Source organism: Epinephelus lanceolatus, chromosome 18 (assembly GCF_041903045.1).
Source record: "Epinephelus lanceolatus isolate andai-2023 chromosome 18, ASM4190304v1, whole genome shotgun sequence".
Taxonomy (NCBI): domain Eukaryota; kingdom Metazoa; phylum Chordata; class Actinopteri; order Perciformes; family Serranidae; genus Epinephelus; species Epinephelus lanceolatus.
Genome location: NC_135751.1, coordinates 30,986,583 through 31,129,611, shown reverse-complemented (window position 1 = coordinate 31,129,611; position 143,029 = coordinate 30,986,583). Strand labels below are relative to the sequence as shown.

Sequence of the window (143,029 nt, the reverse complement as noted above, 5' to 3'; positions counted from 1 at the left end):
ACTGCTCCTTTAAACACGATAACTTCCTTTCTGACTTTTTTTTTCATGTCTTCTTCATCTGTCTTCTTTTATGACCTCCTTTTTTTCTTCTGTCTCCATTATTTTCCTTTTCTTGGGTTTGTGACATTTACTCAGAGAGTAAGAAAAGCAGTTTTCATATATATCTCAAATATAAACTTCTCTGTTTGTTTCTGCATTCCTTTGTGTGTGGAGTTGTGTACATATGAGAGTGCGTGTGTGTATGTGTGTGTCCATGCGTGTGTGTGCACCTGCAGGGTTTGTTCTGAGTCGAGCTGCCCCACAAACGCTTCCGGCCTTCATGACTGATCAGCGGCTGATGTAGAAACACCAGCGCACAGGTGCACCTGCTCAGGCTGTAAAAATAAGTGGCCCATTTAGTCATGCAAAGATCAATTACTGCAACCAGCACAGAGGCTTCTCTGATCAGTGTGCACAGCCTGCTTCCCCAATGATACACTTCAGTGGCGTTTACACTTCAGCTGATGGGACCACAACTGCTTATTTTTCCTCTTACGTGTGACACAGGTCTGTTTTTGGGTTTTCAAATCGGTGTGAACAAGAAGGAGCTGCATGGGAGCTCATTTTTCCCCAATTTTATTTGGATCACATTGTTATAAAATCAGGTCCAGAGGCGTGTGACCTACATGCAACTCAAATTTATCAGTGTTTCCATGACAATGGAAAGATCCTACGTTGTTCATCTGAGACAAATATAAATTTGGCACCAACATCAATTTGGCAACACTAGCCTCGGCATGGAGGATGATGAGGCTCATTGGTATTTGGGGTAGCACTTTAACACAGTCAGCTCTTGTTTTTGCAGTAAGTAATAGGTGTCAGGTTTTGCTGCTACAAAAGTGGTGTGAAGTATATTTCTGTCAGGTATAGACATTTTTTAAAAAGCCAGAAACAATTAAGAAGAAGAAGAATGAGAAGAAGAAGAAGAAGATGATGATGAAGAAGAAGAAGAAGAAGAAGAAGGAGACAGAGAAGAATAAGAAGAGGAAGAAGAAGAAGAAGAAGAAGAAGAAGAAGAAGAAGAAGAAGAAGAAGAAGAATTTTTATTTTTTAGTTTTTGCCATTTCTGGATTTCTGCCTAACCCAGCTTTAACAGGAATCAATTTATACTAACTTGATCACTGTACAGACAAATTGAGATTTTTCCAGACAATGATAAACTTTTCATAAACTTTTAAAATAACTTTAATGTTTTGCAGGGAAAAGTAAACTTCACTATGCACTTGCATGAGATACAATAACAGACAGGTTTTTTGACTGAACGTAGAAGTCACCTCACAGCAAGAGTTACCTAAAATTACATTTCCAGTCCTTTCTGTGTTGAGCTAACATCCTCTCCCAGTCTTTATTACAAGCTAAGTGCACTTTATTGTGATGAGGCAGGATGTAGATTAGGCTGGTCTGAAGCATGCTCCTCAACTGGAGCAGGGAGGTTAGTGAACAGCTCCCTAAAAAAACTCCTGTGTCTTGAGAATGTGCAGCATTTCTTTCTGTTGGGTGGGAGCACAACGCCTCTCTTCCCCACTCAGGTTGTTTTTATCCGTGTTGGCTGCCAACAGAGACATTAATATCTCTCAGATTCTCTAGATTTTGTTTTAGATGTCTTCCTTGTGATCACTGCTGGGTTGCAACCATTTTGTTGGAGGTTTCTGCAGGAAAGTTAGCTCCAACCTAAGATGGACAGATTTTTTTCTGCTTTTGTAGGTCTATTCAACAAATTTCTATCCGTAGAAGTTCAAAAAAATAATGTCAACCACTGAGCCACTGAAACCTTATATAGCAGCAATGACTACGCTAAAGGCAAACCAAGCAGCGCCAAAGTGTGGCTCGCTGGAATAATTACATTTTCCTGCAAGCAGGAAGCATGCTCATGTGTTTTTCTGAGCGCTGTGGGGATACAGTATATGTTCCAAAAATCAGAAAATCCATGCAGAGGGCAGAATCTCTGCAAATAAATACACCACCACACAGACAAGGAATCTGCCATAGCAACCATGCATGAAAAACCCCGTCCTACGGAAAGAAGAGGAAGACAGAGAGGAAGAGAGGAAGGAGGCGGGGCGGAGGCGCGGAGAATACAAGAGCGGAAGAAGAGGAGTAAGTCAGGCAGGTATTGAAGCAGGAAGTGACACAGTTGAGGTGTGGTAATGTTCCTGAAATTCTGCTAGGTAGCTTCAATTATATCATTACTAATACACTCATTGTTGTTTAATTTAATGACAGGAACAAACAATGCCACAGCTTAGGGCAATCACTATTGTTACCTGGCCGGCTGTCACAAATGATAGCAGGTCAGGGAGACATGGATGCTACAGGGCACTTGATTTGTGCATGTTATTAACTGTGGTCTGTGACAAGAAGTTGAAGAGGAAGGGGGAAGGGCTTGTGTGGAGAATTAGAACTCAGTTGCACTTTGTATATATATACATATAATGTCTTTGAAAAGGGCATATGTCTTGTCAGATGCCAAAAGTAGAGGTGGGCGATGCCACAGAATTTGGTTTAAATTCAGTACCAAGCAATACAGGGCCAGCATTGTTGATATTGATACCAATAGTGTCAGGGGGTCTGACACTATTGGTATCAATACTGACACTACTATCTGACACTCTTTCACTAAGTCATCACTGCTATTTTGTGTCAGATTAAACTAGTCATGGTGCATGCTGCAGTGTGCTGCCCGTGTACGACGCATATGTTGTTAGAGTGCAGACAACACAAGAGCATTGGAGGAGCAAAGAGTACTGTACATGCACTAGATGTATTCACGACAACAGAACGCTGTTTGCACAGTTTTCTTCCTGAAATATCAACAGGTATGACGTAAAAAAGCATTCCCTTTTTTTAGTATTGATCCTGTTGACACTAGGATCGATCTTCAAAATGTAAATGTAGTATTTGTAGCAGTACTAGTAGTAGTTGTAGTGTAGATAAATGGGTTAACTATGTGAGTAATTTCATTCCGATAAGCAATTGCAGGCCACGTCTTACTGCTATAGATACTGAAGCTACAGACAATAGAACAATGAGCAGTAACTGCAGCAAGGTAGCACGAGCAGCAGGAGTGCTGGTGGGACTGAACCAAACAGACGGTTACACAGTTGTATAATTAGAGTACCTGCCATGCTCCCGATCCCGAGTGTCCTGCCAGAACCAGTTATGCTCATGTCTGACTGAGCTTCAAGTAAACATCCTGTGTCTCCTGTACCACATGGGGACAACCACACTGTGACATATCACTCGATGTAAATCAGGAGAATGTGTGCTGATTATCTGAAAGGTGATCAAACTGCAGCTTGTGTCCTGAGTGCGGTCGAGCCTGGCCCACTTTGTCCTGCTGCAGTGAAGTGGCCTTTAAATAACTCGCTGGGTACGAGGTATCGGCCGGGCTCTCTCTGTCCCTATAGCACACTTCACATCCCCATCTGGTCTGCCATCACATAACTGAACCCATGACCCATTTACAGGCCTGGCATCATAGTAAGGGTACAGTTACAGTAACATAGTGTGGACGTAAAGCTATAGCTCACCCACACACTGAAACACACACCCAAAGCACCTTGTATTTTAAGGTTTTTAAAAGTGCTGTATAAAAAAGATTAATCATTTCATCAAAAATCTGTAGTGTGATAACTGCTTTAGTGAACACAGATCCAACAGCACTATCACTCTCAAAGGTCAAATATCATTTCACATTAGTATGAGAAAACTGATACTCAGACTACCACAGCTTAACTTCCTTGGGGGCTGTAATATTGCAGCGTCACATGCACCTTCCACCAGGGTCAGGCGAGTACTGGTACTGTTGATCCTTTCTCTATCCTGTAAAATAATTACAACTTCTCGCCAATGTGGCAGTGGGTTGTTAAAAACCAGCGTGACGTGTGGTAGCTTGCACATAGCAAATATATTTTGATCCGTGGTGTTTGGAAACAAACTGTGGTTGCATACAAGTATTAAGAGACAATGTAAGCATGTCTATCCTATGCTTTTGGTCAGGGTCACATTTTAATCCATGTAGTGCTGTGGCTCTAGGAATGGCATTATTGGTTGGTCCACGTCTTTGGTCCGGACTGAAATATCTGAACAGCTATAAGATGTTATGTTGTACAGACATTCACGATCCATAGAGGATGAACCCCACTGACTTTGGTGATCCTTTCACTTTTCCTTAACTGCCACCATAAGGTTGACATTTTTATTTTTGGATGTCTTTAAGAAGATGGATTGCAATGAAATTTGGTACACACATTCATGGTGCCCAGAAGATGAACCCACATTACTTTGGTGATCCCCTGACTTTTCCTCTAGCACCATCAGCAGGTCAACATTTCCACTTTGTGTGAAATTCTCAACATCTACTGGATGGATTGGCACAAATTTTGGTGCAGACATTATAGTTCCTAGACAATGTATGCTAATGACTTCAGTGATCCTGGCTTTTCAACTGTGCCTCAGTACAGTCTCACACAGCTGTCAGTGTGGCTATAGACTCAGGGGTGAATTCACAAAAGAATTGCACAGCTTTTGCAGCCACTAAGCCTGCACTAAGAAGACAAAAAGAACTTATAATTCTCAAAGCACCTGCAAAGGGTGAAATGCACTTCTAATTGCACTGCCAAGCAAATAGCGTCTCGGTGCTCCTGTGCTATTTGCATTAATTTAAATGAGGTAGCATGCATACATTGGTGGTTACTACAGCGCACTGACAGACTGGGATATTAAGTCCAACATATGGTTTCTTCCTGTCACATTCAAATTATTTCTGCTTGAAGTTTTGAGGATTGCCTCTGCACTTCGTTGGTCAGGACCTGTAGCTCACAGTCTGCAAATTTCAGTTTTCTTTTCCTCTCTGCTATTGATCTGCCTACTGTGCTACTGGAGCAAAGGCAACATTTACACTTTGCCACATGGATAATTACACTCAGATCAAATAAGGCCAAATTGCACTCAGCTTCAAAACCTTACAGGCGTTTGTGTGCTGTAACATCATAAGCGCGGTGTCTTTTATGAATTGACGCTTGAGAAGGGGCAGATACTCATGCGCCATGGTGCTATCGGCAGATGCAATCCATTCTTTGTGAATTTGCCCCCCATAGTCTTGTTTTCAACTATAATCAAGGGAACAACTGCTTTTTAACCCTGTGATACACAAGTTATTCACTGATTTCCTCCATCCAGGCATGAACACACGGATGAGACCAATGAGTGATGTTCAGCAAGGGACTGCCTACATGGGCTTTTCAAAGTCCAGCGTGTTCAACAGGAGCTGCTTTGCTTTCTGAATGAGTCAAAATGGAGACCACACCACCCACTCTGTGGTCTGTTTGGTTTTAGTTAGAAAATAGAGACAACATTAAAGAGTATGGTAATGAATTACAAGTATGATTTACTTCTTTATTTCCATAGATGCCCACGTAATGAGCAGATTTAACCTCTGAAGCAACAATACATACAATGTGCCAGAAGTGTTTTCTTTTTCTTGCTTTTCTGAAAGAAATTAGAGGCTATAAAGAAATATCACTATACACAGCACTGGTGTTGCCCAATCTGTAAAGCAATACTGTCACAAAACAAGATATACATCATAGGAAAAATGATTAAACCAAATTAAAAACAGAGCAATCAGTTATACAACGTGTTTATGTTCTGGTCATTGATGGTCTCTCTGGTATACACGAGTCCTGAATAAACCAGTTGGTTCTATCAACTCTGAGTATTGCTGACCGGCACCGATGCAACACTTGGTAGGGGAAGAGCACGTAGCCTCCAAATGCCAAGTATCTACAGTGACACCGTGAAAGGGAGGGGGAGGACGAGAGCTGAGCAGTGAGCAATAGTTCACTGGATGTGGGATACAGAGTGGGATCTGCAGCAGAACAAGATCAGATAGCAGATATACCAAGAAAGTGTGAGACTGTCGACTACCCATGACTCTAAAATAAGCTCTGAGGGATTGATTTTTGATTGGATTGGACCCTACAGGCCATGTGAGCCATGCAGACATTTCATCTGGAATAGCTGTGATCAACTTGTTGTGCTATTTTGAGGGTCGAAATTATACCTTCAGTGCTTTACTAGTCATTTTCTAATTTCTTTCCTGTTTCTGATCAACTGAATATCATTCATGCAGTAGCGTTGGAGGACAGCACAGTAGGAGTGATTGTAATGCTCTGCTTTTTGAATGGAGAAAGAGACACGTTAAAACTAGGAGGCACAGGCATGATGGTACTCTGTGGCGGTTTACTTTTCTGCCTCAGGAGGATAGAGTGGTTCTACCCGTAACAGAAGAGAAGAGTTGAAGGAAGCCTGAGGAGAAACATGCAGCAGTTTGGATAAAGACTGAGAGATACTGAAGAAACAGAAAGTTGGGAATCCACATTTATTGGGAACATTTGCACACAAGGTAAGCTGCTTATGATTTTAGACAGAGAAACTATAAATATAATACTGTAGGAAACACCTTTCTAATTATAGACCTCTAGAGTGTCTCTCATTGTTAAATGTAAATATATTTTCAGTCTCTATTGCGACAAACGTCAGCAGAGGAATAGACTCATCTCTGCTCCGGTGTTGAGATCACAGCCCAGCAGGCAGAGTGTGGCTCCTGTGAGAGCTGCGATGCAGTCGCACAGAATACTAGATATTAATATCCCTTGCTTCCTAGCAACTACTGTAGAGCATTGAGAATCGTAAACAACTGTGTAAAAACACACATACCCATACTCAAATATGCATAAAATGTCAAATTTGTTGTTATTAATTGTCATCCTAGAGTCTGCACTCAAACCTCAACTTAAATCTGTACAGAAAGTTTATATAAAATTCATCATGTTTCATACCTGTTCTGTTTTATGTACAGGGTTTTTATATGTATCTTTCTGTAGCAGTAGATTATTCATGGTGGGGACACCTGCACAGCAGTCTGTGTGACCCCATTTGGAAGTTTTATTACAGCTGAAATCCCAGTTGCTTTATAACTACACATTCTTAAAATGCTAAGGTGTGTTATTTGATGTTTGACTGCATGTCATCTATTGAAGAAACAAAACCAATCATGTTAGGATCTCTACCGTGTTTTTTGACCTGAGTTTACCCACCAGTCTTGTTCTCAGATATCCTAAAGGGCAATGTAATCAAAATCAATCATGATAATTATCTAAAAGGCAAGACTTAACATGTCACAGCCAGTTGCTGACCAACATGTCACCTTGTGCTGATGCGTAGTTGAAGTGCTTTTCTCTGTGTCCCTCGAGTCTGAAGTGTGATGGTGTGACAGGGTCTTGTTTTATGACTTGAAATGAGTGAAGTTCCATCAGTGGATTAAACCTCTGACAATAAAATGATCATACGAAGAATGAAAGCAGCTGAACATCAGTAAAGCAAGTGACATGAATATCACTCAGAGCTGGAGACTCAGGAGATAAATTAACTGCAGCGTGGCTTTGGTGCTAATGCAGGTATATGAAATTTTATACATATCATGACATATCTGTACATCTGTCCAGATGTACAGATATGTCATGTGTCAACTATTGGATAGATTGCTGTGTAAGTTTTGTATCAACCTTAAGGATAAATCCTTTGGGATGGATCCTAATGATTTTGGTGATTCCTCACTTTCCTTTAAGCACCCAGTGCTTGGCCTGAAGTTGAAATCTTAAGTTTGGGTGAAATGTGCAAAAGTACCAAAATATTCAAGATGGCGTCGCACTATGGCGCTACAAGCTGCTGTCAACTTGTTTCTTGGTGTGTTATTTGTACGCAGAAAAAAAAGTAAGCACAAGCATTGCACTGAACTTATACATGTGGCAATAAAGTTGAACTTAAAGGAATACGTCACCCACAAAATGACCATTTGTATATCAATTACTCACCCTGTGTCACATTGAATTTGTAAGGAAAACTCTGTTTTTCTCAAATGTCTCCATGGGGAACATAGAATCCACAAATGGCGAATATTGTTGATGAATTACAGCAAAGGGGGACTGCGTTTAACAACAGCAAAACTATATCAAAACATCCATTAACAAACTCATATACAACTCGTTCAATGTAATCCAAGTCTTATTTTACTAGTCATATGCTCAGTTCTTCTCAAACACATGCATTTTGGGCTAACGTTACTATTTAAAACAGACATGCATGTAAGCGGCACTCCTGGGCAAGAATGTGCGTTTGATCTCTGCTTATGTATGCCATTAAGCAGAGTTCAAACGCACATGCTTGTCCAGGTGCACTTTTGTTTGTGGATGAGACAATTTAATAATGTGTTGAAATAGTAAGGATTTAGAGATATAGCATGTGTTTGGGAAGTACTGAACACAACTGGATAAATGAGACTTGGATTATACTGCATGAGTTTAAGAGTTTGCAAATGGATGTTTTGATAAAGCTTTGCTGTTATCAAACGCTGTCCCTTTGTACTGCAGTTCATCTTCTTCAATCTTTGAGGCATATGAGAAAGGCAACATGAATTCAGTGTAACACAGGGTGAGTGATTGATATACAAATGGTCATTTTGTGGATAAAGTATTTCTTTAAATGACTCAACAGGTTGAGTGACTACAATGCTTTTGAGGTGAGTATGAGTGTTGTACACATAACTTTTCATGTAGCACCATCATCATGTTAGCATGCCAGCTAACTTAGCTAAGGTGGCGAACATAAACATTATACCTGCTAGACATTTGGAGCATGTTACAAAAGCCTTGTGAAAAACACAAAGGTTTCTATATACACACAGGTGTATGCACTCATCAAAATGCACAGCCTCATCTCCTAGCTGTCGTCTTATTATCTTAACATCTTTGCAATGTGAGCCTAAGTACAGCTGCACAGAGCCACTAGACTGTAAACTTTTGTTTATCACAAAGTTGAGTAGGCTAAAACTTTATAGAAAGTTTGACTCCAAAATATTCAAGCAGAAAGAGTATAAACCTGTTGTTGACAGCTGTCCTCTTCGTTGGTATTATGTGTTTCTATGTGTAACAGGATGTTCAGATTTTTGATTAAGTTTACTGTATGATACTGGTACTTGAACTATAGGTTTAAAACAAATAAATGAAAATGACAACTAAGTGTCTCACAATTTGCTGTAAATCATATAGAAGATGTAACAAATTTATTTCTAGGATGACAAATCAAGCACAAGCTAGATGTGCGGGAGGCTGCAGTTGGAGACTGGTCAGGATAAAGTTCCCCTTTTTTAAAAATATCTTTTCCATTAATGTACCTGAAGTGATTCCATCGATTCCTATCTTCAAAGCATTAGTATCTGAGGCTATCTCTTCTATGATACACAATTTTCTGCCCCGTGTTTTTCAGCCCATATTATTTTCCAGTTTAGCCTCACAGGGGACTCACACAGCCTCATCACAGTACTCCAGTGACTCTAATAGTTGTGCCAGCTGGAGGAAACAGAAGATACGTCATATAAAATGGCAGGGCATTGGATTAGCTGGCTATTTCTGTACCTTGTTGATCAGAGAAACATGTATTGTATACACCAGAGTATTTCTGAAAGAGCAAGTGGGGAAAGAGAGGTAGGACAGAAAATCAAATGTCTGGAGGGATATATTACAAATTAAATGTAGTTGTGTTTGAAAATCTATGTAAAACTGTATCATTTTCATATTTGCCCTAAACTGTGCCACATAAATTAATTGACATCTGAACATCTTCAAAACACAGATTACTGCCAATTACATTCATCAACTACATTTTGACTAAACTGAGAAGAAAAACAATCAAAAGACCTGTTACAGAATCAACAGTAGAAAAATATTACATGAAAATACAACAAGCATTAGCTGGGAAGGCTTTGTAAAACAGCAGCTATTATTAGAAACCATCTTCTAAAACTATTTGAGTTGACAGTGAGTGACTCCTCAGAGAGGTCTATATATTTTTGAGTAGGGAAGTAGAAGTCTGGCCTAAACAAGTCGTACTTATCAGACAAATTATAGTCAGTGGTGTGCTGAAGCAAAGAGATAGAGAATATGAAGTATTCCTAAACTGTGCAGAAAAAAAGTTTTATTTCACACTGAAACTACTTACAGGCAGTGGTGCCCCCAGAAATATGGCCAGATGAGGCCACTGAAAATCTTGGGGTGGTACATCAAAACTAAAAACCATCACTGAATTTCAGGATGTTAATTATGCAGTTGAAGTTTATAGGCTACTAGTTGAAAACTATGCCAATAAGAGAGCTAAGGAACTGCTACTTATATATTTTGGTTTCTTATTTTACGATTTATTTCAGGACATGTTGTCTGTCACTATATGTTAGCCCTGTGATAATCCCCCTGTCCAGGGTGTTCCCCACCTCTCACCCAATGTCAGCTGGAATAGGCTCTTTACCCCACAACCCCTAACTGGGAAAAAAAAAGAGTTTAAAAATGAGTGCACCACAGTCACTTAAATATTATAAGGCCAGCATCTAATCATTTTTGCCAAGGAGGACCACTACAGGGAGGAGCAATTTTATCAAGGAGGCCAAGGCCCCCTCTGGCCCCCTTTGGGAGCACCACTGCTTACTGTGAATTTAAGTGGAAATGTACATCATGTTCACTGGCTTTGTCCAGTGTACACAGTGTGCAGTCTTCTGAGGCCAGAATCAGCAATATGTTGTCAAATTAGTATTGCAAAACATGACTGTGTGGTTATCTAAATTTTCTGTTTAAACATAGGTAAAGTGATTCATATTCCACTTTTTAGATTACATCCATTCACCTTACAAAATTCCATTGTATGCAGATAATAGATAATACTGTATGCTAATATTTTGCCTGTCCTTCCTTTACAGGAAACTATTTTTGTGCCTCACTTCTCAATTCCAGCTGACACTGCGTCTGTTCTGGAAGGAGCCACACACTTCCTGTGAGCCTGGTCAGTTTTGTATGAGCCGGGCTGATCGTGTAAAGTGGCTCACGTGGCTCTGCCCCACTGAGGCATGAGTGTGGGAAGGGCCCACCACCACAGTGTCGTGTCCTGTGAAGAAGAAGGCCTGAGACTAAATACCATGCCTGCTGTGGGCAGCTTCGGCAATGGCAAGATTCACACAAGACGCAAATACCACAGCCGGTTTGTCAGCAAGGCTGGCCAATGCAACATCAATTTCTCAAACATGGATGAGAAGTCACAGCGGTACATATCTGACATTTTTACAACATGTGTGGACATCCGCTGGCGATACATGTTCCTGCTATTCAGCCTGGTGTTTGTGGCATCCTGGCTAACATTTGGTCTGGCGTTCTATGTCATCGGCCTCCTACATGGTGACATGGACCATCCTGAAGGGGACGACAGCTTTGTTCCTTGCGTCACACAGGTTAACACCTTCGTGGCAGCTTTCCTTTTCTCCATTGAGACCCAGACAACCATTGGCTATGGTGCTCGTTGTGTGACAGAGGAATGTCCGGCTGCTGTCTTCATGGTGGTCTTTCAGTCCATCATGGGCTGCATCATCGATGCCTTCATGATTGGTGCCATCATGGCTAAGATGGCAAGGCCCAAAAAGCGTGCAGAGACTCTACTGTTCAGCCACAATGCAGTCATTGCTTTACGTGATGGGAAACTGTGCCTCATGTTTAGGGTTGCTAATCTAAGGAAGAGCCACATTGTGGAAGCTCATGTGCGAGCCCAACTCGTCAAGCCCCGTTACACAGAGGAAGGCGAATACATCCCCTTGGATCAGATTGACATGAATGTCGGCTATGACAAAGGCACAGACCGCCTGTTTCTGGTTGCACCCCTCACTGTCATACATGAGATTGATGAAGACAGTCCACTGTTTGGCATCAGTAAGCAAGATCTTGAAACATCTGATTTTGAGATAGTAATTATACTTGAAGGGTTGGTGGAGGCCACAGCCATGACGACACAGGCACGCAGCTCTTACCTGCCCTCAGAGATCCTGTGGGGTCACCGCTTTGAGCCCGTCATCTTTGAGGAGAGGAGCCAGTACAGGATAGATTACGCCTACTTTCACAAAACATTCGAAGTACCCTCCACCCCCAGATGCAGTGCCAAGGACATGGAGGAGAGAAAATTCCCAACATCTGGTGCCAACTCTTTCTGCTATGAGAATGAGCTTGCCTTCATCAGCAGGGATGAGGAGGACGAGGGCGATGTGGAGAAAGAGGAAGAAAGACAGTGTTTATCAGAGCTAGGGAATGAGCAGGCCACTCCTGGACGAGATCAAAAGTCGTCCCGTAGAGAATCAGAGATTTAACCTTCGGCTGTTGCTCGTCTAGTTTGTTTTTGGATGCAGAGCAATGCAAGTGTTGCGTAAAGAGCCCTATGACTGTCATCCTACTGACACGAGGATACCACTACAGGAGGAGAAACAGCAGAACTGATCCCTGTTAGACAAGCAGGGATGAAACTCATTGCACTTCTCACAGGATTAACTCTTTTGCTTCCCTGAGATGGTTATGAAGCTTTATCAAATGCAAAGAAAACTGTCATGTTTCAATTTGCAGATGATTCTAGTAATAAAGTGCATGACAATAATATAGTTTTGTATGAATATTTTAAGACATGTTTCATAGTTTTGTTGGGACTATCTGTAGGTGCTGTTCACCGTCCGCAAATATACAATTTGCAAATGAGTGTGGAGTGAAACTGACACTTTGCAGATGACATTTAGAAAACTAAAGTGTGGGAATATTTCTCCAGATTGATTTAGTAAAAACAGAGGTGTAGCTCAACAGCGTATTTTAATCTTATTGATATAATTTATGTGTATAATAAGACTCTAAATATTATACGTTATACAATGTCCATGGATGACGTGGTTAGTTGGCATACATACAACTGGACTCCATGAGAAGGTAGTTTTCTAAATATTTCCATCAGAAAAAGGGAAAACACAGTTGATGGTGCATTGTATGTCATTTAAGCATGATGACAGGGAAACTACTCTGTCTTTAAATTTCAGCCAGAGGGAAACATTTGACCTGAATAGGTGTTAAACATTTCAGAGTGCCTGCTTGCACCAAAGTGAGAATAATCACACTGCAGTATTTTGGCTATTTACACGTTATTACAGATCCCACTGCATGCTGTGATTGGCTAGAGCTCGTCATGTTGACACCTCTAGGTCAGAAACAGTTAGGATTAGGGCAAAGAGGTCATAGGGGTAATACCAGCTAATCTTAGATATTCTGGGATTAAAGTGGTGAATTACAAGAGAAAACTCATAAATGTACGGCCAGAGATTCAGGTGACATAGTTTTCGACGACAGTCCATGGCAGTAATAAGATATGGTGGATAAATGGGTTAAACACTGGACTTTCATGAAACAAACTGGGGTTTGAGTCCCATTTGAGTTAGTGTTGTCTTATTTTTAGACTTAGTTGACTTATTATTTCAGTTTTTAGGATGCATAAAGCTGCTGAATGCACACTGTGTACATAAACCTTAGCAGAATAGATTAATAGACCTGTTTGTGTTAACTTCATATTTATATGTTGTTAGGATGCCCAATAATGCACACTGGGCTGGATATAGCATTTTTGGCTATGGACATCTGGATGCTTGTCTCTGCCATGATGCTACATAGGCTACACCTGGCAGTAAATATCCACAACAGCTACTCCACCCCAAGTGCAAATAGCACTGTTGTCTATGGACACCCCTGGGTACAAATAGCATCTGTCTATATATTTTCTTACTCAACAGTTTACCAGGAACATTGCGACTTTGAGCAAACACTAACTGAGCAAGCATTTGCTAAGCCCCACTCCCCTAGGTAATTCTTACAATATCTGTCAAACTTTCTGTTCTCCCACGGCAACAGTTTACAATACTGATCGACAGAGGTATTTTCTGACACAATGGGTCCTTGATTTCAGGCAGTGGTAGACAAAAACAGGCTTATCATGTCGTTCATCCCTTCATCCGTCCAGTCTATGGTCCCAACAAACTCACACCGTCACTGAAATGGCTCGACTCTGTCATTAAACCCCTTAATAGCAGTTAGCCCTGTCACTGTGTGAGTGGCCATACTCCTGCAGCTGGAGCTACAACACATACAGTCTGTGGTGGGGTGAAGTCAAGTGTGATGTATTTGACGGAGATGGTAGTGCAGTGTGCCGAGATGCCACCAAAACGTTTTAAAGTATGTGCCACTCCATTCACATTATGGGTATTGAATAAAGTATTGGTATCACTTTAAGGGTACTGGTATTGGTACTGGTATTGTAATTGTAACAATATCCAGCCCTAAAGATCAGACTGTTATTTCACTCTAACATAACTCTGTTTAGCTCATCTTATTTTGCTTAGCTTGCATAGGCCTACTAACATATTACACTTATGGTTTCTTTTTCATATTTCCAAATTGTACTGTATGTTAACATTACAAGAAAAAAAAAAGCTTTTAATATCAAGACTAACAATAACACTTTCTCAGGTAATGTTGGCTGAAGTTGCTGGAGTGTAAACCAACCCAAATCCAACAGTAGGACAGGCTGATGTGACTTCCACACAAAAAGCAAATAAGCCATTAAAAAAGGCTTTTTCGAAGTAAACTGTAACCCCAAACAAAATAAAGCATGTAATATGGTAGATTATGTTATATAAGTGCTGGGTGACTTTCATGATAAATTTAATGAGTTTTCAGACCCTTTTTGCGACTTAATTTTGTAAAAGCAACAAAATCAGTGACTTATTTCGACGGTTAAGAAAAAAAAGCAACGAATACGTTATAATTTATTCACATGCATGCTGCTTAAAGTAATCGCAGTCCACAGCTCTTCAGCGTGGGATCTCTCCCCCTCTCTCCTCTTGCCCTGTGCACAGGCAGTCAGTAGGTGTGAGCAGGACAGGCAGGAGGAGAGGAGATGCCGCTCACCACAGAAGTGGGAGTTCAGTTGTAATTCTTCTCATATGCAATATGTATTCTAAAGGGAAATAAAAACACAGCTGTACACTATCTCTATAATTTACAGATGAGACCTTTTCTCCTTATATGTGCACAAAATTAAAAATAACCAAAGACAACAAGCACCTCAAAGTTCAGCCCTTTCTGTGACCACAAGACATAAAAACACAGTATGAACAGGAGAATCTAACTAAAACCCCTCACATATTGGTAATCAAAGACTTAACACATAATTTTTAGAGCCTCCACAGACAATCTAATTAAAGTAATCTGAAATGAAACTGTCACATAGGCCCACAAGGCTCGTGGGAGACAGAGTGGAGTAATACTGTATCAGATCTGTGCTCTATATTAAGTTAAAAGGCCAAAGAAAAAAAAGCCCACAAATATTGACCAAAGGGAAATCTTGATTTAACACGAAATTCAGTGCTGAGAATATATATTCTTCGATATGAAGCCAACATATTAATGACTCTTGAATGTTTTGGATGCTTGTGGGACATGTTTCTCACATTTACAGGTTTGTTGGCCACTTGTGACAAAGAAATATATTTTGTGACATATTAACAACTCAAATTTAGATGCATTTTTGTGTCATTATAATGTCATAATAAATGTTATATCTGATAATAGCCTACATTTTATGCTAGGATTTAAAATGTATATATGATGAAAAATGAATTTGAAGAAGTAAGAAATCAGTTTTAAGATTGTGTCACAATAAAAAAAAATACCAGGAAACTAGTGCAAACAAATCAAATCATACCCGGAGATAACATTTTGGCATATTATTAAAGTATATTAATGTGAAAAACTTTGCTTAATCCTGTGTTTGGTACAGGCATACACTGAACGCCCTAGTTTCACTTTGACCTGCTTGTGTTGTGGCAGATCACACACATGAAAACCCAGAAAAAAATGTTGGCCTTGTACATTTCTGCAAACCACAGATACGTTATATTTGCATGTTATGATATAGCAGATGCATTTAAATTTTTTCAACAACGCTGTGGTGTTTATGCACAAAACCCACTTGGTTATGATTAGGATCATGTTTTGGCTTAAAATACTGGGTTTTGGGGGCACAATCCTCGCCAGAAATGCAGTGATGTCTTGGTAAAAGATAATTTTTTTGTGGCACTATCCCCACTGATGGGTTTCTTCAAAACACCCACATTTGGGACCTAACATGCTGCTGTAAAAACACAGATGGGTCGCTACAAAACACCTATGGTTGGAGACTAAAAAGTTGATAGAAACACATTGACAGGTCTCTACAAATCACCTGCGATTGTAGCCTAAAAAGCTGCTGAAAAAACACAGATGAGTTGCTACAAAACACCCACGCTTGCACCCTAAAAAGGTGATGGAAACACACTGACAGGTTTCTACAAATCACCCATGTTTTGAGCCTAAAAAGCAGTTGGAAAAACTGCTGTAGTTTGTTGGTCTTGAACAGCTGTCTGCAAGTCTGCAGCTTGGCAGGTATGTTCTACCATCCCCTCCACCTCCTGATGACAAATCAGCTCATATACTAAGTCACTTTAAAAAGGTTGATAGGATATGCATGAAACAAGCAAATGAAATGTGCTATATAAATAAATTAAACCTGTCTTGCCATTCGTAGTTTGAAACACACAATGCCAACATTTTCTTCTGGCGCATGGGCATCATGACTACAAATAATCCATCTGCTGTTTGGCAAAATAAAAAAACAAAACCATCAAACCTTGGAGAGATGCACTTTATATAGTCATTTGGTTATTAGTTAGTATTGAATCTACTGATGTCATATTGCGTATTATGTTGTTTTTTTTATATTCATGGCCAGTGGCATTAGTCTCTTTCGTTCTTTTTATTTTTAATAGGGCATGTAATAAAGATATTGGGTCAGACTGTGTACCACTGTTTCACTTATCCCAGGTGAGATGAATTAGTTTTCCCTCCACATTTCTCAAACTAAAAGCACCATGACTGCCATTTCAGCAAATTTCAACACATTTGTATTTTTATCTTGCTGACTTGTGCTGAAAATATCAGAATGGGCTTGCTCCAGAAAACAAATGGTGCTTCCACCACCATTTAAACCAAGAACCGGGCCGTGGACTTCCTGTGTGTATAGTGAGAGGAAAGAACTGTACGTTTATCGGGCCGTTATTGTAAATAAATTATTATTATTTTTGGTTTTATGATCTTTCTAGGTGAATAGACACTAAGTATTAATACATTATTTAAAAAAAAATCAGTGTTAATATCTTGTGTTTCTTGATCAAAGCAAGAAACAGCAAATACTCTCTTTGTTTAATGGACTGAATTCAACAACCTCTTCTTGTCTTCCACTAAATGCATTTGAAGCAGTCTTGACTCTGAGTTGCACCTTGTTTTCTCCTCACAGGATTTTAGTTTGTGGTGTGAGACAACAATTTATAAAATGACACACAACTTTAAAAAATTTCCTGTTGATTACTACAATAAAACATATCTCACAAAGCCAACTGTTTCCTTTTTCCTTCATGGCAGACGGATGCAAAGTGCAGGGATTCTTTTACAATAAGCATCTGCTGAGCGCATTTGTTGTCAAGTTAGAACAAATAAGTGGGACGGGAAAGTGGGAGCGAGCTCTTTGATAAACACAGAGCAATGGACTGTAATTTATGGCTGTGATTCGGTGGGATGGTATCTGGTTGGGGTCAGAGGTTTCTCCTTTCACTCTTTCCCTCTTATGCAACCAATCAGGCATGTCTTTGCATATGTGCAGACAAGACTTGGCAGTACCGCTTGATTTCACTGCCCTGTAACCTTGAACACTGGAAAAGAGATCACATGCACATGAGTGCACCACACACACACAGAAACTTAACTTACAACTTGGAATAGCTTTGGTTAATTGTCCAAAATCTGTGTGGGCTCATGCGACATGACATCTATATCAGCTGACAGCTTTAGTTGCTTCAAACACACATAATCAATAACTTGACCAGAACTGTTACAAAGGCATAATCGCAGTTTCTGATCATGGAAAATAGTTAAAAGGCAGACTAAATGCACATTGTATTGTTCATTAATGCAAACCACGGACATGTCACATTTGAATGTTTCATACGTCCCCATAACATATTTCAGATGGAGAGGGGATGGTAGATGGCAAGACACCAACCAGCAGACCACTCCTCAAGATTAACAAAAGCAGGCGTGCTGGACATGTCCAGCTGTGGTTGTGACGACCAAACTGGCTATTTTAAGCCAAATGATGTTCTCCCACAAGCGTAGACTTCAGCAGGGGATACCCCCACCTCAATATTTACAACATGTGCAGAGTGGGTACGAACTGCTTTGGTGGATATGAAAACATGAATGTCCATTCTGGACACATGGCAGTGCAACATGGCGGACTCCATGGACAAGGATCTGCTCATTATGTAGATATAAAAAGCTCATTCTAAGGTAACAAAATAGGACAATTCTTATTTTCAGATGATTATATACTACAGACAACATATTACAGTGACACGGTGTTACAGTGGTTAGCATTGTCACCTCACAACAAGAGGGCTCCTGGCTCTAGCCTGGGGTGGGAGAGCCCCCCTGTGCAGAGCCTGCATGTTCTCCCCGTGTCAGCGTGGGTTTTCTCCAGGTGCTCCAGCTTTCTCCCACAATACAAAGACATCCCCGTTAGGTTAATTGGTGACTCCAAATTGGCCGTAGGTGTGAATGTGAGTGTGAATGGTTGTCTGTCTCTATGTGTCAGCCGTGCGATAGTCTGGCAGCCAATCCAGGGCAACATTTATTCTGGTGATTGAGTCCAATATAAGCAGAATATCATTGTGTCTATGTGTTGGTGGTACATCTCTCCAAGCATAATCTAGCTTTATTCAATTACCATTTAATACAACCTGTCAGCTAAAGAGCAAAAGAGTGGGTGTGTGAGATATTAAACTATTACCCTGACATCAAGTCCCATCATAGTGACATTTAACAGAATAAACTGTTCCACCCTTTCATGCACTTAACTTCCAGGAAGTTATCTTTAGTGCCAAATGAAAGTCTAATTTTGTACATTAGGAGTGCTGTATCCTCTGAGAGGTGCCGTGTGATGGAAGGAGCACTGAGAATAAACTGGGATGCTTCCCACCCACTCGGCAGTGTTGGAGGATGAAGAAGCTGTGGAGGGTCAGTCTTCCAACATGCAGAGTGGGTTGTTGAAAAGTAAATTCGGCCTTAATTGCAGCAGTTCTATTCTTCGCTGGTTTCCCTCAGCTGCCAGAGGGAGGGAAGTGGGGGGTGGAAAAAAGTAACATGATGCAACAGCTGCACTTCCTCTCCTTAAGCAATAACTCCGGGCATTTTAGACCTGAACCAAATTGTTACTGTGTTTTCTATTAACTATTATCTCTGACTAAGACATTTAACTTTCACTTTAGGGCTACTCTACGCATCTGATGGATTAAAATGTTGCATATCTTAAGTTTGAACTTTTTAGGGACTGACAGGGAACCAACCAACAACAACCGAGTAGGTCTTTGAAAGGATGCACCTTCTCAGTATTTATTTATGGGATAAGCCAAAGTTTTTGTCGTTCCAATGTTGAATATAGATTTTCAGGACAAAGTTGACTTATCTCAACTTCACCAATTTATTCTTGTCATATCAAACAAACATGTTAACAATATGGCCTGGCGACCTTTATCAGAGCATCATGGGCAGATTATGAGACAGTAGGCCCCTGGGCACAGATATAGAAAAACCCTAATTTCTCTCCTACATACAATAACACATGGAGAGTTTGTGGAGGTTTTGCGTCTCTTTGTGGTCATTTTGTGTCTATTTTTACTCTTTTTGTGTCTCCCTGTGGTTGTTTTGTGGCTTTTTGTAGTCATTTGGGTCACTCGGATCACTTCCTTAAGGTAATTTTGTGTCTTTTTTGGTGTTTTTTCTGTTGCTTTATAGCCATTTTGTTTTGTGGCTTTTTGTAGTCATTTAGATCACTTAAAGGTAATTTTATGGCTTACTGAGGAATTTATGTATTTCCTTAAGGAAATTTTCTGTCTTTTTTGCTTGTTTTTGGATCACTCTGGGGGAATTTTGTGCATTCTGAGGTTATTTTGTGTTTCTTTTCGGTAATTTTGTGTCTTTTTTTGCTTGTTTTTCTGTTGCTTTATCGTTGTTTTATGTGTGTTTGTGGTTGTTTTGTGTCTTTTTGCAGTTTTTTGTGCAATTTTATGTTTCTTTCAGGTAATTTTGTGTCTTTTTTGGTGGTCTGTCTGTTGCTTTTTAGACATTTTGTGTCTTTTTTAGTCATTTTGTGTCTCCCTGTGGTTGTTTTGCATATTTTGTAGTTGTTTGGATATCTTCAAGGCAATTTTGTGTCTTACTAAGGAAATTTTGTGTTTCTTTTGCTTGTTTTTCTGTTGCTTTATTGTCATTTTGTGTCTTTTTTTAGTCATTTTGTGTCTCCCTGTGGTTGTTCTATGTCTTTTTGTAGTCATCCAGATCTCTTCAAGATCATTCTGCGTCTTACTGAGGTAATTTTGTGCCTTTTTTTGCTTGTTTTTCTGTTGCTTTATAGTTGTTTTGTGTCTCTTTGAGGTTGTTTTGTGTGCTTTTGCAGTCGGTTGGAACTCTTCAACGTAATTTTGTGCATTTTGAGGTAATTTTGTGTTTCTTTCAGATATTGTCATTTTGTGTCTTTTTCAGTCCTTTTGTGTCTCCCTGTGGTTGTTCTATGTATTTTTATAGTCGTCTGGATCTCTTACTGAGGTCATTTTGTGTTGTTCTTTGCTTGTTTTTCTGTTGCTTTATAGTCATTTTGTGTCTCTTTGTGGTTGTTTTGTGTCCTTCTGCAGTTGTTTGGATATCTCTGAGGTATAATTTTGTATCTTACTGAGGTAATTCTGTGTTTATTTCAGGTAATTCTGCATCTTTTTTGGTTGTTCTGTGTCTCTCTGCAGTCATTTTGTGTCTCACTGTGATTGTTTTGTGTCCTTTTGCAGTCATTTGAATCTCTTTGATGTAATTTTGTGCATTCTGAGGTTATTTTGTTTCTTTCGGGTAATCTTGTGTCTTTCTTTGCTTGTTTTTCTAGTGCTTTATAGTTGTTTTGTGTCTCTTTGTGATTGTTTTGGGTCTTTTTGCAGTTTTTTGGATCTCTTTGAGGTAATATTGTGTCTTACTAAGGTAATTATGTGTCTTGTGTTTTTTCTGTTGTTCTGAAACATCAATTGGATGTTTTGGGTTTTCTTGCCTGAATTTGCCAATTCAATTCAATTTTATTTATAAAGCCCAATATCACAAATCACAATTTGCCTCACAGGGCTTTACAGCATACAACATCCCTCTGTCCTTTGGACCCTCACAGCGGATAAGGAAAATCTCCCCCAAAAAATCCCTTTAACGGGGGAAAAAAACGGTAGAAACCTCAGGAAGAGCAACTGAGGAGGGATCCCTCTTCCAGGACGGACAGACGTGCAATAGATGTCATACAGAACAGATCAGCATAATAAATTAACAGTAATCCGTATAACACAATGAGACAGAAAGAGAGAGAGAGAGAGAGAGAGATGCAGGACAGACGGTAATGACAGTAGCTTACAACAACATTAATGAAAGTAATAATATTATAGTTATAGTTCTGGCTACTGTGGTACAATATGTTGAAAGTATATATTAATATCTGGCAGTATACATGTGTGACAATAATCATATGTGTATAATAACAGTACAAGTATGACTAATGACTAATGATGGCAGCAGCAGCAGGAGGCATCTGGCAGGACCACGGCAGCAGTACAACCACACATGTCACGCTATCCAGGCACTGCGGCGATATGAGTTAACCTGAGAGACAGTGGAGCACAAAGGCTCCGGAGAAGAAGCCGAGTTAGTGACATCCAGAATGGCCAAGTTAGCAAGATGCAGTAATAGGATACGAGAGAGAGAGAGAGAGAGAGAGAAGGAGAGAAGGTGCCCGGTGTATTATAGGGGGTCCTCTAGGCCTAAGTCAGCCTAACTAGGGGCTGGTACAGGGCAAGCCTGAGCCAGCCCTAACTATAAGCTTTATCAAGGAGGAAAGTCTTAAGTCTAGTCTTAAATGTGGAGACGGTGTCTGCCTCCCGGACTGTAACAGGAAGATGATTCCACAGGAGAGGAGCCTGACAGCTGAAGGCTCTGACTCCTGATCTACTTTTGGAGACTTTAGGGACCACGAGTAACCCTGCGTTCTCAGAGCGCAGTGTTCTGGTGGGATAATAAGGCACTATGAGCTCTCTAAGATATGACGGAGCTTGACCATTTAGAGCTTTATAAGTTAACAGTAGGATTTTAAATTCAATTCTGGATTTTACAGGGAGCCAGTGCAGAGAAGCTAAAACAGGAGAAATATGATCACGTTTCTTAGTTCCTGTTAGTACACGTGCTGCTGCATTCTGAATTAGCTGGAGAGTTTTTAAGGACTTACTAGAGCTACCTGATAATAGAGAGTTACAGTAATCCAGCCTTGAGGTAACAAAAGTGTGGACCAATTTTTCTGCATCTTTTTGGGTCAGGATAGGCCTAATTTTCGCAATATTACGCAGATGAAAAAATGCAGTCCGTGAGGTTTGTTTTATATGAGAATTAAAAGACAAATCTTGATCAGATGTTACTCCGAGGTTTCTTACGGTAGTGCTAGAGGCCAGAGCAATGCCATCTAGAGAAACTATGTCATCAGATAAAGAGTCTCTGAGTTGTTTGGGGCCAAGAACAATAACTTCAGTTTTGTCTGAATTTAACATCAGGAAATTGGTGCTCATCCAAGTTTTTATGTCTTTAAGGCAGTTATGGAGTTTAGTTAATTGATTACTTTCTTCTGGCTTCATCGATAAATACAACTGTCATCATCTGCATAACAATGGAAATTTATAGAGTGATTTCTAATGATGTTACCTAAAGGAAGCATATATAGAGTAAATAGGATTGGTCCGAGCACAGAACCTTGCGGAACTCCAAAACAAACTTTAGTAAGTAAGGATGATTCATTATGAACGTCAACAAACTAAAAATGATCAGATAAATAAGATTTAAACCAGCTTAGTGCAGAACCTTTTAGGCTAATTAAGTGATCCAGTCTCTGCAGTAGAATTTGATGGTCAATAGTGTCAAACGCCGCACTAAGATCTAATAAAACAAGTACAGAGATGAGTCCTTTGTCTGAAGCAATCAGAAGGTCATTTGTAATTTTAACTAGTGCTGTCTCAGTGCTATGATGCACTCTAAATCCTGACTGAAATTCCTCAAATAAATTATTATCATGGAGAAAATCACGCAGCTGGTCTGCGACCACTTTCTCAAGGATCTTTGACAGAAAGGGAAGATTAGATATTGGTCTATAGTTGGCTAACACCTCTGGATCCAGGGTGGGCTTTTTTTTAGGAAAGGTTTAATTACAGCTACCTTAAAAGACTGTGGTATATAGCCTGTTAATAAGGATATATTGATCACATCTAATATATGAGTGTTAACTAAAGGTAAGACCTCCTTAAGTAGCCTAGTTGGGATGGGGTCTAAGAGACACGTTGATGATTTAGATGAAGAAATCACTGCGGTCAATTCTTGAAGAGAAATTGGGGAGAAGCAATCTAGATATATATTAGATTCTACAGCTGTGTTTGAGGGCAGATAGGTACTATCTGAGGACAGGAGGTCATGAATTTTGCCTCTAATAGTTAGAATTTTGTCATTAAAAAAGCTCATAAAATCATTACTGCTAAGGGCTAAAGGAATACAAGGCTCAATAGAGCTTTGACTCTCAGTCAGCCTGGCTACAGTGCTGAAAAGAAACCTGGGGTTATTCTTGTTTTCTTCTATTAGTGCTGAGTAATAGTTTGCTCTGGCATTGCAGAGGCCCCTCTTATAAGTTTTGAGACTGTCTGCCCAGATTAAACGAGATTCTTCCAGTTTGGTTAATCGCCAATTCCTTTCAAATTTTCGCGATATTTCTTTTAACTTACGGGTTTGAGAGTTATACCAAGGAGTGAACTTTCTTTGCTTCGTTAACTTCTTTTTAAGAGGAGCTACAGTCGAGTGTTGTTCGCAGCGAGCCTACGGCGCTATAGACAAAATGATCAATTCAGGAGAGGTTAAAGTCGGTACGGGAAACCTCTGTTACTGAAGGACTTGGTATTGAATTTAACGACGGAGTAATCATTTCCTTAAATTTTGCGACAGCACTATCTGATAAACATCTAGTATAGTAACTGTTGCTGAGTGGCGTGTAATCGAGTAAAAAGAAATCAAAAGTAATCAGATAATGATCCGATAGCGAGGGATTCTGTGGAAAGACTGTTAGGTTATCAATTTCAATTCCATACGTCAGAACTAGATTGAGGGTATGGTTAAAACAATGAGTGGGTTCATGTACACCCTGACTGAAGCCAATGGAGTCTATTAATGAGATAAACGCGGTAGCCAGGGAGTCATTATCAACGTCGACATGAATGTTAAAATCGCCTACAATAATAACTTTATCTGATTTAAGAACTAAACTGGATAAAAACTCTGAGAATCCAGATACAAATTCAGAATACGGGCCAGGAGCACGGTACACTATAACAAATAAAAGTGGCTGCGAGGTTTTCCAGGTCGGATGTAAAAGACTAAGAACGAGGCTTTCAAATGAATTATAATCTAGTTTAGGTTTAGGGCTGATTAACAGGCTAGAGTTAAAAATGGCTGCAACTCCCCCTCCTCGGCCGCTGCCTCGAGGAATGTGGGTATTATTATGACTGGGAGGAGTGGACTCATTTAGACTAACGTATTCATCTTGACACAGCCAGGTTTCAGTGAGACTGAGTAAATCAATATGATCATTAAATCAATCAATGATTAGTAAATCATTATGCTTAAACAGAACCAGTGTGGGTTAAGACTTGAAGTAGACGTTAAAGCAACTGAAGTGAGAAAGCAGAAAGCAGGCTAGTAAAATTCACCAGAGCAGTACAGAGACGCTGTCACAGAAACACCGGAAATGACACAACTCGCTTACCGCAATACGTCAGCACGTCAGCACGTCAACCACAATGTCCTCAGACTCAGATGTGACGAGAGTCAGTCTGTGTGTTGGGAAATGAGTGTCCATGTTGAAGACTGGCTGGAATTAAGCCTTAAATCTTATCGTCCTTGGCACAGGGGACGTGACATCTCATCAGATCAGAACAAGTCAAGGAAACCTCTTTGCATCTTTGTGATATTATATTTCAGTTTCCCTTTCCATTCACAGCTAAATCAAACAGCTAAGACCGTGTCATGTTATTCTTTTGTGGGGTGTGGACAGCTTAAAGGTTAGAGAAGTGAACTTGTGAACAGAAGATCGCTGGTTGGAAAAACACACCCTGACTGGGAAACTGTGATAGAGGAAACTGGTTTTAGAATTCAGGGTGGATCAGACTGTAGTTTAGACTACTGTCCAAGAATTTTTATTACTTTCAAAAACACAAGAAACAAATGTTCATCATACACATAGCAATTATATTCAGCATGAACTATCTTATATTATTATTATTAATAATAATAATAATAATGATAATAACATAGCCTATTAATAACATAATATAAATGCTTAAATTGTTCACACACTGTAATGTAGTCATAAGCAGATTTAAGGACATTTTTAAGTGTTTATCAATGTATTTAATGATGTATGATTACACATAATGTCACATCCTTACAGTGTGTTGTAGAACATACATATTAACTGCTTATACACGTGCACAAATCATTCATGGGCGGCTTTAAAACGGTTTATAAATATCCAGTTACTCCTTCATCACCTTCACATCATCGCTATTTAATAAACAACACTAGATTTATCACAGGGTTATCAACTCCTCCCCATGGCCTTCATTAGCTTATAGAGTGTGCTGAGGTGAAACAGAACGTATTGGGTATTTATGAATAAATAGGTACTTCATAAATGAATATGATTAATAAAATAAATAGACTTGATAAATGAACACTTTATATGTCATGTTCATATAAAATCACTACAGCGGTGTTAAACTAGATTAAGTGGTGGGAGAAAAAGTATATTTACTCATGTACTGTATATCAGTACAGTTTTGAGGTATTTGTACTTTACTTGAGCATTTCCATTTTCTGCAGCTTTATACCTCTACTCCACTTCATCTCACCACCACCCATAACAGTGGCGTAAGGTATTTTCAATGGGCCCCAGTGCACAGTAATATTTCCAAGGTGGCAATCGGTCATAGGGGCCCATTTTCCACCTAACACATTGTTGGAGGGCCCACTATCTCTATGGGCCCCCCACCTCATGGGCCCCAGTGCAACCACACTGCCTGCACTGTCTATACAATCCAGCCGAGATATATTTTATGACCCTGAATGGCTTATAAAATGAATCCACTGTAACCAGCTACAGATGGTTGTGATGGTTTTGCCTCTTTTTTTGTTGTTTTGTTTCTTTTTGAGGTCATTTTGTGGATTTTTTCTTTTGGTTGTTTTCTGTATTATAGCCATTTTGTGTCTCGTTGTGGTTGTTTTGCCCCCTTTGTCATTATTTTGTGTCTCCTCACAGTTCCTGTGCATCTCTGTGTAGTCTTTTTGAGTGTCTTGTTGGTTGGTAAGTGATCCTTCCACAGGTTCACTTACAGAAACCTTGTTAAGACTTTTATCTCCTCTAGATAGTTAAGTTTAATCTTCTTCTTGGCGCTGCCAAAACGCAACCCGCAAGACTCAGAGACAGTTTCTTTCCCACAGCCATCAGCACACTTAAAACAAAAATCCCCAAAAATTTCCACTGCCATTCTGCCATCCACTAAGCACTTTGCTGCACTTTAAATACTTTTATATTTATTTATTGCATTCATTTTCATCCTCACTGAATGTCCTGTGTGTCGTGTTTTTGTGTTTTTTGTTGAAATGCATCACCTGAGTGTCACAACTAATTTCATTGTATTCCTATGCAATGACAATGCAGGCTTTCTAGATTCGAGAAGAAAAAAATGTTAATTTGAGTAACATTCTGCAGGTGCAGGCCAGGGGGCCCCCTGACACTTTGGGCCCCTGGGCCTGTTCCTGGTAGGCCCATTCAGTAATCCATCCATGGCTACAACAGTAAAATACTGCTCAAGCAATGATGCATCAGTATTAATAATCTCATAATGAAACGTATGATAATGTCGCTAAGCGGGGCTATATTGAACTGCATGACAAGTACTTTCTGATAAATTTAAAGACATTTTTCTGCACTTTTACTAAATTGATTTTTTTGAATGAAGTTGAATACTTTTATAATGTTGTATTGATACTTTTACTGACATAAAGGATCTCAATAATACTCCACCGATTTTCTTGCCAATCGTCTATTATTTGTAAGAGATGCTTCACAAAAGGAGATATAGACTTTAACAAAAATATTAACACTTATAAAGCTCCTTATAGCTGCTTTCAACTACATTATCGTGTGAAATTGTCTGGTATTTTTTGATATGCTGCATATAAATGCTAAACGAGGGGGTTAAGTACCTTTTTTTCTATTATTCAGGCAATCAAACTAATGATGTTAAAAGCTGACAGTGAAATGTATCTTGTGCCTCTGATGCATCTCACACTGTGAGGTTGTTGTCAACATGAACAACACGTGTCTTGACAGGATTGAGCAAACATCAGTCACGGGTGAACGCTGGATTAAAACACATTTAGTGTATTGGCACTCTTCTTGGGAAACAGTAAAAGCCAATATCTCTGACCACCACAACATACTAGTGTTTACTGTCTGACCGTCTATCTCTTTAAGTCATTTTGCTTATGGAGACATTTGTCCTCCAGCTGAGCACATCACTCAGTAGTACTAGCTGCTCTAGCCTCGACTCCTGCAGACATACAGTATTTGATTACAGCAACAGGCTGATTGGATTACAGAAGGCACTGACTCAAATACCTACAGCAAACAGAGCAACTGGAGAACTTCCTGCTGGGGATGAACGAGCAGAGAGGACACCAAATATTTAGTGCAGACAAACATCAACGCGGTCAACCTGGCTTATCACACTGAAATGATTTGCTCAATGATGCTATACCTTCAAAACCTATTACGACTTGTTAAGATCTCCAGTGTCAACCATGCATGTGAGGATTATTTCTCTTGAGGTTGATGCTATTTGTCCCAATCAGAGATGTTGTGTGGATTAATTAATCAACTGTATTATTAGTCTCAAAACTTCAACTGAAAAGACTGTAAGTGGGGCAAAGGGACTGTGCAGGGGTGTTATAACAAAATTTATTTCACCTTAAGATACTGAGAGAAGTTGAAATTTATGGTGCTCACATTTATCAAGTGTTTGATTATCTGTGTAATACTTGGTACACTGTTTAAAGGGACAATTCACCCCAGAATCCAAAACACATATTGTGCATCTACTGCACCACTGAGCTAGCTAACGTTACAGCTCAGCCAAGAAGAACACTAATGTGTTAATGTTAATGTTTACAGCTCACGCTGTCACAAGCATGAGCCTCTCATCCATGAGGAGATGCAGGCCTCCTTCTATGTGGTGATACAGTTGGCGGATGTAGTTCAGAGGAAAGAAAATTGTTCCTACGTAAAACCGCTCACAACAAGGTCTATGGATTATCTTGAGTAACCAGGTCATGATTTCTGGAAAGAGACATTGCTGTTGAATTTTTCAAATGTATTTTTTGGTACTTTGAGCACCACATGCTACGTGCCATCTAGTTTTATTATATACAAGACAAGGCAGACATCTCCACAGCCGATATCTCCAACATCAACAACTAACACATAAAAACAATCTTGAGTAATTAAAGAACTACAGGTGAAAGAAGAAATATGTATTTTTGATTTTAGGGTGAACTGTCCCTTTAAAGGTCCAGTGTGTAGGAATATATTGACAGAAATTGAATATAGTATAATAAGTACATAATTGTGGGGTTTTTTCTTCCTTAGAATGAGCCGTTTATATCTACATAGGGAGCAGGTCCCCATCTATGGAGATCACCATGTTGCACCACCATGTTTCAACAGTAGCCCAGAATGGACAAACCAAACACTAGCTCTAGATAGGGCCATTTCTGTTTCCATGCCAGCCACTGTTGATGACAGGGCCTCTACGCTGACAGCCTCGGAAAAACACTGATTTTTTTAAACATGAAACAGCTACCGGTTTAAATCATTATCAGAGGAAGAGACCTCTGGGGATAATTCGGCTCCCGCTAAAAACCTCCAGAACGTCTGGATCTTAAGTTGTCAGAGAATAAAGGTGAGCACACATTAGCAGGTGCTAGGCTCACAGCCCGTGAACTGCATTCAGACTTCCACCTCACCATGTGCTTCATCAGTGTCCCATCTCCAAAATGTTTGTAAGCATGGGTCAAAGTTTCTCCCATCAAGTCTTACAACTTGCGTGGGAAGTGGTGTACACTGCATGCTCAGTGTTTATAAATGAGACCCCTGGTCCACTTGTTCTGCAGAGGAAGAGAGCTCTGTGGTTAATTCGGCTCTCTGTAAAAACCTCCTGAACAATGAACACTGACGGAATTCTAACCAGGAGAAGTTTCAGCTGGTTGCAATCTGCAATCCTTACCTAGGTGCCAATAAATCCCCCTAAATCTTACAAACTGTTTCTTTAAGTAAATCTTTTTTTTGTAAGTAATTCTTCCATCTAATTTTGGAGGCACAACAGGAGAGAGACAGACAACTCAGACTTTTAACTGGTCACCTCTCAGGATAACAGACCATTATAAAGCAGAGATCAGCAGGGTCACGGTTTAAAACATCTACACCTAGACTAACAGAGTTCATTGTCATAAATAATGGCACTGACATTTTACCTTGCTTTTACAGAAGCTCATCAACATTTTGACATCAGAACTATTACAATACAGCTGCAAACAGCTTCATGAGGCACCTCTCTGCTGCCCTCATGTGACAATTGTCTGCACATCTCACAGTTCTTCCTTACAGCAGACGTTTTGACTTGCCCCAATAGGAACAACATAGGTGAAAGTAATCCGATTGATGATGGCTGAATTCCATTAAGCTGCTTTCTGCATGCTGACTCTCTGTCACTCTCACTGGGAACACGTGAATCAATAGCACCATTGTTATGACTATCAGCAGCACCCGTGCTTTTCCTACTGTAATGTTTGTCAGCCGTCTTTATAAACAGATTTATGCATATCATTTCTGTAAAAATGTGACAGTTATATATCTCTTGCTCATTTATAATATTTTGTTGTTTTTTGTGTTTGTTTGAGAAAATCTTCTGTTTATATACCACAAAACAAAAGGAGGCATATTATTATTAAATACATTTTATTACATCAATGACAGTTTTGACAGTCTGGCCTTCAAACATACAGACAGTGCTAAACATTACAGATATTTTGGTTGGATGGACCTGCACCTGAGTCCTTTCCTGTTAGAAGTTTGTGCATGGGTTTATGAACTGTATTTGTATTTTTCTATGTTCATTTCATCTGACCAGACACAGACAACCACACATCCTCCCTGACTCCCCCAGCGCATCCTCCCCACAGCCAAGTCCTCTTTGCAGAGTTTCTCTTCAGCCCCAGTTGAACTTGTCATCTTCTGTAAACGGCATGGTTTCTGTAACCAGGCCGGTGCCGATGGTTCTGTTTCCGTCTCTCAGAGTGAACCTCTGGCCTTTCTCCAGAACCATTGGCTGGCGGAGCACGATTTCCAAGGAAGTGTCCTCCCCTGGCATCACCATTTCCTAACAAAAGACAAGAACAACAGATGGAAGAGTGGTTACTGTCCTCCAATATCCTATTGTTGTACTGGAGTAAATTTTCAAGTCTCTATGCAAACAAAGATAATAGGAATTTTTAGACTGGCAGAACTTTTTCTATAGGTCTATGAACCTTCATTTTTGTTGTGTTTGCAGTGTGAAAACTATGATCGTTGTTCTAAGAACACCGTTTTGAGGGACTTTTTAGCTCTTATTTCAAAGGAGGTTCTCTCCCACCTAAAGACTCAACGGTCGCACTACTTTCACAGTTTTAACCTGAAACATCTTGAAGTTGTATGGCTGTTCCAAATACTTCAAAGCTTCTACCATTGCCATGGTAATCAATGTCCGAACCTGTATTACAATGTTTCATTTTATGTTTTTTACATATTTATTTAACTATACAGGCAAATAGTCCATTAAATAGAAAATAGAAAAGTTATTCAACATTAGCATAGACTACAGTCTATTTATTCATTTTGTAGCCCCTTTTGCATCAGTAAAAAGAAAAGTTCTTGAGGTCTGATTTTTTCATTAGAGTAGGGCAGCTCCCTAATAGCTGACCAAACGTTAGTCCACAAGAACGGTAATTAGTCGGGAAGATTTCATTGGTTGCTTAAAAAAACGTGAAACTCTATTAGGAGCTGCGCTATGTCAAAATAAATCAAAACCTACCTGACTGGCCCATGTGGGAATTTAATTTGAAAGGACAGACACAGGAAGTGGCCATGCTCAGCAGTCAGACAGGAGTCGGCTTATAAACCAATCACAGCCGACAGATATCTTTCTCTTCTTCTATAAATATATAGTCTGATAAATACATAAAAGTTGATCATTTTAGTGCAGGGCTACCCAGAACTTTGTGTATGTCCCCCATCTGCCGCCACGCTCTTAAGAGCTGGCACAAAAAAGGCACAAGAGTAGCCCCCAATGCCCAACCTCGCCTCTTCCAGGTGGGTAAAGATGTGGCACGTGTCCAAACTCTACATAGGCTAATTAATAACATGTCAGGCAGGAAATCCAAAGTGTGGGATCATTTTGAGAAGGTGAAGGACGAACCCAAGGTGATATGTAAACACGTCTTCATTGGTCGACTACAAACATGACTTATCATCTGAAACATGGAAGTAGCTACATGCCCATTAGCCACTTAGCACAATCATTACTGCTGTGCTGACAGCGTCATTAACAGGTGACTCGCTCAGTAGGGATGTCCCGATCCGATATTCGGATCGGTATCAGCCGCCGATATTAGCAAAAAACAGGCATCAGCATCGGATCAGACTGCATGGAAAAATGCCGATCCAAGAACTCCGATCCAGTTTTTCATAGACTCCAGGTTTTCCGGCCAGCCCAGCACTCTGTGATTCAAGCAGTCCGTTCCAGTGATCCACTCCAGCTCTTACTATCAATCCACCAGGCCAGCATGCTGACGGCAGACGCACATGGAGGGAAGGGTAGGAAGAGTAGCGGTCAACTTAGTTAACTGACTATGTGTTTTCTGCTCTGGTTTTTGAGAGTGATATGATATTTATTTTATATTTTTTATCATCTCCATGCCTATACAGACCACCTTTCAAACTACAAAGACGCCCTCACTGCTGCCCGGTCCAACTACTACTCACAACTCATTCACTCTGGCTCCAATAACCCCAAGACTCTCTTTTCCACCGTCAATAAACTCCTCAAACCCTGCGACAACACCCTCTCCTCCATCACAACTGACAAATGCAACTCCTTCCTGGCATTTTTTCAATCAAAGATCGAAACCATCAACACTCAACTCAGCACCCCCCCCCCCCCCAGTCTCTCCGGCGCTCACCGCCTCCACCACCACTCAACCACTGTCACACTTCACCCCTGTCTCCCCCCTGGAACTCCTCCCCATCATCTCCAAGATGAAAAGCTCCACCTCGTCCTGGACCCCATACCGTCCTCCATCATCAAAGTCTGCCTCCCAACTATCTCCCCACTCATCACTACCATCATTAACTCCTCCCTCACCTCTGGCTCTATCCCGAAATCCCTGAAACTGGCCGCTGTCACACCCATCCTCAAAAAACCCGGCCTGGACCCTGACGTCATCTCAAATTTCCGTCCCATCTCGAACCCTCCCTTTCTGTCAAAAATTCTGGAACGTGTTGTTGCCTCCCAAATCAAAACCCACCTCCGCTCTCATGAACTATATGAACCATTTCAATCCGGATTCTGCCCTCAACACAGTACCAAAACCGCCCTCCTCAAAATCACTAACGACCTCCTCCTCTCTGCCGACTCTGGCCACCTCAACATACTCATCCTCCTTGACCTCACTGCTGCCTTTGACACCATCAACCACACCACTCTGCTGTCCCGCCTACAAACTTCCCTCAACATCACTGGCTCTGCTCTCTCCTGGCTCAAATCATAACTCACCGACAGACATCAGTTCATCCACGTCAACAACTGCACCTCCTCCACCGTCCCCCTGCTTCAAGGTGTCCCTCAGGGCTCGGTGCTTGGTCCTCTCCTCTTCATCATCTACCTACTCCCCCTTGGTTCCATCATCCGTTGTCATGGTCTCCATTTCCACTGCTACGCTGACGACATCCAAATCTACATCTTCACAAAATCCATCACCCCGGCCACCCGCTCTACCCTCACCAACTGTCTGACTGAACTCCAATCATGGCTGCAAGCCAACTTCCTCAAACTGTGACAAATCTGAAATAATACTCATTGGCCCAAAATCCTTCTCTACAGCAACACAAAACTTCACCCTCAGCATTGACAACACCACCCTCTCTCCCTCCCCATTCATCCGCAACCTTGGTATCATCTTCGACAATAACCTCTCATTTGAACATCACATTAGCAGCCTCGCCCAAACTGCCTTCTTTCACCTTAGAAACATTACCCGTCTCCGCCCATTGCTCTCCTTCTCTGCCGCTGAAACTCTCATCCATGCTTTCATCACCTCAAGACTGGACTACTGCAACAGCATCCTCTACGGCTCATCATCCAAAGTCCTCAACAAACTTCAATACATCCAAAACTCTGCCGCCCGCCTCCTCACCCACACCAGCTCCCGTGAACATATAACCCCTGTCCTGCAAAACCTTCACTGGCTCCCTGTCCCGTACAGAATCAATTTCAAGATCCTCCTCCTCACCCACAAAGCCCTCCACAGCCAGGCCCCCTCCTACCTCACGGACATGCTCCACCACCACACTCCCTCCCGCAACCTTCGATCATCCGACAAAAACCTCCTCTCACCCCCACACAGGACCAAGCACAGAACCTGGGGCGACAGAGCCTTCTCCATAGCCGCCCCCTCCCTCTGGAACACCCTCCCTATACACATCCGTGACTGTCCAAATCCATCCACCTTCAAATCACTCCTCAAAACCCACCTTTTCAAATCCACCTTTAACCTTTAACATTAGCTTTTCGTTCTCGGTTCCTCATGTGCCCTCCTTTTCTTTGTTTTGCACTATGCTTTTGCACCTTGTTGTTTTATATTGTCCTTGTCTTCTGTTTATGTCTTTGCACTTACATGTATGTACTTCTTTTCTTTGCTTTTAAATGTAAAGCATCTTTGAGAGCTGTAAAAGCTCTGTATTAATAAAATGTATTATTATTATTATTATTATTATTATTTGGTTTACACTCTTACTGTTTAAGTAAAGAGCACTGATGGCATTGTTTTGGGCACAATTAGTGAAATTGGAGCCATGGATGGACTACAAAAACACTACTAAAATAAGTGAAAAGGAAAGGCTGCATTGTTTGTTAAATGCCAACAATGTCTTGTGGTGTTAATCTATTTTTTATTTATTAAGGGGTCAAAGCACAAGTGTGTGGAGTCTTGCTGCTATTTTAATTTCATTGTTAGACATTTTAAAGATTTCTTGTGTTGATTTATTTTCTATTCATTAAGGGGCCAAAGCAGCCAAAGCAAACCAGCTATATTTTTTATTTAATGTTAATGTTCAAATTTAAAGTTTGTTTATTTAACCCTGTTAACAATAAACAGGTCAGTTTCTCATACCAACTGTTGTGGATCATTCTAACTAACCTGATTAAGTAGTTGTTCTTGTTAGAGTAATATTGCTTGATCAAACCTTTTCTAACATGACTGACAACAAAATAAGTGAATATGTATAATACGCGCTTGGATCGGATTGGTATCGGTATTGGCCAAAACTCAAGGCTGTAATATCGGTATCGGATCGGAAGTGAAAAAGCTGGATCGGGACATCCCTATCGCTCAGTGTGTGGCGTGCACTTGTAGATAAAATATAGGCCTATATTGAAGGTTCATTAGTACGGTTTTGTATTTCTCTGTAATGTAGCACATTGTTAACAATGTTACTGATACTATTCTTTCTCATACCTTCAACTCAAACCATTGTGTTGCCCCGCCCAACATATATAATTTATTAACTAAATTACTATCGTAAACATGCAGGGGGACTACTCAACTAATGGCCCTAAATGACAACTATTGGTCAACTAGGAAAATTCTTAGTCGGGGGCAGCCCTACTGTAGACCCAGGATTACAATAAAAGCAAAGTTTATGAATAATGACCATAAATTAAGCTTCAAATATTTGCAGGTAATTCTCCCTGAAGCTTCAAAGCCCCAAAAAAGGCATTCGGGACAGGCCTATGAAGCAAGATGTTTGCTCCATGCACTAGCTAGGTGAACTGTTGTGGATGGGGTTCAAACTTCACACTATTTGACAAACATTCATTTACTGTCAGAATGAAACACACACAAACCTTGTTTTTGGGCATAACGGTTCTGCAGGCCATGTCCCAGGTAAGAGAGAACATGACTGGCATGTAGCCACTGACAAACGGTTTGTGTCTGCCTCCCTCCTCCTTGCTCAGAACATACACCTGTAAAACAGGAGGCAACAACATGTCCACACACAATCAGCTTTGTCAGCAGACATATGGTGTCTTTAACTCAGTGAATGACCTCGCAGTCATTACTGTGGCATCTGGCCAGTGTCACAGTTTGCCTTTAAAACTGCTCTTTGGTCATTAGTCATGTAAAAAATATGACTTTTGGCTTGTCAGTAGTTTAAAACTAGCCATTTAGATTTACTGACTATTCAAAAATATTACAAATTAATCATAACTACTGCAACTTTGTGCTCTCAGACCTGGGCCTTGACTTTCTGGTAAGCTTTGATGGATCCTGGTTTGCACATCACCATCCCTCTCCTGAGATCCTCCCTCTTCAGTCCTCGGACCAGAGCACCCACGTTATCTCCTGCCTCTGCGCGATCCAACGACTTGTGGAACATCTCAACACCTGAGCAAAACAGGATGGACGGACATCAAAGTGAAATCCCTGTGTATACCCCAATACTCACAGAGAACACACTAATATCAGACTTGTCCTCAGCAGCCTTTCTGGATCAGATATTCTTTGTCTACGCTCATTATAACACTCATCTTTTCTTCATCAATGTACAAAGTGCTGGAAGACACTTAAAAGATTGTTCCTCATACATGCAGAAAGGTGACAAATACAACAAGCAAAAAAATGTCTTCACAAGGTGCAGGGGCCACTATGAGCCACAAACAACTTTAATGGTCTTAGGCATAAATTCTTCACTGTGTTTTGATGATGATGGTGGTTAAGGGCGCTGTCCAAGGCCCTGATATAATCTAAAATGGTTACACAGTTAGTCAGCAGACATGTGGACCCCTGCGACAATGTAAACACGAAGTATAAATTCAGCTTAATACATCAGACCATAATTTTGCTAAATCTAATCTATTCAGGTATTTTCTTTAATTTGTCACCTGTCTAGACATTTGTCACGTTTTGGTTCATGTGCTTTGTAAATAGCACAGGAGCTTCTCCTCTGAGTTTCTGTTGCTTTTTCTTTCACTTACCTACAACCACTGACTTGAAGCTGCGATTGAAGCCCACAAACTCACACTCATCTCCTTTCTTGATGACACCTCTCTCCAAAGTGCCGGTCACCACTGTGCCCCTGCCTGAAAGACAAAGTGGTAAAACTCAAATATAGAGCAAGTACCTTTTTTCTATTACTGTCATCTGCCTCTTTACAGTTGTGAGTCAACTATTTGCAATCTTGAAATACAGCATTTTTACAGCATGTAGTCAACTTTAGCTAGAGCCTCAAATCACAGTGTGTCCTCTGTCTCACTGCCGGCCACTATAGACCTTCTCACCAGGAGGAGATCGGGCAGCAGTTCCAGAGACAGGCCCCATTCAGCAACTGCAGCTACACCCAGTTAGTGTAAACCCCAGTTTTGGGGGACTGGACAGCACTAGCTCCCCGCTCGATCAGCAGTCTTTCTGTGGCTGCCATCTCACAGGCTGGCCACCAGCCTGGCGTGACGCTGGGCACTGGGGGGGTTTGCGCTGGCCAAATTTGAGGTGCTGCAGCTTAAGGTCTTACTCCAGAACTACTGCCCGCAAGGTAGAGGGATTGTGGGGTGGCTAATAAGCTAATTCTTGTCTTAATGTTGTCTAACCCCCAAATTCCACCAGATGCGTGTTGGTTGCGTCTGCGCTCCGGAACGGCAGCGGAGCCAATCCATTTCAATTCTAGTCAATGTGTGTGCTTCCACCGGCTGCGACTGTGCTGTGTTCTGGCTCCGTCACAGCTGCGGCACTCCGGAGCCCTCCACAACAGATACACAGGACTTCTATTTTTGCTGGACGCCGGAGCACAACGCGGCAATTCAGCATAGAGCAGATCGTGCAGGGCAGGAAGTCGTGCACAGAAACAAAATAAAACATCTGGTTTATTTTCAAAATAAAACACGGCGGATCATATTTCCCTGCACTACACCTTGAAAACGTCATAATGGGCGGAAGCAGGCCTAAAGTCAACAGGTCAGAGTTTTCAGACATCATTTCACCCTGTTGACACCATGGACGAGGAGATGTTAATCATGGAGGTGCACCGAGATGTTTTCCTACTACTACTCTAGTTTTGTGGTTCTGTTTATAGAAACTACATCTTGTTATATTGCGTGATTATGCGTGAATTCGCGAGATCTCATGGGTTCTCGTGACTCCCGCTGTCAGGCGGAGCTGCACCGCTCCGCAGATCAAACGGAGCCGGTGGGTGGTGACGGACGGCGGAGCACGCAGCTGATAACCAGCGCTACCATTCCGCAACGGACACGCATCCAGTGGAATTCCGGCGTAATAAACAGTGGCAAGGAGGGGCTGAGTGAATGCTCTGCGTGCAACTCTACATTAAAGCAGCTGTGCAGAACTTTTTAATTAATAAAACTGCCCCTAGATCGTATCACCCCCCCCCCTTGAAGATCCGCATATTTATTTGAACCCAACAGTGACAAAAAAGCCTTTCTCTATATGGCTATTTAGCGTAGCCTCGCTCAGGTCGGACACACAGCAGAAGTCAGCAAACCAGAATACGGCACCCAAGGCGGAAGAGATTCTGCTCGCCCACAGCGATTAAACCACAGAAGAAGGAGCCGTATTTACAGTGTTCTTCGAGTAAGCAGTACGCAACGGGCATTACTGAACACATAACACCTAACAGTTTTACCAGAGATGTATCTATGAGGTCTTGGTTGTACTTTTGATGTCATGGCGGATAACGAAGGAGCATCATCTAAAATTATCTGTGACTGTGACCATGAACACAAATATACAGCAGGCAGTTGTCCTCAGTTTATAAGAAATTCAGAGCTACACCAGAACATTTATGAACAGGTCTTACTTTACTACTAACTTGTGTGTAACGCTAGCATGTTAGTATGTTTCCACTAATTACTTGGACTGATCTAACGTTAGTAGCATTAGCTTTGCAAGTGAAGGCTGCAGGTAACAGCTTTGCTGTGTTAGGATTATGTTATGTCTTCACTATGTGTCTTCACATAAAAGAATACTCCGACAATTTGGGAGTTATGCCCTTTCTCTATCATTTTCATATTGAGACAACATGATCGATATCTTTTTTGTGTCTGTACGTCCAGTGGCTGGGTCTCAGTGGTTAGCATTGCGCTTATAGGGGGTCAGTACGTCCTGCGCTGTGATCCGCGGAGGGATACACCAGTGAGCAGGCACAGACATAGCTTGTAAACAAAACTCAGCTGTTTATTTAGCCTAGCAATATTTCTGGATTTTAGTAGCTGCAATGGACGACTTTGAATGCGATTTTGAAGAGTTTCTTGTAGCGGACACAGATCCAGAGCCATACCTGTTTGAGCCGGAGTACACAGATGAGGAACTCCATGTGTTGCATGTTGAGCAGGCGAGAAGAGAGGCTGAATCCTCCGCTCCCATTTTGCTGCACAGAATGGGACTCGGTGCTACCATCGTTAGGGAGATATATCATCAGGAGGAAAAGCGCCGCAGAGACTGCATCACAAGGAATGAAAACTTTGCAGCAATCACTAATCCTGGCGTGATTGAAACTTTTTTTCATGTTCCTAAGATGAACTGGAAAAAACACCCAGGCCTGCAGGAGCTGATGGACAGCTTTCAGTCGGGTGAGTAATATCGTCCGCGTCGTCTCTTTGTTTGCTTTTACCGAGTGACCTAGCGTACCTGTCCCAGAGCCAGCTGCAGCAGTTGCTCACCGGCGTATCCCTCCACGCAAGATGTACTGCCCCCCTATAAGTGCCATGCTAAGCGCTGTCTCAATATGAAAATGATAGAGAAAGGGCATAACTCTCAAATCGTCGGAGTATTCTTTTCACATAATAATGCGGACTCAGCAGATGACTTGTTAACTGTTTATTCCTCCTTACACCGAACGTACACGGCTGCTTCTCATTGTTTCCAGTAGCACAACAACGGTTACTACATTACCCAGAATAACTTGAGGCTCACACTACTACGGTAGCCTTAGTAGCTCAAAATACCCAACAGATTAGATCAGAACAGAAACACGACAGGAGAATTTACTGAGTAATTTTGCTGCTTCCACTAATTACTTGGACTGACCTGACATCAGTTAATCCTCTCGCTCTCCAAAACAAATGCATGCGGTAATTGCCGGCTGCAGTCGGAATTTTACGACACCAGGCTGTGGGTGTCATACCGCTCCGACCAAAGGGGCGCTATAATCAACGAAAACGAAAAGTTCCGCACAGCTGCTTTAAAATAAGATTAAATAAATCAATATGGGAAACACTAGGTTACTGTATGAAGTGTGTATATGCTGCATTTCTTGCAATCTTTCATACCTGGGATTGAACAAACCCCTTCAACGGGCAGAAGAAAAGGTTTTTCAAGATGTCTTTCTGGGACAGGAACAAAAGTATCCACAACGTCCAAGAGATTCATCACTGCTTTCACGCCAAGCTCAGGCTCTCTGTTCTGAGATGAGGACAAAAGAAAAAACAAAACAGTCAGCCCACACCCAGATGCCTCCCGTAAGAGGCTCAAAATGTACCACAGTCACAGGATTTTGCTGACTTAACAGCTAATTGATAAAACCACAAAAAAGGAGTTGAAAAAGTTGTAAACTACAAGTGGTTATGATCAGCAGATTTGCACAGTATTATCTAAATTATAGGACAAAAGACTTCCAGTGTTCCCTCACCTCCAGGGCACAGAGGGCTGAGCCAATCACAACAGGTGTGTTCTCGCCATCGTAGCCAAACTCAGTGAGCAACTCGCGGATCTCAATCTCCACCAGCTCCAGCATCTCCTTGTCTTCCACGGCATCGGCCTTGTTGATGAAAACCACCACATGCTCAACACCGATCTGCTTGGCCAACAAGAGGTGCTCTCGTGTCTGAGGCATCTGGCCGTCTGTGCCCGCAACCACCAGGATGCAGCCATCCATCTGAGCTGTGCCTGTGATCATGTTCTGAAAAAAGAAAGAGGTTGGTTTAATGAAAATGGGATTTAGTATGTTTTACAGTAATTTCTAGACTAAATTAATGATCTTGAAATGTGTAAGAAAGACAAGAATTTTCATCAGCTAATATAACAACAAAGCTGCATCATTTTCAGCCCTTTCAAGGCCGGGGTATGTAGATGTAAAGCAGATTACCTTGACATAATCAGCATGACCAGGGCAGTCTGTGTGAGCATAATGTCTGTTGGCTGTGGTGTATTCCACATGAGACGCCTGGATGGTGATTCCTCTGGCCTTCTCCTCGGGGGCATTGTCAATTTCCTCATACTTTTTATAATTAGCACCACCAGCATCAGCGAGCACTGAGGACCCAAAAACACAACAGAGTCACATTTCTGATTTCTTGTTTCCCAAATCAAGAAAAATGTAGCTTAGGCTATTAGTTGTAGGTCAGTGGTACAAATTCAGTTTTCAGGTTAAACAGAGAATTCAGCATGTTGGATTTATGTTCATTTGGGCCGCTTAACAGCTAAAACGTTAGGGATTTTACCTTTCGTGATGGCTGCAGTCAGGGTTGTCTTTCCATGATCAACATGGCCAATTGTTCCAATGTTCACATGGGGCTTGTCTCTGGTGTAGGTCTTCTTAGCCTCTGCAGCAAAGGTCCGCCTACTCAGAGGCACAGCACACTACGAGACAAAGCCAAACCCAGGAGTTATACACTTACAAAATGCATGTAAAACAAGCGGTGGACTGCAGTTTGTGTTAACACTCACCACTTTAAATGAGCTGTGCAGGAGGCTTGGCGAAGACAGCTGAAGGGCTGAGAAGAGAGAATGGAAATATGAGAATTATATAAAATTAGACGATGGCTCAGTGTTTGACAGGATAATCTAGTGTAGCTCGTCATATAATTCCACCATTATGTGTTCCACTTAAACCTTTTATTCACAATATAAATATTTAGACTTTAGAGTGTGTTAGCTACATGACAGACATTGGCTAAGTGTCTCACACATCTGGTCCAATCAAAATCTAATGTTAACTAAACAACAAGGCAAAGCATCACTGACATTTTTGATGATAGGGATGGGACTGTGTCAGATGTACAGGTTACGTCAGGTAGCTAAAAGCAGCTCTGCAGCAGTTAACATTAAGCTAACAACCATTTGAACCAGACTCCAGTGTCACTCTCTTCAAATTAAGCTGATATCAGTTACCTCAACAGAGGGAATAGGTACTTATAACCCGTCTATAATATAAGCTACTTATAATCATCATTCATCATCAGTTAGTCCTCATCCTCGGCTAACGTTAGCGGCACCGTTAGCTAACACTCACTGGTAACGTGACCTTGCTCTGCTATCGAAGAGACAGCAGCATATTTATTATGTTTCTACTAGCGCGAACATGATATTCTGCTGATCAAATAATGGCGCCAGGCATGAATTGTCACAGATGCATATAAAGTCAGTTACTAAAGACGAATTAAACAATATTACCTGAGAAACAAGCACGCAGTCGCACAAGCGCCGCCATCTTGGATGGATTGGCAAATCAAAGACAACCAAAAATTCAAGAGAGTAACTATCCAGCTCCAAAGCTGTCGGCCAAAGTAGGTTCGTGGTTAAATGGTATCCTTCGAAACGCGAAACACTCGCGAGCCGCTTCTTGTTCGGTGTGACAAAAAAAAACAACAACAACAACAACAATAATAATAATAATAATAATGATAATACACATCAAGTAATCACTCATTGAAGTCCCCTGGTAAACGAGAGTGCCAAAGTGTGGGTTCAGTATATTTAACTAATATTATTAATAATGATAATAATATAATAATCTTTCTTAAACAAGTTTGAAAAAACAAAGTTACAAAGCGCTTTACAGGGTTGAGCCAGAATTAAAACATTTCAGGACTAACTAAGGCAAATAAAATCAGACAAATAAAGTAACTGTCTACAAAAAGTAAACGAAATTTAAAAAAGAAGAAAAGCTGAATTGCGTTCATTTCTCCAAGTCGCTTATCTTATCTGTTACACAGGGGACACAAATGTCTTTATATATTTTTCGTACCTATGCTTTTTAGAAATGTGCTAATGTTCAGTAAGGAAGTGTAAGATCTAAATAGGGTTTTAAGCTATTCATTAATCATGTCTCTTATAGTATTACATGTATGTAAATGAAATCACACACTAATGTAATGTAATATCGATATTTCATGTAACACTGTTCCTGTTTGAGGCCAAAGAAAAATATTTTTCGTTGTTTGGGATTCTCCTCTCTTTTTACTGATACTCTCTGGATGTCGGCGTCCCAACGTAACTAACTTACCTTAAATACGCTAATACGGAGGAGTTTGCTGTTGTGCCTTTTAAATTCTAACGTTTTATCATTGTCCGTTTTATTATATTATCATTTTGAGGGGCTAAATTATCAGAGAAAATGTTAAGGGGTGAAATGGCGTAGAGGTAAGGAAAGACTTCGGTTATTTTTTTTTTTAAATGTAGTTTGCCAATTTAGTTCAAGGTTTACGGTACAGTATGGCAGCCTCCATGCCACTCGTGAGATCAGCTAGCTAGAATGTTCTAGCGGATTCATGTTCTTGAGTTTAAAAGGGAGTTAACTTGTCTCAAGACGTTATTGTGTTCATTTACTCAACGGTGATTTTAAGGACTCTTAAAAAGGTAAGTGGAATTATCTATGAATGAAACCATGTCGCCGGTTGTGGTAAACTAAAGGGTTATGCAGGTCTACTGTACTTAATAGCACGAATCTTGTGATGTATACTAATGAGCTGTTTGATCCTGAGTTTGGAATATTATGTTAGCAGGCCCTGTCTACTGCACGTCATTTATGAATCCAGTTATCGTTGTCTTGCTGATGTTTCTTTCTTTCTTATTTTTTTTTTTTACCTCAATAGTGAATGTCATGGCAGAAGACAGACAACCCAGGAGATATCCTCGGAACCTTCAGGGTGTCATGCAGCTGGCAGTGGATGCTGGATCAGCCGCAGAGGGACCTGCTCCCGTTGAACCCATGTCAGAGGAGGTAAAGGCCTGATAGTTATAGGCTACATTTAAAACCTGAGAAGTCTTTGGACAGAGCCTTCTACACCCACACATTTTGTTGGGTCCAGACCAGAGTTATTATTATTTTGTATTTTTCATTTTTCATTCATTGCTTTTCATTATTTTATTTTTATTTCATATTTTTTTTCTTGTCAGATTAGTTTGGTTTTAGTTTTAGAGTGGGTTTGTTATTTGGACCCATGAAGCTCTCTACCTTGTATCAAATGTAACTGTGATACATTCTTGTATTATTTCTTTGTCACAGAGGAAAACATGGTTGAGAGACGCTCTTGCAGAAGTCTGCAAAGGGCAGATGGATGAAGTGGAGCAGATGAAGCAGTGCTTGGCCGTCTTACAGCAAGAGGGATCGAGTGAAAGGGAGACAGAAGGAGAGGATGAGAGGGATGAAGAGGATGAAGATGAGCGTGAATCAGCCTTTGAGATGCTCTCAGAGTTGTGTGAGAACCTGGACAATGCTAGAGGTTTGTAATAAATGGTATTAGAATTGACATTTCCCAGCAGTCTGTAGATCAGATGTTAGCATGGCTATAAATACTATTGGTTGTCTCTGTCCTGACTGTGTTCCTCTGTGCTTCACAGACTTTATGACTCTCTGTGGACTGGATTTGTGCGTCTCCCAGTATCTGTGTCATGCCCAAAGTGGACTGCGGTGGCGTGCTGCACAGCTTCTTGCTTCCTGTGCCCAGAACATGCCGCAGGTGCAGGCCCACCTGTTAAGCATGGGGACACTGCCAAAGCTGCTGCAGCTGACAGACTCAGACCCCAACCCCACCGTCAGAGTAAAAGCCCTTTACGCAGTGTCATGTAAGTGTCTAAGACAGAACTTGCATAAGGCTCAACCCTGTCTACTTGAAACTGGCTGATAATGATACTGACTGTTAGTTAAAGCAGAAACATTAGTTGGTTTTCTGACGGCATTGAAAGAGAGAGCGTAAAGCTTTTAGACTGGATTGTAATACCATTTGCATTTATGTTGCGTGACGATCAGGATGTAGCACGCCTCTCAACAAAATTGTAACTGCGTCCTGTTGTGACTTTAGGTCTGGTTCGAGAGCAGGAGGCAGGACTTCAGGCGTTCTTGTCCCATGATGGCTTTTCAGTGCTGATGCGAGGCATACAGTCGGACAGCGAGAAGCTCAGGACTAAGTCGGCGTTCCTTCTGCTCAACCTGCTGACGTCACATCCCGAACAAAAAGGTAAGTGTGAGAGACAGGACGGTGATGTTAAAATAAGCTGGGGATTTTTTAAACTTTATTTATTGTCAATAAGCTGGCATACAGCCCATCTTGTGATACTACAAGTTCTCCAATTTGTTGGAGCTATAGTAGCCCTTCAGTGCTGGGTGACGCGCCTGTTCAATGGAAGAAAAGGATTTTTCCTGCTGTGTGACTGCTTTCTATAAAACATAGCGTAATTGTAATGATCCATTATCAAAATAAACAGATGACTTTACTTTGAGTAGCACATAGTATAGCTCATATCCAGGTCCCTTCTTCATAGAAGCAAGAATGCTTTTACATACTGGCTTTTAAACCAGAGGGTGGCGGTCGGATTGTTTTCATCTGCTGCTCATGCTCAGCCATCTTTACCAAAACTCAACAAGTAGCCTAGCTTACAATGCACATGTTTACGTCCATTATATTTCAACTGGTTCAGCCATAAGGAACATGCAGTCTCAGCCTTCTTACAGGTGATCATAATGTCGAGCATTGGATTTTAAATTTCAGATTATTGACTTTTTTGCATTGAGACATAATCCTCTGTGATGCATCTAAGAATCTGTTTTTCCCCCTTCCCCTATATGTTACTGTGTTTGTTTGCGTCAGTAGTATAAAACAACTAAATATGAATTTAAATGAGCAAAGAAAATGTTTTTATTCTTGCATATATGATTCTGAGGCATGTTTTAATCATTATAAGGCTTTCCTGGTTAAAGAAGATTAAGAAATCCAAACTACTAATGTAATAGACCACACTGACTTGAGCCACAACCAATCTTTTTAGTAAGTCAATAGATCGAATGCTAAACTAGGGCATTCTGGAACCGTCCCTCACTTTGTCCACTTTGTGCTCTGATCAGCGACACTACACAAATGCTGTCGACCCAGTTATAGCAAGCAATAATGTGGCTAACACTAGTTATGTTTTGCACCTCTGAGCAAATTGAGCCTCCTTACAATGAGCTCTGATCATTTCATGATCTATTCAAAACAACACATATTGTTGCTCTAATCTCATATTACAATGAATGCAAAGTTGACGTCACTTGTTGTTAAATGTTTAGAACGGGAGTGCCATCCTGATAATTACGTCTTTAATCATGGGTCTGATATATTTATGTTTATGTTTATACCTGTATCTATAACTGTTTTTATCTATCTCCTTCCTGCAGACACAGTTGTCTCCATGGGTATGGTAGAGCAGCTGGTATCTGTTCTTCGCACACCACACTCACCTTTTCATGAACATGTGCTTGGAGCCCTTTGCTGGTAAGAAACACACTGCTCTCGCCATCACTCACAAGTGACTTTAATTTGTGGTTCACATTAGTAATTATAGTCTTTTATGTGTCTGATGTCTGTCTAGTCTGGTGGAGGACTGTCAGCAGGGTCTCAAAGACTGCAGGAATCCTGCTCTGGGTTTGGAGGAATTACTCAGACAGCGATCCAGAGAGCTCCAAGGAAAAGAAGAGAGTCAGGTAATTCCTATGTCTCATTCTGGTGTTGAAATATGGTAAAACTGGGTTCAAGTATTTTGTGAAATCAGGCCTGCAATAGTTTAAGCCTTTTTTATTTTAAAAAGCAAGCAGAGGATGGTTGAGATTGACAGTTGTCTTTTCTTATGTATAAAGCTACTGCTGAATGAGTGCAAAATCTAGTGTTGTGGAAACGCTGTGCACAGACACAAGTCTAAACAAGAAGCAACCAATTTTGACTAAAACATTTTCAAGGGTTAACTAGATGCCAATACGTGGATACTTCTATATAAGTGATTATAATTTCTAGTTCAATGCAGGTATCAGTTCTTACATATCTTTAGGATTAGATTTAATGCTTGCCAAGAAATCATTATTTAAAGTCACATTTTTGTTTCCAACAGGAAGAACTGGACTTCTGTGAGCGTTTGAAGGTTATGTGTTTTCGTGGGCAGCAATCAGATGACAATGGGATGGATCGCTGAAGTCCGGTTTACCTCACCTGTTTTGGTATCAGCGTGCAGAGATGTAACACAACATTCAAGATCTGGATCGTGAATGTTAAAGCAACGTTTTTTGTCTGTCACAACAAATGTAGTCCATATTTTGCATGTCATGCAGGAACTGGATTTTTCTCTGTAAATAACCTAAATGTATAAAATACTTTTCAAGTTAGCTGTTATTTAAGTCCATTGTTTTCAGTTGTCCATATCTTGTAACACCAAACATCTCCAGCACAGGTAGTATGCAAACCCATACCCCGATGTTAATGTAGTTACGTGTTCAACTTCAATCTGCAACCACACCGCTACATGCCACCGTTACACACTATACCTTTAAAACAGGCCTCAGAATAATGGATCATTGTTTATTTTTTTTACACCATAATTATTTATTTATTGATTGATTGATTATTAGCAAAACAAATAGGTGTATTTATATACATAAAATGGGCAGCTCAAGAAATGGAAAACAATGCCATAACCACATGCACAATCTTCACGCAAATATGTATGTTATGCAAATTACAATATTTTGGTACAAATCACAGAATACAGATGTTATTCTTAGCTAATATTTGTGGAGTTTCTTTTTTTAAAATGCTATGACTATTTGATGATTATTCAAATGCAAACCAGAAATGCATAGTAAAATATCTTGACTTTTCAAACTGCTCTTTTACTTCATCTTTTGAACACACATAGTAGCTGTCAAGCACTGACCAGTAGGCAAATGTCTTCATTTTCCTCTTTTACTGTATTTGATGGGTTCATATTTAAAACTCCAAGACCTACAAGAAGTATATATAGGCAAGTTTAAGATTTTACCAGAGTGATGAAGATACTAAAGACACTAGGGATGCCACAGGGATGCAGTTTAGGACCTCTTCCATTTTGCAAAATCGTCCTTGTTCTCTACTGCCTTTACATCGCCCACAGCTATTAGTAGCTGTGCCAAATAATATGTCACCATGACAATAGTGTTACCATGCTCCATTGGTGCTGTCACCTTGAAAATTTGCATAGCCAGTGACATGTCAGACACCATGAAGCTCAAACTTCCTAAAAGTGTCACTGTCTGGCAGGTTCTGATGGCTAATGCCCCCATCAGAGAAATTAAGGCAACGTAGACACCCACAGCTGGAATCAGTATGTCTGAGTTTGGTGTCTTCTGCACGAATGGATATATGTAAATGTAGAAACCTCCGCCAGCCAGGAACAGGATTGGATAGAGAATACGGGTCCAGGAGGAAGAGGAATGTGCTGCGTAGCGACTGGAGAGGAAGGTGAGTGAGTACAGCAGATGAGCCACAGCAAATGCACCCATTCCTGAAACAGATGTTTGAGATGTTAAGGACATAAAATAAGTTAATAAGTTAAAAATGGCAGGTAAATGCATTCATTTGCAACATGCAAACCTTTGCAGCTTGAATTTACAGGGTTAGATTGATCACACTGAAAGACTGCCATTAATATTTTTTTATATAAATATGCAATGCACATTTAATTCAGCTTAATTTGTATTTTGAAAATGTCCTACTTCTTTCCTCACTTGTGCAAACAAGGCTCTTACCATGCAGAAAAAGTTCAGGCCAAACCAGGCAGCAGTCACCAACTGCAGAGAGGAGCAGTCCTCCCATCACACCCAGGACACTCTGACCTCCATTCCAGCTCAGCACTACTGCAGCCAATAGAAGGGTTGGTGCTGATTTGACACCTGCCAGCGTGATGGATGCGGGTGTGTCAGGAGTCCACAGGTAGAAGTACAGACCTGTGGCCAAAAAGAAGGGCAAAAGAGAAAAAAGGAGAGCACAGGACTGATAGAAAGAGAGGGACAGAGAGAAACAGGGAGACAAGTCACACACTATAAATATAAAAAAAAATTATGAGTTGAGACAATTTTATACTTTCCATGTGGAAAAAGTTGTTGTAAGTAACATAAACATCTATTACTGACCAACTGTAATAGGAATAAATTATTTTAGGTACCATGTTTCTTCTCTGCCGCCTGTCATAGGCATCTGTCTCAAGGATGTCCATCGTCTCAGAGTCAGCACCGTCGTGGGCTCCAGCAGATGTCTCAGTTGAAAGAACCTGTCCTGTTACACACCTTCTATTTCGTCTGTCTTTGGTCAACACCACATATAATCCTCAGATGTTCTCGTCTAGATCTACTGTCTCGAATCTCTGCCGTGTCTCTCAGTCCGTTGGCATTTCACAGCAGTGAACTTTGGACGGATCCTTGCTGTCTGATTGCGCTCTGATAATCAGTGTTCTCCGGGGTTTGAGTTCTCATGGACAAACAGCTGACCTTTGACCTCTCCAGCTGGAATATATTGGTGACATCAACACATGAGGGGTCAAAGTTGAACAAGTAGTAAACTCAACTATGATAACACTTGTTTTCTTACTTTGCATGTAAACGTCTGATGATTGCTGGTAATGACAAATTAATTGTGGGAAAATGGCCAGAAAGTCACTTCCTTTGGGGAAATATTTTGAATCATATCTTTAAAGCTTGTCGGTAAAGGCATAGATTTTACCCCTCAATATTTTACATGTACATTTGTCCCAACAGTATAAAAATGAAAGTAACAGAGAAATTTTTCACCACCATATATTGATACAGAAAAGGCACAAACGGGTGCAAACAAAATCACCACAATGCACAAAATTAAGTGTTTGGAGCTTAAACTTTTCCCACTTTTCCCCATGTTGAAAAAAAAATCTTGTAGGTGATGCAAAAATAATCATTCCTCTCTGCAACAACTGTGACAAAAGAGATGAATAGCTAACTACTGTGTGTCAAGGTTGGAAACACCAACAAAGTAACACCATTCATCTTTCAAAATGGCTTAATATGGAAGCAAAAATTATATATTTTTTTTAATGTTTATGATGTGACATATGACACTTTAAGGGTTGTGATCAAAGGATAATCTTTTTTTTTTTTTTTTTAAGGAATTCACATTGCATTGTTTACATTCACGAAATTGTACTTTACTTGAGTATTTTAATCGGTTCCAGCTTCTCAAATATGAGGCTTTTGCTGATTTTCTTTTAACTTATTTTAATTCTTTAGATTTATTGAATTGATTTAAAATGTTCTGCATTGCGTATGTATATTTTTAATACTTATACATTACCCTGATTGTACTTGTCCCTCCACCACTGCAGATTTCTCAACACTTAATACTGTAACAGAAAAAAACCTGATATAAAAGCAGTATGGTTGATAAAACAATTAAACATAAATAATGAAATACATCATGCGTGCAGGACAAATTAAAGAAATGTAAATATGTTCATTGATGTGTAATACATGTAATGTGAGAATAATTTCTTCCTCATCTGTCACACTAAGTTTTGCTCTGTCACACTTAACAAGAGATTCTGAATGCATCTGATACTCTATTTTTTTAATGAATGGAGGAGGAGCCCAGCATATGATACTTGCACACACTAAAGAACTAATAATGATTAACTATGGCCTCTCAGAGTCAAACTTTGTACTGTGCTCGCCCACAATTCCTGCAGTCGTGAGCTGGTTGTTGTGCTTCAAGTTGGGAGACACACAGCTCTGCAGGGCTGTGACATTATCTGGTGAGTAGAGCAATAAATTAATGTTATACTGGTCAAGATAGCAAATAAGGTCAAAAGCCTATGTATGCGTGTGTGTTGGTGTGTTTTGTCAAGTTGCAGGTGAACGTTCAGCACGTTTCCTTTTTCCGCACAGGACATGGCAACCAGCTCTTCCTCCCAAAGGATTGGAGTTGTAGGATATGGACATCTAGGTCTGAACTCTCCCTCTTAAACTCCACACAAATTTTCTGATATATTATGCTTAGAATTGTGCATATACTGTAATCTTTTATTGTGTGTGTGTGTGTGTGTGTGTGTGTGTGTGCGCGCGTGCGCTTCAGGGCAGTACCTGGTGGAGAGGATCCTTAAAGATGGAGCTGCTCTCGGTTTAACTCTGGCTTTCGTTTGGAACAGAAATTCTGACAAGCTCAAAGGTGTAGTCCCTGATGAACTCATACTTGGTGACCTATCATCCTTTTCAGAAAGGTAACATAAACCCATATAACAGTATTAGTATCTATTGTGATCTCTGTGCTACTATATGTACTATATAACATGCATCCAATGTTCACAACATCTTTTTCTATGACTGTGTGTTTTACAGGCGGTGTGATGTGATTGTAGAAGTGTGCCATCCAAAGATTGTAAAAGAATTTGGGTGTCACTTCCTGTCTCAATGTCATTTCATGGTAAGATCGTCTTCTGTTTGTTTGGGAGATGTGCTGTTTGCTAAATTAGGATGACCAGATATCCCCATTTTCTGGGGACAGTTGCTGTTTTTGTTGGTCTGTCCCTGGCTGGAGCTTAACCACAGGGCTGCCAACTCTCAATTGACTGTGACAGTCACACAATTGACACTTTACACATGCTGTAACTCCACATGTCCATTTCCCCCGCAGAGAACAGCGAATTTATAACTAGTTAAATTGCATTTAATCAGCATTTATATATATATTATAAATATAGCCTGTATATTTTTATGTCAGTTGGCCTGCACCATCATTCATTACAGTGCACATGGTCAAATAAAACCGGAAATGTTCTCCTTTTGCCGAACTGGAAATGTCCACAGTTTTATCTCCAAAATCTGGTCACCTTATCCTAACTATAAGCAAAGATAACCAAATTATATTCTAAACCAAAATATTCACCACTCTTTATGTAAACAACATAAATTAACATTGTACTTGAGTAACCCGGTCATGATTTCTGGAAAGAGACACTGGTGTTGAGTTAAATGTATTTTTTTTGGCACTTTTGGCTCCACAAGCCGAATGCCATTTAGTTCCATATAGAGAAGGTAGACATCTCTATAGTCGATAATTCCAACACTGATTTTGGGGTGAACTGTCCCTTTAATACATAAGCTGACACAAAGTTTCAGCAGTTTTAAATGTTGATTATAATAATGACATCCTCTTTTGTGCCGTTATTTCTCCTCCTTTCAGGTGGGCTCACCCTCGGCCCTCTCTGATCCTGAGCTGAACCAGAAGCTGCGTCAGGCGGCTCAGCAGTATGGAAGGACACTCTACGTCCCCAGTGGTGCATTATGGGGAGGCCAGGACATTCAAAGGCTGAATGACAGTGGGAACTTGAAGGTAACACTGGTTTGGCAGGTGCTGTGTTAGAGAAAGTGGTACAGGGTTTAGTCTATGAGAATGACTGTGCAGCTGACAAATGTCAACTAAACTATTATTTTATTTTAGTACTCAGTATAGTGTAGAGTCTTGTACTCAGTATGTATAGTAGAGTGTCTTCTGGTACACATTATTGTGTTCTGGTTAAACTCTTTTTTTCTCTCCTGACTTGTTTTTTAGGCTTTGTTTATAAGAATGTCCAAGCACCCGTCCTGCTTCCGGCTGACAGGAGACGTCCTCTCTGACTGGACAGAGGAAGAGGGCAGGCGTGTTTTATTCAGAGGCTCAGTGGCAGAGCTGTGCCCACTTGCTCCGAACAATGTGAACACCATGGCAGCGGCAGCAGTGGCAGCAGGAACACTTGGCTTTACTGGTGTTCAGGGAGAGATTGTTTCCAACACAGCGTAAGTCTTACTAAAAGTCTGACTGACTTCATGCAGCCTGTCATATTTGCTTACCTTTCATACATCTTCCTGTCCTAGGTTAAGTGACTATCACGTGGTGGAGGTTGAGGTGACTGGGCCTGGTGGCTTCTCAGTCAACACAGTGAGGCGTAATCCAGCCAAACTTGGAGCTGTAACTGGCAGTGCAACATATAACTCCTTCTGGAATAGTTTACTAGGTGAGTGCTGCATGGCCGCTTTACTTACGTAAAAGCACAAAAAGAACCTCCATTACAATTAAAAGGCCTACGTTCAAATTCCTGCTTTAGTAAAACTAGTATCAGAAAAGTGTAATAATGCTTTAAGTATCAAAATTAAAAGTAAAAATGCCCCTGTGACCCATATATTTTTTTACATATTACATGATTAGATACTGTTAATGCATCAATTCACAGAAGCCTTTTACTGGTGTACCTGGATGAGGTGGAACGAGTTTTTTATTTTAACTATGATATATCCAGCGTAATTTAGTCCAGGGGTCTCCAACCTGCATGGACAACATGTGACAAATGAGTCAAAATATAAATCTGAGTGGTTAAGAGATGATTGATGAAGTTGGAAAGAACAGTTTGGCTCTAAAGTTTTTTTTTATGGGCTTTTCTTCTATCTTTGATTTTCTGTGAAATAGTGGATGATTTTTTACCTACTTGAGCCTCAAGCTAAATTCATTCATTCATTTTCTGTAACCGCTTATGCTATTTGGGGCTCACGGGGGGCTGGAGCCTATCCCAGCTGACATTGGGCGAGAGGTGGGGCACATCCTGGACAGGTCGCCAGACTATCTCAGGGCTAAGACACAGAGACAGACAACCAGTCATGCTCACATTCACACCTACAGGCAATTTAAAGTAACCAATTAACCTGCATGTCTTTGGATTGTGGGAGGAAGCCGGAGAACCTGGAGAAAACCCACAATGACACAGGGAGAACGTGCAAGCTCTGCACAGAAGGGTTCCCCCACCCCAGGTTCGAACCAGGAGCCCTCTTGCTGTGCATCTAAAGAGTTTGGAGGTGGAATCTTAATTTGTTAAAACTACTAACAACTCAAAGACATCTGAAACGGGGCCTCAGCAAGACACTTTTTTGTAAGGGGTTGACTGGAGAGTCCATATCTAATCTTTCATAAAATACCTGTTTAAGTCAGAATTAGAAAAAAAGATCTTGAGTTGTTGATATGCAAATAAGTAAATTGTCATCAATTCTGTTTTTACCTTTTATATTCTTTTTTTTCGCACAGTTTGCAAAGGTCATGGAGGACGAGTTTACTTGTGCTGAAGCTGATGAGAACTCTGCTGAATTAACAACAACACAGCAAGGAGATCCATATAGATCAGATGGTTTATGGTGGATAAGTTGTGTGGATGGTGTCACTGGATCGGTGTGTTACTGTAAACTTTTTGTGAACTTATGATATTTGTGTTCCAATAAACTGCATGCATACAGAAGAAAGAAGAGCCAGTTATTTGTAAAACACAAATGGGTGTGTGTGTATATATATATATATATATATATATATATATATATATATATATATATATATATATATATATTTAAACTTTATTATTAGTTCATCTGGTGCAAGATTGTAACAAATGATAAAACTCTTACAGGGAGTGTGAGTATGCGCCTCATTGAACCATTTTCCTTCTTCCATTACAAATAGTAAAGACACACTCTAGCTCTCTTCTATCCTTCACCTGCAAACATGGTTGCCATCTCAAGACATTGTCCCTTTTTTTTAATCTTTCGGTCAAAGCTCTTTTCCCTTCACAAATAAATATTTGTTACAGGAATAATCAACATAAGCACACACACAGACAGACAAAGAGGAGTGTGAGGTTGTTCAACAGCGATCGTCACTGAAAGGCTGCAATACAGTAAGGCGTGGAAAGAAAATGAAAACACACACACTAAACATTCTCAAAATGACATCAGTTTTTTAGTTTTCTGATGCAATTTTCTTGATGTGAATGTGTGCGTGTTCTACATTTTACTTCCATTCTGGGAAGTTTTGTAGTAAACAAGGCATTTAAAAGAAAGAAAAAGATGCTACAAGGTGGATTTTAAAGCACAGTATCATCACCACGCTTTTAAGCCAAAAACAAGTAAACAGAACGGGTGCTCTTTGTGGGTATTCACAGCAACAGAACCTTTTTTAAACCAGGAAATTGCTTTGAATGTGTGAAGATGATTATCTGGTAAAAATGAGGATTGTGTTCTTTTCCCTGCTCGGACCCACCTTTGAATCAAGTATAAAAAACCCTCCAGAGACTCAAAATAACCCTCTATTATTGTTTCAAGGCTTCAGACCTACAATATGTTATCCAGTGTTAGTACACTACAAAATCCAGCAATCCTGATTTGTTTTCCGTGACGAGCTGTTAGCCCTTTCTAGCTGCTGCATTTACTCCACAAAGCAAATCACTGGTTGCATTGCTGGTGTAACTGAAAAAAATACCAAAACATATCCAACGGACAGATTTTTTCTAAAAATTTTGAGGTATGAACAGGTCGAGAAGACACCGACAGTGATGCAGTTTTTCACAACAAGCTGATATTAAATTTATCACTCGCAATCACACAACTGGATTCATTTATAAAGTACATGGATGACTTTAACAATTGCCACAGATAGAGTTTCAATAGTGAGGTGTAGCATTTACTGTGTGTGTGTGTGTGTCTCAGTTTTTGTCGCTTGTGACACCTTCGCTGTTTCCATTGGCCCCCAGAGCTGCAGTGGACTTGTTTTTCAATGGCATGACGTAGGGCTGGCGGATGTTCACCCGGTCCTTCTCTGCCTCCAGATCCTCATCGTAACGTTCGTCCTCATCGTTGTCCTCAGCCTCGCTGTGGCGAGGGGAGGAGTGGCGGGACAGAGCTGGAGATGGTGGCACAGAGGCTGGTCGCGGGTAACGGAAACCTGAGGTCTGAGGAAGAGAAAAGGCATTAGAATCACAATCAGTGGGTGGAAGTGTAAAGACTTAGGCCTAATACTATTTCTTGTTTTTATCCCTTCGCCTTGTTTTTGAGTGCCACCTTGCCCCTTGGAATAGAGTTACAAAGGGTCGGGTTGAAATCTTCCCCTATGAAATGGGACAACCCTTCAAGACCCTGATCATCATCAGTAGTCTTTGGTGCTGATGTTTGCGTAAAAAGATGCGTCCAGTAATGCCGGACTTGTCTTCTGCCATGTCAGGAACCTCGCTATTTGTATACCACCTAAGTTTCATGCAATCGATCAATCAAGCAAGTCATTAAATAAAAATGAACACTGCTTCATTACCAGCCACCAGCACTGCTCTATGGGCTAAAATTAGCAACTCATTATATGCCATCAAAAGGGGGGAATGGAACACGGAAATATGTCAAAATGTGGCACAGTCATGCACCAATCAGCAATAACAATATATCCTTATGCTGAATTCCATTTACCTCAGACGTTGGAGCTGGGGATGATGTCGAGTTGATCGCATTACAGTACCGTATGTTGGAAAACTTAGATGTTGTTAGTAATACCAGTTCAAGCCAGGTCAGCCACAGTTAGCAATGCCAGCTGATATGAATGCATTATGCTGTATTCTGCACATCCAAACACAGTAGTAACATGTTCACAAACAGAAGTTGGACAGTAATGTGTGTTCAACTGTTTTAATGACACACAATGACAGAAGTGCTAATAAACAGTATAATACTACAGCTTTCAGTACTGTTGATACGTGGAGGAGCCATATTTGATTTTTAAGCTGGGGTTGGTGAGGTTCCTCTGACTTTCTGAGACGTAAATCCAACTTTCGGGGGCATTCCAGTTGATATTTTCAACTGGGAACTTAGAAATTCTGATTCAACATTCAACATTCAACTAAGATAATACCATGGTTATCATAATTTATAAATCTTTATTAATGAAAAAATATACTTGTGACTTGTCTTTTGTTGCTCATACAGCCATCTTCTCAATGATTTCTCATAACACTCAATCTGAAGGGTGCCTCTGGAAAAGCCTACGTTTGGAGGGCTAGAATCGGGACACCCTACCTGTAGACATGAACCCCCGAAACAGAGGAGTAAGAGTTAAGTGGTAGGGGCAAGGGGTGTATTGGGATTGGGCCTGAATGCATATATAACATGAGATAACAATAAACAATGAAAGCTTGACACATTTCCCAGCCAAAGACACACAAGTTCACTTACTGATGTGGGCTCATGAAGTTCATACATGTAGGTGTCAGGGAACGCTTTAGCCAGGGCCATATGACGGGCAGATATATAATACTAGAGCAGAAAACAAGAAAAAACAACAACCTTAATTCATCTTGAAGAAGTCACATGAACAGTATGAGTCCTTGGGATTTGGAATCTTACCCTGCCGAGGTATCTCCAGTCCAAGAGTTCGCTCAGACGCTCAGTGCGGTTCCTCTGGATGATCCGCTGGCGCCGGCTCTGCTTGCAGAACTGAAACAGGAAGGACGTGAGCTGGTTACAAGACTCGTCGACCCCCCGATATCGCCGGTCCAGGATGTAAATACCTGCAAAAACAAACATAGTGATGTGAAAGACAGCATCAGTTATCCCTTCACATCTTTTAAAAGTCAAACTTTTGAGAATTTAACAGATAAAGTATGAGAAACACACCATAAGCTGAGGGGTCTGCTATGTGTTCCTCCATGAAGCAGCCAAATCCTGACAGGTTAGTTGAGATTGATGGAATTCCCATGACTGTGCACTCAGCTGACAGTAACAGAAAAAGTAAAGTAAGTATATAATATATCAACAGACATAAATACACCTTGTCAGCACGCGCTAGTCGTACCTGGAGTGTAGCCCCAAGGCTCATAGTAAGAGGGAAAGACGCCAAGGTGACAGCCTCTTACAAACTCCTCATAATCCATCGGAAGTAGAGGAGATGTGGACGAAAGGAACTCTGGATGGAAGATAATCTAAAGAAGGGAGAAGCTGTTCAGTATCAGCGCCAGATATTTGAGTAACTGCCAGAGCAAACTGTTTGACATACCTTGACGCGGTCAGCGGAGCTGTTGAAAAGGCCGATACGGCGGACACAGTTGAGGATTGGATCGCTGCTGTCCTCCAGCATGTTATGGGTGCAGATTGGAGGCTGGCATTGTCTCTGAGTCGCGAAGATGGCACGCTTCATTATGGTGAAGTCCTCTTTGTCCAACATCTTTGACACATCTGGCAGCTGCCCGCTGATGAAAGCACTTTGTTTTAGACTTAAAGGAAACTTGGAAAATGACTACAACTAAAGATTTATTAGTAAGAATTACTGCTGTATAGTAACAGAACTACTAAGCTTGGTATCTCCCACCCCCATGTTAACCTCACCTACCCCTTGGATGTAACGCCTCATGTAAACCGCCTATTGGACACTTTATTTTTAAATACAGTGGTGCATTTCTGGTGCAGGAGTTTAACTTTGTAGTTACGCTTCCTGCTGTAGAGTGACTAACAGACAGCTACTTGACAGAGACAGCAAACTAGCTCTCTGACATGGCCAAACGCAAGTATGACACTGAATGTATTAAACTGTGTCGACCTGGAAAGGAGAAATCTGGATCCTGTGGCTGGACCAGTTGGTAACCACTGCCTTAAGGTGATCCCTGAACTCCATCTATTTTGAAGTATCATGACTTTTTTCAATTCCAGGATTTTGTTTTCTCAAGTAACTGTTGATTGTCAAAGGCTAGCCAAACAGCCGCCCTGCCAAGTTACTGATATTACTCTGGCTGCTGCAGACTTTGTTGTGTATATTACAGTGTATATGGGAAACCAGCCGCATGTGTCTGTAATGCTGGCTATGTGCGCTCTGTGATGTGTGTGTGTGTGTGTGTTTGATCTGTGGGCTTATTAAATTTTGTTGGCTTTGTGTGATAGGCAGGATGGCAATCATGCACCCATAATCTGCCAAAGTGCACACACAGCTGACTAAGAAATTAGCTGTTTGTTTTGTGATAACTCTCCCTCTATTCTGTTTGTTCACTGCATTGGCTCCAATAACTACATTTGGTGTGGATATGACAAAATGAGGTTATTTATGGTGGAGGGAGGGTCATGCATTATCCCCCAGTCAGTCTAAGTCACACCCAAGCCACCCCCTTCTTCAGATAAATAACAAACAGTCCTGCTTTTGATATTTAGTGGGTTGTTTCTAAATATCTTCATACTTTTTACTTGATGGTGTTATAAAACAGGTCATTCCACATCTTACATGCTAAATGAAGTAGACTAAAAGTGGTAAACTTACACTAAAAGTGACTCATAAAGTTTCTTTCCAAAACGTTCCTTCACAGTCTGAGCAGTATCCCTGTCAGGGACAAAAAAAAAGAGAAGATAGAAGTGTATTAATCAGACAACTACAAACATGTTTCCAAGTTGAGGTCAAATATGGATGAGTATATCACTGGCTGTCTGGCTCACAATGTACACTTTTAGTTAGATACCTTATCTCCTTGTTTAACATGAGATGAAACCTCACCAGAGCTGTTTCCTGACTGCTTGGCCCTTCAAGGTCTCAACGTTGAAGTTGTTTGTCCGAGCTGGCATGATGAAGAATGCAATGACGGTTACGTCGCTGTGATTGACCTGAAACAGGCAGACCATACGGGAATATGAGGTTAAATTTTTTCAAAATAATTTTTACATTCAATTTGTATATTATATTTAAGAAAGTTACTCAAAGGTGGTAATAAAGGCAGTGAGACAAACAGTAAAAGCAATAACAATACAAAACCAACTACAATTAGAAGGGCACTCAGAGAGCGCAGACATGCACCAAGGCCAACGGTCCAGTCTTCTGTGATATGCAAATCTGCAAGCATGATCACTATGTCTGGATATATTTCCAAAACTATTAGAACTAGTTGACAGAAGATCAGAATGACACCTGGTTGAAATCCACAAGTGTAAACTTTAAGGTCAATATCTCAGCATTTCTGGCTATGTTTCACCATCTGTTGGATTTTGAGATGTATGGCATTTATTCCACCAAGGCCAAATGCCCTATCTTGCATTGTCTGATAAAAAGGAAGTACTTTGTGTATCCTTCCCATGATTTCTATCTGCTCCAAAATATAATGCGTTCTTCCTTGGCCCATGCTACACTCTTCCACCAAGTTTCATGAAAATTGGACTGGTAGTTATTCTGTAATCCTGCTGACAATCAGGCATACAAACCAACTGAACTGAAAACATGACCTACTTGGCGGAGGTAACAATGAAAGGGAAGAAGAAGATTCAAATTCAATTCCCCCCCCCCCACCCCCCGTTGTGTGAAATACAGCCGAATGCCAGCCCGAAATACACACATGCCGAAACAGGACCTATACATGCATTAAATGGAGAGATGTCAGAGCAAGGGTTCTGCCCATGGACAGGCACCCTGAGCAGTTGGGGGTTAAGTGCCTTCCTCAAGGGCACTTTGGCAGCCCCCAAGATGCAAACTGACACTTCTCCAGCTACCAGTCCATGCTCTGTATTTGATCTGGATGGTGACTTGAACCAGCAACCCTCGGTTCCCAACCCGAGTCCCTGTGGACTGAGCAACAGGCAGGGGGACTAATTGATCACCTAAGATTCACCCTTGTCCTTCTCCCACACACACACACACACACACACACACACACACATAAACTCTTGAATACATGTGTGCATCTGTTAACACAACTACACAACACACACTTACTCTCAGTAGATAGTTGAGTCTGGCTAAAGCTTCCAAGAAGAGGTCAGCTCCTTTGTTGGAGAACTCATACCTTCCGGCAATAAAGAGGAACAAACACTTGTCCAGGTTGAAGTCAAGGTGCCTGATCAAACACAAACCAAAGCCTGTCACAAGAGCTACATAAGTGTGGCACATGCATGCACATGTTTTAAAACTATGTTCTTCAGAATTTGATTCGTCTCATTCTTATCAGAGAGAATTAATTCAATAAAAAAGGAGTAAGCAGTAAGAAAACTCAGTGAAACAACCAATTTCAATTTCAGCTCTTAAATTTGTGTGTGATATCTGTTGCGGGGTGTCCGACCCGTAGAAGTGTCCCCTGACGAATTCCTGAATCCGATTCTTGCTCTGAGCGTGGAGGTTTTGAAACTCATGCACGGCTGAGAACTTCTTCACGTTGAGCCCATTGGGAGTAACAATGTCTGTGCGTGATAAGAGGGATAAAGGGCATTGAATGAAAAAAAAAAAAAAATACACAGAGAGATAGATAAATAAGTTAAACTTTTGTTAAATATCCAACTACCTGAGTAGCTAATTATGTTCATCAAAACATTTAATATGAAAGCAGTGAAAAACGCATAATATCCTCACACATTAAGACCTGCTTGCCAGCCAATGACAAATAAGGACAGGAAGTCTCTGAATTGCACTTTCCCATTCACCGCCACACACCTGGTTTTCTCTTAAGCAGATGCTCAGCCTCAATAGCTGTGATCTGTGACACAGTGGTGAAGACGTGGGCACAGTGAGCAGCCGCCCGCTCCAAACAGTAGCGGTGGTAGATCTGTCTATCGCCTGCTTCCTTATCCACATTGAACTGAATGAGACACACACAGGAGAGAGAGCATGATAAAGAATTCTTGTTGAATATGTGTGTAATCATTTCTAATTTACCAACAGAAAGACTGTTAAATGGCCTCTTTCTATTATTTTACATTTATAACATTCCTGTGTAGTAAAATGTGCACACACGTACGTCTGCAAGTTTGTTATAGAAGTCCACATTTCCAGCACACAGGTATCGACCCAGCAGTGTGGCATGAGTGGTGAAGATGGTTGCAACAGGCAGCTGTCTCTGCCTACACAACACCAGGCCCAGACCGGCCAACCACTCATGGAAATGGGCCACGATGTGTGGAGGCTCCTCGCTCTGGGCTGCGTACTGCGATATAAGAGAAAACAGGGTGAATATGGATTACAGTCATACATACACCAACATGCATTTAAACTTATTTTTCATGTGTCTCCCACAATTTTTACATTTCAAGCCTTCAGATTATTAAGATATCAATTATGAGACCTTTTCAAGGACCTACCGGTAATTCGTCTTCTCTCTGCACATAAACATGCAGTATTGAACCTCTTCTTCTGTCGCAACATGGCTAAAACATTTTATATTTAATCTTTATAAAGATGTGTGAACTGCTGACCTCTCCTAGGAGCCAGGCCGTCAGGAAGCCAAACAGCACAGCATCGTTGGCCTCGCGGTCGAACCACGGCACGCCAATGTCGCATAACTCCCACAACTCGCTCTTCCAGGTGTCCAGAGACCAGGCGGTGAACCCCACATCAATCAGAACAACATATGGACTGCCCTCAATAAGCCACCGCCCAAAGTAGACCTGCGAGGAAATGACAAAAGGGTGAGTAGTTCTTTATGTCAGAAAGAGCTGCAAAGAAATTGTCAACTATGAAAGTGATTTCCAACTAATTTCATACTTGATCAATCAGTTTAAGTCAAAATTCTCTGATTTCAGCTTCTTAAATGTGAATATTTTCTAGTTTCATAACTCCTATATGACAGTAAGCTGAATTATCTTTGGGTTGTGGACAAAACAAGACATTTCTGGATGTTATGTTGAGCTTTGGGAAACACTGATCAACATTTTTCACTATGTTATAGACCAAACAACTAATTGATTATCCAGTAAATAATCTACAGATTAATCAACAATAAAAATAATTGTTACTTGCAGCCCTAATCTCAAACACCACCGATGTATGAGGGCATAGTTTCTCCTTTTTACAATTTTTATTTAATTTAGTGACAAAATTATATGATTTGTGGTTAATCACTTGCAGAATCATCATTTTAAGGCAAACACAATATAAACAACTCAAATCTTAGGAAACATATTCATTTTGACATGAAGAGTTGCAGCTGCAACTGCAAGTTCTATTTTTTTTATTACATGCATTAATCAGTTATTTCCTTTTATTTCCATGTTTTTTTTCAACATGTAGATAAAGGGGTTCGACCTTGTGTCTCTTATCTAATACTACTTTATTTGCAAGACACTCATCTCACTATCAAAAACATATTCCAACCAAATCATTCAAGGTTAACCTTGATGAGATTTGACTTCCTGACACAGAATCCAAATCAAAGAATGTCTCTTCAAACTTCAATTATGACTACTGCCTACATTACATGAAAAGACTTTGGAAATACTTTTAAAAGACTGACATCCTCTCACATCAAAAGACAATGTAAGTTTTTATTCACATACTATAAGATTTTGAAAAGACTGGGGATCTTGCAGGATCACGATTTGCAAAACTACAACTAGATTCCTTTGGAGATTATTTCCCATCCTGATCCTGGTGGAAAACATTATGCCAAACTCCCTTTAGGAAATATGACATATTAATAATTCCAAAAACCCATAACTCTAGAAACATAAGATAAAAGCCATCATATGTTGGCAGCAAATAATTCATAAAGATAAACTGATTTTGTGTAAAAAAAAATTGGATTTAGTTGTGTCAACTCGCAACCAGCCTCCATTGGTTAGCTCCACTATTTTCGTGGGAGAAGACCATGGAAAGGCATGAGAGGCAAACCATTTCAAAAATGAAAATTTCACTAAAATAAGTGTCGGTTGGTTAAACAGACACATGCAGAATTAAACACTGACCCTAGCAGTTTCCACAGGACCCGAGAACCATGTTCTTTCACCTCCCTGGAGTCCCCTCCATGTTTACCATCTACCTAGTTTGCTGCATCCTGTTTGGTGCTAGAGAGAGTGCAGCTGTTGGCTGTTGACAATGTGCATATCATTGAACTTCAGTATTTTATGAGCCAAGACTAAAAACTTTCAATAATATTAAACATATTTGATTTAGTCACAATGAAAGGATGAGAGAAAGACTGACAAAGACAGTTTTATGACCACCTTACACTAAACAGTCGAGATCACAGGGTCGAACCAACTGAGATTAAACTCTCAGGATTTTATTCCGACACTGGTGATAAGAAAAAAACATTTTAAACCAAACTAACTGAGCTCTCGTGCTGGTCTGTCCTGAGCCTAAATGTCACCTGATTCAAGGTAAACCAGATAGGTTCGTTTGAAAAGGCTGTGCTATCACTTTAAAAGAGTCCCACTACCACTTCTAGCCTTGACCCATAATTCCACAGCACTCCCACAGTGACACAGCACAAAGATTTAAAGGTATCTCACACACACACACACACACACACACACACACACACACACACACACACACACACAGTCATCTATTTCTGGAGTGTGTTTTTGAAAGAGAGACGGAGAGACACGATACAGCCTCTAACCTTTGTGAGGAAATGTCACTGGGTTTACAGATGTGCGGGTGGGTCGGACATGAAAGAGGGGCTAATGATTAGCTCTAACTTATTTTCAAGCATAGAGCATATTCACCACATAATCCTTTTAGCTATGTGTTGTCAGAACGACTGTCCTTAAGAGGAACCTACAGATTTAACTCAGAGAGGTATGTGTTCACTGTGTACGTGTGGTATTACCTTACACCCACTGGAGTTCATCTTGTCAATGGTTCTCTTCAGCACGGGGTTGGTGGGCTCGATCAACTCCACCTGTGTGCGCACGTTGCTCTCTACGTAGGGACCCACCAGGAAATAGTTCTCCCCCCATTCCTCTGAGGTCAGACGGGCTTTGGTCTGGATGACGGTATAGATGCCTCCAACTTCACACATGCAGCAAACATGCCACACGTACGCACATAAAATCGAGACAAAGATATAATGTGATTCAACCTGATATATATGGGGCATATGATGACAGGTCTCTTTTGCAACTTGAAAACAAACAAACAACAAAAAGTAGTTTAGCGATGACAAAAACTAAGTTTAGTGAGTGACATATTTTTTTAAACAACAAACTTGTTCTTCCAACTTTTCCTCACACACCTGCAAGATATGCACAGATGAAAATTCCAAAAACACACACGTAAACACACACTTGCCTTTGTTTGCAACCTCCCACGCAATTTCAAAAAGAATAGCATCTTCCAATTCAAACTCCTCGTCCCACTCCTCCAGTCCTGACAGGGACGTGACAGAGAGGCTGCGAGCCAGCGGCATGCTGTTTGAACACAGAACACAGAACACACTCAGCTGAGATGGGAGCACCTGAACATTAGAGCTGCTGTCAAGTGCTGCCTCAATCAGTTAGTTAGTTTGTTTCAATGTGACTTTATTGAATCTGAACTAATGCTTTTTAACACCAAAGTCATACAATAACACAAGCAAACTAACTGATGGAGGCAGCAGTAGACCAGCAGCACCTGTGTTCAGTGGTGTTAAATCACTGGTTTTCTCAATGGAGTCTGGCTTTGAAGAGAGCACTATAACGGCTTCAGTTCCCCATCATAATTGCTGTCTGGCTGCAAAGTAAGGCAGTACAAATATTCTAAATATAGCATAGACCTAAAATGATATTGATTTCTTCAGTAGGTGGGACTATTTTTAGGCGGTTAAAATACATTATATTGCCACCCCCCTCCACAGCAATACATTGCTCAGCTTCCTTGTTGGTACTCCTGCCTATACCTCCAAAAGGGATGTGCTGACTGACATCTACTGTATGTAATAAAAACACTGACTATGGACGAGCACCTCATACAACCCCACTTCAAAAAATCAGAACTGTCCCTTTAAACCAGTTGCCTGTGATGGCAGAAACGGAAGGATTTTAGTTATTTCAAAATGCATCACTGTTAAGTTTCCCTGGAAAACAGTATTGGGTAATCATCACGAGTAAATGACACATTTTTTTTATTCAGCGTAACTTTCTCTTGGCTAACGTTGCCCCACGCACCTGAAAGTATGTCACCATTCTTGCTATCCAACCACACATCCTGTTTCACAACACTCTTACATTACACTATTGTTACATATTTTTATAGACAACCTTCCTCGGGTTCTTTTAAAATTCGGCCTTTGGAATATACTGTGTGTTTCAAACATTTTTATTTATCTGGTAACTTAATTAGCTTAACCTTTGGCTGTTTTACAGGACACCTTGTGCAAACACACAACACTGAGGTGGTACATTGAGTGATAGGGATCCAATGCATGTGTGGGCTGTGTATCTACTATGCTGTGACTAATCTGAGATGGGCTCAATGGGCTTCTTCTGCCAACCACCACTACTTCTAATTACACAACACACGTGTACAATCATGCACATCACATACTGCATGTCTATTTGTATACAAAAACTACAAGTTGGCTCTGTGAAATTTAAACTGACATGCACTGTAAAAGTCATGACCTCAGTCAGTGCATCCTTCTGCAACAGAAGAAGTTTAATTGTCTGTCTTCTTATTAGCAATGGAGCAGTTTTAAAGGCACAATTAAGTGAGGACTGCATTCCCGCTGACTAAGTGTGAGATGCACTAAAAATACAACTTTGTGTTGAGTCCTGTTTTGCAGATATGGTGCAACCTCCTGACCAAATTGGGGAGTGGCATGAGAAAGGGTGCACGAAAGCAAAGACAAGGGCTTGGATCAGGTATTAACTTGATCCAGCCATTCACACTTGCGACACGTGTTGATATACTACTATGAAATGCTGCAATCAGGTGATGTTGGGACATGTAGCAAACTGCTAAAACAAACCAGTGCACTAACACTGGTTTACATATAGACAGCGGGGACATGCTCTTCCACCTGTCCTACAAACCCGTTCACAACTTTGCTTTTTACACTGCTCACCAGAAATTTCATCTGTGTTTTAAATTCTTACGTGATTATGCAGGATTGCAACTGATAGCAGTAGACAAAGGAGAGTTTATTGACTGACAGTTAGTTACAGTCAGCCTGATAAAAGCCCAGATAAACCACAACAAATTTGATGCCAAACATGTCCTCAAGTATACTTTCCTTCATCTACATTTAGATATTCACACCCAACCACCTTAAATAGAACTTCCAGACTCCCTCCAGACGTGTTTATTGAGAAAACAGAGTAAAAATTCTCTGCTTGGAATTGTTATTTGTGTCTGACATGCTATTCCCCCACAAAATAAGTTCAGTTACCATGTTTATAATCCTTCAGATTACATCTATTTCTTCTTCCTCATTGAAATATCCAGAATCTATGAAAATGCAAACAGCACATTGTGCAAAGTAAAGCTAAAACATCCAAGTGAAGTAATGATAAGCAAAACACGTTTTTGAGGGAGGGGGACTTTAAAGGTCCAGGGTGTAAGTAGCATCTAGTTGTGAGGTTGCAGAACTGAGGCTTCTTCCATGTGCCAAGCATGTGGGAGAACTATGGTGCCCAACAGGAAAACACGAATGGCTCTATCTAGAGTAAAGGGCTGCCTTTTTTTTGCTAATCCTGTGGGTCACGCGATTCCCACAGCATGGGGGTCAATTTCAATATTCATCATGTGCCTGGGACAGGATAGGGAAAAAAACTCAACAGAAAAAGGCGGGTTGTGAATCATACTAACAATACTGTATTGAGCAAGCAATGTTAAATTAGTCAGCAGCTATCAGTTCATTTTCATAAAGCACAGGAAATATGTCCCTGTAAGTATGAGCACACATGTCGTTTAATGGTAAGTATGTTGAGTAAAATCAATTATTTCTTAAGATAATATTATTGCAATTGTGATGCTTATTTCCATTAGCATGTTAATGGTAATTTCCATGGTGTGTTAGCATTAAGCTAACAGAATAAGCACTAGTAATTTGCCAAATGGTTGTTGCAGTTAAAATCAGAGTAGGTTTTATTACCAAGAAGGATTTCACTTACAAGGAATTTGCCTTAGTGTTCCATGCATCCAGTGAACATAGTGGGAGGAAATAAGATTGAAGGCAAAGTACGAATTGAAAAATGAAAATCAAAATATAAAAAAAAAAAGATACAGCATTGTGCTACTGTACAGTTGACTGAAACTCTGTCATGAGATTGGGATGGGATACAGTTTTTTTGTTGGAGTGGAATGAGACCAGAGTGAACGTACACTCCTGTGTCACCCTTTAATCTAGAGCCAGTTTTTGATTTATCTGTTTTGGGCTACTAAAGAACATGGTGAACACCATGGAAAAGGACCTCCTCTATATGTAGATATAAAAGGCTCATTCAAAGGAAAGAAAAACACCATTATTCTTAGATCCAAGTGATTATACACAAATGAAAACATAGTTATGAATGGTATATACTATTTCTGCCAATAGATGCCCCAAATTCCGGCACACTGAACCTTTAAAATAAGAGTTTGGAGAAGAGTTTTACAGTGTGACTGAGGGAGCATCAAACATATGACCAAACAACCATCCTTACACAGACTTAGAGTAAATACCATAGTGATGAAACTGAACTGCTGCTCTTTTCTTTGGCCCCCGCTGGGATTCCTCTGGCTCTACTTGGGAACCCTCACCTGCCTGGGACACCACTTTATGGATGCTTTATAATGGACTACTGACACTCACATGAGCATGCAATCACAATAATCACCATCATGCCCTTGTCAATGCAATACTATTTCACGGATACTTTGATTTGAACTGTCCAGTGGGCCTACAGGTCTGGGAGAGGACAAGACCCAAATCAGGCTCTCACCCAAATATTTCCCATATCGGGCAATGGAGCACACACCGCACGTAAGCCTCGACCTGCTCGTCCGAAGACGACAGGTGATAACAACAGTGTCATAAAACCAACTGCAGAGCTCCCAGCTGTGAACATGCATGTTGCTGTATGTACCGTCTTTGTTTCTCATGAGTTGTGGAACGAACGTGACATCAGGCACCTACTGCAGCCGCGGGCGCGCGCAGAGGACACAGCGTCCTGATGCGCGCCCCCGCCTGTTGAGGAAGTATCAACTGTTGTCATTGCGGAAAATATAAAAATACATATTTCTACTCACTCTTTTGGTTTTGTCCCAACTTCACGAAGATGAACAACACATCGGCAGCTGTCGCAGTCAATCCAAGAAATGCAACCAGCGGAGAGTGAGGAAAAGGGGGCGGCAGCTTTAGTTAAATGCCAGCGTTTCACATTGGTTTGATGCGTTCACTGACAGATGGAGGGACAGGACGTCCACGGCCTGCGATGCAGGAAGAAGGCTGGGTTGGTGAATGCGGTGTCTCTACTGTCACATTATTCATGAGCTTCACTCCTATTGGCGTCAGTCTCCTCTTTGTCTCCGCCTCTGAGCACGATCTGACGGGAACTGGGCGTTTTCCTTAGCTGAGAGACGCAATTGGCTGAGCAAAGGCTTGACAGTTGCGGTGGTTGGTGAATTATCTTTTCATCCATACAAAAGAGGGGAGTCATGGGAAACCAGGCAACTTTTTTTCCAGTGAGGAGGGAGAAGCGCAAGCGAGTTATTTATAATGGCTTCTAAGGGTCATTGAGAGCATAGTTTGGAGAATACAGCGTGACTAGTGACATTAAGACACCCAACCCCTCTGCATATCTCTGTGATCTACTAACCCTTTCCACTGGCTGCCATCTGTCTAACCCCACCACCCTTGATAGGCCAGACCACATGATCTATATTGGTGAAGCAGCTGAAAATCACAGGGCCCTAAAGTCAGAGGGTCAGTAAAGATCTGCACAGCTGAGGTGTCACTAGGCATGGCTGTGTCCTTCTACCAGCAGGCGTGACCTCTGACCTCTAAGTGTGTGTATTTATGTGTGTCTGGAGGGGGTGACAGCACCAACAACTCTCAGAGACAAGTACAGACACACAGTGGTGATTGCACTGATAAATATGACAAGATCGCATGATCATCATAGCTATGAATGCATCAGCATGCCGGTGTTTTCGTTAAAAAACCCTACTCTCTACATTTTTGGGGATTTACCCATGAATATATCACTGAACAAGTCTGTTGAGCCCAGCACAGAGGCCTAAGGGCACAGGTGGCCCCTAAGCCAGAGCCTCTGCATGAAGTTATTAACTTTGCATGTCATGTAAAAAGGGCTTAGTCATCACATCAATAACTGAGCCCAAATGACCTTAAAAAAAAGAAAAACTTAAGTAAAGCCTAAACATTTACTTTGGAGATGTTACAAGAAGGAAACAATCATTATACATTTCAAGTGAGTGGGAGTAGGGAGGCCATTAATGCGTCTGGGCCCAGGGGCCCATTGAGTCATAATCCGCCTAGAGATTTACCAAATTTAGTTGGAATGAAAGTGAATAACGATGATACCAGATCATAAGTTCCTCTTATGAATGCTGAACTACACAGGACTTACTTTCTTGATCTGCTGATTGTTATCTTGTGTTATGATCAATAAAACACCAGAAAGCATAATACAAAATTTCCTAAAGCCCAAAGTCATGTCATCAAATGTCTTGTTTGTCCAAATCATACCTGAAGGTATTGAATTTGCTATCATTTAAGACTAGACAAGGAGCAAAGAATGATATAAACAAATAAATCCATCATCAGAACAGTTGCCAGTTAGTTATCTGTAGACTGACTAATCGATTCATTGACTAATATTTGACTTTTAGAGGGCTGCAGTCATGTGTGTGCAACACAAAGCACAGTATACATATAAGCCTACTGCATTATCATTTAATCCAGTCCCATATAGTGGTGATGTAACTTCACATTGAATTTATGTAAGAAGGACAGACAAAATGTTCCAGATAGCATAACACATATACATTAGAAGTACGGGAATATAGCCTACTTATCACACTGTAAAATAAAACAACTCAAAGTAATCATAAGGGGGTATTGAAGGCACACCTAAAACATAATTTAAGTTTTTTTTTTGCACTGTTTACCTCCTTCTTACGTGCGCTAAGTGTTTAATTTCATACCCTAAATAAAATAAAAAATACATTAAGTTTTTTGTGGGGCAAACTTTTATTCTTTTTTTATAGTTAACATAAATTAAAAAAAAAAAAAAAAAAGATTCTTTTCCTTAGCTGTTGAGTCGTTTTCCCTCCTTCCTTGTTGCGTACACGCTGACGTCATTTTGCCGGGTACACACGGTTTTTCTTGTCGACTGGGTATGGTCAAGCCGCGTTCCACTTCCGTGTTTAGTACCACCGAGTTTCCGCCCCGTCAGTGTCGTCACTGCCCCTTCCTTCACTATTGGGCTTTGTTACAAAACGGAAATTTTCCGCGCTTTCGTCGGTGAAAGTTCACAAATTGAAGCAGATTGGCGGGAGCTGTTGTCAACCCGGGGGCTGTTGTGGAGACGTAACTCTGATAGGTATTTATAACTTTGATAGAAACGCAGCAGCCGTTTGATAGTTGCCTTGACAAGTTTCGCAGTGAGATCCGTCCGACGGTTTGCTAAGATCGGCGTCGGCGCGAGACTGTTCTGTGTTTACACTGGCGCTTGCTAGCTTATTGTCTTAGGACGTCACAACAGAAAACAGCCTCCGTAGTTTGAGGAAAAAATAACTCGACACAAACTTTACCGCTGCAATGCTAGTGCTAATATAACGCTGTATTATGCGTATGTGAAGGTACAGCAATGGCGCGTGCATACGCTACATTAAACGTGTCCACTTAACTGAGATAGCACTGAGAAGTTTGCAGTGTAATCTTAGCTAACCAGTTACAGTCACCAAAGCTGGTTGTTATACCAACTCTATAATGTGTTGTGTAAAGTGTGAGGGATAACGTTACAGCAACAATCATGCTAGGTACTTGCTAATGGGCTACGTTATGTGCAGTGTGGCAGGTTGTCTCTCAGTTGTTGGTGCTTGTTATCAACTACATGGCATCCCAAAGCATTATTTAATGTAACACTATCAGGTATCAGTACCTATGATTACTTCCTGTTTGAACTGTGTCTATGCTTATCCTGTTATGCAGGTTATGGTGCCCTTCATCTTGTTATTACAATGCATTGCATCAAGTGAAAGACACCAGCACTGTACAACGTCACTGCATCACAGGCAGCAGCACTGTATTTCTTTCACCTATTTTTCGCAGTAAGCCCAGCATAGTCCACACAGTTTCAAAACATATGCACTACATGCCAAATGTACGGTGCAAGGAATACTAACACAGGCAGTAATCCAACAGCTGTATGTTTTCTGTCCCATTTAACCTTTAATATGTATAGTAATGTCTTGGTTGTGTGTCAAAATGTCAGCTCCCCTTAGAAGTGCTAATAAACTCTTAGCCTAATAGAATAAGTATGTGTTGTTTTGATGATTCAACCTCATTCTGAATATATTTGTTAACTGCTATCATGATCTAATTTGACTTCTGCCTCCAATGTTTCCTGCAGGCATGGATTTTAAAAGACGCAATGGTGGCCCTTTCACGGGCAGTGCGTCCCAGGCCAAACGGGGTAAGATGGCTGGTGAATGGGAGGACAGTCCATCGCAGTTTGAAGAGGAGTTGTCCATGTTTGAGGATGCGGAGATGGAGGCAGAGGAGATGGAGGGGCAGGCCGGCCATGATGTTATTCCCGTAGGTGAGTGTAACAAAAGAGCACAAAGTCATAGGTGGCAGAAGTAAAAAGAGTTACCAGACGGCGTTGAGTTATGCAAATTACATGCAGACCTGTATTAGAACTGTTGACTTATGTAAAGGCTATGTCACACACAGATAATTTTCTTTAACAAGCACAACTGCACATAGTTTTTCTGCAGAACCTAGCAACCTTTAGAATAATACTCATGTTTATTTTACAGCATGATTTTAGGTAAGTTTGACTGGTAGCTCTAACAATTTATTCCAGATTGGTAATCCAGTCATGCCTTGAGTATATAAAGCATGCTTAGCTTGTCAGCTTCGCCATGACCCTCAAGGATAAACAGGTATAACTAATGTATGGATAAATAGCTTTGCTTTGTAAATAATGCAACTGTGTGCTAACAGTAAGTGGCAACAGTGGAACTAGTTGTCTATCATTTCAAGAAATCACCCGTACTGGGTTTGTTCAATTTGTGATTGTACTTGAACAGCTCTTGGCTATATCCACTTAGATCTGAAATGATACACTTTGTACTTCTGTCTCATGACCTTGTTTCTTCAGGTGACCTCTTCTCAGCAGACCTTAACCCTCGTTGGCGGCGGCCTCCCGCTCCTACACTGAACCCATCATCTGAAACTTTGGTGTTTCAGCAGATTGATCTGGACTATTATTTAGGTAATTATCAGGAGACTTTTGTTGAAGCCAGGATCAAGATATTTTCTAGTTATCTCGGCTTCCTTATTGTTTCAGTCTAAATGACAGTGTAGAACATATCCACGTGCTCAAATATCATTGCTGTATGTGAGAGGAAATGGTATCTTAGTTTGTTTCCTCTTTTTTGTAATGCAGGGACGACGGTGGCTGGCATGCCTGGTCAGTCGCAGGGGAAAGTCCCCATCATTCGAATGTTTGGGGTGACAGACAGTGGCAACAGTGTGTGTTGCCACGTCCACGGTTTTGCACCTTACTTCTATGTTCCTGCACCAAGTGGTGAGTACTTGTAACAATTTTGTCAATACATAGTCAGTGATTTTTAATATTTATATTTATATTTTGGTCAGTACAATAGCTTTCAATTAGTAACTGTTAAAAGTTTTCTCAGTAGAGCACATTTCTGTTTTGAGCATGTAACTTTTCTGAATGATCTCAGCTGTTCAGAGGATAAAGTCATTTAATTGTAACTCATACACTGTTTTCTTTCAAAAGGTTTTAAATCTGATTACCTGGGTGACTTTAAAAGAGAGTTGAACTCTGTTGTCCTGAAGGATATGCGATCCAATAAGGACAACATCTCTGTCACAGTGCTGGCTGTGGACATCACCCGCAAAGAGAGTGAGTACAAGTCAAATCAGTTTATTTGCATTGCAGGCCTTATAAACAACCAGCGGTTGATCAAAGTGTCTTACACATTAAAATAAAAAAAGTACAGACACTGACAACTTACACAAAGACAGTGACAAAATATTGACATACTTCAAACACATAGACAGCTGGAGAAAACAAGTGATTTTAGCCTAGATTTAAGACATTCAATATGCAAAGATCTGCAAATGCTCATGTGCATTTGTATACTCAATATAAGTTAATCAAATCATTGTGAACTCAGAAGGCTGATCCTAGTTACAAAACATATTTGATAATCAGTTTACATGCAAAGTGGTAAAGTTAAGTGACTATGGTTTTATCAGGTTTCTTGGAGTTTAACCTCTTGTTTTCTTTACTTGCAGGCATGTATGGTTACCATGGGAATCGCAGTTTGGATTTTTTGAGGATAACCATGGCGATGCCTCGTCTCATTGCACCGGCAAAGAGATTGCTGGAGCAGGGGTTCAAGTTTGGACCCTTCCCCATCCAGGGTTACCAATCATATGAGGCCAACATAGATTTTGAGATAAGGTGTGTGTGTGTGTGTGTGTGTGTTTGCTGTATAAATATGGCAATGGCGATTTGACAATAGTAAAAGACAACCCTTATCATCAAGACAGCTGCATGAGACTCTGCACAGAATGTTTTCCAGGCTCATGCATACAGAGAAATGATTGTGGACTTACAATAGAGATTTGTCACCATTAAGTTAATCATGGTGTTCTAGTTTGTCGGGCTAAACAGCCACATTTTAATCCTCCTGAGTAATTTCGTGGGCATAATCATATATATCTCTTTTTATGTGTAATGGGACCATGGAAATCTCACAAACTTTAGTCCTGGCTCCAGGTCATAAAAACGTTGGGGCAACTTGTTGTTTGTTTTGTTTATAAGTAACTTTCTTACAAAACAACGAATGAGCAAATGCAACATTAAAGCTGTATGTTTCAGCTCAGTGAACCTCTCTGTGTTGTCAGGTTTATGGTGGACTGTGATGTGGTGGGATGCTGTTGGATTGAACTTCCCAAAAACAAGTACAGAGTACGTGAAGAGAAGAGTGCAGGGGACACTGATCCTCGGTACCCAGGCAAGGTAGGTGTACTTCACATGGCTGTGGCGCTACATGGGACAGCACTTAACTTCCCTGAGAGCCTTCATATAATCATATATATCAGACTTTTACCAACATTGTTTATGAACTGTTTCCCCCTGTTTATGTCCTTCAGGTGTCCCTGTGTCAGTATGAGGTGGATGTGGGATGGAAAGATTTGATAAGTCACCCTGCAGAAGGAGACTGGCAGAGGATCGCACCACTCAGGGTCCTCAGCTTTGACATTGAGTGTGCAGGAAGGAAAGGTGGGTTTCTGTCTTTCTCTTTAGCATTCTTATTAAACAGCATGCAAACCAACCATAACATGCTCTTTGCCTATGAGGCCTGATCATACTTAATGAAAAGCGAATACAGAGTTTGACTCTTGTGTCAATTTGTTTCTTTCCAGGAATCTTCCCAGAAGCAGACAAAGACCCTGTGATTCAGATAGCGTCCATGGTGCAGCGACAGGGTGAGACAGAGCCCTTCATTCGCACTGTGTTCACTCTCCAGTCCTGCGCCAGCATCGTGGGCTCTCAAATATTGTGCTTTACACAGGAGAAACAGCTACTGCAGGTATACACACAGGCTTCAGTAAAGCACTGAAAAACATAAATATTTTTATATTATATAAACATATTTTCTGTTCACTTTTCTAATGTCTTGGTTATCATCTGTCACGTCATTGTGTGTCTGTTTTACGTCTCTGTGAGCAGAGCTGGGCGGAGTTTTTGAGGACAGTGGATCCAGACATCATCACTGGATACAACATCCAAAACTTTGACTTTCCTTACTTGCTCAACAGGGCAGCTGCTTTAAAGGTTAGATGGAGCCACATTTGTCTATTACTTCATGCAATATAAGGGCCTAAAAATCCTCAGGCTATGAGTAATGCACATAGATACTTTAAGATATACTATGCAGGATTTTCCTACAAAAAAAAAGGACTCATACAGAAGTAATGCCTCTCAATCATCACTTCTGACCCACAAGAAATGTGTAGTGGTGTAGTTTTCTGCAGAGTCTCTGCCCTCTGCCTTATTTTCTTAATTACTTATTTTCTGTGTTTGGTGTGTGTATGAGCATGTGTCCCCACTGTGTTCATGTGAGGTCAGGGCTTCATGAAAAGGTAGTGACCAGGTTCCAGACCTCAAGTAGTACGTGTCCAAGAGACACAGCGCCAAGGAAACACAAATATAGTGAAGCCAAATTCCCACACTAGAGTGAATCTGGGGTTGGCCTTTACTTTTGCTTTCATTGGGGAGTGTCTTTACAGACAGTTACCGACATCCTGCATTGTATAGCTTTAAGCAAAGATTGTACTGGAACATTGTATTTATGGTAGAAATACTTGAGACTTCCCTCTTTTAATTCAGAGTAAGACATCCAGGTTTCCCCCTTTCACTCAATACATTCTTTTTTTGTTCAGGTGAATTTCTTTCCCTACCTCGGTCGAGTGCGAGGCATCAAGTCAGTCTTGCGAGACCTAAACTTCCAGAGCAAGCAGATGGGCCGCAGAGAGAACAAGACCATTAACATGGAGGGCCGGGTTCAGTTTGATCTACTGCAGGTCAGCTTCAACTAGAGCAAAAGCAACCATACAGTATTTATTATACAGTTAGTATGTGATGCATTATTTTGGTAACAAGGCTTTCAGGAAAAGACACTGCACACAGTTTGATTGTTGTGTTTCCCTCAGGTTCTCCTTAGGGACTATAAACTGCGCTCATACACACTAAACGCTGTGAGTTTCCACTTCCTGCAAGAACAGAAGGAGGATGTGCAGCACTCAATCATCACTGATCTGCAGGTAAAGCACAAAGCAGTAAAGTTTATGCATCTGGAAGATAGCTGTTTATCATTAAGAGCTCTGCAGATTGAAATGGCCTTCCCCCCTTTTTCCTCCATCACAGAATGGCAACGAACAGACACGTCGTCGTTTGGCCGTTTACTGCCTGAAAGACGCCTACCTCCCACTGCGCTTGCTGCAGAAGCTGATGTGTGTGATTAACTACATGGAGATGGCCAGAGTGACAGGTGTGCCTCTCACCTACCTGCTGTCAAGAGGACAGCAGATCAAAGTTGTCTCTCAGCTGCTGCGACAGGTAATAGAGGCAAAACACATGGGACAGTTACTGCATGCGTAGTTACAGATTTAAGGATGGAAACTGTAAGTGTCTGTACTTGTGTAGGCCATGAAACAGGACCTGGTCATGCCTGTTGTAAAGACAGAAGGAGGAGAAGATTACACTGGAGCGACTGTCATTGAGCCAGAGAAAGGGTATGTACATTTGCAGTTTGTGCAAGGGTATGACTCCTCTCTGCTCTTGTATGGCAAGCTTCTCTTATACCTTTTGAACACCATCTTTCCTCTCTGTGTAGGTATTACAGCGTTCCTATTGCCACCCTGGATTTCTCCTCTCTGTATCCGTCCATCATGATGGCTCACAACCTGTGCTACACCACCCTGCTGCAGAAGGGCTCAGCAGAGAGAGAGAAGTGAGAGACTCTTTTTATATGTGTGAGAAAGTTGCTAAAGTTATGAAGTTCAAAAAGGCTCTGAAGACCTTTAGTTACCCTAAATTTTGTCTCCTGGCAGCTGAAATTTGTTAAGTGAAATGTCAAATGTATGCCACTTTCTTCTTGCCGTTAGTATTATGAGCTAAATGTGACACTTTACATAGTTTACTTCATTGTTTTTTAATGATCAATGTCCAGTGTGGGATTTAGGGGCTATCTATTGGCAGAAATGTTAAAAAAAAAATCATAACTATGTTTTCATTAGTTTATAACCACCTGAAAATAGGAATCATTGTGTTTTTGTTACATCAGAATAAGCTGTTTATACCTATGTACAGAGCAGGTCCTCTCCCACAGAGTCTAACTGTCTTGTTCATCAGTATCACAAATCAGTCAACTCAAACACTGACTCTAGTTGGGCCATTGGCATTTTTGTGTTCACGTTGGCCACTGTAGTTCTCCTACACGCTTTGCACATGGGAGAAGTTTCAGTTCTGCAACCAGACCACTAGATGCCACTAAATCCTCCACACTGGACCTTTAAATGTGTGTATGTCTATGAACATAATGAGCTAATATCTGAAGTGGTTGTGTGTCTTCAGCCTCTCACCAGAGGACTTCATCAAGACTCCGACTGGTGATATGTTTGTGAAGAGCTCTAAAAGAAAAGGACTTCTACCTGAGATCCTGGAGAACCTGTTGTCTGCTAGGAAGAGGTTTGAATTATTCAAATAATTCACAAAATGAAATTGAACCTCAACTGGAGTTAAAAGTCAGCGATTCAAAAGACAGCTTCAACTTCTTATGATACTTTAAACTTAACTTGCTGCTACAATTAGTACATTTTTGATCCTCTGGCTAGTGTTTGATGTGTTTCCTCTTGCTTTGATAATGTTCAGAAAAGTACAAAATAGGTGTACCGAAACAAACCAAGAAACCCAGTCATTGTAGATATGATTATGTTTTAGTTCCAACAGGTAATATTAAACAGATGATTTTGTTTGTGCCCATAAAACAGTCACACCTAGCTTATTCTTCAGCATGTCCCACTGTCTGTCCACAGGGCCAAAGCAGAGCTAAAGAAGGAAACTGACCCTTTTAAGAGGCAGGTGCTGGATGGCCGACAGCTGGCCCTCAAAATCAGCGCAAACTCCGTCTATGGCTTCACAGGTGCTCAGGTGGGCAAGCTGCCTTGCCTTGAGATCTCACAGGTGAGCAGTTGACTCTTGGGCTGATGCTGGTCTTAAAGTCCAACTGACAGTTTTTTTGTTCTGCTCTATCATGTCTGCTCTGTAAATCGCATGCCGTGTGTTCTCATCCAAAAGGGAAAATGTTTTAGTTTTGGTTACATGATTATTATTTCAGTCAGTGTTGTGTCATAGGTGGAGCAGGTGGTCTCACAGAGTCAGACATAAACATGAACAAACCTGCAAATGTTACTGTGGTCTGGTTAGATGCTGGTGTGGACTGTACTCATCAATACCACTGACAACATGCTGTCTCTAAAGATATCAAATGTTGACTGTTCTAGCCCAACACAACTGTTTTTTTATTCATGCTAAATGAAGTCGTCCCCACTTGACTTGCTGTCACTCTTCTGACTGTTCTGCACAGATGTGTTGTCAGAGCACAGACGGTAAACAACAAAGATGTAGAGCAAAGATTAGTGTCGAGGCAGAAACCACAGAACCAGTGAAAATAACAAAGAGCTAGTGTAAGTGTAAAAATGAACCAGAACAGGCTGTTTTTGTGGAATGTTGACTTACTTGATTACACAACACCCTCACAGAGAGCTGCGAAGATAACTGCTGCCTTCTACGGGAACCATTTTGGGATAAAATGCTTTGCATAGTGGCAAATAGTGTCCCAGGCATTGGTTGAAACTCATGACCTGTAATGTGTCTGATGATGATTTTGCTCCAGTGAAAGCTTATTCCAACACCACAGATCATTGAGTGATAAACGTATTTAAATCCTGTTTTCCCCCTCATTTAGAGTGTCACTGGTTTTGGAAGACAGATGATTGAGCAAACCAAACAGCTGGTGGAGTCCAAGTACACCATTTCTAATGGCTTCCAAGCTGATGCCAAGGTGAGCAATACATGTAGCTGCGTCCCACCAATGGCGACCCAAACTCCTTTCTCCTCTGTCTCTTTTTGTTCTGCTTGTTAAACATTTATGAGTTAAAAATATTGTAAAACAATACAAGAAATACTGTTAGGCTCTGATCAGACAGAGCGCATTTTGCAGATTGCAGAACTCATGGCACACCGTAATGCCATTTTTGTTAAAGCCTGCTCCAAGCAGACACTTTTGCGGCTTGATACATCTTTTTCACAATTCATCTGATTGGAAAAAGTGTTTTTCAACTTGAGGCGTTCATTGTGCACATGCAAAAATGCGAGGCACATAGAGGGGAAAAATGTGAAAAGCATCTAGCAAAACGCTCTCATTGAAAACACTTACAAAAAGCCGCCCTAGGCTGCTGAAACACAGGGGACTTAGTTGTTTTGAACTGACTCAAGGTATGGAACCTGCTGCCTGATGTTTTCAACGGATCCCCTTTGTTAACATGTTGTTTAAACATTATTTTTAGGTAATCTATGGAGACACAGACTCTGTCATGGTTAAGCTTGGAGTTGCCACAGTGAGGGAGGCCATGGATATTGGGAAGGAGGCAGCAGAGTGGGTGTCGTCCCATTTCGTACAGCCCATCAAACTGGAGTTTGAGAAGGTACCACTTCTGTCCACTTGGATTATCAAAGCACTTGACTTGGTTGTTTCATCATCTGTAGAAGTTTGTCTTTTAATCGGGATGGTTTGAGGGGATTTAGGTATCTCAGTACTGGAGTAAGCAAATAAGAGTTTTTGAACTGAACTGACAACATAGACATGCATGATGCAACAGCACTTGTGGCCGAAGCATGTCTTTGGGAGTTAGAACATCCTCTCAACTAAGAGCTTATTTTTGTCACTTCCACAGGTGTACTATCCATACCTGCTGATCAACAAGAAGCGCTACGCAGGCCTGTATTTCTCCGGCAGTGCAGACACACATGACAAGATGGACTGTAAAGGCATTGAGACTGTCCGCAGAGACAACTGTCCTCTGGTGGCTAACCTTATCAACACCTGTCTGCAGAAAATCCTCATAGACAGGTACATACACACGTTTATATTCTATACATAATGTGTTATTTGTTCATTTTGTTGTAATTTTCTAATTTTCGCGAAACCTTTCATTTTGTATTGATTTTGGTGGCCTCTGAGGAAAAAACCGATAGTGTTTCCTAGAATCAAGGCTGCATTTTCCATGAGCATGCTGGATCATGTCAGAAAGATCTTGATCTGGCTAACATATTTGATTTAGAAGCAAGTAAAACTAAAACATGACCCTAAAAATGTAAACATAGATTCTTCCTGTCTGGGTGGTGTAAATCATTTTGTCCGATTTCATAAGGAATCAGACCCAGGAAGACATTAAGAATAACTGTATAGAAAGCTTCTTGCTGATGGACTTGTTTGCTTATGTAGGTTGTATAGGGACATTAGCATTAAATTGAGACTGTTTGATAACCAGATAAAAGTTGATCCTACAACTATTTTATCTTATTTTCGGCTTCCATTAAGGTATAAACTTGACTTTCAGATTCTGAGCCCACTGTCTGGCTTGTTACCTGGTTGAATCTTAACTACCCTATGAGCTGTTAATTTATTTTGAAAGTTAACAGCTGATGTGATGTTTCGTCAGGGATCCCCAGGGTGCTGTGGCTCACGCTAAAGAAGTGATCTCTGACCTACTGTGCAACCGCATTGACATCAGCCAGCTTGTCATCACCAAGGAGCTAACGCGTACGGCTCAGGAGTACGCTGGCAAACAGGCGCACGTGGAGCTGGCTGAGAGGTGTGTGACCACACTGAAATAATACTCAAATAATACTCCAAGGGGATTTATGTGTTGGATATGGTTGCCCTGACCCTTTCATACTGATGTTTCACAGGATGAGGAAAAGAGATGCTGGCAGCGCCCCGCACCTGGGAGACCGAGTGCCATATGTCATCATCAAGGCTGCAAAGGGAGTCGCAGCATACATGAAGTCAGAGGTCTGTTGGTTCATCTTTCATTGTTTGTTTCATTGGTGCATCCACCTTTTCATATAATGCATATTAAACCCCGATGATGATCCTGGTTCTTCCATTTGTTCCTTTAGGACCCGATCTATGTGCTGGAGAACAACATTCCCATCGACACACAATACTACCTGGAGCAGCAGCTGTCCAAGCCCCTGATGAGAATATTTGAGCCCATCCTGGGAGAGACCAAAGCAGAGAACATCCTGCTCAGTAAGTCTACAAATACACAGTTTTATTATTATAGTTTAGGCAGTTAGCTGACACTTGTTTCATCCTCAAAGATCTGTTAGCTGGTTGACACATAGTTACTTATTAGATGCACAGTCTGATGGGTGAAATGTAACATTGCCAACATCATAACAATCAAAGCAAGTGTCAGAGCTGCACAGTTGAGTCAAGAAACAGCAGATATAATATAGATATGCTAGTTAAAGCTTTAAAACTTAATATTTCTGTTGATTTTCTGGCATCTTTCAGAGGGCGACCACACACGCTGTAAGACTGTGTTGACCTCGAAGATCGGGGGCCTCATGGCATTTGCTCAGAAGAGAAGCACCTGTATCGGCTGCAAAGCTGTGCTCAAGACAGATGGTATGTGTGTGCTCAGAATATACTTTTTGGTGCCACTTTATGTGTGGGAGCCGAGTTCAAGAGCTTCATATTTGTGACATCTAACATTTGCGTCATTGCAGCGGCTGTGTGCGATTTCTGTAAGAAGAAGGAGTCTGAACTGTACCAAAAAGAGGTACGCAAGATGCCAGATGGCTTCACACTATGATGTGTTGTTTTTCATCACTAAGAGGGCGAAGTTTACTTGTTTAAAGTCCCAGCTCTATCTATGAAGAAAAGCTTTAATGTAGGGCTGCACTGAATGTCATCTTTTTACATTCAAAGCTTCTGTTGAAGTTTTTGAATGAAGCTTTAAATGTCTGCCATCATATTTTATGATGTAATGATCCTAAAAATCGGTCGCAGGCTAGATGTTCTGTCAGATATTAGTGTACAGACCCGCACAGCAGTAGCTTACGCACCCAGCTGCTGATTCAGAGAAGAAGCCACTGGCTCTACCTGAGTCTGGTATAATGTGAGAGGGAGATGGGTGCCGTGTGCATGGTGGTTTGTTTTCACATTTGCTTTCAGTGAGCAGCTGTTAAGATCTGCGTCTCACATCTTGGATGAGAAGAGATATAACCTGAGCTAAAGCAACATAGATATGCTTATCTGTGTGAAGACAAACATGCATCTTACTAAGAAGTTGGTTTTGAAGTACCAGTAATTTTTTGTCTTTCTTTCCATTAACATTCGCATGTCAGCCCAGAATTTCGCAATTGGTGCACCCCTAATTTTTTTTTTTTTTTTTAAATCCTCGAACCAAATCCTCAATTCGAGTAAAGTGATTCATCACATTAAATGAGTTCTTTTCTTTTTAAATAATTAAATCAACTTTTTTTTTAAATGAATACATGTAATTTATGGTGCTATTAGACTGTATTAATACAGGTGCAAACCTTTTTTTACCCTGGTGAAATTTAAAGGTTTAGACACAAAGAATAGGCATGCAAAAAAAGCAAAACCTGTGCAGCATATGATGTCATGTAAAATTGAAATGTCTGTTATGAATGAAGCTTCAAGGCTCCAAACCGTTCAGTGCAGCCCTGCTTTAATGTATAATTCTTAATCAATGGCTGTTTAGTGTTAATCATCGTCATATCGCCCTCTGGTGGCTCCTTAGCGCTCAGGGAATCCATTGAAGAGAATTTGATATTAAATGTATTTAAGTAGATCGAGCAGAATGTCTAATGAGTATTGAATGGGCTGCTGCAGACCAGTGTACTGCTTAAATTTTCTTTAAGTCTTTCCAATTTGACTGTTCCAATAAAGCACAACTTGTGAAATTGATTTATTAAAATAAGAATTAAGGAGTCAATATCTGAAAACAAACATCACTTTTATCCCTGACATGTCTCATGATATTCTAACATTTAGCCTGTAAATTACAGATCTTTCACCTGAACACACTAGAGGAGCGTTTCTCTCGCCTTTGGACTCAGTGCCAGCGCTGTCAGGGCTCCCTCCATGAGGATGTGCTCTGTACCAGGTACTTATACACTACATGTTCACGTTTTTATTATAGCTGTGTATTTGCTGCAGATTTCTGGCTGAGCATACAGTAACACTGTCCCTCCTGACTTCTCTACAGCCGAGATTGCCCCATCTTTTACATGAGGAAGAAGGTGCAGAAAGATTTGGATGACCAGAGCAAGCTAGTGAATCGTTTTGGATGGTGAGGGGTGCCCACACACTCTCATTCCGTAGATGCCTCACCTTTGATAACCACAGACTCTTATCATCTCACTGTATTTTTTTCTATGTATTTTGTTGTTTGTAAAAATGCTTAAATATCACACAATTTCTATGTTTTCTATTAAATAAACTGACATTAAGTAGTGTCTTTTGTATAATAAAAGTCAAAAAGCAATATATTCCTTTTTGGCCTGTCATGTGTGATCACTACTTGTTTAACAATCACTGCAGAAATTTACATACAGGATGCTAAACCACACCAGACGGTAAATGTACATGTGACATGTCCTGTGTGGGAAGAGGTTCAAAGTGTTTGTACATTCCCCAGTCTTACTGACATCAAAGTAAAAGTGTAACTTTTTCAGAAATGAAAAGAGGAACTTCACTGCAGACCTCTTCAGCGTTATTGTCTCAATCAAACCTCATAAACCACACCCCTTCCTCTCCACTGATGCTACCTGATTGTCAGCCTTTGACGGCACAAACTGAGGGGGGAAGCTGAATGTAGTGTTTGTTCTTCCACATGAAAAGATGAGGTCTTTCTAATCAGTAATTCCAAATCACATCGGGCGTAAACACACCACAATCACTATCTCTACTTAGATTGAGATAAGTTCTTATCATGTCCTGCATCTCTTTTTGAAAATACATTTAACCCCCTGAACGCCTTTCACCAGTAAAGCTCCACCTCAGGTGAACAGAACACACAAAGACGTAAAAGCTGATGACATTTACTTGTTCGTTACAGCAGAGTGCATTAAAGATTTCACATAGCTGTCAGTGAGAGACTTGTTCCAACTTTCAATATTTATTTAAATCAGTGGGACTACATTAAGTCCAGATAATAAGACAGGCATTTGGAAGCTGCTGGTTTAACACCATAGCAAAGTGGGAACCCTCCAGTTTCTTAATGCAGATGTGGGGTTTTAAATCGGGGAAAGACGTTTGTAATGCTACAAAAATAGAAATTTAACAATCCATTACATTTAGGGTGCCAGAGTCATTATCAAAGAAGACAAACACTGCTATAAAAAATTGATGCCCTATTGACTATCGTTATTCAGCATCAAGTATGTTCCGATAACATGACTGACTCTGAGCGCTGAAGAGTTCTTGCTGGTTTCAGCATCAGTGTGGTTTAAATGTTGTCCCACATCACCAACACCACTGTGACTGACACAAAAACTGCGTTAAAAGAGGACTTTGGAATACAGTGCAACTGTGTGGAACAAACGGCAGGGCTGACACTTCAAACTGTAAGTTAATGATGGACAGAGGCATCAAGATCTCAACCAATCATTTGACACAGCTCTCAGTCTGTTGTATTCCTCAGTTCCTAATACAACACCATATTCCTGAGTAACCTTTTTAAAATGGCACTAACTAATCCTATATTCTACAATAAACACATAACAGAAAATGAATAAAGTGCACCTGGGAGTCTGGAACACAATTTTGAGGTTTTGTTACAGCGGTGATCCTATACTGCTTCAGTATCTTAAGTGACATGATCTTTGTAAGAAGACAAAAAAAAAAAAAAAATTTTTACTGATGTGTTTCAAGCCCCAGAGGACACACTAACCTGTGCAACAGAACAAGGGGAAGACAACTTACTTTTCTAAACTTGGAAAAAGTTTTAACCAATCATCTGGAAGCAAAATGTTTTCACAGTAAACAGTCAATATGACACTGTTTCTATGTTACTTGTGGGACTTTGTGAAACCAAATGTGTACTGGGCGATCACTAGGGCTGGGTATCTCTGTCTAAAAAAAAATCACGATATCTGTACCAATACCAGTAGAGTACGTCATTTGATACCTTTTTTAACTTAATTTTATACCTATGTGAATGGAAGCATTCGGTTGTTTAAAATGATACCAGACACCAAAGACGTGCAGTGCAACCATACTTTTGAACATTTTGATAGCATCTCTGCACACTGAACTGCCAAATCAGTCAAATATGGCATGCTCCACTTCACCACACCACAGACTGTATGGGTTGTAGCTGCTGCAGCAGTGGGCCAATTGCACTTTGCAAAAATGCTTGCAGTGACTGGCTACAAGCAAAAAAATTCAAATAGTCATTTTTTTTCTATATATGGGTACAAAAAACATTGAATGCAGGTATCTCTAACTGGAGAAGTTTCATTAACATGTGATATTAGTTTACTTCGGTAAGTTCTTTAAAAAGGTATGGCGTACCAACATCCAGCCCTAGAAATCACATAAAAATTGTCATGAATTTCACTGCCCTAAACAATGTGTTGAGTCCTAGAACAATTTTAGAGATTTGGACTGAATGCGTCACCTGATGTGGCAGTGCAAAGAGCAACACACCACTGTGAACCCTTGGCCCCTAAATAGTCAACAGGAGCTTAACAGACTGTAAAAGCACCGGCTGGACAAAATTATTATTAGTAAAAAGAGAATTATCCTTCCAGACAAATTCAATCTGTCTTTGAGAGACTCCAATTAAGTTTGCACAAATGCTGGATTTAACCAAAAAGAAAAAAAAAAAACTCTTCTAAAATCTGCAGTTTCTAGTTGTTTGGTCACCAAACAAAAACAAAAACAAACTGAATTCACAGCGTTAAATAGACACTGCACACCAGGTGAATAAATGGCAAATCTTGTGGTGACATACTGTAAGTGGAAACTGTGACAGCAGTAAAAAAAATGGATTTTGCCACGTCTGCTTCTCTGTCCTGAGTGGTGCTGGACGTCTCCGATGTGACAGAGGAGGTGCAGTGTGTGAGGGCGAGCGTGAAACAAGTGCTGTAAAGGATACTGTGTGTGTGTGGTTTGCTATAGTATTATGCAACGTCTCTGAGTGTTCTTCTTGCTCTTCTTGTTGCTGCGGTTGGTCTCCTTGTATCTTCTAATCTCCCGCACTAGTGAATAGAAAGCTTCCTCCACACCCTGCAAGACAGACAGAAAAATATTTGATGCACGAAAAAAATGAAGATTCAAATTTGTTTAATGAAATGGGATTTGGGTGATTAAAAATTATATTTCATGCACTGATTTGCTGATGTCCTCCTTTCTCAAACAAGGCTCATGCATGCCTCATTGCAAACAGAATACAGGTGTTACTATGTTTACACACATATAATATTCTGGTTTTTGCCTTTATTCCAAAACAGACAACATTCCCACTAAGCTGTTTACATGCTATGGTTACTTGCAGCTGTGCATACTTTGATTAGCATGCCCTAACATGTTGGTTATCATGTTAAAATATGGAAAAGTGGAATGACTGGAGCCGCTTGTGCCATTTTGCTTTGCACCAAAATAGGATTTTCTGATTGTGGTGCACTTATTCAACTGTGCAGCCTCCCTCTTTCATTCCTTCACCCACCTCCTTGAAAAGGTCGGCCTTAGGATACTTGCACATATACAAAAACCTGGTGATATCCAACTCTCCCACAATGTTTAGAAATAGGAGTCTTCTTCTGTCTAGAAATGTGGGCTTCTTCTTTTGGGCTAGTTAGCTGGTTTGCGTACAATGCACAGAGCTGAACATGAACAGGCAGTGTGTCGCAAACTGTGGTTAAAACTCAGATTGAGACACATATGTCAAATGCGCTGTATAAATGTCAAAGAATGCTCCTAAAACCTGAAAAATGCCAGCATATCCCACATGTCTTATCAGAAAATGCTACATTTGGAATAAGGCCTAATTTGGAATATGCTTTACCATGACCTGTATCACATTCAGAATATTGTCATATGTGGAATATTAGTGTGCATGTTAACATAGTCACTATCTTTCCTATGTACCTGTCTGGTTTTGGCAGAGGTCTCCACAAATGGTACTCCATAGCTTCGTGCCAGCTCCTGCGCCTGCCGCGTCTCCACTGTGCGGGTACTCAGGTCGCTTTTATTCCCCACCAGCACCATTGGAACACTGTCACTGTCCTTCACCCTGTTGATCTGCTCTCTGAGGAGGAGAGACACACACCTAAGTGACTGAGGCCACTCTACTTTATCTTTGCACCACTAATGTTTTCTTCAGTTTTGCTTTATGTATTTGGTTTAGCTCAAAAATGTGAACTAGATTCTACTGCAATAATGCCCCCACAACTTGTGACCACACTCAGCATGTCTATAGATATTAGGCACAGATAATTTCGAGTGCAGTTCCTGCTGATCAGGAAACGGTCTGTAGTGCCAGACTGCCCGAGCCAGCACAGTGCATTTACACAGCTGGATTCCTGACTGTGCCAACTTAAACATGCACACTATTAAAATAATGTTAGTCCTTCTTCAACAGTCTAGTTTCAACTTCTTTCTCCAGATGTGTTTTATTACTGATACAAGCCTAAGGCGGTGTGACGCATCTTGTACCTATAGAGGTGAACGTCCTCAAAGGATTTGGTGTTGTTGATGGCAAACACACAGAGGAAGCCCTCCCCTGTCCTCATATATTGGTCCCTCATGGCGCTGTACTCCTCCTGACCTGCAGTGTCCAGGATGTCCAACAGACAAGTCTCTCCATCAATCACCACCTGTTTTCTGTACGAGTCCTGTAACATAGCAGTGACATGATCATGCAGGCAAATGCGTCTGCCAAGAAATCTGACAATGGATTGCATCATGTTACTTCCAGGGTTTTTTTTCTCACAGTCATACTGCTGCGTCATGTAGCAACAAAACCTCTAATGCAAAGTTTTACAGTGAACATTCAGGTATGTATTTAACACTGACATAAAATGAAGATTTGCAACCAACTTGTCATTTACAGGCAACAAAGTGAGAAAAGAAAGCACACTACAAATCATTTAAAAGATGCAAGAAAACTGCATCGTGACTTAAGTATCATGATAATATCTTATCATGAGAGATAGGCGATTCCCACCCATATAAGATATGATGCAGCATTGTTACATAATTAACCGCCCAGCAGTATATGAAATGGTTAAATGTAACTTCAACCTCTACTGGCTACAACATTAAAAAGCTTATTACCTATTATGGATCAGTAATAATAGTCCTATGATAAGATATTAAATATTATGATTGAAGGGGCCATTCTGCTGCATAATTACGTTCACTTTTGACTTTTAGGTGCCTTTTATGGCTAATACTATAATTTAAGGTATTTAATGCAGAACCTCTACTTGTAACAGAGTATTTTCACGTTAGTATTGCCAGATTTATTTATGTTTCTTAGGTATGTCTTACATAAAAGTGTCCAGCCCACGTTGATTTACGAGACACCAAAGTACAATTGTGACCAAAGAACTTTGTCCTGATACAAATGAAATATTGTAAGGGCAAAGGGAGGGGACGAATCTGAGTACATCTTCCACAACTTCTTAAAGCATGGGAGAATGTAATATCATTTCCTGTGTATTGGTTAATGTGTAGAAACAGGTGATATGAGTAAGCAGTGGGTGTTTAATACTATCCAAACCTTTAAAGGGGAACTTCACCCATTTTCAAAATTCATACATGTTGTGCCTGTGGTCTAAGACAGTCCAAAAATATTAGTTAACATTAACAACTTTCCCAAATCCAAAAAATAGAGTGCTAAAACTCAAGCTTGAGATGTCATAAAGTACAAAGTCTGGAGCTGCTCCACTGACAATGAATGATGAACAAAGGGTGAAAGAGCCAGGGAAATGTTCAGACTATATAAGTACATTTTCTACAATAGTATAAAGCTCATCTGGGTATGAAAAAGGAAACAAATATTATGTGGGTCTAAACAAAATCACCCTCCCAACCATTGTCTATGGAGCAGCTCCATGCTTTATATCCGATGACATCACAAGTTTGAGACTTACCTCTCTGGTTTCTGGCTTTGACAGAGAGTAGCTCATGTTCACAGACATTGATTGTACTTTCCTAGGCCAAGAAAATAACATTCTTAATTTGGGTGGTGTTCCCCTTAAAAACCTGTTTCACTCTGACAGGTACAATGGTATAAATTTGAATAACTCACTTTGATGAACACATGAAACTGACCATGCATATTCATGGTAAACTCCAAATGTTGTATTTACCACTATATTACACTTAACTTCACCAGCACTCTGTGTCTAATAGTCTAATGGTTGGTGCCTTACCTCGATGGTTGGATCATATTCATCTACGAAGTGGTTCTGGATGAGTTGGATGGTGAGAGCACTCTTCCCCACACCTCCTGCCCCGACCACCACAAGTTTGTACTCGGTCATGCCTGGAAGGGATTAAATCAGCAGGTAGCCATGATTTTACATCGGATTAGCCGAGTTGTCTGATGAACATGAACAAATCAAACCGGTTGATGTAAATTAACCCTCTTCCTCCCTACACCGACATGGCGAAGACACTGACCCAGATTTAAGGTTACTATCAACTGACGTTAGTTGACTTTATATTAAGTCTTCCTTACTTGAACGAGTGCTGGTTGTAAAATGGGAAATTTTAACTTACCTTTAATGTAGGAGTTTAATGGAGGAGTCTGTGAAATGATAGCTGACTTTACGAATGGATAAATGAGATTAGCTTGCTACATAACGTTAGCCGGAGACGATTTCCTTATTCAGAACACTTGTAGACAAACTTCAGGACCTGTCCGAAACTTGTTTTCCTCGCTAGAAATGCGTGTCAAAAATGAGCCAAAGATTTTAGAAGCTACTATTAACAATTAAACTTCATATAATGAATAAATTAAAAGCCTGAATCCGTGCGAGTTCCTATTTAGTCTCCATTGTGGGCTCATTGAAAGCAGAGCGTTTTCACGTTAATCCCCGTCGTCAAACAACCAATGAACCGACGGCGTGCAGACAGACGTTGCAATGAGCCAATCACAGTGGAGCTTTAGCTAATGACTCCGCCCATAGCTAGCACATCAGTCCAATCATGAACAGGAGTAGCCCTAATAGGGCGTGGCCAACCGGGGAAACTTCTTTTTCCCCACAGATGGTTCTTCTCAACTCATCATGAATATCAGCAAGGGAATTTGAACTCATAGTTCCAAACTTTTTAAACGTCTGCTTCATATAACACATTACGATAAACAGCTCTGCAATAATTACCTTCTTTGTAAATGTTTTATCCACCTTAATTTATGCACCAGGCTTTTATTTCGAAATATATGACCGGAAGTTATAGTGTGGTACTGCGTCTGCCTTGGTGGAATTTACACTATTATTAGTATGAGTTTACATGAGACCTAAGCGTTGTTTGAATGTGTTCACTGCCGTCTAGTGGTCACACTACGCAACTACACTACTAAATTTAATAAAGTGGTTAATGCACCCTAATGATGTCAATATTAACAGGGGCGTAGCACCAAATTCTGGGCCCTGTACATAAGCAGTCTCTGTGGGCCCCCTGCCCTTCCTCTCTTGACCCATGTCTCTTTCACGCACCTTTTGATTATTATTATAATTTTTTACAAAGTCAGTTTGCTTGCTGGTTTAGAGACAAACTCTAGTGCAGGGGCAGATTAAACAATTTTGCACACCTAAAGGGGGTGAGGGGCCTCGGAGAGCTTCTACTGTCCTTTTTTAATACAAGTTCAGTGTTTCAGTCGATTTACTCAGCCACTTTTAATGTAGCTATGGCACTAATCCCTTAGAAATAATAAAAAAGTCCAAACATAACCAAAATTTAATTCCAGGCTTTTCTTTCCCCCCACTACGACACCCCTGATCAACGCATTATTTGTGTGACTATGACGAATTACCACAGTAACATAATAACATTCATATAAAAATAATAGTAATATTAATACTGGTGATAACTGTATTATGTAGGAGCTCCTCTTACAACTGTTTCCTGGTGTGGAGACCAGTTTACCTCCACACTAAGGAGGAAACCTCTTTGTTCACACCAAAGTCAAAACAAGTCACAGATGATCTGATTGTTTTTAGAGTCACATATTTGGGTTCCCTGTGCTCAAATAACCAATGTAAACATGAACATAATTGTGTTTGTTGTGGCAGTTTACAGCTTGCAGCAGTTAAAAGTACACTGAAAATAGGAATATTGAATATAAAATGTGGTTTATAAAAGTGACATTTCTTATTGAACTTATCATATATATGTTAGGAATTAGGCATGATTGATTTTTTTAAAAATAGAGTGCCCTGAGTTCTAAAACTCAGAAATGAGTCAGCATTTTAGCAGGCCTGGTTGTAAATTTGCAAATCTTAGAATAGCGCAGGAATTCCCGACCACACTCTGCCTTGATCTGCCTTACAATGGTAAAGGTTGATGTTGTGTTTTCAGTCTGCTTTCATTGCCATTAAGCGCCCCAAAATAAGTTACTGCAGGTTTAAGAGTTGTGTTTTAACAATGTGAGGACCAGTTTACCTTAAGAGATGTTAATACCAGAGTTAAGACAGTTTAAGGCTAACCTGAGGATAATGTATGTTTATCGACATCTAGTGGTCAAAGTGATGAACTGCAGCACTACGTCAAAAGTCAAAGTAGCGTCAATGCAGAAATGATTGTGCTCATACTTCCGGTATATTCTTTCAAAATAAAGACCATAGCGAAACACTTAAGAACGAAATAACAGCAGGTATGTTGAGAAGTAATTATGTTGAGAGGGTGAGGAAACAAAGTAATATAAGTTATATTAATAATATTTAGGAATATCCATTTCAAGCACTTTTTTTAAAGGTTTACTTACAGTTGCACTGCATTGAACACACATACACACACACAGACACACAGACACACACACACACACACACATACACACACACATAGCAGGCATCATGCCCCACCCTCTGGTCAGTCATCCTCACCTCCCTTGTCTGTGACGTCCATGTTTCTGCCTCACTCTCCCACTGAGTGCATCTGCTCTCCTATCTAATCTTTGCCTAAAATCACAGCGATAATCCTGCATCCATCTGTCCTGAGAAAAAGACAGAGAAAGACAGAGAACTGACATTGCGCTCATGATGTAGGCCTAAAAAAAAAAAAAAAAAAAAATCAACACTAATTTAATGTGTCATCATGCTGTCAGTCATCCTAATGACATGACTGTGCTGAAATAGTGACCTCATTTTAAATCGCTTAATTTTTTATTATAGATAAGGATATCATCTCACATTTACATCTTTTATACATAGAATATTTTCCACATCTCTGCATGTTTAAATATGATTGTTTCCTTTTTTTATTTTTACACTTTTTCCCACCACACATTTCATCAAGGAGGAGGAGGAGGACAACATTGGAACAGCCATAAACTGAGACAAAGAGAAACTTGATTAAAAATACACTGATACAACACTTAGAAATAAAATTGTTCACAGGGATAATCATTCATGTCTTTTAGACACTTCACCCAAAACAAAATTTGCCTTAATCACTTTTAAAAATAATTTATTGACATACTAACACATTTCACCATGAAACCCTCATTTGAACCAAATTAATTCTTTTTAACATTCCAACAGAGTATTTTCTCACAAAAGTGAGCTCACATCACAAACCCTCTACACGTTAAAGAGAATTAGATTCTTGATCTGAAAAAGAGCTGTCTGCAAATGTACTTTTTAATAGATAAGTAAAATAAAAAAACACTGTGTGTTGGCATGACCTGTGAGTACACGCAGAGGGCAAAAGTTGTGTGTGTGTGCATGTTTGTGTGTGCATGCACATGTTGTTTCATGTATGTCGGCTCTATCTACTGTATGTGCCAGCGCAGAAAAATGTACTGTGCAGCTTGTACAATGCGACAGTTCCTCTCCTGTATGAGCATGTTAGTGTCCTCTGAGGAGAAGCACCTCTGGACTCCATTACCCAGCTGTCAGTGTGTCAAGATGAAGAGGGTGCTGCATTTAAAGGGCACGAGAGGCGCTGATGTGATTGGCCATGATTGTTACCAAACCTTAATACACCCTTTGATAATGGATTATAATAGACTCTTCTTGTTTCCATGGGTGCGCTTCACACCATACAGCCATGTCAATACAAAATAGTGTGCCACCACTCCCTCTGCACTCTGTGCATGGTGCATTTGACTGTGCGTGCATAAAATTAGCACCCTGTGTGTGTGTGTGTGTGTGTGTGTGTGTGTGTGTATATGTTTGTGTGTGTAAAAGGAAGAGAGGGATGGCGAGATACTGCACTGCTGTGCTCATTAAAACATGCTCACCGCACAATGTTTCAGCACCTGCACCCAACACAACAACACACTCACTGTCACACACACAGACACAAAGACAATCTGAAAAGCTCTGACCCACCAACTCAAAAGTGGCTGTCATTTATGTACTAAAGTATTGAGGCAATTAATAGACATAGGTATTTGAATTTTAACAGCCACTGGAGACTTAATTTTGAAATTCAAACATCACTGAATTCATAGCATTGAAGAATTTTACTTAGAAAACCATGTATCTGAATTTGTTTGCGCTGTAATGCCTCTTTGAAATTCAAATATGACATTTAATTTTTCTTACTGCTCACAAATTCAGATCGAAGAATTCAAGTTTCATAATTAAAAAAATAGATTCAGGTTTCTCAAATTTAACTGGTCATACTCAGATATAAAAATTCAATTAAACATTGGTCAATTCGACTGGTCAGAACATTCAAACTTGATTGCTTGTCCTGTCCTGGATGTTGCTATTTGAGTTTTTTAAAATTTGTTTTTTAAACTTTAATCTTTAGATCTGAATTTGACCAATTGAATTTAAGCATCCTGATTTTTTTCAGTCGAAATGTATTTGTTCTCAGTTTCTTTTTGAAATCAAAATATGAAATGATTTGCAGTTTCACAAATCTAGATCCAAAAAACAACACAAAACACACACCCACACACACCCACATACACACAGATTCAGGGTGCTCAAATTCCATCCATCCATCCATCCATCCATCCATCCATCCATCTGCTTATCCGGGGCCTCTGCTCAAATTCAATTGGTCAAATTTATAACTAAAGATTTAAGTTGAAAATAAATAAATAAATAAATAAATAAATAAATAAATCAGGACAGGCAATCAAGCCTGAATGTTTTGGCCAATTAAATTTAAGCAACCTGAATCTGTTTTTTCAAAATTCAAATATTTATATCTCTTTTTTGCCTCCATACTGAAGATATTGAAACAGCATCAGCAGAGATGAGAAGACAGAGAGTATCCTGTTAAATACAGGGAGGAAAACGGAGGGAGAGGCAGCCACAGAGACACAGAGAAAGGCCGAAACAGAGGCAGCACGTGCTGTGGTGTGCCTGCGAATATTATAACTGTTGTTCCATGCTGGTTACGCAGTGGAACAGTTCAGCAACTATCACACTCTACTTGTCATTCTCGGCCACCTCTCTAATGGGAGCGCACATACCAAATGGAAAGTCACAAATGTCAGATGATTACTCATCTGACCCATAAACGTGGTTGGACGTGACCTAGTTTGGTCAGACCCAGGTGAGATTCAGCTAGACACCACATGCAAGCTCAAAAACACACCTTTGCACATTCCAGTGCACACACACACACATAAAGGGGAGCCTGTTGTAACAAAAGCTTCACAGCTTTAAACACACAAATACAGACCGATACAACACCTAAGCACCTTATTCCTCTTTGACTCAATAATTGGAAAGTCATCGCCATGTGTGTGCATACTTTAATTATGCATTGCTTTGGAATCATAATGTTTGCATTGGCAAAGGGAAATTAACTGGATGCATCCAGCATCTGGATAAGATTGTCCACAAGGGGCCTCGCTCATAAAAACACATTAGCTTTTAGTTTGTGTATTGATTTTTTTTATCATATGCTCAGTGTGATTTCTATCAAGGCTGAGAGCCTTGAAAGTAATATAGACTAGAAAGTGTGAGCAGTCCACAGACGTGACATCACATTTTGTATTTAGTAGCTAAGTTTCAAAGGTGGGACCATGTCAGTTTTGCAAATCACAACTAAGTCTCAAGTCTTTGCACTCAACTAGTCCTAAACTTTGGGTAACGCACCTTAAACAATACATAATGCGCTCTTCACCAAATGTAATGCCATTTAACAACAGATTAATACTCTTATACTTTAAATTTGTACTTATTTGTCAAAACAGGTTTCCAACCACATTTTACATACTGCAACTCTTTTTTTTTAGACAATCACATGTTTTTTGTAAGGGAAATTCATTCATTCATTCATCTTCTAACCGCTTCATCCTCTTGAGGGTCGCGGGGGGCCTGGAGCCTATCCCAGCTGACATCGGGCGAGAGGCAGGGTACACCCTGGACAGGTTGCCAGACTATCGCAGGGCTGACAATAGAGACAAACAACCATTCACACTCACGGACAATTTAGAGTTATCAATTAACCTAGTCCCCAATCTGCATGTCTTTGGACTGTGGGAGGAAGCCGGAGTGCCCGGAGAGAACCCACGCTGACACGGGGAGAACATGCAAACTCCGCACAGAAGGGCTCCCACGCCCGGGATCAAACCGGCAACCCTCTTGCTGTGAGGCGAGAGTGCTAACCACCACACCACCGTGCCACCCTTGTAAGGGAAATAAATCATCTAATTTTTTTTCCAACAGGTGCTCAGTAAAGTATTGTTAGTTTTCCAGGATTCTCTCCTGCAACTTGATTGGATCTGGGTATTCATTATTATTAATATTAATTGGATCAGGGAGGCCATGCCCCCCCCCCCCCCCCTTGGGGAAGTCACTGGTTAAAGTCCAAACTGAGTTGCAAGTCTTTTGATTTTGCCAAACCAAACCTTTGTGTTTCCAAACTGAGGCCCCAAAGGTGCTTTCCCAGCAAAAAAAAAAAAAACCTAAATGTGTGGCTTACACATAAAACTTTAAATACAACACAATGCCAGTGGCTTGAGAGAGTTGCTGTACAGGCAAAAAGTCCACCACACACACACATATACACACACACGCACAGATAGAATCTCCTCACTGATGTCGTGGAAACAGAACACCTGACCAATCACAACGAGCTCAGGAGCAGGAAGGAAGTCTGGAATATGAGTTCAGTTTTCGCTAATGAATACTGTGTGTGTTTGTGTACATTGATCACTCTAACACTTGCATGCACGTGCCTACACACACACAAACACTTGCACGCACGCACGCACGCATGCACGCACACACACACACACACACACACACACACACACTGGAATTAATCAGATGCATACTTTTGATATGTGCAATCGTTAATAATGTACAAAAGCACACAGCAGGTCCATTCAGTAAAGCAGTGACTTTCTTACAATCCCCTTCCAAAAACAATCTTCCTCTTTTCTTTATCTTGTTTTTAAACTCATATCACGTTGATCTTCTATGTCAGCTCCCTCTCCTCTTCTCCCCCGTACATATAAGAGTTGTATCCAGGTGGCTGCACGTACTCCTCAGACTTATCCCAGTCCGACACCCATCCAGAACCAGCTCCTCCTCCTCCTGCCCCTCCTCCGTTGGATCCAACAACTGGTTGGTTTATGGCCCCGTATTGCCCACCTCCACGGTAGAGCTCCTCTGTTTCATTGGCCAGTTCATCCTCATCTATAATACCGCACTTCTCCTCACTCGTGTCCTCTATGTCCGCCCATGCTTGCTTTTCTCCCGATGCAAAGAGTCCTAGGGAGAAACAAAATCTCATCAGCCAGCACTTTGAGGTCTTCTTCACATGCCTCACAAAACACTATATTCAAAGTCAGCATACCATAGAAAACCACTCCTCCATAATGAACGAGGGAAGCTATAAGGAAGACATACTGCCACTCTTCACGTGTCTGAAAAGTTGTAAAAGGGCATGGAACACAGGTGAGTTTGAAAGCTAACACATGGCATTATTAAGTTGATACAAGTGAATGTTTTCTTTTACCTTGTGTTTGGTCATGGCTCCCACTATGAGAGGACACACCATTCCAGATAGTGTTCCCACCCCGTTTGAGATGCCCATCAGTATGCTGGCATATCGAGGGGCGATATCCAAGTGATTGACATTAAACCCTGAGTGAAAGAACAAAGGCAGTGCACAACATTATATCCCCAGTTTCAAATCCAAATGTAAAATGTCTAACATGTTACTGACATTTTTAACAACAACATAGTAAAGAGGCATCAATTAGGGAGGTATTACTGTTGTTTTAATCATCATGATACCAAGTCAGCCCTCATCAGTGTAAAAGAATAATGTCATTTTCTTATGTTTTTGTGTCTGGCTAATGGGAACAACCATTTCTGAAATTGGTCCTGTATTGAGTGAGAGCGCTGCAGCCAGCAGTCACAAAACAGGCTACAATGCAATCACTGGGGCATTTGTACTTTCAATGTACAGTATATCCACTAAAATCGCTTGTTTTTGCCACTGACAGGTTTAGATTATTACTGTAAGTGTCTGACAACATTATAGAAGGGACCCCTACAGAGATATACCTTTTTCTTAAAGAGTAAGATCCTTTTTGTTTAACCAGAAACAGCCTTGACATTGCTATCACCAAACCAACCAAACTCCATTTAAATAAACAGTAATTTTAGCGTGTTCATAGCCAACATATTTTCACAGCAAATTGGGTGAATTAAGCGTTTATTTCAGCCAAAACAAAGTTGGTGATTGTTGTAACATTGGACAGACAAACCAAGTTTTTTTTTGTGTGAACTTAATTTTGTTTTAATGACTTTGACTGAAGTGTGTTTTACGATGATAAAATTACTGTTTATTTAAATGAAGTCTGGTGAGTTTGGCGATAGCAATTTCAAGGCTGTTTCTTACTCTTTAACAAAAAGGTCTGTGTCGGTAGGGATCCTTTCCATAATGTTGTCAGACAGTAATAATAAAAATCCGAGCCTGTCAGTAGGAAAAACAAGCCTTTTAAGTGGATGTACAATGTCACTGCACAAATGCCCCTTGTGGTTACATTACCCCATTTTGTGGCTGCGGGCCTCTTGCTAAATATTGGACCACTTTCAAAAATTGTTGTTTCCATTCACAGTCACTTAGACACAAAAACATAAGAAAAAGTGTCTGGGTTGAAAAATACCCAAGTTACCCTTTAAAGGAATAGTACGACATGTTGGGAAATACACCTACTTTCTTGCTGAGAGGACGTTGATACCACTCTCATGTCTGTAAGGTAAATATGTTGCTACAGCCAGCAGCTGGTAATCTTAGCTTAGCATAAAGACTGGAAATGACAGTTTGGTGTTTTACAGGGTCTATGTGCTGGACTACCTCTTGGCTTGTACACAGCATGCTTGTTTATAACGTCTCTCACCTGAGATGGCAAATCCACTGAAACCCACAGCGAGGACCAAAAAGGAAATGGCAACACCTTTTGAATGAGAGTATCCCACCACCAGCAGGAGGGTGGCCTCCATCCCAAAACCTGAAACATGTAAACACATCAAAAACTAACACAAGAAGGAAGGAATGAGGTGAACTATTCACAAATCTATACTCTGTCTCAACAAGCAGTCACCTGTTCTACAGTAGTGACTTAATTACGTTAGAAATGGTACATGTGTTTATGCACAGGGAGAAGAAAGACTGATGCAACCTTTAAGTTGTGCTAAAATATTAATAGGACTCCAGTACTGGCAGCTGCGGCACTCCAAACCCTCTGAATGCCAGTTGCTGGGTGAAAGGTACCAGGCAAATGATGTAACTACATTTCAGGAAAATGATGGCAATCACTAACAAATACACTAATGAAATATAATTTTGATTCAGTAAATTAATGAATTAATGAATGAATGAGTTTTTTTTATTTTGGTGTCATTGCATGGAAATATGCTCAGCCTGCATAATCCAGGACCAGAGCCCAAACATATTTTCAGACAACACCAAACAGAGGACAAATGGAACAGAGCAGCAAAAGCATAGTACATTGACCAAGTTCATGGATCGCACACAAAGGAATTTACTGAGTAGCACTGAAAAAAATCAAACTAGTTAAACAAATTTTCTTGCCTTCTTTTCCAGGCTTTTGCAACAAAACTGGCATACTCAAACATATCAAAACTAAACTAGAAGATGTCATGGTTTAGAGGAGGCATTTCATGCAACATTAGCTCTCTTAAGCCACATAACTCACATTCTCTGTTTTCCTCCTGAATATCGTTTTATCACCAAACCTCAGTGGCCAGAGGAAGAATACCAGCTCTCAGCTGTGCAACTAAAGATCTTTGGCTTCTAGATAGGTGAGATGTTACATCTGGTTCAGGGCAAAACTTCTGTTTTATAAGCACATATGTCCATAGTTTAGTTCATTTACATTTTGCTTTGTATTATCTGTGTTTCTGCTGATCAGAGAGGATGTTGAACTCCATTTATATGTTGCTTAATTTGTAAAATTCTTCACTACAGCAAAGGCGAAATGCCATCTTTTTGTTCCAGTGTGCAATTCAGTTTCTGCTCTTTCATTGTCTTGTGCTCTCTTCTCTCCCCCTTGCTGTCATTCCTCTTTACCCTACTCCAGCTATCACCCGCTCCTGTTTGAAACTCTCACCTCCACAGTTCATGAGCTTCCTGACGTTGGTGGTGGACATCAGGTTGTGGGTTCTCAGGTAGTCTGCCAACTGGCCTCCAACAGGCACAATGATGGTCATCACCAGATGGGGCAAAGCTGACACCATGCCCACCTGAAAGAGGAAAGGGGGAGAGCGTGAGAGATTGTTTATGTGCAAGTTAGAAAGAGACACGAGAACATGTTTTCATTTGAGTGTTAGAAACAATGAGAGGACGAATGTTGAAAAAGGATTGAAAACAATAACTCATAGACCTTTTAACTTCCAATCTTGCCCTGTGTCAGAAAACAGCCTTGTCCCAGACAAGAATTCACAACTTCAAACAATTAAAAAAAGGCGGGGATGCTGCTCAAGTACAAGTAAGCTTTTTATTTTATGATAAATTCAATAATAAATCCAATCAAAATGTGTCAAAGTGAATATCATACCAAGCAGCACAAACCTAAAACTTTCCAGATAAAGTTTAAATAAATCATTTAAAATGCTTAAGGCAGCGAGTGCAAAGTTATCTACAACAACGAGAGGCTGAAAAATACTAGAATTTTCCTATAGCTCCAGTTGCAGTGCCTTTGAGCACCCTCCAATGGCTACAGCAGATGACTGTAGCTTTGGGCATTTTCCAATTGATAGAAGACATTTCTTAAAAACCCAAACTACAGCTGCTGGTCTTTATAGCTGTATACATGATACAATCTCACCTTGCTGATCTCAAAGCCAAAGACTTCTTCAAAGTAGGCTGGCTGGCTGATGAGCAGCAGGTAAAAGGTCCAGCTCCTGCAGAAGTTGGCCACAATGATGGCGTAGACTGGCATGGAGGTGAAGAAGTGTCTCCATGGGGTTTTAAATTTCTGCCACCAAAAAGGAATAAGATATTACTAGGATCCACTGACTTCACTGATCAAGAGATAGAGAGTCAGCCGAGCGTGAATGAACAATTGTTTGTGTGCAAGTCTGAGAGATTTCCAGTGTTAGATTGATTGGTGACACATGAACATCATACAGGGCCCTACTTGGAGAGGATTAAGAAATGCTGCAGACTCTCCGATTGCATCTTCAATGTACTTCCTCTCCTCTGGTGTGATGGTGGGATGGGCTGCGGGACTCTCATATGACACCAGAACCCAGAACAGATACCAGAATATCCCAAAGCTGCCTGGGAAAGGGAGAGAAAGAAAGAAAAAAACAGATATGGGTACAGCTGAGAAAGAGCAAGAGAGTTCAAGGGTACAGAACTGAGAGAAAATGAAGACAAAGCTGCTCAGACTTCCCTCCAGGTTGCTGTTAATATTGCAGCACTGTTAATTAACAACATCAGTGGTAGGCTGGCAAGATATTTTGATTTTAAATACTCGATGCAGACACATATAGTCCTTGAGAGTCACATAAAAGCCATTCAAACCTTTCAGTCTTGAATGTGAGCAACAGAAGCACACTTGCTGATTTAGAAACATTTTCATCTAATGTATGTATTAATATATTGCTTGGCTGAGCAGTCATAGTCCTTCAGTCAGCAAACACATTTGAATATAAGGATACTAACCATAGACATAGAATACTGAAGGCCACCCAGTGTATTGCACCAGTATCCCAGCTAAAGGCATGGCCACCACCGCCCCTGCATAGGATCCTAAGAACAAATCAAACATAAAGCAAAAAGAAAAGTTATTCATTTTCCCTATATACAGTACATTATATGATTTATATGCCTATTACATATTGTGATATATTGGGCATAGAATGTATACAGTTTCTTTAATTCTCAAAGTTTCTGTAGATATTGAGTTTTAGTGTCAGTTAGGCATGAAACTTTACCACAAAAGGCTGTTGTGGCTAATCGACTTCTTTCAAGAGGAGGTGCCCACTTGGCCCAGATCCCGTGGCAGGCTGGGTATGATACACCCTGTAGGGCACGACACAGTCAGGAAACACTCATGCATGTAGTCTCACACAGAGTCCTGTAAGCACAAAGACACATACTGTACCTCAACAAGGCCCTGGCATATCCTGACCAGTATGACGCAGCTGTAATGGCAGCGAGCAGCAGATGGAATCAGCATGTTGAGAGTTGATGTGGCCACTATGGCAAAGCCAAATACTCTGAAACACACAAAAGACAAACAAACTTCCTCAGATTGATAAATCAACCTCTTTATAGTACATCAGATTACAGAAATGCCTATATCAGGGAAGACATTGTAAACTGGAAGACATTCACCTGTTGGCTGCAAATTTTTGACATATAAAGCCACCCGGGATCTGTGTGACGATGTAGCCCCAGAAGAAGGAGCCGTGGATCATCCCCACCGTCTCAGGGTCCCAGGTGAACTGTGCAGCCTGGAGAAAAGAAGATATATGACTGAAACTTAACTTTAAGGTTCAGACACAGTCATATGAGCAGAAATAAAGCAGATTATAGAGAAACAGATATAAACCCTAAAAACCAAACAAGAAAAGTCCAAAATCTTCTGAATTTCTGCTTTGCCACTTACCACAAGTACTTCCTTGTTGCCTTTGTAGACAGTGTGGTCGTTGACCATGCTTACAATGGCCACACCCAGGTTACACCGGATACCAAAAGAGATGCAGAATCCCAAGCCAGACAGGATGGCGATGATGTACCGCCTCGGTAGGCCGAAGCAGGTACAGTCCACCACCGGCAGCTCCTTCTCCTCCACCAGCTCAGGACGGCCCTCCGCTGACAATTCAATGGTTTCTCCATTGGGCTGCCGCTTCTCAATCAGCCTGAGGTGAGATACAAAGAGAGATTATACAGGAGGCTAGAACTACTCACCAGCCTCTGCACTTTAGGAAATAATGTCTAATCTATTTCCATGTGATGTAACACTGCTGCCATGAAAAAAATAATGCATTTTGGGTTTATTCTGTTGGTTTACACAACACTTCAACATGTTTGCAGTGATGGACCCAATCCAAGCCGAACACAGAGGAACAGGTTAACACTGAAGCTATCATTCATTTTATACTACTGATTCTTTAAACAGCCTGATTGGGATGATCTGCTCTAACAGTGCAACACTGCAAGAATCCATTATGGACGTAATTGTATTTGTTGTTATTTATAATTCGCTGATACATGCAAAAGCTCCAGCTGCTCATTTAAAAACTCAAATGTAGATTGGCATTTCCTTAAAAAACCAATCAGACACTCCTCGGGAAAAAGAGGGGAGAGGTGACAGTGAGGAGCTGATGCACACGTCCTCTGGGGACAAAAAAATTGCGTAACATAGAAACGGTGGCTCAAAAGGGGATTTCCTGAGAGGTTGGGGGACATTTCTAGTTCAGGTGAGCCATCTATGCTTCAAAAAGAAATCTGTTGTAAAAGCTTTAAATACAGGAAACATGGTGGTCTGGTGTCAGCAAACATGTTTGAGCAAAACAATGCTTTGCCGCTTTGCTTTGCTATTTTTAATGCTGTGACAAGGAGTATATATCTTTTCTTCATGCATATTTTTATGCCGTTGTGCTGTAGACAGCTCGGGTTGTCCACTTTGTCCCTTTCCATTCTAGTGAACGCAATATCTAAAGGAATTTCTTCAAATTTGGCACAAACATCCACATTATACCTTTGTCTTTTCCTAGATACTTTTCCTTGACCTTGATGGAAAACGTCATTAAGTCAGGGAAGGATGTGAAGGATAATTTATAAAGACAAACATGGTGCTGAGAGAATCTCATTGACCTTACACTATGCACTGGCAGATGTAATTGACATGGGTCACTTGAAATGTTGCAACTGCAAGGACTTGTGGGCCAGCATTATTTCTCTTCTCTTTCGTAAAGAATGGTCCAGTGTACCCAATGCTAAGGGAGATAAGAAAGGAAGCACTGAAGGACTTTTAGATAGCATTTAGAAAATTCAACCAGCTCTTGTCATTGCTACCACTTTGATACTTTCGGGTCATTCCACTCAGTAAGGAACCTTCATAAGCCAAAAAAAAAAAAAAAAAAAAAATCAACCCAACTGCAGCCTTAGACTCAAGGAGGAACTGATTAGATCTTGGTGGTCAAAGGTCAAGGTCTCTTGAACACTTAGAGAGAATTTCATTACATCTGGCAGAAACTTCCACTTGGGCTGTGTTTTATTAGTTGTTCAACATGCCCTCGTTGACTACCCTCTGCACTTGCTCTTGGGGAAATCCCCACTGCCATCATAAGTGTTGTTGCATTTGTCTGAAAAACTTAAGTGAACTTGGTGAGATTGACCCTCGGAGGGCTGAGGGACCAAGTTTACACACATGGTTAGGTTGCAGTAATGTATGTAAAACTCATAAAACTGTTAAAATTGGTGAACCAGGAGAGATTGGACTCAAATGCACGACTCATGAGGCAGTTCAGGTAAGTAAATGAGTCTTTACTAGTCAAAAGGTTTGGTACACACAGGACGATAAGTAGAGGCAAACAAATCCAAAGGGACAAGGCAGAGGCAAAGTCAAAAAACAGGTCCAAAAAAAACAAGAGGCACAGGGAAACAAAAGGCTGGAATGTTAGACACACAAGGAGCTAAGACAGACTCGCACAGAGAGAAAACAAGACACACACTGAGAGGCCGTTTACACGTGGCCGGCTATTTTCATAAACGGACATTTCACCATCTCCGTTTTCAAAAAGATCTTCGTTTACACTTACCCGTGTATATATATACACACACACACAAGAGCATGCCAAACATGTAGGTGGCAGTGTAATGAGAAGCTCAAGCCTTCCATATATCCATTGTCACCATAGCAACATAGGTCGCACTTTTGACATAGGCGCAAGTTCCGGCACATACTGTGACGTCGGCTGCCCATAACTCCGTTTATCTCTGTTTATCTCAGTTTACATGCAAACGCGCAACCGGAGTTTTCCAAAATCTCCACTCTGGCCAGAGTTTTTAGAAAGACTCGTTTTCAGAGGAGAAATCTCCGTTTGCGTGTAAACAAAGGGCACAAATGAAGGAAGATGTCTCCGTTTATCAAAATCACTGTGTACGTGTAAACGACCTCTAAATACTGTGGTGAGGGGAGGGATAACAAGGCACAGGTGAGGCTAATCAGGGCGGGACAGACAATCAGACACAGGTGAAGCCATCAAAAGGGAGGGAAAACACACAGGGGCAGGAAGTGAAGTGATCTGAAATGAGAGGAGATTCAACGTAAAACAGGGAAGAACATGAATGAATGAATAAATGAATGAATGAATAAAAACACAACCTAAAAAACTTGAGCTGTGACACTCTTTACTTAAAACTGAAAGAGAAGATGAATCTGTGACAATAACAGTTTTGATAATCACAATACAGATCAAAAATAGAAATTTCTAAATCAGAAACTGATGCAGCTAGTTACCAAGCGCAGACATATTGCAATTATCTGCAGAAGACGCCTTTGCAATACCTGCAGTCTGCAGGTATTCCGGATCGTTTATAAAAAGGAGTGCAGTGTTAAACCTGCAACTGGCCGTCGATGCATGATAGTTTGAGCTGAAAGTGTAAAAGAATAGGTGCATTCCATTTTAATCCCCCGCTACCCCTTTGACCACTTCCCCTCTGCTCTCCAAGTGGCCTCTGTGCAACGTATGCTGTTACGTAATACCAAAAGCTGATGTTAAGTGAATCAGGGAAAGTGGAACCACTAATGAAACACAGCCTTGGACTCAGGGATGAACTGATTAGATTTTGTTGGTCAAAGGTCAAGGTCTCTGTGACCTCACAAAACATGTTTTTGACCATAACTCAATAATTAATTTGCTAATTATTACAAAATTCAACACAAATGTCTAATAGGATAAAATGATGAAATTACAACATTTTATATTGAAAAGGTCAAGAGTCAACTTCACTGTGACATCATAATGTTCTGCAAAAACACTTTTCTGGCCATTATTCAACATCATAACTCATTTCTTCTGGGACATTTCTTTCCCACTGCACAAAAAAAACAATAAATGCCTACAAACATCAGGCTTTGTATTCAGTGGGAAAGGTTACATTCGGCATTCACTCCCAGGACAAATGCCTCTGCAGCAGTCATGGGTTTATCAGTTCCAGCTCTGATTGTCTTTGATTGACAATAATGGAGTTACAAAACCTAGGTGGACATGCTAATTTTAAACCCTTTGCCAATGCAGCGCAATTACACGCCACAAAATACTGTCCATCTCTGTCCAAGCAGTGCTTGTAAATCATTCCAGACTTGTTCAGCGCTGAGTTTTCCAGAGAGAGAGACTGAATAAATAAGAAATGTAAAAAAGAATCAACCACCGTGACAATTTCAGTGGCCTCCATGCTGCTTTCTACTGTTTATCAACCTGTTTTTCCGGCCTGCCTGTGACGTCAAACTTGACGCACACTATTTAAATAAACAAACAAAACAAAAAGAGAAAGCCATACTTGTCTACTGCAGAGCCTTATACATAGCTCTTGGGTGTCCACCTTGAAACTGTGCTGATTGTATAGATCTTCTGTGCTGCTAGGCTGTAGCTAAGTGTGAAGCATCCATGTTTTAGAGTCTGTAGCTTTTTTGCAGCAACATCCATATTTGAAGCATTGCCTACTGTCATGGCTACTGCTTTGGGTTCTGTCCTGTTCTTCTGGTGGTCGACCACAAGCTCATTGGTTTTGCTGATATTGAGCTTTGGGTGATTGACTTTGCACAGTGTAATGAAGCTCTATATCAGTCTTCTGTAAAAATAGTCTCTAAATGAAGATGGCGTGTTTCTCACTGGAAATTATTCACTGAAATGATACATGTCAATATAGTGATAACTTCCATTTCACAAAAAATACGCTTAATACCTTTGATTAAATGATTAAATTCCTTCAAAGTCTTCACTGTATGAGTCTGGACAGACATGGATCTAAACTTCAGCTTAACTGGTTGGTGTTGGCATACAACATACAACCGTGAGGTGGTAAGTTCTAGTTTTTACTGCAGAGATTTTATCACACACACACACACACACACACACACACACACACGCACGCACACACACACACACACCTTCATGCAGACAACATACACCATGTTGGGGTCGTGTCTGACTCAGCACGTCCCAGTGTGTGGTAGCAGCTGTCACTAGCCGAGGAGCAGAGTTAGCCACGACAGCAGATTCCCCCAGTGTCCGCTCCTTCAGGACGCCTGAGACCTGCTGCCATACTGGTGCTGTTCAAGATGTCCACTCTCTGAGACGCAAACAGGAGATCTCTGGAGGCCGACATCTAACCACATAAAATTACTGAACGGACTGGCTTTTGTCTTTATGCTGTGAGGTTATTCACAGGGTGTGTGAGTGCAAAGACCGATTAAAAAAGAAAGATGATAAAAGTCGTGAAGAGTCGGATGTCTTTTAGATTGCCAATTTACTGAACTGCAAAATTTATCAAGAGAGTATGATCAATATTTGAAGTGTAATTTCTAAAAATACATCCATTCTGTCCCTTTTATTTTTTTATCTAAAATGTTTTTTCTTTTTGTCAAACCAAGGAATTTCTGCATTTACCTTTATATTATTTCAGTTAATGATTGTCCTAGAAGAGACCAAAATTCTTGTTATTTTAGGCTGTTATGACCATTTTTGTCAAATGGTGAGTGTCACATTTTTTCCACAGGAGTCAAACAGAGAAGTGAGGAGAGCAGCCATCTGTGTAGCATAACCTCCATACTCTCAACAACACCCCCCACAAGTAAACACAAACCCACACAGACAGACAGACACACATGAATACGGTAGACTCAAGTACATGCTTTCTGCAGATACATTTCTCCGATTAAATCAGGCAATGTGCAGCACTTTCCATATGTTTTAACCTGAGTGTGTGTTTCTGTGTGAGTTCACAGCAAAGTGCACTTGGGTGTTAGCCGTCCACCTTCCATTGGGCTGATCCAGTTAGTCAGTGAGCTGGAGAATTATGCACAGAAACGGGCATGATCACCACAAGCATTTGTTTCATTTGACGAGGATAGTTGCCATTTTAAAAACCTGTTTCAAATTCAAGCATCAATACGTTAACCAAAAACAAGTGTTTACTGCATTGAACGTGGCTCAGTGTTTCAAGCAAAGACGACTCATCTCTCTCAGCCTCTCAGCACATACCGAAACTCCAAGATAACTTATTCACGCACGCTAACACAAGACAAGTCAGACTCTGACACTGCTAAATTATTGATGTGTTTTTGGGTGAGATAAATAATTCAGTCCAGCTTTTACACCATGATCTGTCACTACCTATCTATCTGTTCGGCTGTCTGCATATGTACACTCTGTCTCATCCAGCCGGTCGTTATATTTCTCAGTTATGCATGTGGATTTCACTCCCTCCCCCATTATCACACAGCAGACTCTGCATAATCTCTTTATACATCCGTGCTATCCGTCAATAGACAAACAAAAGAAAAGACAAGCCAATGTAATGATGTATAAAATTTAACCTGGGGCCATCATGAGGTAGTCTGTTTCTTAAGTAAAACACAATGGGCAACAGAAAAGTAATACTTTGTAAAGCATCGTTTTGGAATTTGTAAGAGATTAGAGAGGCTGCATCCGCTCTCTCTCTGTCTCTCCCTCTCTCTCTTAATCTGTCACAACATTCAGATTAGGATTACAAAAATGATTTACTTCCGGAAATGAATACAGAAGGACAGACTAGGCGTGGTTCACCATGCTTCTGCCTCTATCACGACACACTGGTTAGTTCATGCTGTCATCTGATTCAGTTTTTAGTCCTTTTGTGAATAAGACTGCTTTCATTTACATGCTGTTATTTTGTGTCTCAAGTCAAACATTTATGATTTCTAACATGTCCATTTTTTGCCCCATTTGTTACAAACTCATCACATTTTTCTGTGTGGGTAAATATTCCATATTTCTCTGAGACATGACCTGTTTGACTGACTTAGTGGTGTGGACAAATGGGCTGCTGAGCAGTGCCAGGGAAGCTACTTTGAAAGTATAGTTTAGCAAGCTGCCAATTACTTCACACAGGAAGAAGTTGAACTACAGCAAAGCTACCCTATAGGAGAAATATAGTTTGATTAACTAAAGCTAGAAAAGTAGTTCCAACAACCGTGTAAAAAAAATAATCAAATAGTCAATGTACTTGTGATACAAAATTATAATAAAATATAATACAAAAAAGTCATGTGCCAGCAGAAACTGGGTTTATTGCAAAAAGTGCCCACTTGTTCATATCAAGTCATATATAACCCAAAAACTATTGGGCAAGTGCAAGATATGCCAGCTTTGTTTTTTTTTTTTAATAAAATGTCCATCAGTCAGACTCCTGCCCTCATACTATAGAGTCCAGGTGGGGTTAATGCATAGCCTGGTAACCTCTAAAATAGCATGCAACAACCTCTCTGGACATTTGGTAAAAAAAAAAAGGAAATAATCAATACTGCTGACTAATTGTGGGCAAAGGGAAAGTAAATTAAAGTAGAGAAGCAATAACTAAATAAAAAAGCCTTCCAATTTATGGCCCCAAATTGTTTCAGGTTTCAGTTTCAGTGGTTGACTAAAAAAAATGTAATTAACTACCTGAAACATTATGCAAAAATTAATGTAGTTGAGCTACCAGCAAGCTGCAAAATGTTTGGAGAAGCAGGTTGGAGTCCGACACAAAAGCTAAACGATGTACTGCTGTAAATGGGGGCAACAGCAAAACATATTTTAGCCACCTAAGAAAAGTCGCACCTAAAAAATCAATATCAGTTACACTGAATTTTCACTGCTTTATGTTTCCGACAGACAGTCCGCTCCGCTGGGAACACTGTCAATGGCTTCAGTTTCCCGCCTATGCTCTTATCAACTCCACCAGACTCTATTGACAAAAATGGTAATTTTAGCACACTGAACACAAGAGCTGCTGGTCTAGTGCTGCTCTGATCAGTTTGTGTTATTGTGTGACTTTGGTGAATCCAAGCTAACCCTTTTAAACGCCAAAGTCACACACGAAGGCCAACAAAATAACTGTTTGAGGCAGCAGTTGACCAGCAGCTCCTGTGTTTAGCAATATTCAATCTATTTTTTCCTCAATGGAATCTGGCTTTGAAGACAGCGATATAATGGCTTCATTTTCCCGTTGGAAATCACTTTCTAACATTGAGGTGAAGCAGTGAAACAAACTCTTAATATAGCATGCACCTTAACTAATACTGCTTTTTTTAGGTGGGACTTTTTTTGGGTGGCTAAAATTCATTTTGTTGCTGGCCCCTCCACAGCAGTAGATTGCTTGGTTTCAGTGTACAACTCCAGCCTGCTTCTCCAAACTTGGGGCGTACTGACAGGATTGTGTGTGATATACTGTCTACAATTAAGTACCCCTTACAACCCCACTTAAAAAAAAACAAACCCTGAACTATCCCTTTAATAGAAGGTGCACAGGCCTCAGGACGAGGTGCTCCACAGTGAAGTAAACACAAGGAACAGATATGAAATAACCAATTCTGCAAATCAAAGCAAAAAGTTGATCAAAAAGTTGATGTGACACAAAGGAAGGTGTGTGCATCTTTTCTGTTGAATCAGTTGGCCGCTTGCTCTGCTGTCCTCTCTGTAAATGTGCTGACTCGCCCCCTGAGTGGAGCTCAGCATCCTACCTCAGAGTTAGTGAAGGTTGCAGGAGAATCCTCATTAAACCTCACGACAGATTGCAGCCTGACACCTACACATACACTACCAGCTAATGAGGCTAGCCCACAGCAAAAATTACCGTTAATTACAGATGCTTCCCACTAAAGGGCAATCTCACTCTCGTGTGTGTAAGTGTCTCAAAATAGCTGACTTGCTGAGGGTCTCCCTCTACTGATATGGTGTTTTAATGTGTCAGTGAAGGTGTTTACTAGTGCTCTCACTTAACAAACAAACACAGTGATTAGGATATAACATAAATCAATGCTATCTCTGCCAGTACAAAACTTGTAGAAATGATAGGTCACTGAACAAGTAAAGGTATGAAACACAGAGAAAAGAAGCTCTGTCCCTGGACATTTGCCGTCGTGTGGGGCTCACAATACTGTGAGCTTGCACTCAGCTGATGTAGCTTCTCTTGTTAGCATAGCGAGGACCTGATTGGACTCAGCTGGCAACAATTAATGAGCGAGAGAGCATGAGCAGGCAGGAGTCCTGTGACCTCAGGCTCACTGGAATATCATAATTACAATAGTAACAGGCTCAGTGGAGACTCAGTAACAACTCACACCTCAAACTGAGCTCATATGTGTGCTTTTCGCCTGAGCACAAGAAACAAAGTTCAACATAAAACCTGATCTGACATAAAATGTACAAAGTCAATCAAAGAAATTTAGTCTAAAAGAGACTTAAACACTAGAGTTAAAATTCTTGATCTGATTAAAATAACTAAATAAGTGATTAAAGAACATCTTAAGTAGACCTAAATCATTTTGCATTTACACATTGAATATAGTGAAGTAATAAAAGGGCTCTATGCAAAATTCAGAGTGTATAAGTTATCTGGACAAGATTCTCAACATGGAGGTGCCTGAGATGCCAGCTAATGGTGCTAACTCCATGCCCAGCTTACTGTTGTATGAGTGCAGTGCAGAGCGCCAGTGATGAGCTAGCCAGCGGGATACACACATGCACTAACATGCACGTGCAGCTGAACCAGCTTACCACAACAAACCACAAAGAAGCTCAGATTACAGCACACACACAGAGGGAGCATGACTTAACTCTCCACTCAGGACACCACTACTCCACAACATCTGATAGCAAATAGTGGTTTGCTGCTATATTAATGCTCTGAATATCACATATGAAACCTTTCAGTGGGGCTAATACTCATGATTATTTTCATTTATCTACTGATTATTTTCTGGATTAATCAATTCAACGTTTTGCTTCTAAAACAACAAAATATTTGCACATAAAAAATTCCTACAGTCCAAGATGATGTAATATTCATACAGCTTATTGTCATTTCTTTAGCCTTTATTATAGGACAGCTCAAGAATGACAGGAAAAGGGGCAGAGAGAACAGGGATGGCATGCAGCAAAGGGCTAGAGGTTGGAACTGAACCTGCACCACTGAAAGGACTTGGCCAATATGCACATGTTATCAGGCCACCCCTTCACACAGCTTGTTTTATTCCAGTGGTTTTCAAACTTTTTGTGCCCAAGGCAAATCTAGGGCCAACATCTCAAGGCACACCTGTATCTATATCTGTGCACAATAGCCTCACACACCAGGCACACCTGGATTTGCATCATGGCACACCATTTCAGAACCACTGTTTCATTCAATTAACTGTCCAAAACCCAAAGATATTTAATTTGCTCTTGTATTTGACAACAAAATCCTTGCATTTGATCATCTGTAGCCAGCAAATTTTGTGTTTTGTATACTAGTCAAATAATCAATTAATTGCTGCATCTTTTAAGCATTAATGTGCAACTCCCACCCCAGGACCCACGCACACACAGTAATTTCTCTATTAACCATTGAATACTTAATCATATATAACTCCTTAAATACTATTTCTATTTGCAGCGATTGTGATAGACCATCATTATTCCTTTTCATAAGGTGGTAAAAGGAGTGACAATCTGTCTGAAGATCACTGAGTTTTTCTTTTCACATTTGCTGTTAAATTGTGAGAAAATATTCATTATTTTGCCTAATTTGTGATAATAAATCAGCTATGACTAAATAACACAGTGACTCTCACGTGCTGGTTGGTGACCTGGGACTTTTGTTACCCTGTATATTAAATTCACAGAGCGTTCTGTGTAATCCTCTGATAAGAGGATGATAGAGAGGGAGAGGGAGACAGCGAGGGAGGTTGACAGTAAAATATTATATAACGCCAGATGCCCTGGTCATTATTTGTCCACATCGTATGCTGAATTGATCAGTTCAGTTGTGATGTATGTAAACTATGCTTTTCTTTCCTCATATCAGCCAATCCACTCTAGTCCTCTTGTCTAAAAATTAATTCTCCCTTATTTGTCCTCTGTTTGTAGGTCAGGTGATTGGATGTATGGGCGGTAGCTTAAGGATTTTGTTTTTAATTTTATATTGCGGTTACTTTGTCATTTTGAAAGTGGTGTCTCCCCCTTTCTCCATGAGCCTCTCACTCTCCCTGAAGTGAACAGATTGGGTCTCGGTGGGACTGTGTCACCCAGGGAGACACCCTCCTCCCCATCCTGTCACACCACTTTTTTTCTCTCTCTCTCCTGTGGACACACACACACACACACACGCACAGACACACAACATTCGAACACTCGCACGTGTGACCTTCATAGACGTTTTATCTAAATACTCACATAGTATAACTCAATCACTGTTTGAGTGCTGACTGCATCTGCACACACAAACACACACACACACACACACACACACTTTTACTACCTTTACTAGACAGCTAATGATGAGCTGCGCTGGGTCATAAGATATATTAAAAAACCTTTTCTCTCACTGTCTTTTTGCATCCCAGTTCTGCAACGCACAAAGGCAGCATAAATATGAAACAACAGAGCATTACTGACATCATGGACACAAACAGCATCGCTGCCAATAACGGGGCATGCTGAGCAGCTGCAGCTGACTTTACAAACTGCTCAGCTCTGACACTGAGGGGACCCTTCAATGTACCTGTGTGCACATAGCAGGGCTGACTCAAATGCTTCGAAGCTGTAATCACTGCCATGGTAATTGATGTCAAAATCTGTATCTGAATGCTTCAACTTTTGTTTTGTTTTTCACCACTAAAACTAGGAGGAAATGGAAAGTGTCAGACACGAATGAGGCCAGTGTTGTCAGTGCAGCCATCGATTTCCGCGTCAAGCATTAAATTGGCAGTCCGATGAGGAAAAAGAACAGGTGAGATGATTCCACAGCTGCCAACTATAGTCAAGCACTTGCTTTGCATCTAGTGATGAGGCCCGACTTGCAGCGTTCGAGTTATTGCTTGCAATAGTCCACCCTCCACCTTCTTTGCAGCTCGGATGCAGGTGGTTGACTACCGTATACGAATATGACCGATAACTTTTACCCCCCGCCCCTGCAGGTCTCACTGCATACCCTTGAAGCACTGAATAGGTAATTATCACTGAAGCTTTTATTTAAAATCTGAAGTGTATTTGGGACAGCCCTAGAACATAGCCACTTCCACACACAACGATACTGGCACAGAGTGTGACACAGTGATATAGACAGACGGAAAGACATAAGATCAAGACAGAGAACACAAGACGAAGTTTCTAGGATGTAGCATTGTGGTGTCTTTTTAAATTCTTTAAGACTCCGAAAGCATCCCAGATTCACTGATTAATGTTTTTCCACCTCAGCTACAATGAATGCCCGCAGAGTCATCTTTGTGCAGTCCTGGATGTTAAGTAGTCATGTGTTAAAATGGATGTGGCTTTACATCAGACTTGTTTTTTTCTTTTATTATGAAAATAATTACTTCTGGTAAGGGTGTCCAGATATACAAGTATTGACAATAACTGTGATAATTAAAAATGAAATATTGGTATCATGTTAATAATGCTCATATGATAATATTGGTTAAATAATCTAGTGTCTCCTAAATAATTTCTGTTCTTGCTTTGTATCCCTCTCCAACTCCCTACACTTGTATTTTACATGAAATTAATTTACCAGAAAAATAGAGAGAAAACCCCCACGATAAACAAAGTTAAAATGACTTTGACTGATAGCATTATCATTATAATTATTTTCATGATGTCACATTTTCTATAGACATTGTGATAATATTGTCATTCTGAATTCTTTTGGCCACAAAAAAAGTGTAGTGAAATTATTATATATATTGTGCCAGCCTTATCCTCTGGACCACAGGACCACCTACAGCATGTTGTGCAAAAGTGACTAACTGCAATATTAAATTTCATATTCATCAGGAAACCCTGCTGAGAAGTGAAGTCAAGAAGCAAAGCTGCTCTGTCTGTGGGTGTATTTAAAGTAATAATGCCAAGAACACAATGTAATAAATAACACGACTGACAATAATTCTTAAATTGATGAGAATGCTGTAATTAAAATGATGCCAAATAATTTGCAGTTTGCCAAAGTCTGAATATCACAAAATAGCACAGGTTCATGTCATCATTATCTGAATATTTCTTAGAGCACTTTTCAGTCCACTGTGTACAGTAAGTGAAAATATAGCACTCCACCGCAAGTAAAATAGATTAAAAATGGATAACCTGTTATATTTTGTATGGCAAAGGGAAACACACGCTTTCTTTGTGTAGCCATACAACCCTGCTCATGCAAAGAAACGCCCCATCCATTTAAAAGACTTTTAATAAAACAAAATGTGGCATTTTAGCAAGATGCAAAATGGTATACTATTAGAAATAACTCTATTAGAAAGTGTAACACGCACTAAAAATGGCGGTGAGACGATGCTGCAGTGTGATTACCTTCATGTGATGTTGTGGAGCAGTTCCTTGGCACAAGGAGATGAATAGATGACATTTAAACATAAATTCTAAGTTGTTTAAGGAGGGAATAGTGAAAGTAGAAATGTAGAGTGCACTTGACCTTACAGTGAAGAAGTTTATGCTTACCTAGTGGAGTTTAATATAGAAACAGGAGATGCATTCTGATGGAGAAAATGTTTAAATAATAGATGAACTCCTGGCTGCTTTCATCAGGAGGGATTTTGTCTGTGAGGTGGTGAGATTGCACACAGACACACTCATCTATTCACACAGTGCAGGGACGCCCTGTGTTCAGGATGCAACATATTCACACATAGATACATCAACACATACATCTTCCTTGTAAATTTGAACTGAATATTCACTTTTCCTTTTCAAACAGTTGCCTGTACCTAACACTGTGGCCACATAAAGCCAGAGTTCAGTGGCCAAGCCGGGGAAATGCCCACCTAAACCAATCTGGATCAAATCTTATACATCACATCTCTCATAGCATCAGCTGCAGCCGTGCGCACACACATGGCTCATGACCAGTAAGAGAGAAAAAGCCTGAGATTTGCATGACTGTTAATCTGGGAGACCCCGATAGGCTGAAAGTTATCTGTGCTGCTGTCTCAGTGGCTCAATAGATGGATGGAGGATGGAGGAGGAGGAGGAGGAGGGGGAGGAGGAGGAGGAGGGAGCGGCTGGAGGAAGTGACATGGGCTGGGATGGAGTGAGTGGGAGGGGAGAGTTTAGGGATTTGCGTGGCCCGACAGCTGGACTGAAAAACAGGCTATTTCAGGACGGGATTTATACGTTTGGTTGCTACCTCAAATCCTGAGAGAGCGAAAGCTTAAAGCAATGGGTATTGCATGAGGTTCTATCAGTGTCTTTAATCTCTCATTTTTTACTGAAATATTGTCAGCACACCAATCTGTGTTGCAACATTTGTATTGACATGCAATTTATTTATACAACACTAACATGTTTCTAAACAAGAAACTGCAATGATGTATGTTAATTTTTTTCTTTGAAAAATGACACTGGCATAGACATAAACTAGACGAGGTCAGCTTCTTCATCTCAAAGAGCCACTGTTTGTATCATATAAAGGCTGTCGAGGTGATACAGATTTCCTTTTGTCACTACAGGGCTGCAGGAAATGTAAAAAAAATTGGCAAAAATAAGACATTTTCTACGGTCCTAAAATTGCTTGTTTTGTCCAACCAGTAGTCCACAACCCAAAGACAGTGGTGCACCATCATCAGAGGCACACAAGGCAAATGTTTAGGGCCCATCCAAAAAAAATGTAAGGGGCCCCAGGCATGGTACTTGCACCTTTTGCGATGACAAGGATAGGCTTGTCGCAGTAGTCAGTGTTACTAGGGTTTCACAGTATTCAGGCACATACCAATTACATGACCTTCCCACCACAATCATCTTTTTTCTTTTTTTGTGAACTCCTAGTCGGACGACAGAAGCTACGATTACCTATAAACTGAAAGCCGCAGCACGAGATAGCAGGAGTTAGATTTCACTTATCACGTGATGAGAGGAAGGAGAGTTGACTGACAAGATGATGGCAGAGGATTTGATCGTCAAGTGGAAAGCAGGGGGCCTTGATGGGCTTCTTTGCCCAACAAGAGTCTAGGATCGCCTCTGCCTAAAGATATTCAATCTGCTGTCTGGAGAGGGACAGAGAAGCTAGAAGCTGAATATATGTTCAAGACTTTTGCTAAAAAAAAAAAAACCCTCAAAAGATTAATCAATTTTAAAAACAGGTGCCAATTTAGTCGCTGTTGATCAACTCCTTGATTAACTGACTTATCGTTTCAGCTTCCTATGACTGAAGTGATTATAATTTTGGCTTTTTTGCCTCTTTTTTGATCACAGTATTGACTTTATTATATAAAATAAAGTTTTATGAGGTTACTTTCCTGGGTAAATTTGTGTAAATGTCATGGTTCATTGATCAAAGAAGTAACTTTTGTCAGAGGATGTCCTGAAATGTTTCAGAAGATATACTGGTAAACATTACTTCATGTGTAAAAAACAGTAACGAAAAGATAGATAGATAGATAGATAGATAGATAGATAGATAGATAGATACTTGTGAGTTTGGTTCCATCTGATCAACGCTCTCATTGAGAAAACGCACGGAAACATTATGTAACCACACTTACACACTCGTTTCAACCACCAATACACTCAGTCCACTTTGAGCTGGGACAAATCTGACAAGAGCAAACAAACAAACAAACAAACAAACAAACGAGGAAACACCAGAGACAACTACATCATCCTTGATTTTTACAGAAAAAGTGTGCGACAATGCATCAAGCCACAACGAGAAACCCCTCTCTTGTCAAACATGCACACTGTAGCGAGCTCACTGAACTTTCACTGCACACTTTTATCACGATAACATCCCATATTTGACTTCAGTTGTCCTATTCTCCCCTAAATAACAATACACTATCCATCAAAAGACAGCCAAACAGTTTCTCCATCCCTGACTGCATTTTTCACCCACTTCTTCCAACCCAATCACTGCGCGCTGCGCAAAGCTGGACTTTTGCCTCTATATGTTTGTGTCTTTCAAAACCCAATAGTCGTCACTTTTCCCAGTTAAAATCATTAAGGAACAAACTTTTTCTGCCCTTGAGAGTCACTGTTTGGAGGACAGAGGATGGAAACCCGCAGCATGATGAACTGCTGTGTCCCGCAGAACAAAATCAGCAAACGCGTGAAAAATGGGGAAAAGTCAGAGGTGGAGTCGGGAATATTTAAAATAGATGTGTACCTGTGAATTTTCCCCAGAGTTTTGCCCGCGACCGCCTTAAACCTGTCTGGTCGGATCTCCATCCTTGCAGCTTCTTGACCCGGCCGGTGTGCTGATGTCCCGCGCGCCCTCCTATCCTGCCTGAACGCGCACAGTCCTCTCTTTCTCTGTCTCCCTCCCCCTCTCTATCCCTCCCTCTCTCATCCCTCCCTACCCACACCAGCCTCCACTTCACTCTCAGATGGGCCACAGAAAGGTGTAGGCCTTTCTGCTCCACTGTGAGAAAAGGCATGCAGCTGGTCTCTATTGGACATGTGGACTATGGGAGTATGGATGAATATTCAAAGCTGAGATTAATAACCATCATCCTGAGAAGCAAGGGTGTTTTGTTACAACACTGACAGATAGACATATGAAACTGAGGGTTTGGGTCTCCTCTGTCAGAAAATTTGGAGGATCAAGTATTTCATTTCCTCTATATGGTGATTTTTATGCACCAGTTTGTGTCTTTCCAGCATCAACTTATGATGCAAATGTCTTTTTTTTCTTTATTTTCATTTGTTTTTTAACCTCTGATATCACTGTTATCAAGATTTGTACATAAAGAGTTCAGCCAACCCATAAAATCCAATAGACCGATACTGAATGGACTAGTCATAGCACATAAAAGGTTTCAACTATAATTAAGCAGATATAAATAAAACACAAAATGTTCTAAAGAACTGAACATACAGAGGCCTTTCTTGATTTGAAGGTCAAGTGTGTAGGATTTATACAGGGAGATATATTGGCAGGGATTGAATATAATAAGTATGTTTTCTTTCATGTATATTCAGCTGAAAATAACAAGTGTGTTTTTGTTACCTTAAAATGACCCATTTATATCTACCTAGGAAATGGGTCCACCGCAGAGTCCACCATGTTCCTTTAGTATCCCAGAACAGACAAACCAAACACTGGCTCTAGAAGGGCCAACTCACGTATTTGTGTCGGCTATTAGTAGTTAGCAGCCCCTCCTAGAGAGCAGCACTGAAAACACTGATTTTTGTAAAACTGCTTTATTCAGTGTTTTAGTAGTTTTAATCACCTGGTCCATTTGTTTTGGAGAGGAAGAGATCTCTGTGGATAATTTGGCTCCCAGTAAAAAAATCTGGATTCATTGGAAGTAAAGTAAGCACACATTAGCAGGTGTTGTGCCGAGTCGAACAGTGTTGGAGAAACACTAGCCCCTTTACACTACCTCTTCAAAGCAGGAATATGGTATTGTTATGCCTCCTCGCCGTGTTATAATGTACAATCACAGAATGGGGGGGCAGAGTGGTCTCCCCTTTAAGCTGCCACGGGAGGCAGTAACATGCCTAAACGGTGTCTGAACAGGGCAGGACAGGATGGGTGTGACGTTTTGACGAAGTGTTAAGGATGTGACCCACCCTGGGAGGTTTACAAAGTAGCTGTTGCAGTTAGTGGCTAACTACAAGAACAGCGGCATTAAATGTCCACAAACTGGGAAAACAATGAGGTCCAGGAGATTAACAAAGACGGTAAATGTTTGTTATTCTCATGTTAATGCAATTGTTGTTTATAAAATGTTGTCTACATGTATGTAATATGTCACACTAGAGGCCAACACTGTTGGGTTAAGGCTCAATTATACTCCCCTCATGTACAAAAATAGAAACGTAAACATCACCATCCTCATACTTCTGTGTGGCCTTTAAGATGGCATAGATACAGCCAATAGATGGCACCAGAGGGCAGAGTCAAAAGTTTCACCCAAAAACAAACAAGGTGATGTTGGAGGACGTCGTACTATTGTACCTTTAAATGAAGGCAGTGTTGTCAATGGTGTTGGTCTGTGCGGCCATTATATATATTCCAATATGTGAATGAAGAATTGTTTTCAGTATTTTTACTTTATATTATTATATATTTCATATTGTTATATATTGCCTGCACAATCTCTGGTGGTACTATTCCGTTTTGTCTGTATCTGTTAGTTTTCAGAAAACATGCATTAAGACAAATAAAATGAATGCAGAGTACGGACAGAAGGTTACGTCCATCTCTGTCTCCATCTCCATTTCTAATACTGAGCATAAATGAGCCCTTACATGTCATCTCCATCACATCTCTTTTGCTTCCACAATTCCAGCATACTGTCTTAAATCACACACTGGAGCGGAATTATACCGCTGTTGTTTGGTTCTCTGTAAAAATACAAAGGTGGCATATAGAAGGGACTTTGTAGCGGCCCTATAGGGCGATCTCTGTGTAAAAAGGGCTACTGATTTGTAACTGAAAACTGCTTTATTCAGTGCTTTTAGTGGCTTTAATCACCTGGTTTGTTTGGTTTGGAGAGGAAGAGACCTCTGCAGATAATTCTGCAAAGCCTCCTGAACAATGAACACTGAAGGAATTCTCACCAATCCTCACCACTAGGTGCCACTAAACCCCCTAAATGTAACACACTGTTCCTTTAAAGCCCAGATGATGTGTTAAATGTTTGAAATATATCTTCACAACAACATAAGTCTTGAAATAATTTGAGATGTTGAGTTATTTGGCAGCCAAAATATGTTGGTTTATCATGTTCAATCTTACCAACGCCCCTGACTGTGAAAAGCAGGATGTGACAAATCTGCATTGCTCAGAGAAAAATGTTCTAAATTTCCTAAAGTTAAAATTGTAACTCATTTACTCTCTTAACTCAAATAAACAACAACAAGAAGAAAAATTCCTATGTCCATATTGAACATTGTCATCAATATTATCTTTGATCTTTTCACGGTGTTAACAGCTTCAGGTTTGGGTGGTGATGTGTTAATCAGAAAAAGGCAACATCCAGTCAGGTTGCTGCCATCTAGAGGTTTATTTAAGTCCTCGTCTAGTACAGTACAATACTGCTGCACTGAGCATTTTGTGAACACACATAAAAACATTGCTGTGGTCTTATGAGGTAAAATGATACACATAAAATGTAAAATAAAGTTATTTTACTGACATATTAAAATCTGTCATTTCACATCCAAACTGACTCATAACAGAACTGAACATAAATGTACAAATAACCACACACACTCACTCACACGCATACACATCACAGTTGAGCAAGGTAGAATGTTTTCATGCAAATCCATACTTGGCATCAAGCTAAAAATAGTCATAAAGCATACGTTGTCTGTTGCTGCCTTCCTTAATTCACAGGCCAACTCAGTTATGACTGCCACATGAAATAAGGATGGCAGAAACAATAGACAAACCTAGTGTGCCATGCCGGTGGCTTGTCAGTTTCCCATACTAAAACCTTACAAAAACTCTTGTTTCAAATATAGCAGCTTATTCCTTTATCATGTATCTGTGTTTTTATTTTCTAAACAGACAAATGAACAGAGGGAGGTATAAAGTAGAGTTGTAGTTTCATAACTAAAGAAGCTAAAAAGCATTTGATTTGACTGGTAATGTATCTTCAATAATATAAATAGTTAAAATAACTTTGGCTTTTCAACAAGTTACAGCTTGCTGAATATCATCGACGACTCTTCCTCAGATTAAGAATAATTCTGTTTACGACTGCCCTCCCGTCACTTAGCAGTCTCGTCTTGCAGGGTCTTGCTCGTACACTTTCTGAGGTTCAACATCTAAACATTTCATCCTTCCACAGCCGTGTTCACACTCCTGTATCTTGTTCGTCATCATCATCTTCCTCCTCCTGCTGCGGCAGGAGCCGGTAGTGTTCGTTGCCCAGCGGCAGGAAGGCAGGCCTGGGGTGAGCCTGCTCTTCTTCAGAAAGGATTCCGTGGTGGGAGCTGGAGTCCAGCAGCTCAGTGGAGCTGCACTTGGTGTACAACTCGCGGTGCATCTCCTGGCCGCCTCCCTCCTCGGAGTGAGTGATGCGGCCCCTGTGGTTTTTCAGCGTGGAATGGATGTAGCCAATGGGCACAGGCAAGCTGGCAAAGACTATCAGCATGACAATCATGGCAAGAGCCCAGCCAGGGTACTCGAGAGTCATCTCAGAGCCCTAAAGAGAAGAAGAGACGGAGCATGTCAGAGAAACATGGGAGGTACAACACTGCTCAAGAGTTAACCATCTTTACAGAGATATATTGACAGTTCTCAACCAGCTTTGTGTGGATATGTGTAAATTGATTGTGGTAAACTTCCCTGCATCAGACCTCCCTGCTCATCTCCAAGTTCAAATTTTCACTGGCTATAGGGCTGTTGCTCGAACTATGGACTGTATCTCCACATTTGTCAAGTAAAGAGTCATGGCATCATATCACCTAATACCATGGAGTACACACGTGTGCAGTGAAATCTGGCCTGCACTTGCCAAAAGGCTCAATAGCAGGTGCACTATCATAGAACATGGTGGATAAATAATTCGTTTCACTGAGGCGTCTGCAGTCAGCCTTAGGTCGGAATATTTTTGTACAAAAATAAAGATATGGGTGAGAAATACAATTCTGTAATTATTGAAAAATCCGCCATAAAAGGCCACAAACAAATGCCTTCTACATGCAAACTATCTATTGCATACCAGCCACCATTCAACTGAGTGTACCCAAAAGTTCTGGCAAGCTGAGGGAACCTGAGGAGCCAAAAAGAATACCCAAAGAGCACCTGAGCGAACACCATCCTTATTTGTACCACCGTCTGCTGGTTGCTACATTTTGCATGTGTCGTACCATATGGGTCAAAGAGTGTGTCCCAGCCTTCACTGAATAGCTTTGACTTTCGTATGCCTGCCACCACAGACATGAGTATAGAGGCAGATTGAGACTGAGGGCCACCCCACTCTTTTTTTCCTCTCTGTAAAACTCAGACCAAACTCTAATCGAACTGTAAAACTAAGTGGTGCCAATCAATTATAAACCAAAATTCTGTTGGTGCATTGCCTATTTTTAGCCTAAAATGTCTTCAGAAACATATTTTAGTTCACCGTTTGGCTGCAATACAAGAATTTGTGAACAGGAAGTGGGCGCCATACTGTTTCCTGTATTGTAAAAATTAAATAAATATGATTATTTAGCCTCCATTTTGTATTTAGCCAAGACTGTGTCACTGCGTTGCCAGTTTCTCGCCTCTCAAGCTCGCCTTACGTCACCTATCAATGGGAGTGTTTATTGGTCTGGTGTGGCGCAGTGCATTCTGGTGGTTTTCTGCCTCTTGAGCAAAAGCAAATGTCACAGCTCTATTTCTCGGCTTTCTCTGGTCATATAGCAGCAATTTCAAAGGTATTTCCATCTTTCTACTGCATAGGCAGCCCAGTTTTATGAAAAGACCATCTTTCCAGCAGTGAAATAATAATTTAACACAGTAAAAATAACTTTCTTATTACAAAGTTAAGATTAAAATATTCTTGTCGGAAACAGGGTCTTTATAGGAGCTGATATCAACATTAATAAGAATATTAAAGAGAGATCAAGACACATTGACAGTATGAATAATAAATATTGGGATGATCATACCACAACATCAACAACTTGAAACAAATCAAAAGTTATTATTATCTACAGCTGGGAGAACAAATGTACAAGTCTCAGTGAATATGTCACATATATTGTAAACTGTAACAGAGGATTTTAAGTTTAAATTCTTATATGTAGGACAAAAAGAAGTCCAGTTTCTTACTGTGGTTTGATTCCAGGCAGTGTATGTGGGCCTTTTGAAGACCATGCGCAACAAACTGGCAGCCAGAAGACCAATCATCGCCAGCAAACACACATATTTCCAAAGATATTTGTACACCACTGGAGGGCGCCATTTGAGCATGACTTCGATGTCATCCAGGAAGCTGCAGTGATGGAAAATACTTACATGAGGACCATCTTTTTAAAATAAACAATGAAACAGGACAAAAATAATTTAATAGTAAAATATTTGTTTCTTACCGATCTGTTCCATAAACCCACGCCACACTGATGGTTTCAAAGATTACTACAATGACTAATGGTAGAGTTGCAGAGTAGTCGTCAAACATTGTCACAAAATAGTTGCCTGAGCGCTGAGTGAACAACAGTCCTATTATGAATCCCAAAACACAGCTGGACACTGGAAAACAAAGAAGAAGGCAGACAGGTTTAGAAAATAGCAGATATTTGAATGTTTTAATAATTTTCAATAAATGAATACAGATTGTTGTGTTTTGATGCAATAGATGTTCGAATGCTAAAAAAGGAAGAAAATGCTGAAACGCCTATAGTGCTGTGCAAAGGCAAAAGGCCTCAGCTTTATTTTGTTAAAAAATATTTTTTGTCATTTTTGGAACAATAAAGATCTGCTCTATCATGCGGAAGAGTATCCTGTGTTTATTTATTCATTAATTTTTCAAATAGTGGGTTCTGTGCCTTACCTATGAAAAGTTCTGGAGAAACTAAGGCAAAATAGATGAGCCTACCTGTGCATGCCACAGAGAATATCGATTTCTCCTGCTAACAAGCAGTGTATGTGAAATACAGATACAATGTAATTAGGAGGTTGAATGTTTTTTAATGACTAAAACACAGCCAGAAATCTTTGATCCATGTTGTTCATAATTTGAACTGCATTAACTTTGTCTGTAGGCTACAGCACAACAAATTAGGACATAAAAACAATAAACACAACTAAAACAGACAAGAAAAATAGACCATTTAACTGCATAGCTAACTTACTTATGGCAGAAGCACAAATAAGGAAATCTGCAAGTCTACAAAATCTGGTGGGCAAAACACTTCACGTCTGAAACACGCCCTATGTGGTATGATGCAGTGCGGAGGATGGAACAAAACTGGGTTGCAGCTGCACCTTTAAGAATTGTCCCTCTCGGCTCCCTTAGTCAAATGGTGGTGAAATTAAAAAAAAAACGGGACTAATTCATCCTATAACATGCCTTACTTTAGTTGATCATGACATATCAGATATGGGATTAATCTGCAAATGCTCTGGTTTAAAATAAGACCAAACTTTTCTATGGATGTCAATTTTTTAAGTCCCACATGTGCACACAAAACATAAGGCTGATTGGTCCAGTACTTTGCAAGATTAGCTATGGACAGACAAATACTCACCTAGCGCACACACACCAAACACATGGTCCCTGCCAGGCTTGCGCAGTGGAGATACTGATAATTGCCTAAAATATAGAGCATCATGTGAACTTGTGTTGACATGTGTGTGTTACCAGTGAGTATGGTCCGGTGGCGGCCCAAGACGCTAAAATTGTCCATGAGAGGTGTGAGGATTCCCTGCATGGTCCCAAACATGGTGCTGAGGCCGAGGTTGAGCAGCATCAGGAAGAAGAGGGTGGACCAGAAGGGGCTGGCAGGAAAAAGGGCCATCACCTCAGTGAATGCTATGAATGCCAGGCCTGTCCCTTCAACACCCTGCGCTCACACAAAAGGAAGACAGAAAAGGTAGAGAGAATGAACAAGAATTTTAGGAATATTGACTGAGGACTGCAAACAAGTGTTAGGTGGATGGTGGAGAAAACAAAATATGTGACTTGGGTTCAGTATTTCCAGCAGCATCCTATGCAAGTGAATTACCTATTCTTCTAAGTCAGTTTTTGGAGCCCTATTTGTAGTTGTAATTCAATAGCACCATACCAGAAGCACTGCTATAGTAGTCTCTTCAGTAGGGGGTGAGTAATCTTTTTTAGTGAAATAAACACTATTATATAAGATGACTTTAGTTCCCCTTCCTCTGTTTCTTTAGTTTTTCCTTTCACTCCTCCATCACAGCTTGCTTCCATCTCTTCAAGAGACCTACTGGATACTGTGTCCTATATGTTTTCTTCCTCTTGCCAGCTGGATATTTTACAGTACCTCACAGATTCCTCAGGAGTCCTGGGAACCTCAGCACCACTCCTTCTCACTATTGTTATTGAAATGTTCGCCTCTGTTTGAATCCCTGTTTCTTTTTTATTCCTCACATGCAACACATGGTGATCCTTTTTCTTTAAAAAATGTGTTTTGGAAAAGGTAGTGGCATGAAAACCATCAATGATACTTGATGGATGAGACAGCTTCCTGAAATTCAGTCTTTGTGGGGCATGTAATGATTTTTACCTTGATAACCTCTCAATAAAGACAGCTTAAGTGGAAATTTAACAGACTCCTTTTCACCAACTAGCAGATGTATCAGAATGGTAAGTGTATTTGGCAGCTTTACTTGTTTGTTGTTTATTGACTTGTTAGCTTATCGGCTTACTGGCAGTGGTTCACTCAGAAACATACAATAACATATGCTACAATAGGGGTATTCGGTATAGTTGAAGCTCCAGGGTCCGGTTTACATCCAGAAACTGCACACTGTACAATGTTTGCTGTCAAAACTTTCACTATGCTAATGCAAACTCTCTCTTGTACTGACAAGTCTGCTTTGTGCTGAAGCTTTGCTGGTGTTGTGTCAAAGCATGTTCCTCTGTCGATATATGTTTCCTGTATTAGACAGCGATTGGCTTTTGTAATCTAGCTATCCTGCCCATTGTACGTTTGAATCTCAGATTTTAGGCAAGTGCACAAACAATACCACGTTCAGTAGAGGAATGTGACAAACTTTGCACAGATGAAAGTCTGTCAAGGTCAGATGAAGGGGACATAAACAGAAGAAATGGAGGGGGATTTTAAAGTTAAATCTCAAGGGTACCTTATTCATTTCCTCCTCCAGATTGCAGTCTGTGATGTTAGGACCCACTATGGAGCTGTGGTGACTGTACCACTCCCTGTATTCAGCTATAGACACAGAACTTGGATCTGTCATGTTAATTCCAGGCCAACCAAGGCCAGCTGCCGGCTGGTTCGATGACATGAGGCTTAGAAGACCAAGATTTCTGGAAGAGGAAAGAGTAAAAAGATAAAATATAAGATCGTCAATATTTGGTGTAAAAAGCCATTGACTGTAATATTATGGTTATTGTGAATGTGTGTAGTAACAGGAATTATTGCACCACATTCTTGGGTCCTCTTATACTGTTGTATTCCATCACTCTTTAAGTCAATGCCTGAAAATTTTTGCCTTCAGTACTTTTTTCAACCAGCTTTTTCAGTTTCTAATTATTTTACTTACTTATAAAGTCCTCACAAATAGTCTTTTTTAGTATGTTACAATTATGTAAAGTCATGGGCTTGTGGGAAAAGTAGTTATTTCGCAGAATTACAAATTAAGTAGTTAAAAATTGACAGAGGGAAGTCAGTATTTGTGCACACACACATGCACAAATCCGTACTCAGCTACGCAATTTAGTGCAATGGTCTTGGCACGGAAACCCAGCACGACGAAAACCACCAGTGAGGCCAGCACAGACGTCATGAAGTTGATGCCGGAGACCATCAGTGCATCCCTGTGGCAGTTGTTGTGGACTGGGTTATAAGAGGAATATGCGATAACAGAGCCATAGCCCAGTCCAAGGGCAAAAAACACCTGTGTAGCAGCCTGTCGCCACACCTGCACATTACCCCAGATTTCCAGCTGAAAAATACCACAGAATAAAGTCTAAATTATCATAAAGGCTACAAAATGTGGAAAATGTCCTCTTTAGTTTTAAATACTCTCCAAACATTTTGTATTTGGCAATCATTGGATGATGAAACCTGTGCTTACTTTAGGATAAAACATATAGGTGATTCCTTCCTTTGCACCATCCAGCATCAACCCTCTGATGAGGAAAATAAAGAGCACCACATAGGGAAAGACTGAGGAAAAGTACATCACCTAAGATTTAAACAAAAAACAAAGGAAGGTTATTAATGTGCCAGAAAGTTTTAGAAAAATAGGTTTCCATTTCGGAAAATGGCTTATTTGCTTTCTGGCTGAGAACTGGGTGAAAAGACTGATAGTACTCTCATGTTTGTTTGCCACACATGATATAATGCAAGGGGTGTCCAAACTTCATTGAATGGGGGCCAGATTAGATCACCTGAAAATACCTGGGGGTCAGCTGCTTCTTGCATCAAATAGGTTACAAAAACATTTAAAAAAATAAAAATAAAACAAAAAATCACACAAGACAAAAGAAACAGTTTCGTCTTTCACTGAAAATGTATTCACCTCTCCACTGCCCTCACTGTCGACCTTACGCTTCATTGCTGTGGCCATGTCTGCTACCTTGCAGGATACATCTGCTGTTAGGTAACTGTCCCTTAACTTGTTTACCATCTGTTTATGAAAATACATTAGTTCTGCCTGCATAGTTCCTCCTTGGTGCATGCCTACAAACTAGATCGCTATTGAATCGGTACTCAGTATCATCTGATATGCAAGTTCAGGAATAGGAATCAGTTGCCGTTTGAGCCAGGCTAACAGTTTCCCCTTGTTCTTTGTGCTAAACTATGCTAACTGGCTGCTGGCTGTTGTTTGTATTTAATAGGCAGGTGAGAGTGGTATTGATCTTCTTATCAAACTCTTTGCCAGAAAAAAAACAAAAACAAATTACTGTATTCCTTTAACAATGATACGAACATAAATTTGTTTATGTGTATAGGCTGGGGTGACAAAGAAAAGAGAGGTTAACTAACCTTTGCAGAAGACTTGATGCCCTTGATCATTGCCAAGGATACAATTGCCCAAGCAGCCAATAAACAGCCTGTCATGATGGGGTTAAACTCTCCGGATTCTTCAATAGAATTTGTGATGTTAAGGGCTTTCCGAAACCAGAAATATGGTGTTGGGGAAGAGCTTGCACACTCTTTCACTGTTGATTAGGACAGACCACATTATAGACTTTTGACTGGCATCTACTGTGTGTGACATCTTATTTTGATCAACTTCTTAGTTACGTCAGTACCTGTCTCATTGGTGATTACATCAATTGGACACTGCTCCCACGGCAGAGGATACTGAAAAGAGTTACCCATGTAGAACAGGCTCCATGCAATGATAACATTGTAGTAAAGAGCCACGTAAAAACAGACCTAGAGGAGAAGGGAGGGTTCGTGAATGATTTACTCAATAAATTATCAATATTTACATAGCAAGTCCTTTACGATATACAGCATGCGCTGACGTGTATGGTGTGAAGTCTATGAAAGGTTCTTTCAAGGTTAACAATTTGTTTTGCAAGTGGAGAACAGCAAACATCAAATGACCTAATAGCTTTTTTTCTATTTTAATGCATGCGTAACCCAACAGAGTGGGTGTAGCTGAAATGAACTGTGACACTGACTGGGACTAACAGAGCAATGAGGTGTTTTGGAAAAAAACAAAACAAAAACATGGGTGTCTGGGCATACAAGTATATGGCTGTGTGCTGTATGTCCACAGAAAGTTCTTGCCCACTCTGTTTGCTGTTTCTTGTCTGTACAGAAAAGTGTTGCGCAACAAACTGCCAACACTCCAGTGCACCGCCTCTCTCACATTACAGCATGGCAAGATGTCATCAGTGTCCTTTCTTAAGTACACACACAGTGCGGCTAGTAATAAAAAGAAAGTTCTTTACGCAGAGGTGATAAATAAGGTGGTAATGCTATGGCTTTTTAATGAGTAAGTGGAGGAGGACATTCATGCTTATGAATCCTTTCATTCTGGTGCTTATATAAAAAACACTGATGATGGAGGGATCTTTGAAACCCAAACATGAAACAGTCAAACAGCTGCTGAACCACAGCAGCCTAGCTGAGACACTATGAGTTACAATTTTGCAGAAGTGTGTGTAAACATACGTACAATTCAATACATGATGGATGTTATTGCTTCCCCATTTTGGATTTTATTTGCCCTAGCTGACAAAGAATCCAACTTTTTATTCATACATGAACAGTATGATCCCAAACCCCCAAGAAAAAGTACATAAATTAAGACAAAATCAATCCTCACCATGCAGCTGGAGTAACCGATCCCTGCCAGCTTTGGAGAGATGTGCTTCCACACACCGATGCTGCCCTGTCGAATGCTCTGGCCAGCTGCCAGCTCCATAAAAAACAGTGGAACTCCCACAATCAGTAAAAGAAAAACATACAGCAGCATAAAAGCCCCTGGAAGGAAGATTTAAAAACATGAGGGCATTTATATCTAAACAGATTTTCTCTATTAAGTGTGATGGTGCCTTATGTCTGTTGTCTTTTCCAGCATCAAAATGCTCATATAAAAAAGTAAGCTTGTAAGCTTCTTATTTCAAGAGAGCCATCACAAAGACGAGTCAATCAAAATATTGAGATGAAACGTGCATTTTTTTCTGTATTGGCCAGACACACCAAACCGACATCAAAAAACAAGTGGCAACAAAGTCCAACTGTTGCATTGCATCACATTGCCTTGTGTTTCAGCCAAAAAGTTGCACTTAAACACACCGCAAAGACTACGGCCAACTAGCACGTACATTCTGCACCTGTGTGAGAGGAAATAACTTTCAGTACCAGCAGCCAGTGGTAGTTTGCATTTGTCTTTCAAAAAGAGAAACCAGGAGACCAACAGGACGGATTAAAGATGCCAGTTAGCACTTGAACAGTAAACCGGATGTTGATGCGACAGCGAACAATAACACAAACAATTACAGTATGAACCTTTTCTGCTAAAGAGATCAATGGCTAAAAAAATAATCTTACCTAATACAACTGGTTTGTTTTAATCTCACGTCCTCTTGACTTAAGTCATTTGTTTGATTTCCTCACTTTTGTTTCTCTTTTCGTGTGCTGAACTGAACAGAGTGACTTCACTCATGGACGAGCTCCACTGGGTCCGACGCTGATTCAATATGCTCAACGGGCCACAAAAAAAAAAAAAAAAAAAAAAACAGTCAACAAGGGCCAACAAGGGCCAACCAGTGCCAACGGTGCGGGACACACACACAACTACAACAACCGATGCCCACCAATGGCTCGACATGGACCAACAGTTGACTGTCGGCTTGGTGTGTCAGGGCCCTAAGACTCACCTCCTCCATTTTGGTGGCAAAGGTATGGGAACCTCCACACATTCCCTAGGCCCACACTGAACCCCACCTGGGCCAACACATACTGGATCTTAGAGTCCCATGCAGGCCGGTCTACATCGCATGCCTCAACTCCATCTGGGCCGAGAGCAGCAGCAAGCTGAGTTTCAGACTGGCCCTCGCCCAGCCAGGCTACATCCTCCTCGTTGCTGTCCAGTGGAGGTTTCTCTGTCTTGTCATAAAAAAGAGAAGAAGAATCATAAAATACACTGACAAAAAGTTTCTTATTGACAGATAAAGGTAAAAAAAATATATTTTATGCCAAGTAAAGAGGAAAGAAGACGTGTAAAGACAAAATCCACCCAAACCTGCAAACAATAATAATGTAAAAATACAAGTTCTGCACCACATGCAACACTAAATGTGATTGAGTACCTTTAATATGTCTGCAGATACCCACCAAGGCCAACATATCATTTATCAGGAACCACAACAGTCTATAACAATATGCAATGTGTACAGTGTCTGACTAAAGACCACTAAGGGCCAAGAAGAGGGACCAAGAACATGTGTGGCCTCCACCCTTCATCCGCCATGTGAAAACACAGTTGTAAGACATATGTGCAGAAACTCATGCAGCACTCCAATTTCATAAATAAACAAGGAGGATATGCTCAATGTGGGAAAAGGTTTAAGACTCTGAGATCTCATGTATACACTGTGCAGTTTCTGAATATAACTCATGTATTTGTTTTAAAGTTAAGATCCTTAAGATTTTCATGAAATCAGACCCCATTTTTGAGACTATTTATGGCTGCCATTTTCTAAGTGATAGCCATTTAGTGTATTTACATTTCATAATCATCTCTATATGGTTAGTGTCAGAGTCTGCCATTCTCTCTGGATTCAAATTGCCTGGAATAGCAATGTATTCACAGGAAATTATGCATCTCGTATGGCATTACTGTTTGTAAGTTTGTCTTTACCCTCATGGTTTACTGCCTGCTTTCCCACAGCCGTATCAGAGCTGTGTTAAAGCATTGGCACTGCTTTACTTTAAAGCATTCAGCTGGTGAAACCTGGGGTGGCTTTTATTGTGGAAAAGTCACAATAAACAATGTTTATGATCATCGTTCATCAAAAGGGCATGAACAAAAAAAAAGAAGAAGAGAAAAAGTCACTGGAACATATAGGGCTGCTTGATTCAGTCTTTTAACACCATTGCTCACTGACTTTGGAAACATGCATTTATTGAACTTTTTTTTAAAATTGTCTTTTTAACAGTGGATATTCTTGAGCTTTAATATGATTTGATTAAAAAACTGGCTCAAGTCTAACTAAACATGCCACAGCCTTGCTGAGGGCAAGTTTGTGCTTTTGGGAGGGGGTAGAAGTGCACCACTGTAAAGGAAAGAGGTGTGCTGGATTTATAATGCAAGACAAAACCAGAGCACCATTGCGAAACTAAATGGGGCACAGTAATTGTTTTAATCTTAATCATCTTGTCATCGTAATTGTTGGAAGCCCAGATCATAGCTGAAAATAAAGTTTGATTAATTGCCTAGCCCTAAAATAGAACATAATATGTTGTGAGTTGTCAGTTAGGGGATCCTTAGGCAGCATTTCCAAGGAGCACATTGTGTATTATCTATTGTTGGTTATTATGTAAAAATTATCCAAATTAAAAGGTGATTAAATCATCTGCACATTCTGCCATTTAACTTACAAAAAAAAAAATCACAGAAAAGCCCAATGTCAGGTGTCACTGTTCAAAAAGAATAATGACACTCTATGCACACGAACATGAGATCATCCGACTACGCTTGAACTTCACACTCTGACCAAGTGACTCAGCTCAGATGAGCAGGCAAGATCCAAAATGGCTTAGCATGTGCCAAATTGGCTTAAGGACATGTCCTAGCCGTACCACTGCTGGTATCAGCTGGTGAGAATGGAAAATTATAGGAGGTGTATGACCCAGAAAAGTATGTGGCTGGTACATGCAGGACACATGGCCAGATACGTCAGGCGATTTCAGAAATATGCATACATACATACACAGAAGAGTGTGGGACAAAAATATGCTTGTGCACACAAATATAGGGGAGGGGAAATGGGGAGAGCAGTTAGCCACTAGGCAGACCTCTGGGTGAAGGAGGGATAGTCTTTGGTGTCTTGTGGGTGGGAGAATCCAGTGGGAGGTGTTCGGTTTACATTGGTTCACACTGTGGGTGGTGCTGAGGTGCATTGGTGTATCACGTGGTGGATATAGTTGGCAACAAGGCAGAAGAAAAGCTATTAGAATTTATGTCAACATTTTGGGGACCCTTATCATGGACCTAAAATCTTTTGTTGTAGTAGTGGCGACACGTGTGTCAAACACCATCCAATGTTACCTCTAGAGCTGAACTGATTAGTCGGTTGATAGGTGAGTCAGTAATTGGAAAAAATGTACAATTTTGATAATCATGTTACTTGTTATTCATTCAGCACAAAAGTAAACCAAACATTCACCGGTTCCAGCTTCTTTGAGTTTTGGACTGACAGTCAGACTTTACAGATTTAACTATTGTACATTAATCGATAAAAATAATTGTTAGTTGCAGTCCTAGTTACCTAAAGATTCAACTAACCTTGGATGGTGACTGATGAAGGTTATCTGTCCCTGACTCTATCTTAGTATATTGTGAACTGATAAAGTTTGGCTATCAGATGTGTGAGTCACCTTGGTAGTGTAGCTCTTTCATTTAAAGGAAAAACAAAATGCCCTTCAAAACGACTGAAAACAAAAGAACCAACGTGATCACAAAATGTTAAGTTTGTCATTGAAACAGATCTGTGTATAAGTGCAGATACAGTTCAACTCTTTTTACAAGCTTGGATATTCCACTGTATCCTTAATTGCTCCTCAACAACCCTGTATCAGGTTGTTTTGTAGTTTGTTAAACCAATTTATACACACAATACACAGTTTTCAAAGTGATAGGCTCAAGTAGCCTACTTTATGTTTATTTCCACTGCTTTTATGAAACTCTAAAGAGGACTCTATGTCTTTAACACATCTTCAAAAGAAGTGGACAAACACTGCATGCTTATTTTTCAGCTCTGGGCCTCGCTACAGTCATGAGCAAAAGAACTACTGTATTTTTCTCTTTTTCTATACTTGGCTAATCTTAAATTATCTTCTTGTCCCACAGCCCCCTTCCCCCAGCACACTCACACAGAAAGAGGCACAACTAACACACACAGAGTGGTCGTAAATTTTTGCCTGTTGGTCAGCCAGGGTCTATCTCTGGGTACTTGTGGAAATCAGGCAACCACACGTCTGTCCTCAGTGAACGATGATAGTAAATACACTTTGTGCAAATAGTTAGATTGGATCATATGTCCAATAGTGCAGGATATTACTGACTGTTTGCTGTAAAGTTTTTATTAAACAAGGTCAAGGTATTTACATGATAACTGGCATCTACTAAAACAGGATAAACATTTTAATATGTCATATGTCTTTATAATGTTTTGATCATTGTGTTGTATTATTTAAACTAAAATTATTACATGATGTTAGACTTTTCAGTAACACTTACAATGCTTAGTCAAAAATACTCTGTAAAAACGCTGTAGTCAAATGACATTCAGAGCATATCTGTGATTCAGACTCTGATTCAGGTTGTCTGCACATGGTTCTCAACATGGTGGTGGCTAAACTGGCGGCTAGCAGTTAATGGTGCTAAAAGTGAGAACAGGCTTAACAACAGTAACAGTGCTGAGAGAATAACCAGCCCATTCTTATTCCAAAGTTGTGAAATACCGCTGCATTGTCAATGTCAAAACCTCCTTTTGTGGTGGTATGATAGGCCGCCAAGTGGCATCAGTTTGTAATGCGGGTTATGATATGCCACTGGGTGGCTGGGTGGCAACAGTTAATAATGTGGCCATACAGCAACTGTTGCTGCAGTGTGATACACTGCTGGTTGGCTTCAGTTTGAAATGCTGCCGGTAACAGTGTAATATTACCTTTTACTTTAATCAGATTTTATGATTTCATGCAACAAATAAATTGATTGATTGATTGAATATAAGAAGCTGAAAGTCCCTATAGCGTGGGTGGGAGGGGTTGTGGATGGGTCCAACAAACCACAGACTTTCACCCGGGAGCCTGGTGTTCGCTTCCTTCCTGTATGAACGTAGAGCCAAACCATAATGTTTCTTTCTAATCCTAACCACATGCTTTTGTTGCCTAAACCTAACAACCAACACAGGAGGATACCTAGCACATAATATGTAGACATGAGCAGCACTGAACAGGCAGTAATCAGTGGAGAGTTTGGATGAGAATGAGTGGTAACTGTGGCAGGAGAGGGTGGGGTGCTACACTTCCGCAATGAAGCTGTGGGTCACGTTATCAGCAGTAACTGCCGTATGAGTGCATTGCAGAGTGGTGATGATTAGCTAGCCAGTGGGGATACTCCATCACAACCACAAACAGAGAAGCTCAGATTACAACACACACAATGGTAGCATGACTCAGGATGCCATTACTTCACCATATCTTTATAGTTTGCTGAGCATCACTGCTCTAAATGTGGCACAACTCTTTTAAATTCCTCCCAACAAGCATCTTTGTTGCTCAACAATTATCATACTGTATTCCATAATATTAGAATATTAAGGATAACAGAGGAATAAATTATTTTTAAGTCTCGGATTGTTACCCACCTTATGTCATGTTGGGGTAAATCCCTGTATTTACACTAAACACAGTAACTGTGTGCAGCTGTTGCTGTATTTTGAGAGCACATTCATTTCATCAGATAACTGACAAACTACAGTCAGAAATACACATTATTTTTTCTTAAGTCACTGTTCAATTTACACAGAGTGAACAAGAAAAGAGAAGGAAGCACATGCATGATGCATTGCAACAGCCTGCAATAAATAACGACCAACATAACATCTTCAGGTTTGTTGAAACGGCTGCTTGGTTTATTGTACACTGGACTGTGTTACAACAAAATATCCTGTACTGTACAGGACAAATATAATGCCATTTTATAAGACACAAAAAGCAACCTAAAAAAACACCTCTCTGACACAGTGTCAACAACAACCAAAAATTCATAGTTTCACAAAGTATTCATTGCATGACAGATTACATTACTGTGTACAGCGGTTTCTATTTCCCTGTTAGCTCAGTGGAGTTAAACTAGGGCTTAGAATAACAATTATTTTCATTGTTGATTATTTTCACGATTAATCGGTTTGTTGTTTGCTCCAATAAATGTCAGGAAATGGTAAAAAATGTTGATCAGTGTTTCCCAAAGGCCAAGAGGATGTCCTTAAATGTTTTCTTCTGTCAACAACTAAAAGATATTCAATTTACTGTCACTGAGAAGTAAAGAAAATAGAAAATATTCACATTTAAGAGGCTGAAATCAGAGAATTTTGGACTTTTTTCCTTTAAAAAAAATGACAAACTGATTATCAAGTTATTTTGCAATCAACTGGTTTACAACTAACTGATTAATTGTTGCAGCTCCAAGTCAAACCCAGCCTTTACCTAGCTGGACAATTACTGTTACCTTAATTGTGTAGGAAGAGTGAAAGATGTTACTTAACATGTTTCATGATTTAAAAACAGAGGAGGGCAGTTCTGCCTGCAAAGCCATAAAGTGGCAATAAACTATTATCAAACATATTCAGTGTGTGGAACACTTTGTTTTGTGCATTTAAAGAAGCCTTAAACAGCCTGACACATATGTCTCAGTGTGCAGACAACCCAACCCTCCACAAACAGCCACAATAAAGACCTTTTCACACAAGCAATTTTAAATGTCGACATCATGTCTGAAAAGGAGCCAGAGTCTTTTTTTCCTGGAAGTCTCTTTGGCAGTGTGCCTACACAGGACCTATTCATGTTCCTGTAATCATCCATCTTGGCTCAAGAGTAGATTGACAATCTCACTCAACAGGCCATCAGGTTACTGGCCGTATTCAACTTTTAACCACGCCAGTTGTTACAGGATGAAGATCAGATAGCAGAACAGGAAACAAGATGTTCTGTCAACATTTTTAAGTTGTCAGTACTTAAAAGGTATGGCTTACAAGATCTACTGCAGTGCTGCCGACATTGGCCTTGTGCAAAACATCACACAAATGACTGTGTACAAACATATGTGCAACCGCAAAATAATCTTTTAAAGAGTCAGAATACTAACAAGGCATTCTGCTATCAAATAAATCAGTTGTGGACTGCACCAAGACGCTGTACAAAGGAAGCTAGAGTATACTATCAGATATAGTCCAACAGCACTGAGACGTTCATTGCAACAAATTAGTCACCTTCTCTACCTGCCTCACCCTGTTCCAAGGCTGAATTCTATCCAAGTATACGTTTATTTAAAGAAAACGTGCAAACACCATGCACACAGGTATACACTAGCAAATACACATGTGATAGGCTCCCCACACTCCCCATAGTATTGCATAATCTGAGTGGCTGCCAGTCATGAAACCACTCACCACTCACTAACCCCACCTTTAGTGTAGCTTGCTGCCTATAGGATAGCTTGATAAATACCTCTTACAGTATGGTTTACTATTCAGTGGCAAAACAAGAATGCATGTGAAAAGGGGGCATTAAATATAATTCTGCTTGCACACTGGCTACAGTGCAGTCTGTCAGTTTGTGTACACTTGCACATTGCTGTCTTGTCACATTTGACTTAAAATGGAACTATGATTTTGAGGTTAAAGTGCTGCCTTTCAGCTTTAATTTGAGGCTGTTTATTGTTGTCAGCGTTATTGTCAGTGCACCAACTGCAAAAATCTACAGACTTAAAAGAAAAATAACATTTTATATTTGTTTTTGCAACTGTACAATATCTAGTAAAAAGTTTCTTATTCATATATATATTTTTAAATGTGTGTTACAGTAGCCTTAGTGTACAGGTTGACAGTTGTTCGTTTTGAAACTTATCTGTGGCTGACCACATTGAGCAGCTACTGTGTACAATTGCACAGAAAATCAGCTGCATAGGAGAGATTATCCAAAGTGAGGCAAACCACAGCCTTAAAGCCCATGCATGACCGCTTAAGAAACAAAGGAATCTAGTAACGGTAAATTATACAACCAATAGGTACAGAACGTCCGACAAGAAAAAAAGGAAAAGGAAGAATAGAGGTGAACAATAAACGCAGATTACTTTGAAGCATTAGAGCTCATAAAGACACGTTAGAGCAGAATTTCTATGTGGTGTGGACATACCATGCTGACAGCACGGTCCAAGACTGGAGTAGAGTTTCCAGAGGTCCTGGTGTGAGTTTCTCTTCTCGTCACTTTGTCTGTTTCTCACTAGGCTACTTTTAAACTTTTCTCTTATTTGCTTTCGCCAAAAGTCGGGCTGCTAAGTACAATCTACTCAGGGGGAAAAGTCTCCACCGGGTAGTTTTGACAACTTGCGGCCACGTTTCTTGCGCTGGAACAAACTCTGTGGTCGCCAACCCGAGAGGACATATAGGAGAAATTACCACAGATGGAGCCAATGGGAGGACTGAGGGGGCTGAACTGCTCCTACCCAAAACGTTCAACGGGGCTGGACAACACGAGAGTACACACTGCTGGATGTGACTCTGTGTGTGTGTGTGTGTGTGTGTGTGTGTGGAGCTTGGAGATTTATCAAAATACAGAAGGCTGTGGAGAGAGCTGTCAGCCCTGCATGTGATCAAGTCACTGTACTGCTTTGTACTGCATTTAGAAAAGATATTTTAAAAGCCACCAAATAGGCTATAAATGCGCGTATATTCATGCAATTAGGGTACAGGTGCTGACTGCATCGTTAATACAGCTCAATTAAAGGCTGTGACTGCCAGAGAGCCCACAGCAAAGTGCGCATGCTGTGCGCCTAATTAGCGCACATTAACTCCCAGTTAAATTCTAAATAACTCCCATCAGCTCAAGCAGTCAGCTCACTGGCTGGACTGTTTGTTGCGAGAGAAAAAGAAAGAAAAACTTTAATAGAGGCAGTTCAGCAGGATTTGTGTGAGATCAGCAAACACAACAGCATTAACCCGGTTAATTCATGTCGGTTTTAAAGAAGAAAAAAAGTTGGCCACTCAAGGCCGGCTCTAGCATTTTTGGAGGCCTAGTCACCAATTCATCACCCATGCCTCTCATGTACACTGATTACCTCACTTACCTAACTGGAATATATTATTATCCCCCTTCTTTCTCACACACAATATCCATCCATCCATCCATCCATCCATCCATTTATCCAGGCGTGGGGGCAGCAGGCCAAGCAAAGCACCCCAGACCTCCCTCTCCCAGCAACGCTTTTCAGCTCCTCCTGAGGGACCCCAAGGTGTTCCCAGGCCAGATGAGATATGTAATCCCTCCAACGTGCCCGGAACACATTCAACGGCAGGTGCCCAGATGCCCAGACCACCTGAACAGACCCCTTTCAATGCAAAGGAGCAGTGGCTCTACTCTAAGCTCCCTCCAGATGTTCACCTCACTCTTTCTCTAAGGCTGAGCCTAGCCACCCCATGGATGCAGCTCATTTCGGCCACTTGTATCCATTATCTCATTCTTGCGGTAACTACCCAGAGCTCATGACCATAGGTGAGGGTTGGGACGTAGATGGACCAGTAGACCGAAAGCTTTGCCTTCTGGCTCAGCTCCCTTTTCACCACGACTGTCCGGCACTGCTAAGATATAGGCCTACTGTATATTTTTAAGACGTTTTCTCACACCCCTGCATACAGCATTGGCGACTCTAGTGGGGTCAGGACCCCTGAGTTGGGAACCAGTGCTTAAGTTTTGAACACACATTCTATTTATTACTTACCTTTATTACTTAAAAATATATCATATCATAAGTATCATATTTCTTAAACACATCTTAAACAACAGTAAAAGTAACCAGCACTCAAAAGTACTGCACAAAAGAAAATATTTAAAAATGATACAGTTTTACAAATCAATAATCAGATCAACCAATAATGTGTTAAGGGCCCTACAGTTTAATTAAAATTTTACAAATATTGCACGCATATTGCACAATATTGTTCTCCTCAGAATGTGATGATGTGGCTACTGAAGTATCTGAAGCAACAACGATCCCTATCCAGGATGGTCCCATACAGCGGGGTAAGACTCTGAAGAGGTATATGGATGCTTATACGAACTTACTCAATCATTTGTAACATTCTAACCTGCAAAGTGGCTGTCAAACAATTGTTGAGTCAAAGAGATGCTCTGTGTGAAGTCATCACCACTTACTCATTGTACAGTCAACTGATAAAAGATCTTAAAAAATAGCTCTCAAAAACTGAAGCAGTATATGGTATATGAAACACTAGCATTGAAAGCAAGCATCTCATTTTACTCTGCTGACCTCAACATGTTAGTATTACTGGCTGCTGAATGCCAGGAAAATGTGCACTCCCCCCAGTGGACAAAATGTACCAAGATGACCCTACATACTTGCACAAATTAATGTTTCAGGAATCCATAATTTGCACTAACGCTTATATGGTCCCTGAAGTCGGCCCTATGAGTCCAGATTTTTCATTTGCTATTAAAGAGGACACCCCTGGGGTTATTTATTTTCAGAAATTCATAGGACACACTGGACACATAAAAATCATAAATCTGTAACATGAGCCCCCTGATGTGCATCTTTGCCTATTTTTGTAACATCTAGGTCTTACTCTTTATACAGGCAGATGATACAGACAACTTTTCCCACCAAATACATCAAGGGCATGGATAAGAGTGTCCCCCCTACTGTGTACATAACGACACTGGAGCAGCTACACATTCCTTCTTATGGGATGCAGATTATGAGTGTCCCTGTGTAAGTCAAAGCTTGGAATGAATTCAAGGCTCACAGCAGTACAGTAAATCCTAAACTAATTGTGGAGATCTACGGTAAAGCTCTTGGGCTGCTGGGATGAGACCTGTTGTTGCTCAAAGTTATGTGTTTAATATCAACAGTAGTACTGTAAATGCTGAATTGCTCTTCATTAGTTACATTTAAACACAGGACAAAATGTCATTTCAGCAGACTGCTTGACTCTTTGGCCAAGAACTAGCTTGAGAAGTCTAGCATTAATTCATGCAAGGTAAGGGCAGCTGCCGAGAAAATTTTCCTTTCATATAAAGTTTTATTCTATAGCCAACACTGGATCCTCTAAACCAGAGGTTTTCAAACTTTGTTGTGTCAAGGATCCCTAAAATTGATTCACATTAGGTCACAGACCCACATATGATAAGGTTTTGCTTCAGGGACCTCCATCTAAAATTTGTTTGGTTGTTAGATATTATTCAGACCAGATTATATTGTCAACTACAGTGGAGGAGATAACTGGGTAGGAGGAGGTTCAGAAGTAGAGGTCCTCTCTTTGAACACAAAGGTTTATTTCCAAAACTCAAACTGCAGTTAAACAAAGGAGGGAGCAAACTCACGTGGGTTTAAATCTGAAAGAAACAAATACAAAATTAGAACTTCAGTCAAATTAGAAAAACGTTCATCTTCATAAAGGGAAAATAACACTCAAAGTTGAGCAAGTGAAGTCAGTCAGGTTAATGAGTGAACAAAGAGTGAAAGGAACCAGCTGATGAAAGGGGAGGAAAGGAAGTGAGGTAAGTGAGGAAAAGTAGTGTCAAAATAAAGAAAAATAGAAATCTTTACTACAAGAATAATCACTCTCATGTCTTTTACTCACACTGGGCTTAATTAGATAGTGGAAATAAACTATCCCTCACTGTCAGGGGACCCACTGCATTTCTCTCAAGGACCCCTGGTTGAGAGCCACTGCTCTAAGTAGCAGAGCAGCTCCGCCGAAGATGATTACCAAGTATGAAACCCCACCAGTTAACTAATTTCATTGTCCAAAATGTCGCAAAGTCAAAACAAGCTCTGAAACACTAGGAGAAAGACTAAGAGACAGAAGTGCCTGTAAAATAATCTGCTGTGCACTGCTAACCAAATCCCTACAATTTCCACAAAGCTGCAAAGCATTTTTACTTATCATGTTGTAACAAAACAAAATAGAAATTAGATACTTGGATGCTTGAAGCTTATAGTGCAGTGTCAACAGTGGCACCTCCACTGCATTCTTTTGTGAATGGCACAGCAGTGAATGTCTTCAGTATGCAGTGCCAAAACTCGTGGCCTTTTGTGACAACATGCTGAGAGCACAAAGTGGTGAGATGAATCTACTGTGCCTGCGGTTGTGTGGCAACTCTGTTCTCCTCTACACTTGCTAATCCCATAGGGTCTTTGATTTTCAGTGTGAACACCTGTTTACAACCACCTGTGCAACAGTCACATACAAGGAGATCTGCAGGGACAGATGGAGTCTGACCCGTAACTACCAGTTGGTGTCACTGTGCACCAACTGCTCAGTTTTCCACGACACCATGTCCTTATCTGCTTTCGTTGTATCCAGGAGTGTCTCACCTACAGTATCTTTGTGACTTTGGCTGAGAGTTGTTAAAATTATGATGGAAACGTCATCCTTAAATGTTTAGTAGAAAGCAAATCCTTCATGGAAAAGTAACATCTACTCAAGTTGTGTGTACTTGACTTGACTTGTACTTGACAAAGCTTTTTCTGAAAAATACACACAACCACTACAATCTCTAATATCTACTGTACAGTTGCTAAGTAATTCGACATACATCTGTCAAACTGCTGAGGATTGCATGAGCCAACAAAAAAAAATAATAATAATTTCCGCACATCAGAAGTCAGATATTTAATGTTTTGCCAACATCCTTATCTACACCTTCTCACCTATCCTTTAATGTACTCTCCCTGTCTGTTAGTGCAAACATACTGAACATAACCCAATCTATATTCATAAAGAACTTAAAAAGTTACCAGAGCTCTCAGACTGTTTGATCTGATCTGTTATTTTCCTCCTGAACATTATAGGTCAGTGGTGTGCAACCTTTAGTATCAAAAGAGCCATTTTTGGACAAAACAAAAAGAAAAAAAATGCCTAGAGCTACAAAAACATAACTGATCCTTATGCTCTGGAGCTGCAGGTTGCCTACCCCTGGTATAGGTGTTCCTATGGCCATAAATGTGAAGGAATATTCAAATCAAATTAGTTTAGCCAACTTAATATACTTTCTCCTTTGCCAAATAAAAAAAATTGCATTCAAATCTTTAACTTCTTTTTATTGACATTTCTTACTTTGAACTTTTAATTACCCT

The 143,029-nt window shown here is 40.5% G+C and overlaps 10 protein-coding genes across 15 annotated transcripts; 4 read left to right on the top strand and 6 right to left on the bottom strand.

The window, feature by feature from the left end:
• The first annotated feature begins 5,899 nt into the window (after positions 1-5,899).
• kcnj12b (potassium inwardly rectifying channel subfamily J member 12b) lies at positions 5,900-12,555 on the top strand. The gene is made up of 2 exons (XM_033645547.2): positions 5,900-6,445; positions 10,847-12,555. Exon 2 carries the CDS (start codon positions 10,994-10,996, stop codon positions 12,272-12,274), a length of 1,281 nt encoding a protein of 426 aa, XP_033501438.1. The 5' UTR covers positions 5,900-6,445; positions 10,847-10,993; the 3' UTR covers positions 12,275-12,555.
• A 17,686-nt stretch (positions 12,556-30,241) lies between these two features.
• tufm (Tu translation elongation factor, mitochondrial) lies at positions 30,242-42,120 on the bottom strand. Its single transcript, XM_033643853.2, has 10 exons — positions 42,015-42,120; positions 41,289-41,335; positions 41,063-41,201; positions 40,708-40,874; positions 40,252-40,521; positions 39,893-40,025; positions 36,590-36,694; positions 35,848-35,999; positions 35,459-35,578; positions 30,242-30,679 (listed from the first exon to the last, which is right to left on the bottom strand). The coding sequence occupies exons 1-10, from the start codon at positions 42,049-42,051 to the stop codon at positions 30,509-30,511; spliced, it is 1,341 nt and encodes a 446-aa protein (XP_033499744.1). The 5' UTR covers positions 42,052-42,120; the 3' UTR covers positions 30,242-30,508.
• A 939-nt stretch (positions 42,121-43,059) lies between these two features.
• hspbp1 (HSPA (heat shock 70kDa) binding protein, cytoplasmic cochaperone 1) lies at positions 43,060-46,974 on the top strand. The gene is made up of 8 exons (XM_033645462.2): positions 43,060-43,199; positions 43,436-43,563; positions 43,849-44,065; positions 44,184-44,408; positions 44,645-44,800; positions 45,997-46,093; positions 46,191-46,302; positions 46,704-46,974. Exons 2-8 carry the CDS (start codon positions 43,444-43,446, stop codon positions 46,782-46,784), a joined length of 1,008 nt encoding a protein of 335 aa, XP_033501353.2. The 5' UTR covers positions 43,060-43,199; positions 43,436-43,443; the 3' UTR covers positions 46,785-46,974.
• Positions 46,975-47,169: 195 nt separating this feature from the next.
• Positions 47,170-50,503, bottom strand: tmem86b (transmembrane protein 86B). The gene is made up of 3 exons (XM_078161488.1): positions 48,789-50,503; positions 48,373-48,616; positions 47,170-48,128 (listed from the first exon to the last, which is right to left on the bottom strand). Exons 1-3 carry the CDS (start codon positions 48,837-48,839, stop codon positions 47,677-47,679), a joined length of 747 nt encoding a protein of 248 aa, XP_078017614.1. The 5' UTR covers positions 48,840-50,503; the 3' UTR covers positions 47,170-47,676.
• On the top strand, positions 50,295-53,910 carry aspdh (aspartate dehydrogenase domain containing). Of its 4 annotated transcripts, XM_078161487.1 has the most exons (9): positions 50,295-50,402; positions 50,536-50,593; positions 50,723-50,867; positions 50,986-51,070; positions 51,830-51,979; positions 52,199-52,422; positions 52,501-52,640; positions 53,351-53,427; positions 53,699-53,910. In XM_078161487.1, exons 2-8 carry the CDS (start codon positions 50,539-50,541, stop codon positions 53,377-53,379), a joined length of 828 nt encoding a protein of 275 aa, XP_078017613.1. In that variant the 5' UTR covers positions 50,295-50,402; positions 50,536-50,538; the 3' UTR covers positions 53,380-53,427; positions 53,699-53,910. The 4 variants fall into 4 exon arrangements, with proteins under 4 accessions (XP_078017613.1, XP_033501354.1, XP_033501355.1 ...); XM_033645463.2 differs by lacking the exon at positions 53,351-53,427; XM_033645464.2 differs by lacking the exon at positions 53,351-53,427 and having other exon boundaries at positions 50,299-50,402; positions 50,496-50,593.
• A 13-nt stretch (positions 53,911-53,923) lies between these two features.
• gys1 (glycogen synthase 1 (muscle)) lies at positions 53,924-68,562 on the bottom strand. The gene is made up of 16 exons (XM_033645458.2): positions 68,363-68,562; positions 64,445-64,563; positions 63,984-64,165; positions 61,627-61,818; positions 61,173-61,358; positions 60,869-61,013; positions 60,501-60,618; positions 60,158-60,278; positions 58,952-59,058; positions 58,721-58,780; positions 57,473-57,665; positions 57,272-57,398; positions 57,094-57,189; positions 56,824-56,987; positions 56,653-56,733; positions 53,924-55,388 (listed from the first exon to the last, which is right to left on the bottom strand). Exons 2-16 carry the CDS (start codon positions 64,560-64,562, stop codon positions 55,143-55,145), a joined length of 2,136 nt encoding a protein of 711 aa, XP_033501349.1. The 5' UTR covers position 64,563; positions 68,363-68,562; the 3' UTR covers positions 53,924-55,142.
• Positions 68,563-70,524: 1,962 nt separating this feature from the next.
• Positions 70,525-83,489, top strand: pold1 (polymerase (DNA directed), delta 1, catalytic subunit). 2 transcript variants are annotated; one of them, XM_033644738.2, is made up of 27 exons: positions 70,525-70,677; positions 71,710-71,898; positions 72,463-72,576; positions 72,751-72,891; positions 73,108-73,233; positions 73,629-73,797; positions 74,244-74,358; positions 74,493-74,622; positions 74,766-74,932; positions 75,073-75,177; positions 75,786-75,926; positions 76,056-76,166; positions 76,270-76,461; positions 76,549-76,637; positions 76,739-76,855; positions 77,479-77,592; positions 77,940-78,087; positions 78,872-78,967; positions 79,473-79,610; positions 79,860-80,035; positions 80,628-80,780; positions 80,878-80,980; positions 81,088-81,220; positions 81,488-81,601; positions 81,703-81,755; positions 83,011-83,108; positions 83,211-83,489. In XM_033644738.2, the coding sequence occupies exons 2-27, from the start codon at positions 71,712-71,714 to the stop codon at positions 83,296-83,298; spliced, it is 3,318 nt and encodes a 1,105-aa protein (XP_033500629.1). In that variant the 5' UTR covers positions 70,525-70,677; positions 71,710-71,711; the 3' UTR covers positions 83,299-83,489. The 2 variants fall into 2 exon arrangements, with proteins under 2 accessions (XP_033500629.1, XP_078017611.1); XM_078161485.1 differs by lacking the exon at positions 70,525-70,677 and adding an exon at positions 71,228-71,407.
• A 540-nt stretch (positions 83,490-84,029) lies between these two features.
• Positions 84,030-90,048, bottom strand: LOC117268371 (GTPase KRas). Its single transcript, XM_033644739.2, has 5 exons — positions 89,738-90,048; positions 89,389-89,501; positions 87,665-87,843; positions 87,098-87,257; positions 84,030-86,236 (listed from the first exon to the last, which is right to left on the bottom strand). The coding sequence occupies exons 2-5, from the start codon at positions 89,497-89,499 to the stop codon at positions 86,123-86,125; spliced, it is 564 nt and encodes a 187-aa protein (XP_033500630.1). The 5' UTR covers positions 89,500-89,501; positions 89,738-90,048; the 3' UTR covers positions 84,030-86,122.
• A 2,283-nt stretch (positions 90,049-92,331) lies between these two features.
• On the bottom strand, positions 92,332-118,170 carry slc17a7a (solute carrier family 17 member 7a). Its single transcript, XM_033645178.2, has 13 exons — positions 117,974-118,170; positions 102,249-102,501; positions 101,975-102,093; positions 101,742-101,856; positions 101,572-101,659; positions 101,300-101,386; positions 100,770-100,912; positions 100,458-100,607; positions 99,741-99,873; positions 98,508-98,618; positions 97,115-97,242; positions 96,953-97,022; positions 92,332-96,867 (listed from the first exon to the last, which is right to left on the bottom strand). Exons 1-13 carry the CDS (start codon positions 118,033-118,035, stop codon positions 96,572-96,574), a joined length of 1,755 nt encoding a protein of 584 aa, XP_033501069.1. The 5' UTR covers positions 118,036-118,170; the 3' UTR covers positions 92,332-96,571.
• Positions 118,171-120,797: 2,627 nt separating this feature from the next.
• Positions 120,798-138,331, bottom strand: slc6a16a (solute carrier family 6 member 16a). 2 transcript variants are annotated; one of them, XM_033645177.2, is made up of 12 exons: positions 138,067-138,331; positions 130,803-131,031; positions 129,746-129,903; positions 128,718-128,844; positions 128,449-128,624; positions 127,535-127,645; positions 127,161-127,402; positions 126,581-126,764; positions 125,115-125,316; positions 123,844-124,003; positions 123,584-123,746; positions 120,798-121,970 (listed from the first exon to the last, which is right to left on the bottom strand). In XM_033645177.2, exons 1-12 carry the CDS (start codon positions 138,067-138,069, stop codon positions 121,620-121,622), a joined length of 2,106 nt encoding a protein of 701 aa, XP_033501068.2. In that variant the 5' UTR covers positions 138,070-138,331; the 3' UTR covers positions 120,798-121,619. The 2 variants fall into 2 exon arrangements, with proteins under 2 accessions (XP_033501068.2, XP_078017610.1); XM_078161484.1 differs by having other exon boundaries at positions 130,803-131,027; positions 138,067-138,330.
• Between the last annotated feature and the right edge of the window lie 4,698 nt (positions 138,332-143,029).

Coding starts and splice junctions, on each gene's coding strand:
- kcnj12b (XM_033645547.2), top strand. CDS start 10,994: ATGAGTGTGGGAAGGGCCCACCACCACAGTGTCGTGTCCTGTGAAGAA.
- tufm (XM_033643853.2), bottom strand. CDS start 42,051: ATGGCGGCGCTTGTGCGACTGCGTGCTTGTTTCTCAG. Junction 36,695..39,892: donor AGGGGTTTGTTCAATCCCAG/GTATGAAAGATT, acceptor TTTGTCTTTCAG/GCAGGGGCACAGTGGTGACC. Junction 35,579..35,847: donor ACCAGAAAGTCAAGGCCCAG/GTCTGAGAGCAC, acceptor CCTGTTTTACAG/GTGTATGTTCTGAGCAAGGA.
- hspbp1 (XM_033645462.2), top strand. CDS start 43,444: ATGGCAGAAGACAGACAACCCAGGAGATATCCTCGGAACCTTCAGGGT. Junction 44,066..44,183: donor GAACCTGGACAATGCTAGAG/GTTTGTAATAAA, acceptor TGTGCTTCACAG/ACTTTATGACTCTCTGTGGA. Junction 46,094..46,190: donor GTGCTTGGAGCCCTTTGCTG/GTAAGAAACACA, acceptor ATGTCTGTCTAG/TCTGGTGGAGGACTGTCAGC.
- tmem86b (XM_078161488.1), bottom strand. CDS start 48,839: ATGGACATCCTTGAGACAGATGCCTATGACAGGCGGCAGAGAAGAAAC. Junction 48,617..48,788: donor GGCGGCAGAGAAGAAACATG/GTACCTAAAATA, acceptor TCTTTCTATCAG/TCCTGTGCTCTCCTTTTTTC. Junction 48,129..48,372: donor GCCTGAACTTTTTCTGCATG/GTAAGAGCCTTG, acceptor CATCTGTTTCAG/GAATGGGTGCATTTGCTGTG.
- aspdh (XM_033645463.2), top strand. CDS start 50,539: ATGGCAACCAGCTCTTCCTCCCAAAGGATTGGAGTTGTAGGATATGGA. Junction 50,594..50,722: donor TGTAGGATATGGACATCTAG/GTCTGAACTCTC, acceptor CGTGCGCTTCAG/GGCAGTACCTGGTGGAGAGG. Junction 52,641..53,698: donor CTTCTGGAATAGTTTACTAG/GTGAGTGCTGCA, acceptor TTTTTCGCACAG/TTTGCAAAGGTCATGGAGGA.
- gys1 (XM_033645458.2), bottom strand. CDS start 64,562: ATGCCGCTGGCTCGCAGCCTCTCTGTCACGTCCCTGTCAGGACTGGAG. Junction 64,166..64,444: donor GTGGGAGGTTGCAAACAAAG/GCAAGTGTGTGT, acceptor GCATGTGTGAAG/TTGGAGGCATCTATACCGTC. Junction 61,819..63,983: donor TGAACTCCAGTGGGTGTAAG/GTAATACCACAC, acceptor ATTTCCTCGCAG/GTCTACTTTGGGCGGTGGCT.
- pold1 (XM_078161485.1), top strand. CDS start 71,269: ATGCTTATCCTGTTATGCAGGTTATGGTGCCCTTCATCTTGTTATTAC. Junction 76,167..76,269: donor CAATCATCACTGATCTGCAG/GTAAAGCACAAA, acceptor CCTCCATCACAG/AATGGCAACGAACAGACACG. Junction 83,109..83,210: donor GAGGATGTGCTCTGTACCAG/GTACTTATACAC, acceptor ACTTCTCTACAG/CCGAGATTGCCCCATCTTTT.
- LOC117268371 (XM_033644739.2), bottom strand. CDS start 89,499: ATGACCGAGTACAAACTTGTGGTGGTCGGGGCAGGAGGTGTGGGGAAG. Junction 87,844..89,388: donor AATATGATCCAACCATCGAG/GTAAGGCACCAA, acceptor GCTATGTTACAG/GACTCGTACAGAAAACAGGT. Junction 87,258..87,664: donor GAGGACGTTCACCTCTATAG/GTACAAGATGCG, acceptor TCTCCTCCTCAG/AGAGCAGATCAACAGGGTGA.
- slc17a7a (XM_033645178.2), bottom strand. CDS start 118,035: ATGGAGATCCGACCAGACAGGTTTAAGGCGGTCGCGGGCAAAACTCTG. Junction 102,094..102,248: donor GCAACAAGGAAGTACTTGTG/GTAAGTGGCAAA, acceptor TCTTTTCTCCAG/GCTGCACAGTTCACCTGGGA. Junction 96,868..96,952: donor TGGAGGAGTGGTTTTCTATG/GTATGCTGACTT, acceptor GTTTCTCCCTAG/GACTCTTTGCATCGGGAGAA.
- slc6a16a (XM_033645177.2), bottom strand. Junction 127,403..127,534: donor CCTATATGTTTTATCCTAAA/GTAAGCACAGGT, acceptor GGTATTTTTCAG/CTGGAAATCTGGGGTAATGT. Junction 126,765..127,160: donor GCACTAAATTGCGTAGCTGA/GTACGGATTTGT, acceptor TTCCTCTTCCAG/AAATCTTGGTCTTCTAAGCC.